Source organism: Leucoraja erinacea, chromosome 38 (assembly GCF_028641065.1).
Source record: "Leucoraja erinacea ecotype New England chromosome 38, Leri_hhj_1, whole genome shotgun sequence".
In the NCBI taxonomy this organism is placed as follows: Eukaryota; Metazoa; Chordata; class Chondrichthyes; order Rajiformes; family Rajidae; genus Leucoraja; species Leucoraja erinaceus.
This window is the reverse complement of record NC_073414.1, coordinates 543,239-669,330: the sequence shown is the minus strand read 5'-3', so window position 1 is coordinate 669,330 and position 126,092 is coordinate 543,239. Positions and strand designations below refer to the sequence as shown.

Sequence of the window (126,092 nt, the reverse complement as noted above, 5' to 3'; positions counted from 1 at the left end):
GGGGTCAGTGTCTGTGTGGGGTCAGTGTGTGTGTGGGTCAGTGTGTGTGTGTGGGGTCAGTGTGTGTGTGTGTGTGTGTATGTGTGTGTGTGTGGGTGTGTCAGTGTGTGTGTGGGTATGTGTGTGTGTGTGTGTGTATGTTTGTGTGTGTGTGTGTGTATGTGTGTGTGTGTGTGTGTCAGTGTGTGTGTGGGTATGTGTGTGTGTGTGTGGGTATATGTGTGTGTGTGGGGTGTGTGTGTGTGTGTGTATGTGTGTGTGTGTGTGTGTGTGTGTGTGTGTGGGTCAGTGTGTGTGTGTGGGGTGTGTGTGTGTGTGTGGGTGAGTGTGTGTGTGTGTAGGTGTGTGTGTGTGTGTGTGGGTCTGTGTGTGTGGGGTCAGTGTCAGTGTATATGTGTGGGTGTATGTGTGTGTGTGGTCAGTGTGTGTGTGGGGTCAGTGTCTGTGTGGGGTCAGTGTGTGTGTGGGGTCAGTGTGTCTGTGGGGTCAGTGTGTGTGTGTGTGGGTCACCTTGTCCGTGATGGAGAAGCTTGTGTGGTCCTGAGATCCTGAGAGCGATGCCGTCTGGAGCTATGGTCCTGGTAGGGTCACCCATGGCGGTAAGATTGAGGGGGAGGTCTCTGACAAAGAGTGATCCAACCAAGACCTCAATGGTGGAACAGGTGGAGGACGATGGCTGACCTTAGTGGAGCGCCACAACGGCTGGGAAGGCGGATGAAAGGGGTCTCCGTTCGTCTTGGACTCCAAGCCACTGGATCCTAACCCAGATCTGTCAAGGACCGTGTGTGTGGTGGCTGTCTGTACACCAGTCTCCCCACGTTAAACAAAGTCACGTACTGGCGTCCTCCAACCCAGGAGACACCCATGGTCAGCCATGACCGAATGGGGCCTAAAAAAAAATCTGCAGTTCTTTGTTTCTATAAACACCAGGACTGATCTTCAATGGGTCATGTCGTTGGATTGAAGTTTTATGGAATTCAGTTTTGCATGAGTTGGGGGACGTCGCTGTCCTGCCTGTCCCATGATGGTGACCACACATGTAACACGCTCTGGGCATCCTGAAGATGTGACATGGATGGTTTGTTCCCTTAACAATTAGTTGTTTTACACCTGTTTCTATGAGGCAGTGGTTTTATCAGTACAGGAAATAAATAGAAAATGTATCATTTATCCACACTGCCGTCTGTTTATTGGGAATAACCAAGGCCGTCTAATACCTAACGGCGGGAGCAGTTCCAACTTCCAGCACAGAAACCGCTGTGTTTGTGATGAGATACTGGTGTCGTCACCACATGTAGACACCCTTCCTCGTGCTCATTAACTGACAGAAGGATACGGGATACATAGGTCAGGCAAGACTATAAGGTATAGGGACAGAACGAGGCCATTCGGCCCTTGGAGTCTGCTCCGCCATTCAACCGGTCAGGGAACGGCTCGGTCCATCACTGCTCCACTGAGGGTGTGGGGACAGATCATTCGCACACACAGGGCAGGGAGACCACCAGATTGGAGCTTAAACCAACATGTTGCTGTTAGCAGGAAGCATGTTGATCCTGAAACAATTGTCCATTGTTGTCCATCCAGCAAACACAAGATCACTCAGTGGTCCAGGCAGCATCTGTGAAGATGGAATCTGCTTGGTTTTCAGCTCAATGATCACTCATCAAATCTGGGAGAGATTGACACCTGGTTCTGGAGGATCTACAACCTCTGTTTCTCTCTACACAGATGCTGCCTGATCTGCTGTGTTTCCAAGATGTATTTTTAGATTCATAACATCTGCGGTTATTTTAAAACGAAAGTTAATTCATTTGAATAAAAATCAAAACAACTGCAAGAATATCCAATTGGGATTCGTGGTTTGGGAACAGCTCTGCTCAAGACCGCAAGAAATTGCAGAGACGTGGATGTAGCCCAGTCTATCACACAGACTGGACTCCCCGCCATTGATTGCGTCTACACTTCACGCTGCCTCAGGAGAGCAGCCAACATAATCAAGGACCTTCTTTCACCTTGTTCATTCCTCTTCTCCCCTTTTCTGTCGGGCAGAAGATGGAAAAGCTTGCCAGCTACAGGACCAGGTTCTTACCCACTGTTATCAGACTACGAACAGTCCCGTTCTTCCATCCTACCTCGTCGTGGACATTAGGCTTGTAACACTGCAAAAGTAGATTCTGCACTCTGCTAAAGTTCTCTTTGCACTAGAAACATAGAAAACAGGTGCTAGAGAAGGCCATTCGGCCCTTCGACTAGATGTCGTAGCTTGCCATGATTGGACTCATGCATTGTATGATCTGATTTAATCAATTAGCATACAAACAAAAGCTTTTCACAGTATCTCCATACACATGATAATAATAAACCAATAACAAACCAATACAAATATTTAGCATCTGATTGTCAGGAATATTCTCCTGTGGCCGTGGATGAGGACGCCCTTAGCCTCGTTTGTTCGGTTCCCCGTCAAAGATAGTCCGAAGATCATCATAGAGGTAGATAGTAGTCCAGGACTGCTCTCTGGTTGTGGTAGGATAGTTCAGTTGCCAAATAGACAATAGGTGCAGGAGTAGGCCATTCGGCACTTCGAGCCAGCACCGCCATTCAATGTGATCATCCCCAATCAGTACCCCTTTCCTGCCTTCTCCCCTATCCCCTATCCCCTGACCGCTATCTTTAAGAGCCTTATCTAATTCTCTCTTGAAAATAACAACTGGGAAGAAACGTCAGCCCACGGATTGAGCCAAGGCCTGCCTCTGGCGGGTCAGGAGGTCATGGAGTCAAGTCCTGCTCCACAGACTTGGTGTAGGTTGATGATTCAGCTTCATGCTGAGAGAGCAGAGATTAAACCCAGGTCTTGTTTGCCTCCCTAGATTGTCAGCAATAATCACAGCCTACTGTTTCATTAGGTACAGAGGATATCACAACATTAGAACAAGCAGCCATTACATCAGGGACAGTTTCTTCCCAGCTGTTATCAGGCAACTGAATAATCCTACCCTTAACCAGAGAGCAATGAACTACTTTCTACCTCATTGATGACCCTTGGACTATCCTTGATCGGACTTTGCTGGCTTAACTTTGCACTAAACGTTATTCCCTTATCATGCATCTATACACTATAAATGGCCCACGTATTGTCTTTCCGCTGACTGGTTAGCACACAACAAAAACTTTTCACTGTACCTCGGTACACGAGACTATGAAATGTGGATTCAGTTTTTGTTTCAGTGTTACAGCAATGAGTAACTCTGCCCACTGAGGAGCGCTGTCACTGACTGAAGGAATGCAAGTACCTACAAGCTGGTCATCTGCTCCAGGGTGAAAAAAATTGCTGGAATCAATGCAGAGGCCACGAAGAAAGGCATTGGTTGATCAGGGAGATTCAGCACGGGTTTATTCTGGGAGGTGATGTTGGATTGGCTTGAGTTCATGTGTTGGATGGATTAAAGAAGGTTGTCCACCTCAGACCACCGTCAAGGAATGATGTGCCTGCACCTCCAGGCTTTGTGTTCTTTCCCCCTGTACTCTATCATTTACTGTTCAAGTCCTGCCCTTGTTTATTTATGTGAATAAATAGAATCTGTCAAATTCCACGGTGCACGGATAGCTTTCGTTCAAAGAACATGATTAGGATTAGGATCACATAATGAGCAGGATTGGGCCAATCAGTCGCTTGTGTCTCTTCTGTCGAGACTGGCGCTGCTGTACTGGGAGCGTGGGGTTAGAGCAGCGAGTGGACGGGCCGAAGGGCCACTCGGTTTGGCGTCACTGGAGGAGGTCGATGTACGGGACGTTTGTGTGAAGGAACACGATGTACTCCACATCAGTGTCGGTGCCGCCGGCGGGCGTGGAGTTGTGGCGGGGAGAGAGCGGCCCGGCGGCGGCGGGGATGGGCAGGAAGCGGCGGGCGAGGCGGGCGAGCGCCGGGAAGCGATGCCCGTTGTCCCGCCACCAGTGGAATGGGTCGGAGTCGCGTTTGCGGAGCGGCTCGGACAAGTACCCGTCCAACTGCAGCCGAGACTCGGGCATCGCGCCCGCCGGCTCCGCGCCGAACAACAGGTCATAGTCGCTGGGCAGGGCGGCCGGGGGCGGGCCCGGGCTAGCAGCCCCTGGGGACGGGCCGAGCGGCGGCGGGCACGGGCTAGCAGGCCGGGGTTCGGGCGGAGTGGCCGCCAGCAGTGCCCGCACCTTGCGGTGGATGTGGTCCCGGGTGCGGGCGTCGAGGAAACGCAGGTCCTTGAAGCGCGGGTCGAGGAAGGAGGCGATAGCGGCCAGACCAGCGGGACCTGTGGCCACATCGGGGCCGCTCTCCAGTTCCCAGCGGCGCAACAACAAGTGTCGGAGCCGGGCCCCAGCTGCCCTGGCCGGGCTCGCCACCTCCAGCGGACACTGGGCCAGCGCGGCGGCCACTCCATGTAGGCAGGGCAGCAGCGCCGACACTGAAGCGTTGTGGGGCTCGGACAGGAAGGCCAGGCCGAGCCGCAGCGGCTGCAGGACGGACACCAGGTCCCGCAAAAGCTGCCAGTGTTGCGGGGAAAGTGCGGGCTCGCTGTCCAGTGCCGGCCGCATCCGCAGCAGCCGCTCGCACATCTGTAGCGTGTTGTCCCAGTGCGGGCCAGTGTCCGCCTCCGGCCACTGTCCGGCCGGGAACAGACCGGTGTCCAGCGGCTCCGGCCACTGTCCAGCCTGGAGGAGACCGATGTCCAGCGGCTCCAGCCCGTGTCCGAAGTCCGGGCCGAGCTGCAGTTGCGCGGCGAGGCGGCGAGCTGCTCCGAGTGCCGGTTGTAGAGCCTCGAGTCGCAGTGTTTGTCGGAGACAGAGGTCGAGGGCGCGGCGGGCGCACGGGAGGCTGTATGGCGGCCACTCGGCCCGGGCCCGCGGGCTATCCTCCACCACACAGATGACGGCAGCGGCGGGGAGCTGGTAGTCGGCGAGGGCAGAGAGCAGGAGGTCGGGACCGGGAGCTCGGCCGGTCCGGAGAGCGCAGCGCACCGTGGCCCAACGGGCGTCCGTGTAGTGGGCTAGCACAGTGAGGAAGGGCCGACCGCCGGGGCCGCTCCAGCTGTGAGTGGATAACGCCAGCGCCGGTACCGAGCGCAGCTGTGCCGCCAGATGTTGGCGAGCCCGCAGGTAGAGGCGGCGCAGAGCGGCCGATAACTGAGCCGCTGTCGGGGGTCGGTAACTCGGCTCCAAGTAACCAAGCAGCCGCTTGAAGCCGGTCTGTTTCCCGAGGCCAAGCGGCTGCAGGTCCCGGTAAACCAGGCCCAGCAGTAGCCGGTCCAGCACGTCCCGCCGCCGCTCCGGACACTCCGGACACTCCGGGACCCCCACTCTCTCCCCCACCGCTCGGTTCCTCTTCACCTCGGGCTCCGGCCCCACCGACTCGGATCCGGACGAGGCATCGTCGGCGCCGTGGCGGGGCTGCGCTTCCCCGAGCCGGTGTTTGCGGCGGAGATGCTCCCGGAGACTGGCCGTGCTGGCGTGGAAGCAGAGCTGTTTGCGGCAGAGGCTGCACTCGACGCACCGCTCGTTCAGCTTCTTGAAGAAATCCCATGTCTCAGCCCGGTCCGGGCTCCCGCCCGCCAGCCGCCGCTTGTAGGTCAGCTCGGCGCTTCCCCGGGGACTGCGGGCCGGCCCACAGGAGCGAAGCAGCGTGGACAGCTCGTCTGTGGGGGAGAGGGGAGAAGAGAGGAGAGGAGACGTGAGGAGAAGAGAAGAGAGGAGAGGAGAGGAGAGGAGAGGAGAGGGGAGGAGAGAGGAGGAGAGGAGAGAAGAGGAGAGGAGATGGGAGGAGAGGAAATGGGAGGAGAGGAGAGGAGAAGAGTGGAGAGGAGAGGGGAGGTGAGGTGAATAGAGGAGGAGAGGAGAGGAGAGGATATGGGAGTAGAGGGGGAGGAGAGGAGAGGGGAGGAAAAGTGAGGAGAGGAGAGAAGAGAGGAGAGGAGAGGAGATGGGAGGAGAGTAGAGAGGAGAGGAGAAGTGAGGAGAGGAGAGGAGGAGACGTGAGGAGAGGAGAGGAGGAGACGTGAGGAGAGGGCTACAGTATATATGGGTAGAGTGATACAGATACAAGATGGGGCTACAATGATATAGTGACCCAGGGGTACAATTCTTGCTATGGAGGGAGCGCAGAGTAGGTTCACCAAGTTAATTCCCGGGATGGCAGGACTGACATGTGATGAAAGAATGGGTCGACTGGGCTTGTATTCACTGGAATTTAGTATAAAATGGAATCTTATGGAAACATATAAAATTCTTAGAGGATTGGACAGGGTAGATGGAGGAAAAATGTTCCCCATGTTGGGGGAGTCCAGAACAGGGGGGTGGTGGTAAGTGTGTTGTGGGGTGCGGTACCTTCAGTCAGGGTGGGGTGAGGGTCTCCATCTCCTGGCCCCTCGTCCTCCTCGTCCTCGAGCTGTGCAGCGCAGTCCCGCAGCATCTCCGACATGCGCCTGCTGCTGCTGCTGCTGCCCGGCGACCTGTGGGGCTCCTGTGCAGAGCAAAGAGGAGACGTTACATGATGCTCACCTGCCCTGCGGTGGGGAGGAAGGGAACCATGTGGACCCCCTCTCCCAGGGGAGGGGAGTGGCGGGGGGGTGCGGGGAGTCTACAGACTGGAGGGGTCAGATACCACCGGCAGCGATATTGGGGATTGGGTGTGAGTCAGGGGCCTAATGTCAGCACTTCGCGTGGCTGGCTGACAGTCCAACAGCTGGAACACTGACATCTAGTTGTACCCCCACTGACCACTCTCTCTGTCCCCCCCCCTCCCCCTCCCGTGCATACACCTCGCCCACCCTCCCCCTTCACAGTCACCCTGCTCCCCCCCCCCCTCTGTACACTCACCATCTCTCTTGTCCGCTTTCCCACTCCCCCCCCCCCCCCCCCACCAGTCTGATGGAGGGTCCCGACCAGAAATGTCTGTCCATTCCCTCCATAGACGCTGCCTGACCTGCTGAGCTCCTCCAATACTTTGTGCTTAGTTGCACAGAAGATGGTGGGTGTATGGAATGAGCTGCCAAAGGGAAGTAATTGCGGCAGATACAATAACAATGTTTAGGAGACATTTAGACAGGTGAATGGATAGGAAATATTTAGAGGAATGTGAGCAAATGGGACTCGCTTTGATAGCAGAGGTTTACGAGGATGTTGCCAGGAGTTGAGGGTCTGAGGTACAGGGAGAGGTTGAGCAGGCTAGGACTTTATTCCTTGGAGCGCAGGCTAGGACTTTATTCCTTGGAGCGCAGGAGGGTGAGGGGTGATCTTATAGAGGTGTATAAAATCACGATGGGAATAGATAGGGTGAATGTACAAGGATACCCAGGATAGGGGAATCAAGAACCAGAGGACATAGGTTTAAGGTGAAGGGGAAAAGATTTAATAGGAACCTGAGGGGTAACTTTTTCACACAGAGGTGGTTGGTGTATGGAACGCGCTGCCAGAGGAGATAGTTGAGGCTGGGACTATAACAACATTGAAAGATATTTGGAGAGGTTCATGGATAGGACATGTTTAGAGGGCTATGGGCCAACCGTAGGCAGGTGTGGAAAGTTAGTATGGGTGATTTGGGCCGAGTGGCCTGTTTCCGTACACACGTGGACTCACGGGGCTGTCTATGTCCAGCATGTCGCTGTGACCCTGTTCCTCCTCACACTGAGTCTCGTCTCCGGTGCTGTCGGTTCCCTGCGGTTCCCCCTGCCCGGTCTCTGTGGTGAAGTGGATGCGGTGGTGGTTTTGCAGGTGTAGGCGCAGTACTTCAGTGCTGCAAGGGTGGGCTAGCTGCCAGCCACACATGGTGCATTCCAGGGTTCGATCATCTCTCTGCGTTACGTATCTCCACACCTCACTGATGGGCGGCATGGCCCCTCCTCAGCCCCCAGCGGCAGTAATCACTGAGGGAGAGACAAGGTCAGGGTCAGGGACAGGGTGAGTGCATCATACCCCAAACCCCGACCTCCCAACCCCTAACCCCTAATCCTCTCTCTCTCCCCCCCCCCCCCCCCCCCCCCCCCCCCCCCCCCCCTCCAGCCCCAGCGACCAGTATCACTGAGACAGGGACAGGATTAATGCACTGTACCCCAAACCCCGACCCCTAGCCCCACCTACACCCCCTCTCCCATCAGCTCTCATCACCCCAGCATCATGGAGACGGTGAGGGTGAGTGCATCGTGACATACACCCACCCCAACCCTCCCGTATTTCCTCTATTTACTTCTTGCCCCCATCCCTCTGTCTGCCCCCCGATCCCCCCCCCTCCTCATTCCCTGCATCCCCTCTCTCACTCCCTTCTTCCCACTTGACCATTCCCTTCATCTGCTTCATTCCATTCCATTTATCCTCCATTTCCCTGCGTCATTCGCCATCTGGCCCCACAGTCACCTCTCCCTCATCCCCTGCTTCATCTTCTCCACATCCCTCACTATTCACCCCTCCCTTTTGCTCCAAGCACCCCCCTCCTCCTCCCTCATTCTCTCTCCCCTTCTCCCTTCCCCATTCTTACCATCCTTCTCTCCCTTCACCTTCACTCCCACCATCCTCCCCTCTCCCCCCATCTGCATCTTTCCCCCATTCATCAGACGTACAACATTGCACAAGGTGAAGAATACCACTGTTGATATAAAGATGGGGGAACACAGCTAGTGAACACAAGCACCACAGACAAGACAAGGCAAGGCAAGGCAAGACAAGACAAGACAAGACAAGACAAGGCAAGACAAGACAAGACAAGACAAGGCAAGACAAGACAAGACAAGGCAAGACAAGACAAGGCAAGACAAGGCAAGACAAGACAAGACAAGACAAGGCAAGACAAGACAAGACAAGACAAGGCAAGACAAGGCAAGACAAGGCACAAGACAAGACAAGGCAAGGCAAGACAAGGCAAGACAAGACAAGACAAGACAAGACAAGACAACAAGACAAGACAAGACAAGACAAGGCAAGGCAAGACAAGACAAGACAAGGCAAGACAAGACAAGACAAGACAAGACAAGACAAGACAAGGCAAGACAAGGCAAGGCAAGACAAGGCAAGACAAGACAAGACAAGGCAAGACAAGACAAGACAAGACAAGGCAAGGCAAGACAAGACAAGGCAAGGCAAGGCAAGACAAGGCAAGGCAAGACAAGACAAGGCAAGACAAGACAAGGCAAGGCAAGACAAGTCAAGGCAAGACAAGTCAAGACAAGACAAGTCAGTGAGTCAACCACAAGCCACCAACCTGGAGATTATTTCATTGACCGTTGAGTTTCTAACTCGTTGTTCTTCAAGACAACAGATGTTTGTAAAACCCAACGGGCCGGCGCCAGGGATGGGATGAGATGGTATTTCCACAACATCAACACAAACACAGATGTATCTTCATCTCCACCATCCGGGCGCTGAGTGATGACGTTCTGTTACATCCACATCCCCGGGCGGGGCGGCCACTCGGTCCCGGCACCGCGGTCGGTCTGGGCCGGGGGGGGGCGAGTGACGGTGACGGTGACGGTGACGGTGACGGTGAGGGGGGGGGGGGGGAGGGGAGCTCGGGCCGGGGACCAGGGGGGGGGAGGCGGCAGCTGCGGGTTTTGCCGGCGGACGATCCGCTTCTTGTCCCAGCGCCGCCACCGTCGCGGTCGCCAGGGCAAACGCGGCCTAGTCCCGCCCGTGGAACCTGCAGCCTGAGCTCGCCCCGATCCCGGCAACAGCGGTCGGTGAACCCGGGCCTCGGCCTCGGCGTGGTTGCGGCTCCGGCCTGAGGGCGCGGGGGCAGGTGTGTGTGAGGGGAGGGGGGGGCAGATGTGGGGGGGGGGGGGTCCAGCTGCGGGATCCAGCTGTGGTTCAGGTGTGTGTGGGGGGGGGGGGGGGATCCAGCTGTGGTCCAGGTGTGTGTGTGAGGGGGGGGGGGGGTTGTGGTGGGTGTATTAATACGAGTAATATCCAGGTCTGGAGACTGTCACCTTCAGGTCTGTCAGGGTTTCACTGTATCTACAACATCCTGATTATACTGAACAATTTAGCTCCTTGTGTTGTAGAGAGGGCCATAAATCACAATTAAGCCCATGGAGTCTACTCCACTATTCAATCACGGCTGATCTATCTCTCCCTCTCTGCCCCAATCTCCTGACTTCTCCCTGTAACCTTGGACGCCCTTACTAATCAAGACCCTGTCCGTCTCTAAAAATACCCGATGACTTGCCCTCCATGGTAATGAATTCCACAGATTCACCACCCTCCGGCTAAAGAAATTCCTCCTCATCTCCTTTCTCAAGGAACGTCCTTTAATTCTGAGGCTGTGCCCTCTGGTCCTAGACTCTCCCACTAGTGAACGAACATCCTCTCCACATCCACAGGTAAACTACGAGAACCGCCACGACCTCTGTGTAGTCTCCCGCGAACCTTCTCCACACCGAGGCAGCACCCCATCTCCTGCCGCCTCTCATTCTCTTCATTTATCTTCACCTTACAGGACTGAGAACGTGCAGATTTATCGTGTGGATCGGAGATGCTTCCTGTAGCTGTGATGCGGGGCTGTGCCTCATCATTATGTGCAGGTGAGAGTTTCAGCTGGCCCGTTCTCCACTTGCTTTGGGATCGCCTCACCTCTGCATCATCAGAACTACCTCAAGCAGGTATCTGAAATGAGCAGTGTGTAATGGAGGTGTGAAGCCCCGTGCAGGTGAATCGTAACTGGAGTCTGCAGAACCGTCACTCCAGGGGTACGATTCTCACTTGGGGTATGAGAGGTCCTGGTTCCAAATCCTAGATCAGCCTTCGTTCAGCACTGCACAGTGGTGCAGCGATAGAGCTGCTGCCTCACAGCATGTAGGAAAGAACTGCAGATGCTGGTTTAAATTGAAGGTAGATACAAAATGCTGGAGTAACTCAGCAGGAGAGGTAGCACCTCTGGAGAGAAGGAATGTGTTATAATTCTGGTTGAGAGAAGAAGGGTCTCAACCCGAAACATCACCCATTCTTTCTCTCCATAAGTGTTGTTGTTTCAGTGTTAGATAGCCAGGTTCTGACTAAGGGGGCTACCTGCATGGAGCTTGTAAGTTCTCCAGGACCACGTGGGTTTTCCCTGGTTTTCTCCTACACTCCAAAGACGTACAGGTTTGAAGGTTAATTGACTTCTATAAAATGTCCACAGTGCATAGAATAGAACATGTGTACAGGTGTACCAGTGATCACTGGTCAGTATGGAATCAGTGGGCTGAAGGGTCTATTGCCACGCTGTATCTCTAAAACAAAACTTTCCTTGGATGAGGATGTTAAGGGTTAACAAGGCAGGAAGGAGTTGAGGTGCAGATCAGCCAGGATCTAAAAACTAAAACATACAGACAGACCTGTAAACAGACCCTCAGGAATAATGGTTGATTTACCAGATTTGTGATGGGTGGGTGATTTAAGAACCCATGCATTCAGAACTGACTGATCGGTAGAATGATGCCTGAACTCCCCCTTCCCCTTGTATTCTGATACATCTTGTGCTTGCCCAGGGATCCCACCAGGGACAAGGGCAATTTAAGGCAGGTAGTGATGATGTAACACAAGGAAGGATTTGCTGGCTCATTGAAACATACAGAATAGTGAGAGGCTTGGACAGAGTGGATGTGAAGAGGAGAGCTGGGAGAGTCTCTGAATTAAAGGACGTTCTTTCAGGAAGGAGACGAGGAGAAATTTCTTTAGTCGGAAGGTGGCGAATCTGTGAAATTCTTTGCCACAGAAGGCTGTTATCGCCAGGTCATTGGATATTTTAATGGCAGAGATCCATAGATTCTTGATTAATACGGGTGTCAGGGGTTATGGGGAGAAGGCAGGAGAATGGGGTTAGGAGGGAGAGATAGATCAGCCATGATTGAAGGGCGGAGTAGACTTGATGGGCCGAATGGCCTAATTCTACATATGGTTTAGGGAGACACAAGAAACTGCAGATGTTGGAATTTTGAGGAAAGCACAAGTGCCGGAGGAATCCCGCGGGTCAGGCAGCATCTGTGGACGGAATGGACAGACTCCGTGGGTCAGGCAGAATGGACGGGCCACATTTTGGGTTAGTTCCTGTCCCCGACTCCCATATTTATTCATTTTTTTCATTCCACTCATGGGCCTTCCTTCGGCTTTACATTTAATTCCTCCTCTTCTCTCTGTATCCGACGCCCATTTATCTCCTTTTCACCAGCTTTTGTCACTTACTCCATCCCCACCCACTTCCCTCACCTGTATCCAACTATCACTTGCCAGGAATTGTCCCTCTCTTTTCCAGCTTAATCTCCCACCACCCACTCCATCCGTCTGGAGAGTCATGACCCCAAATGTCACCTGTCCATTCCCTCCACAGATGCTGCCTGACCCACTGAGTTCTTCCAGCCTTCATCAGCTAGAGAGTGGTCCTGACCTCCCATCTACCTCATTGGAGACGATTGAACTATCTTTAATCAGACTTTATCTTGTACTAAACATTATTCCCTTTATTCTTTATCTGTACACTATGGACAGCTTGATTGTAATCATGTATAGTCTTTTCTCTGACTGGAAAGTGGGAAAATAAGAGTTTTCCACTGTACCTCGGTCCATGTGACAAGTACTTGGTCAGTACCAGGGATGTGTGAGTAGTGAGTAGCGGGTAACTTTGCTGTGCTTCCCTCTAGGTGCAGTGAGACTGGTGGGCTCCTCCTCGCCGCCTCCCCTCCTCCAGCGAGTGATGCACGCATCTCCTGCTATCCCTTGGCAGAATGGCCGCCCCATGACCACTCTGCACCAGATGCACAAGGCAGGCAAGCCCAAGCGGCCCCCCACCAAGCTGGGCCCCACCTATGGCCACCCCCAGCTGAAGGGGGTGGTGCTGAAGACCATGATACGCAAACCCAAGAAGCCCAACTCTGCCAACCGCAAGTGTGCCCGCGTCAGGCTCAGTAACGGCAAGGAGGTGATCTGCTTCATCCCTGGGGAAGGCCACAACCTGCAGGAGCACAACATCGTACTGGTGGAGGGTGGCAGGACCCAGGACCTGCCTGGCGTTAAACTCAAGGTGGTGCGGGGCAAGTATGACTGTGCCCACGTGCAGAAAAAGTAGCCCAGCATTCCCCACCGACCCAGGGCTGGAGGACAATGATCAATATCATCGTTCAACCAGGCAATGTAGACCAATGATCAATATCATCATTCAACCCAGGAATGTGGAGCATCATTAAACCTTCCCTGCTGACCCATGGCTGCAGCCAATGCTGAACGTTCATCGTTCAACCTGGGACTGTACGGCAATGATAAATATCATCGTTCAACCTGGGTCCGTAGACCAACGTTACACTTCGCTAGACCCTGGATTGTAGGCCAACATTAAACGTGATTATATTTATAATGGGCAAGGCTGCTTCCTTTCACTGATCCCTGCACACACTCACTCCTGCTGACACCAGCACGGTGACTACGGTTGCTGGCTGTATGGAGTTTGCACGTTCTCCTCGTGACCTGCGTGGGTTTCCTCCGGGTGCTCTGGTTTCCTGTCGCATCCCAAAGACATGCAGATTTGTAGGTTAATTGGCCCTCTGCCCTCTGGGAAGGAACTGCAAATGCTCGTTTACACCGAAGATGGATAAAATGCTGGAGTAACTCAGCGGGAAAGACAGCATCTCTGGAGAGAAGGAATTGGTGACGTTTCGGGTGTGATGAAAGGTCTTGACCCGAATCGTAACCCATCCCTTCTATCCAGAGATGCTGCCTGCCCCCTCGTGTGTAGGGAATGGTAACATAGATCTAGTGTGAATGGGTGGTTGATGGTTGGCATGGGCTTGGTGAGCCGAAGGCTTGTGAACACCTTGCTGAGCTCGGTGGAGTAACGACAGTGGTGGGCGCTGGAATAGTTCAATGTCCAGATTATTGCCCATAGCTCAGACACAAAGGCAGAGAGCTCTGGGCCTGACGCTAATGGCACAGCTCCAGTTACCCAACCTCCTGTGCTGTCAGTGTGGAGTTTGCAAATTCTCCCCGTTAAACACGCAAGTTTCTTCCCACTTCCCAAAGACGTGCAGTTTTGTAAGTTAATTGGCCTCAATTACCTCAGCGGGTCAGGCAGCATTTCTGAGAAAATGGTCGGTTGTTTTGGGTCGGGCCCCTTCTTCAGAGTCTGAAAGGTCCCAATCTGAAACATCACCTCTCAGTGTCCTCCAGAGATGCTGTTTCACCTGCTGTTAACAATTTGTCTTTAATGCTAAACCAGCATCTGCAGTTCCTTCTGCCTCCTTTTCCCAATGAATGACTTAACCCAGCAATAATGTGAGACTGCATTAGGCTGTGCAAAATACAAAGCACTGGAGAAATTGTCAGCAGGTCAGGCAGCATCCCTGGAGGGAATGGACAAACAACGTTTTGGTTCGGGACCTTTCTTCAGACTTCAGAAAGGTTGTCTGCTCTCTCCGCAGATGCTGCCTGACCCACAGAGTTCCTCCAGCATTGTGTTTTACCCAATATTCCAGCATCAGCAGTCCCTTGTGCCTACATTAGATAGTTTGCAATCTTGCGTGATTGTTAGCACCAAAATGTGCCTTCAACCTCACATCCAAATCACTAGCAACAATCCATCACCTTCTCCACATTTAGTTGGAATAAATGGTGTCATTCCTCTGGGTAAGCATAGCACAACTATTGAACCTTGAAACGAGAGGAAATTGGATTAATGTCCATAATTAGTTTAGTTTAGAGATACAGCGCAGAAACAGGCCCGGTGGCCCACTGAGTCCGTGCCAACCAGCGATCCCCATACACTAACACCATCCCACACACACTAGGGACAATTTACAATTTTATCAAAGCCCATTAACCTACAAACCTGTACATCTTTGGAGCTTGGTAGAAAACCGGAACACCTAGAGAAAATCCACGAGGTCACAGGAATAACATACAAACTCCATACAGAATGCACCCGTAGTCAGGATCGAACCTGGGCCTCTGGCGCTGTGAGGCAGCAGCTCTACTGCTGAATAGAAGGGATGTTAAACCATCATTACTAACAGGACCCTTCAGGTTCTTAGAGTATGGATTTAGTTCCCTTTCATCTGTGCTACAATTCAGTTAAACACCCAAGTAGATGTATCTCCTTGAAATTAGTTTTTGTGCTTCAACCTTTCTTCAGGTTTCCTCAGGTTTCCACCCACATTTCAAGGGGGTTTGTAGGTTAATTGTCATCTGTAATATTGCCCCTTGGGTGCAGGATATAAAACTGGGCTAACATAGAAGTAGTGTACTGGCGATCGTTGGTTGGTGTGGACTTGGTGGGCTGAAGGACCCATCGCTATTCTGTATCTAGATTAAATAAACTAAAAACAAGGCATGTGGCACTGAAACCCACCTTGTCCTTGCGAACCAAGGTGCCCCATGCTAAGTGAAATGGGACTAAGCCAGTCCCACTTACCTGCATTTAGCCCATTTCCTTCCTAACCTTTTTTTATCCATATCCCCCTCTATGTCATTATTGTATCTGCCTCAACTACCACCTCTGGGGAAAAAGGTGCCCCTCAGGTTCCTATTTAAATTTCCCCCCTCACATTAAAGCTATGCCCTCTGGTTCTTGATTCCCCGCCTCTGGGTAAAAGACCATGCAGTCACCCTGTGTATTCCACTCATGATCTTAAACTCCTCCGTACAATCACACATCGGCTTCCTGCACTCATGGAATGTCCCAACCTCTCCCTCTGCCCCTCACTCATCAGCTCTTGAAGATGACACAGCACTCAGTTACTTTCCATGTAAAAACATTATATGTTACGTGTGTATTGCATTTGCAGGCTTGTTCAGCGACCGCAAGTAAAAATGTCATTATTCTGACAATAAAATCTTCTTGAAGTTATCCAGTTAGGCTACAGATCCAAAATCAGGTCCTCTAAACTGCAAACATAGTTATCCTGAAAGGATGTCCATGATGTCAAGGCACTTCAGCAGAAATCTATTCCAACTCCTGGTCTTTGTTCTACTGCCCAGGCTACTATGCATCGCACACCGCCAGACTCAGGGGCAGTGTCTTCCCAGATGTTGTCAGGCAACTGAACCATTACTATCACCAACTAGAGAGCGGTCCTGATCTCTCATCTACCCCATGGGTCTCCCTCATGCTACCTTTAATGGACTAAACATTATTCCCTTTATCCTGTATCTGTACACTGTGGACGGCTTGATTGTAATCTTGTATAACCTTTCCGCTGACTGGATAGCACGCAACAAAAAAAGGTTTTCACTGTACCTCGGCACATGTGAGAAACTAAAAGGAAATGGAGAATGTTTGTTCATCAAAAGAAAGAAAATCTAATATCTTCAACTGCTCCTTCCTCAAAATAGCAACACAAGGAAGTTTATTCATGCTTATTATTTAAATCTAATTATAGAACTGCCATGTTTGTGTCAAAGTCAGAGTCCAACTCTAAAAGAGAGCACAGTGGTGTCACTGGCTCACAGCACCAGAGATCCAAGTTCCTTCCAGACCTCGGATGCTGCCTGTGTGGAGTTTGCACGTTTTCACTGATTGTGTGGGTTTCTTCCTACACCTCAAAAGACATGCAGTGCTGTATGTTAATTGGTAGCTGCAAATTGCCGCTAGTATGTAGGGAGTGGATTCAAAATGGGATTAGGATAGAACTAGTGTTCTAATGGATGGTGGACTCAGTGGGCTGAAGGGCCTGTTTCCCTGCTGCATCTATAATCTAATTAACACCCAACAAGTCCTTCTCTCCAAGAGTTGCAGCTTACCTGCACAAAGCCTCCTGTTCTTGTCTACCCTCACATCATATTCTAAAGAGCAGCATTTTCCTGCTAGACTACAAACACTGTCTTAGGTTAAAAGACGACTTATTAATGCTCAAAACACACATTCAAACTAAATAGTTGACTACCACAAGACTTGGGCTGCAGACTAAAGATGAAATAATGACTGCACAGTCTGCTAACGACATGCAGGAGTATGAATAATATTACTAAGATGTCTATAGCAAACCTGACTGGACAGTTTCCAACTTGGGAAGTCCAAATGTTTCAGTTTGCTGTAATAAATATTACAGGCGTGCCACTTTCCTTGTGGTCTTATGTATCACATGAAGGATAAACATTTAAAATGAAACCAAACCTATTGAGCAGCAGTTTCCAATCACCACAAGAATTTAGTTTTGGCAGAACAAAAGGTTACTGCAGAAATATTTTCCAGGTTCACATTACACTAGTCTTTCACAAGCAATGGTAGTTCTAACGCTAGGTCTGAATAAAATCTGAACAGCCAGCTGTGCACCCAGAATCAATATTGCCAGTAAATATTTGTTCATTCACTGCAGGGCAGTTCCAGCCCAAGGCTTGCTTGGTTTCCCCATTTTCCTCCCCACCTCCCATTTCTGCACCGATACGTGGCATCCTCTCTTGGATAGAACAAATATCCACAGGCTGATCTTGGCTGAAGAAACACACAGATGTAGGTCTCCACTGCAAAGAGAGCAAGGCAAAGGCAGCCTTTTATTCAGTTTAGAGATACAGCGTGGAAACAGGTCTTCAGCCCACGCCGACCATTCACACTAGTTCTATGTTATCCCACTTTCTCATTCACTCCCTGTACACTAGGGGCAATTTACAGAGGCCAATTAACTTACTAACCTGACCTTTGGGATGTGGGAGGAAACGAAAGGACCTGGAGAAAACCCACTAGGTCACAGGGAGAACGCAGAAACTCCAGAGGTCAGGATCAAAACCGGGTCTCTGGTGCTGAGGAAACAGCTCTATCAATTACATTACACAGTAAAATATCTGTGTAATACCATGTAAAGCAGAGTGCGGCTGTAATTGTGGATGGACAGCATAGTGGCGCAGCTTAGAGTTGCTGCCTTGCAGCATCCTAGACACAGATTAATTTCAGACCACAGGCACTATCTGTGTGGGATCCTCCAGGTGCTCTGGTTTCTCCCACAGCATAATGACATGCGGGTTTATAGGTTAATTGCCCCTAGTGTGTAGGGAGGAAAAACATAGAACTGGTGTGCTCGGGTGATCAATGGTCAGCATTGACTTGGTGGGCCAAAGGGCCTGTTTCTATGCTGCATCCAATCAATTTCATCAACTCCAGGTTAGTGGTAGAATCTGGGCAGAAGAAATGGGATAAGTGTGAATGGTCAGCATCGACTAAGTGGAGTAAAGAGCTAGTTTCTCTGTTCTCTCTCTCTCCCTCCCCACAAGTGCCCATGGCTTTCCCTTGCCCTGCAGCAGAGGTCAAAGGCAGCCAACAGCACCACCCGCTGCAGTATAATACACTAGCCCAGTACAGGTGCTGGGTTGGGTTTATGGGTTTACCTCTACCACAGTTTGAGGCCATAACACCAGTTGGAGGAGGAAGACATTTCCAAACAGACTATAATGGCATTATCTTGTACTAAACGTTATTCCCTTATCATGTAGCTGTACACTGTGGACGGCTCGATTGTAATCATGTATTGTCTTTCCACTGACTGGTTAGCACGCAACAGCTTTACAAGGTACACGTGACAATAAACTAAAATACATGAAAGCAGACTGAGGGAATAGATCAGTTGGAGTCTTGTGCAAAACACAAAGTGCTGGAGGAACTCAGCGGTCAGGCAGCATCTGTGTAGGAAATAGACAGTTCAGGTCGGGACCCTCCTTTAGTCCGAGTAAATATCCTGACTTGAAATGTCATAGAGTTGTATAGTGTGGAAGCCTTGTAACCCAACTTGCTCATTCCAGCCAAGATGCCCATCTACATGCGCCCCACCTGCCTGCGTTTGGCCCATATCCTTCTTTCCTATCCACATCTTTTAAATGTTATTGCACCTGTCACAACTACCTTCTCAGCAGCTCGTTCCATATACCCACCACCCTGTGAAAAAGTTGACCATTGGATTCCTATTAAATCTTTCCCCTCTCACCTTAAACCTATGTCCTCTGGTTGTTGATTATCCTACTCTGAACTTACCCCGACTATTCCCCTCGTAATCTTAAACACTACAATGTCACCCCTCATCCTCATGTGCTCCAGGGAATCAACCCCTAGCCTGCTTAATCTCTCCCTGTAGCTTAATCCTCATGTCCTGGCAACATCTTCATAAATCTTCTCTGCACCCTTTCCAGCTTAACATCTTTCCTGTAACAGTGACCACAATACTCCCAATGTGGCCTTGCCAATGTCTTGTACGCAATACTGACTGATGAAGACCAATGGGCTGAAGACCAACCTATCTACAAGTGACGCCACTTTCAAGGACCAATGTACCTACACACTTAGATCCCTCTGCTCTACATATGTCAGGGCCCTGCCATTCACTGTGACGGTCCTGCCTTGGTTTGACTTCCCAAAAAGCATCTTGAACTTATTTGTATTGAATGCCATTAACCATTCCTCTGCCTTCTGAACAAGATCTTGCAGCGATTTTTGACAACCATCTTTGCTATCTATGATGCCACTCATTTTCTGCAAACTTACTTATCATGCCTTGTACGTCAACTGCCTATTCCCTCCACAGATATTGCCAGGCCTGGCCTGGCCTGAATTCCTCTAGCATTTGCTTTTTAATGAAGGCTCCAACATTTGCAGTTTCTTGTGTCTTCATTAGAAATGTTGTTTGGGTTTGCAGATCAGTGTGAAATGAATGGCAACTTATAGAATGCTGATGGAAAAGTACACTCCCAGCATACATTTACCGTTTTAGAAATGGATAAGTCTGCTAAAACAATGAGAAATCAAATGCTGTGTTAACTCATAAAATAAATATGATAATGCATACAGAAAGTAAAATTGCCCATAGTCATAGCAAAATTACTAAAGATTTAAAAACTATTGAACAAAGTGGGTAAAGCATGTAGCCAGCAGTAAATGTCCAGCATTAAATTTGCCAATAATTGTAGGATATCCACAATGGAAAACTAAAAAAAAAAAAAACACCTAATTTTAATGCAACAGCAATGTTCATTTTTGCAGAAAAGGCTTCCCTTCCCTGCTGCGGAGATTATTTGTATCTCCAGATCCCCAGTCAGACATTAACACCTCTCCCCACTCAATAATGCAGAGATATTTTTACACAATTTAGCCGATGCAAATCTCAACAATTTGCATTTATAAGGAGCATCTAATGTTCCCCTCGCAGTTAGCTTATAATTTAACAAACCTGGTGGTGGTTTATGAGTGCAGAGATGCCAGTGATGAAGGTAGTGTATAATGTCCATCATGCTGAGCCTCGCGGTTGGAAGCAGAAGTCAATTGTTGCACAGGGTCAGGAACTGCAAGCTTACAACATTTCGGTCGAGATAAAACTGTCCAAACTCGCAGCAGAGGCCGTCGAATAATTACTGGCATCAACATAACGGGGCAACGCAAGCGAAAAAACTCCAACACTTGAGCACTTTTGGATATTTATTGTTTAGTAAGAAAATTATTTTTGTGGCGTCAGACGGAACACAAAGGGATGTCATAACTTTCCACCAGAGCAGAGATTCCTGGTTTCTTTAAGAGCTTCAGCCTGCATAGAGGGGGATTTCTTTGAAGAGTTTGCAAATGATTAAAAGTGGAGTCAAATTGCAGAATAGGGAAGAGCAAAGAATTCCCAATTTGCCCAGATTTATTTTTAATCCAAATGACCAGGTGGGTGGAGTGCCTTTCAATTCATATTCCACCAAGGCCTTTCAATCCTCACTGCGTTTAAACTCTGGTGAAAAGTGAACTCTCCCCATGTCCAACAACAAATATTCATGACTGGGACAGTACGGTTCGACATCTCACTCCTGCTGGAGCAGCTTTGCTGGAAAGCCAAGGTGGCAAGTGTCAGATGGGCTGGCCCAATCCTATTCATTCAGCAGCCAACCAGCTACTCCCAGGAGAGGAGACAGATCGACAGGGTAGTCAGGAGACCTGCTCTCTGTTTCGTCAGGAATCAGTGGCACTGCAGCCTAGGTACTGCACCAGTGACGGGCAGGGTGCAATTACTGCCTCTTGTACAAGATGGAACGAGCAGCTTTAAATTGGGTCTCCACTCTATCCGTATGGGATGTCAAGATGAGTGGTAGGCAATACTACAACAAATGAAGCCTGCCAGCATTTGATGCAACATGCAGGAGGGAAAGGGCCCCACAGTTTAGGCAGTGCCCTCCCAGAGAAGGATATTTCTCAGCACTTTTAATTGCCAAGGTTCTAAGAGAAAGAACAAGTGAACCCTTAGAAACCAGGAATGAGTCTGTTCCGGTATTGGAAAAGCAAATATTTGAGGAACAGGCATATTCCAAAGTTTGGCTATTAAATGTCCCCTCTCCCCTGCCCGACTGCAGCGTACACCCAGTTGCTGCAGAACCCAAGGTGTCAACGCCAGCCCCAACGATGCTTCAACACTCTATTTCTTTACACATCAAACCCCCCCCCCCCCCCCCCCAAACCCTTTCCAACTCTGTCTCGAGAAGTACAACTTCCCTTTTACACGAGCAAGCAAACCTGCTGCAAAGGCATTTAAAAATAATAATTGTGTAATAGAAAAAAGGGTTACTTAACGTGTTTTAAACATGTATCGTAGCTTGTAAAAAAAGGGTGAAGCTTCAAACACAACCAACTTTAAATGACTTTGGTTTATATTCCCGTCGACTTTGATCCACTGCAGACCTTAGTGCCAAGGGTAGAGCTGGGGTCCACATTCACCAGATCTCCTGACAACGAGCTAGAAAGGCACAGAACACTGCCACTCCACAGTCAAAGCAGGATCATTCTTCACGAGTGTCCTCACTATTAAAGGATACTTCAGGGTAATCCACTATGCAGTCCACTCTTGGAAACCCTATACATCTGGGTCCACTTTAGTACCAATTTCATTCAGGCACAGCCCACTGAATGCAAGTCACAACATTATTTAATCCTGGTTCCTCGATCCAAGCCCTGCCCAGCATTTACTGTCCACAACGGAATTCAACTCCACTTCAGACTGACTTACAACTTGGTGGTATGATTTTATTCAACTCTCAACTTTTAGACTTCATACGTTCAAATCATTCTTTTTAATGGGTTTAAAGTGTTTGAATTGTGTAAAAAAACCCAGTAAAATACCAATGCACTGATTTCCAAAAGGCAGACGGTGTATTAGATGGGAAAATGCTAATTGGATAGCAGGAATCAGCAAACCCCCTGCTTGTAATCAGTTTGCAAATAGCTTTATTTTAGCAGTTTATTGTCTTTTATTGGATCAGTTAAATGATCTAAATGTTGCCACAAATAGTTGATTCACAAAGTATGAAATGGAGACAGACTGGAGTAGTTGCAGAAGTTGACAAGTTCCACAACTGCATGCAGGCATTGATCTACAGTCCACTCCAAGCACAGGGACGTTACACACATGCTGTACAGATGTATCAACAGGACTAAAGCACAAGGGGGGCCTGCCCCTTTACACCCAACTCTCGCCTCCAATTTTATGTTACACAAAAACAGGATACTGTTGCCATGGTAGCATCCTCATCAGCTGTAGATACCCAAGAAAAATGTCCCAACCTCACCAGTACACACGAGGTGGTAATGTGGGTTATTGATAAAGCTATTCCTTATTTTGCTTTGAGTGTGGGGTGGGAGAAGGGGAGATTCCTTAACATAGGACTGGCTGGTCAATGTGGCTGGGACGGGGCCAGCAATACACAAGCAACAGCAGTGGTACAGATTGTCCCAGACTGCATTGAATCTAGCATGGTGATGGGTTAATTCTAATTTAACAGACAGCTACAGGACCTCTCAGTGACCCTCAATGACCGAAAAATGGAATTCTCAAGATAGGAGCGCCCATCTTTCATCAGACTCCAACTTTAAAAAAGATAGGTGCTAAATAAAAATAACTTGAGGCACATTAGCCATTGGTAGCACCTCATTAGAGAGGGCACTGCAGTGTTAAGCTGTCACCTGGGTCAGGTAACAAAACCCACTAATCACCAACCCTGGCACTTTCATATCTTTCAAAAGCAGCCTGGACAGAGGAACCCCAAATGGTACTAACCCCACAGCCTGCATTGAGAACAGTCCTGCCACTGATCAAAACATTGATCAACAAGTATTTTAATCGGGAGTGGGAAGGATGGGGCATCTGTCCTCGTCTTGAAACTCAGCTGAGGATCGTGCAGCCCTGTGACCAACTGTGGAACGAGGCTGGACACAAGTCAGGCCGAGCAAGGGCAGTGGACCAGTCTGTTGGAACAGACCACACAATTGATGAACCTGGGATTAGCAGCAGGTCTGTAACTTGATTCTGGGATGAGTGATGTAGGAGACAGAATTGGATTAGAGTTCAGACAGGGTGAATATTGGGAGTCCAGGTGCTGTTCCAGATAGCATCACTGTTGTGGCAGGTTACAGTGTAGGGGCAGTGGCATAGGATGAGTAAGGAGGAGAGGATAAAATAAAGCTATCCGAACAGTGACGGCCTTGCACGGGTTTATACTGGACACTCTCACAGGAACCAGCTAAATTTCCAACCACACAGTAACAGAAATCTTCACCAAATCACCGATTCAGCCCAAAATGTACAGATTTATTAAATTGCCCATTTAAAGATAGCCAGGCGTAGGCATGGCATTACAGCTATCCCAGTACCAAACTATGCAACAAAGTGACTTCAGTACCCAACTATCATTAGTGGAGGTAGCACAAACACAGTGGGAAACCTTTGTCATGAAGCAAGCCTCTCCCACCGCAGCACTGGTCAGAGAATCATGACAAAAACACACAGCATGGGTCTCACTGTCACTGAATGACAAGGTAGCTAATGAAGTGGGAAAACTGAGCCTTGTATTCTTCAGAGGGAAGCCCAATGTCTGGTGTATCTTGGACCGACAAGAAAGGAGCCTTTGAATGTACCTCAAAGTCTACACGGAAGTGAAAAGACAAGGAGCATCTATGCAATGCGCCTCGACTAGTGTAAGAGCCCAACTCTCTCAAACTCTCCGTCATCCATCCCCATTTTAAAATGTGCCCAATGCATTAGTTGTATAAACATTATCAAGAGCACAATTCCTGCAGCCTAGTACTGGGAGAGAGGCGAGTGGACAAAGCCAACATGGATTCTTCACACTACGCAGAATTCTCTTCTGTACAAAGTTAATTTATTTTCAATATTTTAAGGGAGAGTCACAAATCTCTGCCAGTGCTCATTTTGGAAGTCAAGAAAGCAAATCATTTTGCAAAAGCGAGAGCAAGAAGTTGGAAAGGGAGAGTGTGAGGATGATGTAGCCTCTCATTCCAGTGCATTAGTTGAGATTATTTGAGAAAGAGACAGAAATAGAATTGTGGTTTTCCAATCCCACAGCAGCCTTTTTCTTAAGAAAAGTGAATGTCCACCAGCAGGGACACACGCACATCTCTCCCCCTTGACACGTATGTCACTGATCATCTCGTTAACAAGGGTCCCATCATGGAGGTGACCACCCCTACCCTTGTAAACGCCTCGTCAAGACGACAGCTTGAGAGCAATCTCACCACAGGTAGAAATCTGGAACGATTCTGTTGACCAGTGTGACAGGACCATTGAAAGCCAAAGTCATTTAAAGTCGTGCCCGTGTTATGCATGCCCCCTCTTAAAATGTAAACACATAAAAGTCCTTTACTGAAGCCACAAGACTCCAGGCAAAAAATGTGATTCATATAAACAGGCCCTTGTAGCACTGAAACCCTTTCAAGAATTATTCTCACTTTTCCATACATACATTTACTATATACATGAAACCATTTTTCTTTGAACATACACATTCCCCCCCCTCCCCCATTCTGTGCCTCATGCTAGAAAATTATGACCCATGAACTCTTAAATGTAACTAAGCAACCGGGAGTTACAAATACACGACTCCCCATAATCTTGCTCTGTTAAATTTTTCAACAACAAAAAAAAGTTATCTTTCCTTACATTATTTCAAAGAAATATCGTGTTCTGAAAGCACCGTCATTACAAAAGAACGCTTGGGTAGTTTGCTATTGGTACTGATGTTGCATTGGCTTCAATGAGGGGAGATACTGTGCCTCTGGATAACAGCTGGACAGCCACTGCCAAAACTAGCCCAGTCCCCATTAGTCAGGTTGAAATATCTCACATCAAGCAAGAAAGGCACCAAAAAGGAACGACGCTTGTAAATATGAAATAGCCATGTCCCGCTTGACTACAAAATTGTTCTGCATCTAGGCAGTAAACACGGAGAGTAGAAATTGTCAGTTTTTTAATACTTTGGTGAATGCACTCTCTTTGTCTGTCTCTCTCCCAAGGCCTCTTGCTGGGTGCCAGAGTGGAGCTATTGGTCTCTCCTGCCATGTCACAGTTCAATAAGCCAGCATTTGCATTGGCTTACCTAGCCTAAAACCTGGTCTGGCAGCTCCAAAATCAGGCATCATTGTTCTAAACGGATGTTCAATACAGACTGTTCCCAGCACTGGATGCAGCAGGGAACTATGGACCAAGACGCTCAGCTGGGCGCTGCGATAACTTTCTGCTCTTCTGCTACTGGAGCACGAGTTCAGGGAAGTAATGATATTCTACTCTTGGTCTCACAGTCTTGTGCAATGAGGAAGAAGACTACAGTGAGGAGCAGTGAAGGGGGGGGGGGGGGGGGGGGGGGGGGGGGAGAAGATGTATCGCCCTGGTTTAGGCTTTAAACAGATTGCAACGGTCTTCTTATTAGTCATTGACAAAAACCTTCAGCTAGTTCAACTACTGAAGGGTTAGTTCCAAGACAGTCTTTAAACTCTTTATCAATGCTCAATGTTGCTGTTTAAAACTTGACCAATTGACCAGATGACAACCAGAGCTTCCATCTCTTGGTACCCCAGGCTTTCCATTCATGCACAGCGTTCCAACCAATCAGCCAGCCTTTTCCAAACGATTAAGATAACCTTCATGAAGTTCCAAAGCAAACTAAACGTAGGTGAGCTCTAAACCACCATCAACGGTAGAAGAGTCAACGCCTTCTTCAGAATCCCAGTCATCGGCTAGATTGTGAGGGGCCGGCTGGGGAAGCATCACGGAGAGACTGTACAGATGGGAAGAAGTGGAAACACTAGCCTCCTGTTATAGATCCACAATGTAGAAATTGGGCAAACATATATCAAGCACAAAGCACAAGAGTAAACCCAGTCCAAACAGTGCTAATTTGGAGCTGTCTAGATGTATTTTGCCATCATTACAAGCACAAACAGAGATAACCTCAGAAAAATGTCAGTTAATTTTCCATTCTTCTTTGCAGCTCCTCAAATGAAAATGCTGGAGCAGTTTTGCTAATGCAACCATTGTGTTTTATCGAGTAATGCGTGCTTCAGAACAGAACATCTCTTATATAGTTTAAACTTTCTTAAATGGTTAACTTGTTTTCATCACTTGACCAGAGATTTTAGTTTAAATTAGTGATAGACAGGTAAACACCAGAGCTGCACGACTGCCAAGTACTGCATGCATTGGTGCCAGACCTACATGAGCACACAGTAATCGACACGTGCAGGTTTCTGTTAAGACCATTGTAACATCCGCCCAAGAGTTCCCGTCTCTCCTCTTTGTCATGAGCACTGCTCAGCACATCGCACTGTCAATCACTAATTTCATGTTAGTTCCCAGTTTTCTTTTAAATTAAGTTGAGCTAAATGATTTTTGTACCGGTGCTGAACCTTTAACCAGATGGGTACTGAAAAAAAGTTAAAATAAAAAATATAATGGAAAACAGACCGAAGGTAGTTTGGGTATCAGTCTGATTCCCCCGAGGTTAAATAAAGGTCAGCGAAAATATACATTGTAAGATGTAGTGAGCCCCTCAAACATCAGTGGCGTTGTCCGCCCGCAGCTGTTGTGTAACGTCAGTCTCTCTAAGTGTTCACAAGCCAAGTACTGCACACTAAATAGTTGACGTCTTGTCCACTCCATCTGTTGAAATTAAAGGAAATGACTTTAGTTGTTGTTCCACTAAATGCAAGCAAGCCAGGCTACATATTTACTGTTCATGTTGTATTATAACAGACTGTCTTCAAATTCCCACAGAGATCTACGACACTCCTTACAATCCATCCTTAATTCTCAGTCAGCATAAATCTTCCCTCATACAACTTTTAGCCTTAGTCCAGCATTTAATCTAGATTTCAGTCATTTATAGACTTTGGGTATCAATGAACATATCATAAATATTATATAAAACCACTTCATTATTCACATTCATAACCATGAGTTAAGAGCTCAATGGCAAAGGTTGAATCAATTTATCTTGAAGAAGAACCCTCCCTACTGTGGTATTTTCCACTTGGTCCTTACGATTGAATGAGGGATGGTGTTGAAAGAGACTTACCTCCTAAGGCATGCTCCGTCATACTGAGGCAGAGAGACTCCAGTCTTGTGTTAATCTCTGGTTCTGTCACTGGCACTTGACATTCTGGTAAAACAGCACAAAGCCTCTGGTAAACAAAATGCCAGATACTAAAACCACATGTGCTTCTCTGTTCCTTTGGGCTGGTTACCCTGGCATTTGTTCCCTGGCTATTAGGGGCCAGACCTTCTGGGAGACAGCTCACCCACCTGGAACACTGAGAAAGGACCTGACTGTGCAAGGAACACCATGGACAAATGATCAGCTTGGTGACCCCGACTGATTTTCCTTTCCCCAACTCCCACCCCACTAAATGCTCTCCAAGAGTAAGGCTCAAGATCTCTTGGGAATTAGACTAATGCAGAAGGCAGTTCATGACATGGTAATGGAAGTAGTCTACAAGATCCTTCATATCTCTCAATGCCACATCAGGACCAGATTCTCCCAGTACCCAAAGGCATCTTTCAAATATGTACTCTGCAACTGGGCATTCCCACCACTTTGGGATGTAGAGCTCCAAAGATTCACAATCCTGGAACACATTTCTTCTAATCCTCACTTTAACTTGCAAGACAACACTATTCAGTTTGGTACTTTCCAAGAAAATAGAACTTAGCATCTGTGTAGGAAGAAACTGCAGATACTGGTTTACCCTGAAGATAGACACAAAATGCTGGAGTAACCCAGCTGGACAGGCAGCATCTCTGGAGAGAAGAAAGGTACAACTTAGCATCTATCTTGTCAGCATCTCTCGGAATAAGCGAGTTCAGTATTCCGACTGTGCATGCCCAGGTCATAGGTCACTGGAGATAAACATTCTCAGTTGTTAAGCTGCTGCATGTATACAAACCTGCATTTCATCCGTACTCAGGATCAAACTCGGGTCTCCGGCGCTGCAAGCGCGGTTGAATTGCCACTGGACCGTCCCCCTCCCGAGTGTCACATCCCTGTCCGGGGGCGGCTGGAGATGTCTGGGGTGACCCTGGACTGACGGGACACTGGACCCGGCAGTGGCGACCCCCCAGGCTTACTGCCAGCGTAGAGAAGAAATGCTAACTTCAGCTCAACTCTGCTCCAACTCCCGAGGAATCGTCAGCTGTGCCTCTCGCCTTATCCAGTGGCTGTCGGTTATCCCCCTCAGTGCCGGCTAAAGCCGAGCATCAGTCATCAACGGGATACACACAAAATACTGGAGTAACTCAGCGGGTCAGGAAGCATCTTTGGAGAAAAGGGATTAGGTGACGTTTCGGGTCGAGACCCTTCTCCAGAGATGTTGCTTTTCACTATGTGGTACAGAACTGTAGGCGACTTTTTATTTGCTAAATCATTAAATCTGATGATAAAGTTGCTGGAGGTTTGCTGATAGCCAACATTGGAGGTCATTGATCAGCCTCCCTCTCCACAGATGCTGCCTTACAAGCTGAATATCTGCATTAGATAGATTCCCAGCATCTGGTCTCCTTCCCCCACCCCTCACTCTCTGCCAGGTTGCAAAATAAAAGCTTTTCTGTTTAACTTAGACTTAATGCTCAAATGATGTAGAAATATTGAATATGCTTTTATTGCTCCTAGACCAAGCATTTTAATTCCACATAAAGTGCTGTAGTAACTCAGCAGGTCAGGCAGCACCACAGTGGTGTACTGGTAGAGTTGCTGCCTCACAGCACCAGAGACCCATGTTCCATCCAGACTACTGGTTTTATCTGTGTAGTTTGTACGTTCTCCCTGTAACCTCATGGGCTTTCTCCGGGTGCTCCCGTTTCCTCTCTCATCCCAAAGTGCAGGGTTGTAGGTTAATTGGCTCTAGCAGTTTCTATTTTGTAAACCAACATCGGTAGTTCCTTGTGTTAGCATTTTAATTTGCCAGTTCCGACAAAGATCAGAGACTCGGAACATTGATAGTTTCTCCACCCGACTTGCTGATCTTTCCCAGCACATGGTTTCTGTTTCAGGAAACACTATTGCACAACGGGAGTTACGGGAAGTTGAAAGACTACATACCCGACTGCTGGAACATCAGGATGGCTTGAGGGGAGGTGTGCACAGGTAGAGAGTATGTCCGTTGTACAGAGCTGCGGCTTTGACTCGGCATGCTGTTACTGCCACCGGGGTTGGCAAACCATAAGTTCTGTGGGAATAGAGAAGGCATGTTATCGAACACACTACCCAACATCCATCTGCTTTCTCCTGTTTCAACACTCACACAGAGCAACGGTTTTAATGAAAGAGCACTTAGTTGTCACAGCTTCCACAATGCTGGAACATACAACCCGCAGACTGGGAGTCCTTGTTGTCTACGGACACATCCAGCTTTCAGACTCTTCATTCAAACTCAGTGCAATACTAAATAATGGATGCTAGTGGAAGAACCAACAGGGGAGGGACAGGTGTGTGGATCCCAAGAGATTTCAGAGATATATTGCACAGCCCCGAATGGATGAATTAGCCAAGGTCATTTATTACTTCAGTCAGACCACAATAACAGATGCTCTAGTCAGCTACAACCAAGCACTGTTTGGTACAACTTACACCGAATCATTGTCAGAGGATCCAGGTGCACATACAACACCTTTGCACTTTAGGAATTACCACTAATTTGAATGATGGGCTGAAGAAAAAAGTATACCAACACTCCATTCAGTGCAACAGAGGCAGTAAAAGAGATGGAATGACACAATGAACGGTGAGGCATGCCAAGTCTCAGACCACCCACCCACCCACATAGCAGTTCACTGCCAGTGGGCTTGGGATCATTACCACTCTGGGCCCATGATCATTAAAGCTGATCAGAAAATGCCCACATTCATTACACAGAAGATCCCAATAGCTACAACAATAACAATTATTCCACCATCAGCCCAGCCTGGATGGACATTTGGGATACAGGAGATGAGGCTGTTGAATGGTCCAACCTTCTGTCTGAGACTAACTATATCACAAAAATCAAACCTTACACACTGACTGTGTTTACACCCCACTCTCTGGGGAAGGTGTACTAACCTGCCTGCCTTGGCTTGCCAGTGGGTTAAGTGTATGGCGTGGAGAAACGCCACCCAGATTAGCAGCCGACGTGCCCATCAGACCCATGCGGGTTGCCGAGAGACCTCGGGGAGGTACCTGGAACGGCCGCTGGCCTCGTCGGCTCAGGCCACCAACCACAGAACCGGCTGTGGGAAGGGAACTGGACTGACCAAAACCCCAGCTGGAAGAAAACACAACACGTTTCTGAATACAATCTCGTGAGCTCAATGACTGACAATGCTTTATTGATTATGTAAACAAGAATGAGTGGCAGTGTCAAAGCCAAAATATATCAGGTCCATATGACTGAAAGCTGTTGACTGTTCCCCAGGCAACAGGGGCACATTTTCTGAGCTTAATAGAGATATCTTGTTTTCAAGAACAAGAGGGCAGATGTTTGTGAGGGACAAGATTAAACACAAACTGAAGTAGCAACTTTTCTTACTCATGGGTGGTGGGTATATGAAACGAGCTGCCAGAGGATGCAGTAGAGGCAGTAACTATTATAGCATTTAAAACACGATTGAACAAGTACATGGATAGGAACGGTTTAGAGGGATATGGGCCAAATGGCACGACCTTAGATTGGGCAATTTGGTCAGCATGAAAGAATTAGGCCAAAGGGTCCGTCTCTGTGCTGTATGACTCCGTGATACCATGGTAAAGACAGGTGCTATACAAATGAAAGTTTTCCTACATAATGCACTGAAAAGGCATGTTGGAACTTTGGAACAATTCAATCACTGAAATGCAACAGAAGCAAAGGAATAAAAAATACTTTTGCAGTGCTGTTTGTTTTAATAAACAAGTAAAACCTGCATTACTCAGGGTTAGAAAGACAATCGTCCATGCATTTGTACAAAGAGAAAGCTGGAGTAACTCAGGGGGTCTGGCAGCAATCATGGAGAACATGAAATTGGTGATGCTTCAGGTCAGGACCCTTCTTCAGAATGGTCCCAACCAGTAACGATACCCATCCATGTTCTCCAGGGGTGCTGCCCGACCACCTGAGTTACTCCAGCACTTTGTATTTTATGTAAACCAGCATTTGCAATTCCTTATTTCTTCCATGCAGTTGGCTCCTTTAAAAATGTAAAGCAGAGAATCCTGACCGACCGAGCTTGCCGATGCATCTCACATATCAGCCTGAAGAAGGATCGGGACCCAAAACGTCACATTCCTTCTCTCCAGAGATGCTGCCTGTCCTGCTGAGTTACTCCACCATTTTGTGTCTATCTTCGATTTAAACCAGCATCTGCAGTTCCTTCCTTACACATACTCCTGGTGGCTATCATTTAAAGCTGGTCTTGATAGCGACACACGAGGCATTCTACTTCCACACATGATTGAACCTCTGGTTCAGAAACCTTTCAGAGAAATAAAAACTACACAGACAGGTCTGGCACAATTGTGCTAGATCCTTATATTTTAATTATAATAAATTGAATGGCAGTGAGCTTAATGTAGTAATTGAAACCCACTTCTGCTCATAAAAAAATCATTTGAATGAATGCATTCTTTGTTCTCAATGCCAATCAACGATCCTATATATAGTAACAAACTGTAGTCTTCATTAAATTCAACAATCAGGTATTGCATAGTTAGGGTGTGCCTGGATTTCTTAGACAAAGCCTGACAGATGGCACAGATTCAACCTAACACTGTTCTATGATACTAATCTAGTTTGCTTCTACCATCTCTGAAATCACAAATATTATTCAAATGTAACATTGTGCCAGAACATTATATGGGCTCCAGATGAATGACTAAATTAGCTTGGGAAGGAACTACAGAAACCAAAGATAGACACAAAAAAGCTGGAGTTACTCAGTGGGACAGGCAGCATCTCTGGAGAGAAGGGATGGGTGACGTTGCGGGTCGAAACCCTTCTTCAGACCAATTGATTAGTTTAGTTTTGAGATACACCGCGGAAACAGGACCTTCAGCCCACAGAGTCGACACCAACCAGTGAACCCCGCACATTAACACCATTCTACACACTCACCAGGGACAATTTACATTCATACCAAGCTCGGAGAAAACACACGTGGCCACAGGGAGCACATACAAACTCCGTACAGACAGCACGTGTAATCGATAATACCCGGGTCTCTGGCACTGCAAGTGCTGATAGGCAGCAACTCTGTTGTGCCACCACTAACCAAGTGCGCCACCATTAACCAAGTAACTGGTTACATTAACCCTTTTCCTCACTTTTGAATGTTCAAAAACTATTATTTTCTGATTTGGCCCGACTCTCATTGCAGACACATACCAGTCTGCTGATATTTTCTAAACAAGACCTGCATTCACTTACAGATCAGGAAATGCAAGACATTTTGTTATTGAAGAACGGCCGGAGCTTCAGCTCTCACTGCACTAGCCCCTTTTGCACCAACTCCCATCCCTACATCCATCGGTCAACACTGCTTAGTTATCCAAGGTGAGCAGAGGGAGAGACAAGAGGATGCAGCACAGACGTTGAAAACCTGCCCATTGTACAGTAAACCTGCAGAAATACAGAGCAAAGGTACAAGGAGTAGAATTAGGCCATTTGATCATGGCCAATCTGTTTCCTGGCTAAAGAAATTCCCCGTCATCTCCTTCCTAAAGGTACACACTTTATTCTGAGGCTGTGCCTTCTGGTCCAAGACTCTTCCACAACTGGAAACATCCTCTCAACATCCACACTACCCAGGTCGGTCATGGAAAGTATAAAACTCCAGTGTCACACTAGCACTAGAACTAGCAGGAGGCCAGTCGGCCCATCGAGCTTGTTCCGACATTCAGCAATCTTGACCTCACTTTCCTTTCATATCCCCAAAAACACCAAGTCTTGTCGAAATCAAATGTCTGTCAATCTTCATCTTGAATATATTTGATGACTTCACCTGCAGTTTTCTGGGGCAAAAATGCCATTTTGCTATAAATTATTTGAGATTACTCTGAGTTTAGTGCCACAGATTTCATAGGTGGCATGGAATCTCACCTTCTCTGGCGAACACCTGGCATCTCCAACAAGGCTTTTCTGGGAAAGGACCTGAGCAGCTTAAACACCTGCTGCTTCCATGAGAAGAGTCTTTTCTTCTGTGTTTCAGTAAATGCCTGAAGAAACCAAAGAGGAAACACTGTGAGCCCCGGCAATGCATAGTCTGTGCAAGAACCAAACTACCATGTAGGACAGATCAATACATGTAGGACAATTTCATACAATAATGGTGTTTAACAGGGTTTTAGATGGCTTTAAGAAGCACAATGATGTGGAGAGAATAGAGGGATGTGGATTACGTGTAGGCAGAGATTCATTTATCTCGGTATCATGTTTGGCACAGATATGGTGGACCAGGGGACCTGTTCCTATGCTGTTCTATGTTTCAATTCAATTTATCTCAAATGTATATAAAATCTATCACCTGTTGTTGAACATAGTGAAGTTTTGAGTAGGGGAGCATTATAACTACAGGTACACTTCAGAAACCCAGAAAGGTAATTGAGAGACTCTGCGATGATGCATTCATCCATATCTGCTCTCCAAAGCGGAGATTGGTGCAAACTTGAGCACCAGTGATTCGCATTACTGTAAAACAACTGGACAGTAGTTTACAGTAGTCTTGAACATTCATCACCCTCCTCTCAAGGCTGCAAGACAAAAATATGTGAGGAACTGCCACGGTACATCTTGCCCAGAAAGCATTTCCCAGAGCAACTGTGGGCAGCTTTAAACATTGTTAACCAGATCATTATCCAATGCTGCATCCACTGGTGCAATGAAAGATGATGTTGGCCTAAGTCCTTGGACAACATTCCTCTGTCAATTACATCAGCCACAGATTACATGGCAATTTTAATGCTGTGCACTAATAGGCAACAAAGAAGCCTGACTATAAAAGGTGGTTCCTTAGCTGCAATCTATTTTGGAAGCACTGGAAGAATCTGCAAACCTGGTGTATCTTTCTCCCTCTTCACACCCCAATTATGGGGAAAAAGGTAATAGAAATAGGATCAATGCTGTTTTCACCCTGGTTTCAGAAGAATCATTTGTGCTGGTGTAATAGAATAAAGGAATGTACACCATTGCCACAGCGCAGCGATCTCCACACTCACCTCGTGTGCCAGGCACTTCTCAAGGAGCTGCAAGTAAGAGCTTATATTTTCTTCATCGGGTCTGGACACTAGCAGCTGAGTACAAACTGGAGGAAAACAAGATTGAAACATTAGAATCTCTGCTCCACCAAACCAAATCTGATCAGTGTAGAAAATGTCCACTTCTTTAAGCACAGAGTACATTCTTATTTCCCCACTGTACTCAACTATGCTTCCAGCACGAGCTGTTTCAAAGCAGCTCAACACAAGCTCAGGGAACAGCATCTCCTCTTCTGACAATTCCCTCTTCTGGCCTCAGTGCTGCATTCGGCTATTTTAGATAATCGGTTATTTCAGTTTTCGATCACACATACCCATCATTATTTTGTGTCCTCTCCAAGGGCAATTTCAGATTACATCTATTTATTTACACTGCAAAATCCAGCCTTTTTCCCCCCCCCCCCCCCCCCCCCCCCCCCCCCCCCCACCAATTGGCTTCATATTGCGTTGGGAAAACAACCAACATAATCAAGGACCACCTTCACCCGTTACTCCCTCTTCTCTCCACCCATCGGCAGAAGAAACAAAACATTGAGAGCTCGTACCACCAGATTCAGGAACAGCTTTGTGCCCTGCTGTTATCAGACTACAGAGCGGCCCTCTCATAAACTAAGGGTGTAATCATGATCTCCCAATCTGCCTCATTGTGGTCATGCACTTCTTACTAATCTGCACTTTCTCTGTGACTGAGGCAATAAATGTTCTATCCTATACTCTGCACTGATACATTTCCCTTTGTACTTGTGCAGGGCCTGATTGTACGTGTAATACACAGAGCTTTGCCATCTCTCAATACATGACAATAATAAATTAATACCACTAGCAATTTGAGAAATACCACGTGACATTTGATCGGTGCTTGTGTTTCCCCGATGCATGTGGAAATGCAGGCGTAACTTTAACCATATTCAACCTTCCTGCTGCTGAGAAAGTTTGGAACTAACCTTTCCCCATGACCCTGGTGAACTGCCCAGGGATATCGCCTTCAGACACAGGGGCTGCTGTGGATTCTCCATCACACGTTGACACAATCTGAGACTGAAAACCATCAGGTGTCGTTTCCTTCCCAGCAGCTGCTTTGGTTGTTCGGCTGTCTGTTCCCAGCCCAGTTGCACTGCTGGAGGAGTTGCTGGAATCTGTGTCGTGCCCTTCTTTAAGTGTTAGTTGAGGTGGGGTGTAGGCTTTGATAGGAGTTATAATTATTTGTTGCAGCTCCTGAAGGGCATTTCGCAGGTTTCCTCCTTCAAGAATATCCTGTTAAGAGTTAACAAAATAACCAAGTGCCCACTAGACTCTTTGCACGGTGCGGTTCGTCAGCATCTTGCATTTGTATTCAAAATGGTAGTGAGGGTGGGAGCATTGTGAATCGATTAAGGAGTCTATTAAAGCAACAACGAGGAAGAATATTCTGTACAGCTCTGCAATGAGGCCACAAGGGTAGAGCTAAGGAACAAAAAGCAGGTGATCACTTTATGGGAGTATGTTACAGGTCTCCCAACAGTTAACAGGAGAAAGCAGAAGACATGTAGAGCATAAGCAAACAGGTTACAGTATAGTAGTATAGTAGGGGCAGCACGGTGGCGCAACAGTAGAGTTGCTGCCTTGCAGCACCAGACACCCGGGTTCGATCCTGACTACGGGTTCTGTCTGCACGGAGTTTGTACCTTCTCCCTGTGCGTTTTTTCCGGGTGCTCAGATTTCCATCCACACTCCAAAGACGTGCAGGTTTGTAGGTTAATTGGCTTAGGTCCCTACTGTGTAGGATAGTTTTAACGTACGAGGTGATCAAGGTTGACGTGGACTCTGTGGGCCGAAGGGCCCGTTTCTTCGCTATATCTCTAAAGTCTAGAGGATTTTAACTTTCCCCAACATTGACCGGGATAAAAGGGACACAGACTGCTGGAGTAACGTAGCAGTTCAGGCTGCATCTCTGGTGAATATGGACGACCCTTTCATGACCCTTCTTCAGTCTGAAGCCCAAAATGTCACCTATCCATGTTCTACAGAGATGCTGCCTTAGTTACTCCTGCACTTTGTGTCCTTTTGTGTAAACCAGCATCTGCATTTCATTGTTTCTACATTTTTACTGGGATAACCTCAAGTGTTAAAGACTTCAAGGGGTTGAAACTGTTATTGTGCTCAGGAGAGTTTGAGCCAGAATGCTGATGGTCCCACTAGAGAAAGAGCAGCCACTCAACTGGATTAAGGGATGTAGCAAGTGGCTGAAGTGTCAGTGGGGTGACATTTGGAGATAGAGCTCACAGTCTAGGTTTGCAAGGTAGTTAGGGAGTTTAAGGTCCCGAATTAAGTGTAATGCTGATTTCAATATTGTAAGACTGGAGCTGACAAAAGTCGATTGGGATCAGCAATTGGCAGGCAAGTATGTCTAATAAGCACGAGTAATTTAAAAGTGAAATAGCGAGAATTCGGGGCCAATGTGTTTTTGCAAGGGGGAAAGAAAAGGTCAATATTTCAGGGAACCCGGAATATAAAGGGATAGAGGGCTGGTTAAAAGCAAAGCATGAAGCAAGCATTGAGAACTCAGGCAGGGGAGGACTTTCAGGAGAATAGAACTAATTGAGGGAGGGAAACTACACTTAAATGACTGGAGGGTGAAGAGAGGGCAATAAATATAATTGGCAGACAAGGTGGGGTCAAATCACCAAAGGTGGGCCCATTAGGGACCCCAAGTAGCAATCTGTAAGTGGAATCTGAGGGTGTAAGCAGTGTCTGACATAGATACTTCTCATGTGTATTCACTAAGGGGAAAATACATTGTATGTAGAGGATGGTGAAATAAATCAGCTCACCTTTTCTAATGACTTCAGCACACCTTGCCGCTCACGTAGCTTCTGAATGCTCAGAGCTATTTTATGTCGCGCTCCCTTTGTGACATTCTGCAGAAGAACACATTTAGTGAGATGTTGCAGTAAAGAGGGATTAAAGACAGGACCAGGATGAAAACAAGAAGAGAATGTAGATTTCCTGCTACCCATCCCATGCTTAGCCCACTGGGAGACACCATGGGTCAATCCTGACCGCCAGTGTTGTCTGTGTGGCCCATCTTACCCACACCGGCCAACATGTCCCAGCTACAATGGTCCCACCTGCCTGCGCTTGGTCCATATCCATCCAAACCTGTCCTATCCATGTACCTGTCTAACTGGTTCTTAAACATTGTGATAGTCCCAGCCTCAACTACCTCCTCTGGCAGCTTGTTCCATACACCCACCACCCTCTGTGTGAAAAAGTGTGGAAAGAATGTGGAGACAACTGGTAACAAGGAAAATGAGTGGAACTGGAATTGTCCTGCGAGTTAGCATTGACTCCAGAGGCTGAGAAAAGTAAACTAGAGGCAAGCCTGGATAAAAGCCAGCCATGAGCTCATTCTGGCACCCCTCCCCATCAATCTCAGAATACCTAGGACTGACAGAAGAAGGGGCACTGATGTACGGAGAGCTGTAGAACTACGCCCACAATGATACCTTTGGTGAGAAAGGGGGGAAATAAAGCAGCATGAAACATTACTGAAACACAAGAGATTTTTCCACGTTAAAAACAGAGCAACATATAACCTAAAAAAAACCCCAAACTTCTGGAATGTATCATATCATATATGTACCCCAGGTTCATATCTGGAATTCAATTATTATTCCCCTTTGGCCTGACCTTTATGGCAGACAAAATATGCTGGTATGTACAATTAATGCATTGCTGGAAACAAAATATGTATATTTTTTATAAAGAGGTGTCGATGCACCGTACTGGCACATACTATTACATAAAGAGCAATGCTCCCGACTCGTATGATCGAAACGTTAGCAATATGACATATACACAAAAAACATGTATTGACCACAAGGTGTACACTGCAGTCCATTAAACTTAACATGGACAGTCAACAGGCAAATGGTTTTGATAGCCTATTGAAAGGGAGAGCATGAATTTCCACATTCACCAACAAACCTGAGACTCCAGCTGATGTTCGGTCAGGGTCATCATCTCTTCATATGTTAGCTGCGAGAAGAGCGATGCATATTTGTGTAGCCGAAGGCTTTTTAACCAAGTGGGCACATCTATGATAAAAATGAGAAACCAAGAGTCAAGAGAAAGTGGGGAAAACAAATGAAGGCATTTTCCACAGACCTGATACAATTTGATCTACAGATTCAAAAACAAGTGACAATATTGCCAAAGCCAGAGAATTTTAACTATGAGGAATGGCTGGATAGGTTGGACGTTACTTTGAAACAACAAATAGCAATTTTCAAACAAAAAAGGACATATGAATAGATATAGACAATAACTATTTTGATCAATGATCCAGTGGGACTGGATTTGATAATTTGAGGGTGGCAGAAGGTTGCAAAACCCACCCTACTTAAAATGGTTTGGACATGTCACTGATGTGGTGCAGCCTGCAAGCTACAGCCTAAGAGGCAAGCTGTTGGGGTCAGACTGGATGGTTCTTTCAGTTCAGCAAGGACATGGTCTGAATGACTACCTTTCCTGGTTTGAGAAACACAGTATAGCATATAGTACTTAGGTAAACAAGGAAATGTCAACATAAGTAATGTGGATTTAAAGCAAGTCGGCAATAACTTCTGCTTCATCAACGATCCAGGGTTTCCAACAAAATCAAAGCAGTTACAAAAGCACAAATAAAGACAGGACAGATGATGGAAGTAACGATCAAACTAATTTACACAAACCAACAGTCCCCATCATACTATTTGACTAACTCGTGATCAACACCAGAACTTTAGCAACCAGCATCACATTTTAAGGACAGTTCAAGGCACTAATCATTTGCCTCTCTGCACTGATCCTGATTATTCAGTGCGAGATGTCAAGTTAATGCAGGAAGATTTATTCCCAAAGCTGCACACTTCAAGTGGGGAGCACATCCACCCATGATCAGTATCCCCGCACACAACCAACGACACCCCAGCACAATGCTGTTGGTACCTAATACCTCCAGCCACTCAATACCATACTGCATGGTCTCAGTGACATACCCCCAGAACCCAAAAAACCACAACCAACAAGACAAAGAGTCTTGTCCACGCTCACTCCATAGCATCCACACACTCAAAGTCAAGCAGGAGCTTCCAACATCAACATCTGGGATCACCCAGGAGGCACAGAACGGTGATTGAGCAGCTGGGCAGCAAGGTGATTGAGCAGCCTGCGTAATAGGGGCAGAGGAGGAAAAAGCTACCTAGAAATACAGACCCACGTTAGCAGGTAAAAGGGCAGTGTGCTTTCACTTTGCCACGTTAGGAGACACTTTGCAACAACAGAAAGATCCACTCATTGTTCAAGGATAGCGGTTGGGTGATGTACAATCTCAGATCAGGGTCAACTTCCTGTTTCAGAGAAATGCTGCCTGAAGTTAACTTTGTCTCCTTTATACATCTTAATGTTTTATTATGCCCTTAGTCCATAATCATGTTTTTTTCCCGGGGAGTGACCCCGGGAGCCGCACGGGCCCGATCCACCCACCAAACAACCGTGCCACCGCCAAATAGGACAACGATGGAAGACCGGAATGCACCCCCGGTCGACCCGACTCGCCCCACAGGCCTCCCTGTGGACCGACCGCAGTGAAGCTGGGCGGTGAGGCCTCACAGACAATGAGCGCGGGGGGGGGGGGGGGGGGGGGGGGGAACCGCCGAAGAACAATGGGGACCCGGCGTGGGGGAGGGCACTCTAGTTTTAGAATCCTTTGCGCAGGGGATAAGCCTGTGTTTGTTTGTTTGTTCGTTCCGGTGAAGGCATTGTGCACACGGCAGCCAGCCAACAGACGCTTGTCTTTTTCTTTTTACTTTCAAGTTAGTGTACCTTGGGTGTTGTGACAATCGGCAGACCAATTTCCCTCCGGGAATGAATAAAGTTTTATCGTATCGTATCGTTTTAATAAACAGCACGGAAATATTTGAAGACAAGAAACCATTTTCCAATTTACCAAAAACATAATGGCTGCAATACATTGATATTTAATGTGAATTATGTTAACATGATGTCTGCTACAAGCATCAAATTGAGAGGCTGACCATCAGTCTTGCACCAGAGAATGATAACCGAATGATTGAGCCCAATCACTGTCCAGTTTCAACTTCACTGCATCCCCACACACAGGAGAAACCAGACAGTAACCGCACAGACGACTCAGACACCAGCTACCACAGGCCTGCCAGACAGAAGCAACAACACAATCCTGTCAGAGTTCCAATACCAGCCTGGAGAGCAAATGGAAACTAAAACAGAGTAAATCAGTATTAAAACTGATTAAATGTTTTCTTTGTGCTAAGTATACTCCTTGTACTAAAGTAAGCAAAATTATCACTGAACTTTCAAAAACATCTATCTTTGTGTCATTTTGAGTTCGCTGGTGGGGGACAGACTAAAAGCAAAATAGTACATTCATAATACGTGTCCTTGGGTTGTGTTTAAAGAGTATTTATGCCTTAATACCATGGGAGTATGGGGGAACTGGGTCATGCAGTGGGATGGATTCGATTTCTGTTGGCGCATCTTTGTTTAGAGTCAATCAATTCAGCACTTTGCTTAAGGAGCGTTACAACTAAATCCTGACACTTTCATTGAATTAGTTAGAGAAATGTCAATGCTCAGTTTAACTGTTGATTTGCAAAACAACAGGTCCATGACCTTAAATACAGTGCCTTTCATAATGTTTGGGACAAAGACCCATCGTTTATTTATTTGCCTCTGTACTCTACAATTTGAGATTTGTAATAGAAAAAAAATCACATGTGGTTAAAGTGCACATTGTCAGATTTTATTAAAGGGTGTTTTTATACATTTTAGTTTCACCACGTAGAAATTACAGCAGTGTTTATACATAGTCCCCCCCATTTCAGGGCACCATAATGTTTGGGACACATGGCTTCACAGGTATTTGTAATTGCTCAGGTGTGTTTAAATGCCTCTTTAAATCAGGTATCTGAGAGATCTCAGCACCTAGTCTTTCCTCTGGTCTTTCCATCATATTTGGAAACTTTTATTGCTGTTTATCAACATGAGGACCAAAGTTGTGCCAATGAAAGTCAAAGAAGCCATTATGAGGCTGAGAAACAAGAATAAAACTGTTAGAGACATCAGCCAAACCTTATGCTTACCAAACAAAATCAAATGTTTGGAACATCATTAAGAAGAAAGAGAGCACTGGTGAGCTTACTAATCGTAAAGGGACTGGCAGGCCAAGGAAGACCTCCACAGCAAATGACAGAATAATTTTTTCTATAGTAAGGAAAAATCCCCAAACACCTGTCCAACAGATCAGAAACACTCTTCAGGAATCAGGTGTGGATTTGTCAATGACCACTGTCCACAGAAGACTTCATGAACAGAAATACAGAGGCTACACTGCAAGATGCAAACCACTGGTTAGCTCCAAAAATAGGATGACCAGGTTACCAAGAAGAATAGGATGGCCAGTTTGCCAAGAAGTACTTAAAAGAACAACCACAGTTCTGGAAAAAGGTCTTGTGGACAGATGAGACTAAGATTAACAATATTAGAGTGATGACAAGAACAAAGTATGGTGGCGAGAAGGAACTGCCCAAGATCCAAAGCATACCACCTCATCTGTGAAACATTGTGGTGGGGGTGTTATGGCCTGGGCATGTATGGCTGCCGAAGGTACTGCCTCACATCTTCATTTATGATACAATTGCTGATGGTAGTAGCATAATGAATTGTGAAGTGTATTGATACATCCTATCTGCTCAAGTTCAAACAAATGCCTCAACTAATTGGCCGGCAGTTCATTCTACATCAAGACAATGATCCCAAACATACTGCTATAGCAACAAAGAAGTTTTTCAAAGCTAAAAAATTGTCAATTCTTGAGTGGCCAAGTCACCTGACCTGAACCCAACTGAGCATGCATTTTATATTCTGAAGAGAAAACTGAAGGGGACTAGTCCCCAAAACAAGCATTAACTAAAGATGGCTGCAATATAAGCCTGGCAGAGCATCACCAGAGAAGACACCCAGCAACTGGTGATGTCCATGAATCGCAGACTTCAAGCAGTCATTGCATGCAAAGGTTATGCAACAAAATACTGAACATAGCAATGTCATGTAAATGAAAGTAGTTGTCTCCCAAACAGTATGGTGCCCTGAAATGGGGGGGGGGTCTATGTATGAACACTGCTGTAATTTCTACATTGTGAAACCAAAATGTATAAATATACCCTTTATTAAAATCTGACAATGTGCACTTTAACGACATGTGATTTTTTTCTATTACAAATTTCAAATTATGGAGTACAGAGGCAAATAAATAAATGATGGGTCTTTGTCCTAAACATTATGGAGGGCACTGTAGCATCAGTGGTTATATCGAGTTGTATGGGCCTGACACTGTACAGTGCCCATGCATTAAAGAAATCACAGGATGTTGGCAAGTGTGATCACCAAATCGTGATCATGTTACAGGGAAACGTCAAAACAGGGAGTTTTAAGTTACGTCACATGCATGCAGAGTGCAGACAATTTATGAATGAAATTTTAACACGCGTCTTGGTTACTACTTTGCAACATGCCTCTAATAATTCACCCATACACAATACTACACAAATGAAACAATGAGGAAGAAATCTGGATAGAGAAAAACAGAACTGTATATGTAAAACTCAACCTAAACAGTCCTCCATTATCAGAAAATATTACAAATATTAGGGAGAACTTAATCTTTAAACATTGTCTTTGCATCATAGCCAATAGTTGAGTGTATGCATAAATAAATATATATAAACTACTCCCCCAGCCCTCACACAGAATTCATGATCAACTGATGTTACAGCATTAGATTTCAAAGCAAAACCAGCAAGAACAGTCAAATGGGAAAGGTTAAAAATAGGTTAAGAGCATGGACGGATAAAAAGACTTGCAATTTTCCTAAGTATCGAGTGCTAACTAGAGAGGGTAATCACGTGAACACCACCTAGTATTCAATAACCACAGGTAATAAAATTAATGTCAAGAATCTGGCCATGCAGGCAGGGATATCCCTTTGAATGGTACCATCCGTGCCCGAGTTATTGTGTACATGTCTAGATCATTAACAAAGGGGCAATCTTCAGACTGAACAATAGACCAATTATGTGCAAGAAGGAACTGCAGATGTGGGTTTAAACCTAAGATAGACATAAAAGCTGGAGTAACTCAATGGGACAGGCAGCATCTCTGAAGAGAAGGAATAGAACCAATTATGCCAATTCCAGGAGAGTATTGGAGGAAAAGGTTTTTTAGCAATTTTCTTCCAAGCCACTAGCTCCCAAGATAGACTATTGCACTCAGTCCAGTTGTAAACTGCAGGGTATTGTTGTGCATGTTACCAACCATGTTTATTCACAGAACAGAAGTGTATTTCTAAACAATTTATTGTAAAACGCAAAAGGTAAATGTTATAGAAAGAGGTAAAAAGTAACTGAAGACCTCACAAGGAAGACGAACTGGAAAAACAAAGAATTCTCAGAATGTGTAAGCAATGGCTACAAACATTCAGGGGTGAGGTGCGTTATCACTTTGAGAAAAAAACGTTTAAAAAGTTCCTGCTATCAAATAAAACTGAAAATACGAAGTCTACAATTAAATATTTTTAAAATCACAAGTTTATTCCATGATATTTTACATAGTTGTCGATCCTACAATTGTCTGCTAGTGGCTTTTCTGCACGCTAAAATAAAAGGGAAAGACACAACCCAGGAGGTGAAACACTCTTTATGCAGGGAATTTGTAATCTTTGTAATCGGCGTATGCTCAGTCACTGAATATATTTGAGCCAGAGACCACTAGATTTTTGGCCACCAAGGGCTGAATAAGATATGGGATTCAGGCAGCCAAGTGACCTGGGGGCACAGGATCATTAAAATCATCTTTGATGAAACAATGTACTTGAAGACCTCATCCTAATGTTAATGTTATTTTCTTAGTGAAAGACTGCTCACGGGATGCACTTAACAATATGCAGAATTTGCAGTCAGTGTGGGGCTTTCTTGATCTTGTGAAAATAAAAAGCTCTTCACAAAGATCTAGTCATCTCCAGAGAGCCTCTGGATCAGCTGTTGCACATTAGTTCCACAGAATTCCAGGCATCCAGCAGCTGTGATATCAGCAAGCTGACTGAATAACCAATCATACTAAACATCGTATTTAAAAGCCACAGTTTAAATCCTTTGTATTTTGACATATACATTGAAGATATTTACTGTGATTCTGTAAAGAGCCAAATAGATTTGTGATCAGCTATTATGGCTTAGAACACCATTAGAATTCAAACCTCAAAGCTTTATTCAGATAATATTTTAGCAAGCTCTAGATTATGCAATTTCCCTCAACTGGTTGAGAAACAGGCAACAGTTCAGCATTTGAATCACAGATACCAACTCAAACGTCCACATTAAACCGGACATGCAAGAAGTCCAAGTTATAGTCCAGAGAGTATTAATAGAAACCGAGGGCAATTTCATCATCGATATAACAAATTCAGTGTCAATGTGTACCTTCTCAGTACAAATTAAACCTACACCGTGAAGCTGTGGCTACATCCTTCACAGTTCAAGCTTAAATAGTTAATCTGATTATAGCTGTCATGATATGGCCGTTAATAGCTTTCACTGGCTCCCAACAATGCAACACAACAATCCTGATGCAAAGACTAACCACCAGATTTTACACTCATGTTAACTCTGGGTCAACAACTTCCCCAGGATGGGGAACAACTAGCCTGGATGAAAAAGGTCACCTACCTCGCCTACCACCAACTTTCTAATCTGAACGCAGTCTTTATTCTGAAGTCTATGTGGTTTTAAGACATTTGAGCCAATAGCCTGATCATTGTGTCTTACCTTTCATTCCACTCCCCTCCTCCTGAAAAGTGTTGCGACTTGACCCCTGTTCTTCTGTCTGCTCACTGCCCCCACTTCCAGAGGAGGCTATGCTGCTTTGAGGGGAGAGCGGTGCATGGTCTGATGGGGCATAGACTGCTCGGCTGCGCAGGTCATCTGGAGACATCCACTCGCTGACCACAGACTGGTTTGTCATATTGATCGGTGGAGTGAGGGAAACCGAGCGCTTCAGAGGACTGTGGTTGGTTTGAGTTTGGCCTTGGAGAACTGAAAATTAAAAATGGTTCATTAATTTGTCTGAAAACCATAAAAGAAACAACCCATCCCCTCTTGCAGCAAATGCGGGCAAAAAAGAGGCAGCAAAGTCGGTTTGGATATTCAATGCTGTTATAGTACCTGCCTCAACCACCTCCTCTGGCAGCTTGTTCCATATTTCCACAACTCAGAAAATGTTGCATTCATCTCCCTGTGCATCTCCCTTTTTTCTTAAAATGATACACACTGAAAAAATTGAAGGGCCTCAAGGATGTAAATGAGCAAAGAATGCTCTGCAGTTGGGGAATGAACAGTACAAGGTTCTCCTGTGTTGCCTCCGCTCCTTCCAAATAAATGGAATCTCATGTCAAACCTGAAATCAAATCTACTTCCTTCAAAAACTGAGGCGAGTTGGTTTGTCAATGAACACTCTGTGGAATCTCTACAGGTGTACAGTAGAGAGCACACTGACTAGTTGCATCACAGCCTGGGACTGCCACCTCAAATGCCCAGGACAGGGGATTACAGAAAGTGGTAAAACACTGCTCAGTCCATCACAGGCACTGACCTTCCCCATCACCGAAGGGATCTACAGGAGGCACCAATGCAAAAACCGACACCACTCTGGCTGCTCCCTCATCTCACTTCCACCATCGGGATGAAAGTACAGGAGCCTCAAAATCATAATCTCCAAGTTCAAAAACGGCTAAAAAACCATCAGACTCTTGACCACCACACACTAATCTCAGCGCCAATTAACTGTCTTTGGTTGCACAAAGGACGTTGGTTTTTTTTGTTGCACCAGTATTACTATTATTAATCTATTTAATTATCTGTATTTAGTGTATTTACAGGCCTGTTAAGCTGTTGCAAGTAAGAATTTCCATTGTTGCAAGTAAGTGTTCCATTGTTGGTACATGACCATTAAACACTTTAGACTGTTGACTGAAATAGCAAGCTCCAGTCAGCATACAGGTTAGTGAAATGGATAATATATTCCAATTTGACAATCACCTGCCCCAATGTTCTTCTCCAACCAATCTCAATTTGTGCAGTGCAAATTAAAACAGGAGCTGCTAATAATCCTATAATTAACTGAGATATGAAAGAGACACCAATACAATAAAAACATTTTGATTTTACAATTTAAATCATGTAGAATTATGAATTTTCAACTGCAAAGCTTCCAGAGGAGATAAATTAGTAGAAGATTGACACAAAATGCTAAACTCAGCGAGACAGGCAGTATCTCTGGGGAGAAGGAATGTGACATTTCGGGTCAATACCTTTCTTCAGGGTAAATTAGTATGCAATTTCTCAATTTACTTTGTGCAAGCTTTCAAACAACAACCATTGTATCTGCACAAAACTCACTTCCATCTTTCCTCTAACTCTTCCAGCAGGACATTCCAATGGATATTGCAAATCCTGTGCTGTATCTCAAACGGGCATTATTTTTTTTTGTGCAGGGAAGAGTTAGAAAATTCTTCAGAGAACAAATATATAAATGTACACATATTAATCCCAACTAAGTAAGAACAATACCCATGGTAAAATTGCCCAGCACCCAATCAAATTAAAGAACAACCGATGTTCCCAAGATTGAACCAGGTCAACATCATACCACAACAATGTACAAAGTGCTAGAGGAACTCAGCAGGTCAAGCAGCATCAATGCAGGGATTGGATGTTACTTTTCATCATTTGTCCATTCCATCTACAGATGCTGCTTGACCTGCTGGGTTTCTCCAGCACTGTGTTTTGTTCAAGATTCCAATATCTGCAGTTCCTTACATCTCCATCATTCCATCCAGAAAATGGCCAATTGTAATGCGGGTTTTTGGGCAAAGTCATTTGCAGAGTTTTAGTTTAGAGAGTCATTATTCTGATGCTTCTTCCCATTACTTTTGGGCTCCACCATTGCCATGGCTCAGGTCACCCAAGTCTTATATGGGCACTGAGTCAATAATGGTCTGATTCATCGCTGATTGTGTTTCATTCTTCAAGGAACTCTGATTTCTTAAGTGCTTGATGGATAACATATGTACAGACAAGGAGACAAAATAACTTGGGTGCAAGATGCTCTACAACCTACACCAACAGCATGTGGCCCAAAGTTCTTTACTTAATTAATACTGGCAGCAAGACCAGGAGCATTAATCCTTACTGATATATTATTCCCTCTAGCCATGAGCTGAGGACAATTGTAATTCCCATAGCAGGGCTGATAACTCAATACAGATGACCTTTGTCCACATTATGTAGTTTATATTGAACAGTAACCTTTAACCAAGATACTGGGAGGCTCAAATCACATGGAGCTCCAGAGGCTGTGGGTATTATGTCAGAGCTATTCTTGCTCTATGCAGCCTACAACAAATCAAGACATTTCCTGGCTTTCGCTTTAAATAATATTTAATTAGTTGAAGCTGTAATCACAGTAAATACTTTTGAGATAATCTGCACGTGGTACCTTGGTTTTGCCATCAAATGCTATTTCATGGAACAGTGACAGTGAGGCAGATGGTGATCAAGATTCACTATGCAAGTCTAAAAAACTGCAACTTGAAATGTTAAGTGTTTTGCCTTCTACAGCTGCCACATAACCAGAACATTTTCAGCATTTTGTTTTTATTTCAGAATTCCAGCATGCACGGTATGTTGCTTTTGGAGGTTTCATAGTCAAGTGGAGAAATTTAGCAGACTATCCTGTGCCATCGTGTTTTTAATGGCAGAAAATCAAATGTTTTCCAGCATAGGTTCTTGGCTATGCCTGACTACTGTTTGGTTCAGGGATACATTTTTATGTTGAAGAAATAATCCTGCTAGTCTGTTGGTAAGAGATATTACATCTGCAACCTGCGTAAAGGGCCACAGATAATAATGCCACAAACAGTAGATCAGAATGAGCAAGATAGCAAAGTGAAACTAATACTGCAGCTAGTTGTGGATTTTATTTTTATGACGTCTTGTCCACCCAATGTTAGTATTTTACCACCCTTTAACGCCTTTCCAAAAGTGAACAATTTGTTCAATGACAGCACTATTTGGGCAGGAAGAGAGAAAAGTAAACGGTAGGAAATATTGACGTTAGTCAAGTAAAAGAACAGTTTATCTTAACTTTGCAGTAAAACTAGATATTTAAAAAGTATGACAGAAATTGCTGGAGTAACACAGCAGGTCAAGCAATATCTCTGGGGAACATGGATAGATGATGTTTTGGGTCAGGACCCTTCTTATATTTTCCCATCCTGGGTTTTATCTTCAATCAGGAATGCAATGGCAGATCATTCCCCCTGGTTCTTTAAGTGCTTGGTTTGTTAGCGGTGTTCCATGTTTGCAATTAATCACGTTGAGAAGACTAAATTACCGAATTACTGCAGGTATTTAGTCCTGGACATTGGTTTTGGCTGCATTTGGGAGTATTGTGTGCAGTTCTGGTCACCCCATTACAGGAAGGATGTGGAGGCTTTAAAAGGGATGCAGTGGTGGTTTACCTGAATGATGCCTGGATTAGGAGATGTTAGCCGAAGAAAGATATTCGACAGACTCCGGTTGTTCTCTTTGGAATACCGGAGGTTGAGGGAAAATGATAGAAGTATATAGAATTAGAGGCACAGACAGGGTTGACAGAATATTTTTCCCGAGGGTGGAATAATTACATACTAAAGGGCATAGCTTTAAGAGTGAGAGGGGCAATGCTTAAAGGAGATGTGCAGGGCAAGTTTATTGCATGAAGAGTAGCAAGTGCCTGGAACATGCCAGCAGGGGCGGTGGTGGAGCCAGATATGATGGTGGAGTTTAAGAGGCTTTTATATAGACACATGGACATGCAATTTTTTTTAACACACAGTTCAGTGAGTGCCTGGAATGCACTGCCGGGGGTGGTGGTTGAAGTAGATATGTTAGTGGCATTTCAAAGACTTTTGGGTAGGCATATAGATAAACAGGGAATGGAGGGATATGGGTTATGTGCAGTAGGCAAGGGATGATCTTGGCATCATGTTTGGCACAGACATTGTGCCCTGATGGGCCTGTTCTTGTGTTGTACTGTTCTATCTTCTATGTAATAGAAACATAGGAAATAGGTGCAGGAGCAGGCCATTCAGCCCTTCGAGCCAGCACCGCCATTCAATATGATTATGTCTGATCCAAAATTAGTACCCCGTACCTGCTTTTTCCCCATATGCCTTGATTCTGTGAGCCCTAAGAACTAAATCTAACTTTCTCTTGAAAACATCCAGTGAATTGGCCTCCACTGCCTTCTGTGGCAGAGAATTCCACAGATTCACAACTTTGGGTGAAAATGTTTTTTTCTCATCTTAGTCCTAAATGGCCTACCCCTTTTCCTTAAACTGTGACCCCCTGATTCTGGACTCTTGCACAAATTGGATAGTTATATGGACGAGAAAGGAATGGAGGGTTATGGTCTGTGCGCAGGTATATGGGACTAGGGGAGAATACGTGTTCGGCACGGGCTAGAAGGGTCGAGATGGCCTGTTTCTGTGCTGTAATTGTTATATGGTTATCTAGCCTGTCCAATCCCTTAAGAATTTTATATGTTTCTATAAGATCCCCTCTCATCCTTCTAAATTCCAGTGAATACAAGCCCAGTCGACCCATTCTCTCATCATATGTCAGTCCCTCCACCCCGGGAATTAACCTGGTGAACCTACACGCACTCCCTCAATAGCAAGAATGTCCTTCCTCAAATTGGGAGACCAAAACTGCACACAATACTCCAGGTGCGGTCTCACCAGGGCCCTGTACAACTGCAGTAGGACCTCCTTGCTCCTAAACTCAAATCCTCCCGCAACTAAGGCCAACAGGCCATTAGCTTTCTTCACTGCCTGCTGAACCTGCATGCTTACTTTCTGTGACTGGTGTACAAGGACACCCAGGTCTCGTTGCATCTTCCCTTTTCCTAATCTGACACCATTCAGATAATCTGCCTTCCTGTTCTTGCCACATAATCTCACATTTACCCACATTATATTGCATTTGTCAATAATGAAACCCCACTATTAAATACCATGATAGAGGGAGATCAATAATGAAAGATTTTCCAAAAATTAAATCTGTAATTTTTCCCCAATTAGTAAAACTTCAAATTAAAACATCAAAGTTAAGACAGGCTTCTGGCTCACCAATTTTAAGGCTTGCAAGGAAATTATACTGTGACTCAGTGGAGAAGATGCTAGTCCTTGCTTTGCCTTGTGTCTTTTATTCTTGCCTTATGTTGGGCAAAAAGAGCATGATTATGGATTGAGTGGATCTGCTGTTTTGGTATTGCACTGAATTAATTCCAGCCCACCCCCAATTTAGCAGTAAACACCGCTCCCACTCACATAGCCAAAAATAGCCAAACTGCTCCAAAGCAGCAGTCGAGCAACCTACAAGTCAATAGAACTTAGAGCTTTCTGGCTTACTCCATGGATTGAAGGTAAGCTATGCACTGCTTTTGCTAACAATTCTGATCCTATTAAGTACACCTACATCTCTCCGTGGTGCTATTATCACTCAGAACCATCAACCAGGCTTACTCTCCATAGGATTGAACAGACTTTCCGCAGAACAGACCGAATTTCGATTAAACAAGACAAAGTAGATTAAATGATCCAAGTCAATAGGCGGTGAAAGGGCTTTCACGTCTTGTCCTTCTTTCAATCCTTCCCAAATATTATGTTTAGTGGGTTTGCTCCCTTTTATTGAGACTTTGCAAGCTGCACTGTTAATCTTCCTTCAGGTTGTATAGGTGCAAATACGAGGAAGTAATGCTAAAAAGCCAACCATTACCAAAAAACATCTATGCAGCATTTTTATTTGTATATCCCAACCGATTGTTGCTGATGGGTGGCAAATCTGTTAGCAGTCATGCCCAACATGATGTAATAAGATCAGCTGATCTAACATACTTCACTTCGATGGTATTCAAATAGAACTTGGAGACACGACACTAAATATTTCAAAACGAAAGACATACCCAAGTCAAATGTTTTGCATAAAAATCCAGCTACTGAAAACAGACAAATGTGCAGAGGTCTATTACAACGTGCAGTTGGTCAGGAGGATAATTAAAATACATCACATTGGAGTGGTGCAACAAAGACAATCTTCAGGAGAGATTGCCAAATCCACAATGTCTGCTCCATTATGTTCCCTGGCATAACATTTTCTCATTTTAAAATGTACCTGTTGTACATTTCCTTAAAAAATGCATTTGGATCAGAGTCTAATCGCGCACAGCCTCATACAACTGCGGAGGTAATGAGAGTGTATTCATGCATCCCATTCTCATTACAGCAAAAGAACACGTCAGAGCTGACAAGTTGGTTAGGGGCAGGCATTTGAAAAGGAAGGTAGAGTCCCAAAGGAGCACCAAGCACGCAAGGTGACCTGCCTGGGAAGCCAACACGTGGACAAAATCTCAATTAAGAAACACACGGATAAATTACTTCCCAGAATGAAAAACTGAAGGTAGTGGTAATGAGTAACAAACAAACAAACGTGCATTATGGGTCTGCAGAGCACCCACATTTAATAAACACAACATTTGGAACAGAAAACACCAATTTCTCTGGGTACATAGTATTTACATCACAAATAGGCCATTTGTTCCATTGACATTCCACTGGATTTCCAGTGATACCTTTTAGGAAAGGCAGCAGCCAAGAACTGGATCTCTGCTCCCCATTATCAGTGAAGATTAAATAGTGGAGACATCAGAAAATCTCAGTGCTTTGGCTCCATATATACCTTTAAATCTACATTTATATATCACATGCCTATAAGATGAACATCACCACATTTGCTTGCTTTATAATAGCAAGTGAATTTGTTAATAACGTGAATTTTCCAACAGTGCTTTACAATCTTTCTGACTCGTGACCCAGTCATAAAAAAGCAACATGAAAATTAAATTTCTGGCCTGTCCAGAGCAAGAATAAAATGGCAGACAGATGTGAGCTGTCACTTGCTATTGCCACATATCTTTAGAGGCAGCAAAGCCACCCTGAGGGGACATACTTCAATGTACATTTGAGAAGTCATTATTTCCCAGACTAATGCCTATTCGGAACTGGGCTGCTGCCAATACAAGCGACAGTGACACCTGACCATACTTGACTTAAGTCCATCATTTATTCTATTGGCTTCACATTCACAGATACGTCCTGATGTATAATTTTAGTTGATTGCACAAAGGAGAAAAACAGCTGTAGGTTCGTACTGCCTTCAGACATTTTTGTTCCCGTCTATATATAGACTGACGCCACTGGCATGGTTGAGTACTGAATGTTCTTTGTAGCTTTTATAATGCACATGTTTTTTATTATGCAACATCTGCAGCAGACATTTTGAGATGTTTTAATGTTATATTCTCCCTCCTTTTGAATCCCCCTTGAATCCCCCACTGCCCTTCAGCAAGGGGGATAGTTGAGATGCTCTCACATCACAGTCACCACCACCCTAAAGCCAAAATCAAATCTATCATTATGTGGCAATTTTCTAACCCATTTAATTTTTCCTTCAGAAGTTCTATTTTTGCTTTCTCCCCTTCCCCCATCCCAAATGACATAGCCAAGTTCAGCAATGTGTGGTGAAAATTCCTAACCTATTTGACACTGTTTGTTAGTTCGCTGCACTGCCGAAATATTTCTACTGCTGAAATACCCCAGAGGGGGAACTGATGGAACAAGTGAACAGTTCTTAAAAAATGGCACAGCTGTCAGATATCTCTAGCTTATTGTCACCCTCTACAAATAAGTTGGTTTGTGATAATTCAAGCTAAGCAAACACGCTATTTTTCTCTTTCCTAAGGCATTGATTGCTTTACTGGGATCACATCTCCCTGAGATATCTGCCTATTCTTTATTCGAGTCAAGGTAAACTTGCACAAACACACTTCGTTCCATAAAGCTTCAGGATAGGCTAATCAAAACCGCACATGCAGAACAAGAGATGGATGCAAAGTTCACGATTGTTAACTGGCACACCAATTAACAAATCGATCTGCAACAAACACCTGTAACAATGCCAGAAACATCCAACCATAGGGATTTGGCTACAATGCTTTTCAGCCTAAACTTGATAATTAATCGTCTGCCTTACCTGTACTGCTATTGCTCCCAATGTTGTTCATTGCAGATGGCACTGACACAGATGTATGCAGAGGCAAATGTCCATTCTCACAGGTCATTGGCTTGTCCAGCCAAGTAGGAACAGTGACACACATGCTGCTATCCGCTCGGTTCTGCCATTCATTTAGCTTGTCTTCAACATTGTGTCTCTGATTTTGGTTGTACGCTCCTGTGTAAATAGAGTCTGCCCGGCCCATGCTTGGCGAACTGTAGTTGCTTGACATGCGTTCCTCCAAGTGAGTTAGCCACAAGGCAAGAGAACTGCGGTCATCCAGTGAGGTTGCAGGATGGATTAGTGCATAGGATAGGAGCTGCCTACTCTCTTCTATGAATAGATTGCTATCGATGGAGTAAGCCAGCACTTTCTGCAGCAGTTTCATGTACTCAGACTTTGCCTCTACATTTCCAGGCTGAAGTAGAGGGAGATGGGAAAGCAACTGTGAAACAACCTTCTCCTTCGGGTCTTGCTGCCATTGACTGATGAAAGCTGAAAAACAAAATAGAGATACTCAATATTCTGGAGATAAATTTCCTCTACCATTCATTTGCCTTCATAAATGGTATACATTAACCCAAGTGAATGATCAATGGACAGAGCTTGCCTTGCAAACTCAAATCTTCCTTCCTGTTGAGTGAAAGTTTCTTATTTGGGAAGGTTGACAGATAAATGATTTAAGCTTGTTATACAGCACATCAACAATTTAGTAACAGCAAGCACAAGTGTAAAACTGATGCAGAATATAGGGCAATTTATGCATCCAAATTTCAAAATTACAAGAAAAAGAATTGGTCACAAGCCTCTCAGACATGATATGTATTAAATGCATTAACATAAAATACATTATATTGAGTTCCTATTGACACTGGAAACATTGTCATTAGGTCTGTTTAACACCACCACGACATGTCTGGCTACTGCAATCACTGCAGCACAGTAGACGCAACAACCACCTTCACCCCATTCCTCCAGTGCTTGGCCATCTTTGTACATTCTACTAACCATGCATTGCAAGAAAACTGCATCTAAATCAGTGCAGTTAAACACAATGAACTAGTGCAATGTACTTCATCCATCCTATCCAATTATTCTCAATTGCCATGTCAACTCTGTATCTCAGTTATTTATGGAATTGTTGTATACTAATCTGCGTTTCCTTCATTGACTCATTCCTCCAGTGACTAAATGTTGGGATGTTGAAAAACAACTGCTGTAAATACTAGGTATGCTCAGGTTAGGCAGTAGCATCTGTGAGAGATACGGTTTGCATTGCAGTACTATACTCCAAAATTCTGAGCGTTTCACTATTCAGAAATTGTTTGACCTGCGAGAATCACCAGCATTTTCCAGTTTTAATTGAAATGTTTTTTTCTGCTGAAAATCACTAGGACATTCTGAAAAGGAAAGATGCTGCACAAGTACTCCTTTCATCACTGGAACTGCACTTCAAAAGTTAGTCAGGACTTAGAAAAGAATATGTAAATAGACACAAGAGTTTATAATATGACTTGGGACGATTTACATTGAGTCTGCACTCTATTAACATATTCTTTTTTTGGAACTATTGAATGTCACTTTGCAAACAATCATTCTGTGCTTCAATGCAGATATGCAACTAATTTATACAGTAGAGAAAATGGGAAAAGCAAATAGCCATATTAATTCTATAATCTGGAATGTTTGATTTGAAGTTTTTTTTAAAATGATTTCATAGTTCAGCAAATCCTCAAGGTGTGCAATTAAGTATGACTACTCTCTTTCATAAACCAAATGGAAGTTGAAGGGGTGAAATTTATTTCTCAGCAGTTAACATGATTCAGCCTTAACTACAGCCCTAATTTGCACTTTCATTCAGATAGGTTATGCTGCAAGATTACAATTTCACATTTAAAACAGGAACATAAATAAATGGGCAAAGATTGTTCTGGGCAAGTACAAATGGAAATTGTGTCCAAATATCAAACCCAACCCAGCAAATCCCCGAATCACATTAGCATGGTCAAGGTCAGAACATGCACATCGATGGACACGTTGGTCAAATTGTTTCAAATATGTAATAATCTAGCTGCAGACCAGCTCAAAAAGTTTGAATTTAAACAAGCTGATACAATGTAGTGGTGTGAAACAATGCGTTTCTTGTAAAGCCATGGCAATTAACTTAGTGAACTTGACTGTATCAACGTAGAAAGATCTGCCAGAGTAGAAAAGGTAAAAGACGACACAATGCATATTGTACGGGCCAGAATGCAACAACAAAATATTTACATTTTTACAACGCTTCAGGACATCAAGGCACTTTATAGCCAATTAGGTATTTTTCCCAAAAAGCTGTTTGTATAGAAAACAAGGCAGCCCTTTTATTAACCCCACAGCAAACCCCCTGAAACAGGAATTGGATAGTGAAGTCTTATCCCCAAGGCAACAAGCCGAGCTATAAAAAGATTCTCCAGCCAGAAGAACCACCCTCTCAGCATCCTCCTCCCACCCCAGTGAGTCAAGTACTAAACCGTAACATTGAACAGCCTCCTCAGCTGAGGAATTTCTGTTTCATGCCATGCAAGGAAGCATCTTTCCTCAGGAGACAAAAACTGTACACAATACTGCAGACTTTGTTTCAAATAATCCACCTCCTTTAATTCAAGAGCAACATACTGTGCAATTTCTTAACTGTTTGTTGTACCTGCATGAACAAGGAACCACATCCTAGAAAAATAAATCTTGTTTGTACATTCTTCAAGAGTCCATTTCTACATTTCCTCTCAATAATTTTATCTGCCACCATTTTACCCAATCACATCATGCTTATATTCACACTTAGGAGAAAACATGTTATGTCCTCAACCAAGTCAGAGAGGATTTTGGTAACAGCCAAGCCCTGAACTTCACTGCCATCACAGGTGAGCATATAGCACAGAAACAGGCACTGCATCCCAATTTGTGCATGCCGATCAAGATGCCCCATTTAAGCTAGTCCATTTGACTGTATTTGGTCCATGTCCCTCCATCTCTCTTTCCTATCCATTATCTGTCCGTGTCTTTTAAATACTATAATGCCCGTCTAAACTACCTCCTCTGGTAGCTCATTCCATATACCCACTAGCCTCCGAGTGAAAAAGTTGCCCCTGTTCCTGTTACATCTTTCCCTTCTCACCTTAAACCTATAAACGCCGGTTCTGGATTCCACTACCCCGAGGAAAAACTCACCACTCACCCAATCAATTTCCCTCGTGATTTTATATACATCTGTAAATCATCCCTTAGCCTTATGCACTCCAAGGAATAAAATTCTAGCTTACTCAATCTCTGCCTTTAGCTCATCGAGTCCTGGCAACATCCTCATAAAAATCTTCTCTGCACTCTTTCCTGTTTTTACCCATTTCATTTTTAACCAATCTTAGATCTATGCTAATAACACATTTGAACCCAATCCCACAAGTCCTAATCTGAAGGGACCCGATCCAAAACGTCCCCCTTCCTTTTTCTCCAGTGATGTTGCCTGACTCGCTGAATTACTCCAGCACGTTGTGTCTACCCACAAGTCCTAACCTTGTGTAACAACCTCTTCAGGTTCCTCTCTCATTAGGCTCGAGTCACATGAAAGCACTCAATGCATATCTCATTCAAACTCACATTGAAACTAACAAATCATATCCCTTGTCTGAAATGTTGCAAATTGTTGTAGATTGTTCCACACTGGTTGGCACCCTCATGATATAGTTTACCCCTCCCTTAGAGCTCAGGTATATCTTTAGTAAAACCAGGAGGATGACGAGAAATTACAGCAGCCAGAAATATGGAGAGTCCCATAGAAAACACCACAAGCAAGACAAGAATCAAATGTTACCATAAATCACTTACTGTAAATAGTAATTCACTGAATATAAATTAAAAGAAAATAATTGCCACAATGAAAAACGCATCCGTAAAAATAGCATTTAAATCACCAATGTGTCATGTGCCAAGGTCAGAAGATAAAAATAACTGAATTCAAGTATATGTGGCACAGGCGTGTGTGTGAATGACAAGCAATTACATTTTATTCAATGGACAAGTTTTCAAGATATTCTGTAGATAAAACAGTGCAAATCAGAGACATACATTTCATTTTTAGCACAACGTACACCACATACATAGTCTTTTAGTTTTAGTTTTAGAGATACAGAGTGGAAACAGGCCCACACTGACCAGCAATCGAAAGTAGACATAAATTGCTGGAGTAACTCAGCGGGACAGGCAGCATCACTGGAGAGAAGGAACGGGCCACATTTCGGGTCGAGACCCTTCTTCAGACCCGAAACGTCGCCCATTCCTTCTCTCCAGAGATTTCCGAGGTTCGGAGAATGAAAGATTTGATATATATGAGAGGGGAAAGATATAATAGCAACTTTGTCACACCAGGTTCACACCTGACTATATGGAATGAGCTACCAGAGAAAGTAGTTGAGACAGATGCTATAACATTTGAAATACATTTGGACAGGGATATGGGCAAAACGCAGGCAAATTGGACTAGCTTAGATGGGGCATCTTGGTTTGCAGAGACAAGTTGGGCCGAGGGCCTGCTTCTCGACTATAGCTCTGGATCAATAAACAATTTGCTGTCTTCACTTACTGTACCCGCTTATCCACTTCTGTCATGAACAAAAACCTCAAATCCATCAGAGATGCATTAATTTGCAGTCTTGTTCCTTGTACAGAAAAGGATAATTGCATGTTTCTCTATTATTCATCAAACTTGGTAGATTGTAACGTTTGCACGGTTAGCTGAAGATAAAAGATGCTGATCCTGAATGGATTGTGGTCTGTAAGTTGTAGCTGAGGTAATTTATATAAGAACTGAACTAACATGAATTTGCCATGTGGAACTTCATGCCTGCTTGACATTCAGTTGAGACCAAAGCTGATCTTTGACCTCGGCTCTTCCTGCACTTATCTTGGTCTCCTTTCAAAAAATATTATGGGAACCATATGCTCAATGATTCTCTGCAGATTCTGGTTAGTGAATTCCAAAGATTCTCTTGTCACTGTCTCAACTGTCCAGAATGGTTGACCCCTTTAGAGACTGACTCCTGGTTTTAGACTCCTTAGCCAGGTGAAATGTCAACTTCACAGCTCTGCTACAAGCCCCACAAGAATTTTGTGCATTTCTATTTTTGTTTCTTGTGAACGAGAGTACAGGCTGATCTCTCCTCGTATGACATGCCTGCCATCCCAGGAATCAGTCTGCTGAAACTTTGCTGCAATCCAACTACAATTATAAATCCTTACTCTGGTAGGGAGACTGTGCTTGTACTGAGTATTCCAGATGTGATCTCTTCAGGGCTCTATATTATTGAAGAAATATGTCACTGCTACAGTAATAGGAGGCCAAGGTACTGCTTGCCTTCCGAATCGCTTGTTAAACTGCATCTTAACTTTATACCATAACAATAATGGTGTCTCCATGTAGAAACAAAGAATTGCAGGTGCTGGTTACTGCACAAACAGACACAAAGTGCTGGAGTAACCCAGCAGGTCAGGCAGCCTCTCTGGTAAACATAGGTGACATTTCTGAAGAAGGGTTTTGACCCGAAACATCACCTATCCATATTCTCCAAAGATGTTCCCTGACTTGCTGAGCTACTCCAACACTTTGTACCCTCTGGATCTCTAAATGCCTTTAAGTCTCTTGCTATATAAAAAAATAATTTAGAGATACAGTGCGGAAACTGGCCCTTCAGCCCACCGAGTCCACGTCGATCAGCAATCCCCGTTACACTAGCACACACAACACACTCGGGACAATTTACAATTTTTACAGAAGTTAATTAACCTATAAACCTGTATGCCTGTGTGAGGAAACCGGAGCACCAAGGGAAAACCCATGTGGTCACATGGAGAACGTACAAACTCCGTACAGACAGCACCCTTAGTCAGGATCAAAAATGGGGGTCTGGCGCTGTGAGGCAGCAACTGTACTGCTGCGCCACCGTGGAAATAGTCCACCTTTTACCCACCATAGAAAACATAGAAACATAGGTGCAGGAGGAAGCCATTCGGCCCTTTGAGACAGCACCGCCATTCATTGCGATCATGGCTAATTGTCCCCAATCAATAACCCGTGCCTGCCATATCCCCATATCCCTTGATTCCACTAGCCCCTAGAGCTCTATCTAACTCTCCCTTAAATCCATCCAGTGATTTGGCCTCCACTGCCCTCTGTGGCAGGGAATTCCACAAATTCACAACTCTCTGGGTGAAAACGTTTTTTCTCATCTCAGTATTAAATGGCCTCCCCTTTATTCTAAGATTGTGGCCCCTGGTTCCAGACTTGCCCAACATTGGGACCATTTTTCCTACATCTAGCTTATCCAGTCCTTTTATAATTTTATATGTTTCTATATGATCCCCCCTCATCCTTCTAAACTCCAGTGAATACAAGTGTATTCCATATGAATATGAATGCCAAAGTGGATACCCTTACTCTTCCACATGGTATATTTGACTGGCCCCTTCAGTTAGTCTGTTTATATCCCCCTGCAGCATCTCTGCATGTGCTTCTCAGCTTGCCTTGCCATCTACCTTTATCATCTGCAAACTCTATTGAACCCTTTGCCTAGATCATTGGTGTAGATCATAAACAGCTGGAGCCCAGCGTCGATTCCGGCGTAGCCCTCACCTGCAAATCACCTGCATTTCCTAATCATTTTCCCTCAGCCAATCTGCAGTCCACATCACAGCCCACCTGAAAACATGCACTCTGCTTAATTTCTTATGTTGCACCTTTTACAAAGGCTTTTTAAGTCCAGAAGCACGACAGCTAGTAATTAGCCATGATCGATTCTCTTGGATACAACCTCAAAAGGAATTCTGTTGGACTTGTCTTCCTCTATCAATCCGTGTCAAGTCAAGAGGTGTTTATTGTCATGTGCACAAGCATGATGAGGTACAGGTACACTGAAAATTGAAGCACGTTTGCAGATTATGAAATGTGTGCGCACTAATTATAAACTTGGTTGCATATAAGCTGAAACTTCACTTATAAATTATAGTTTGTGATTAACACATTAGGTAAGCCTGCTGCCGAATTATTAGATCACGGTTGATTTGTACTTCAGGTCTGTGTGCCCACAAGTTTTATCATAGTCATACGGCATGGAAACAGGTCCTTCGGCCCAACGTGCCCATGCCAACCAACATATCCCATCTACACTTGTCCCACCTGCCTGTGTTTGGCCCATACCCTTCTAAACTTATCCTATCCATGTACCTGTCCAAATAGAGACATGGGGATGCCAGTACACAATTCATTGAAAATAGAGACCCACAGGGTGGTGATGAAGCTGTTTGACATGCTTGCCTTCATTGCTCAGGCTATTGAGTATAGGAGTTGAGGCGTCCAATTACATTTGTATAATATGTTGGTGAGGCTACATTTTGAACACAGCAAAAGTTCTGGTATTCCAGCTACAGGAAGGATGTCAATAAACTTGAAAAGGTGTTTTTAAAAAAAAAGGATTTATGAGGACATTATTGGAACTAGGTAGTTTGAGTTATAAGGAGGGGCTGGGCAAGCTTGGACCTTTTTTCCATGGAGAGGAGGTGGCTGAGGGGGTGACATTTTATAGAGACAGATAAAAGTTGTGAGGGACATAGATATGGTGAATAGCCACAGTCTTTACCCAGGTAGGCCAGCTTAAACCTAGCAGAAATAGGTTTAAGGCGAGCAGAGAAAGATTTAGAAAGGATCTGAGGGCTATTTTGTCCGTAGAGGATGGTGCATGGATGAAATGATCTGCCAGAGGTTGGGGTAGGTACAATTACAATATTGGAAAGTCACGTGGATAGGAAAGGTTGCATAGAAACATGGAAATATAGCTGCAGTAGGCCATTTGGCCCTTCGAGCCAGCACCGCCATTCAATATGATCATGGCTGATCTAAAATTGGTACCTCGTTCCTACTTTTCCCCCATATTCCTTGATTCCTTTAGCCCTAAGAGCTAAATCTAACTCTCTTGCAAACATCCAGTTAATTGGTCTCCACTGCCTTCTGTGGCAGAGAGTTCCATAGATTCACAACTCTCTGGGTGAAAATGTTTTTCCTTCATCTCAGTCCTAAATGGCCGACCCCTTGTTCATAAACTGCGAACCCTGGTTCTGGACTCCCCCAACATCGAGAACATTTTTCCTGCATCTGGCCTGTCCAATCCTTTAAGAATATTATGAATATCTCATCCTTCTAAATTCCAGTGAATCATGATCTATTCCATGATTTTATTTCACTGCATAAGATCACCCTTTTGTGCTCCAAGGAGGAAAGTCCCATCATGTCCTCCCTCACCCTGTAACTCAGGCCTTCAAAACCTGGGAACCTCTTCATAAAGTTTCTCTGTACACTTTCCAGCTTAGTGGCATCTTCCCTACAACTGGGTGACTAAAACTGAACACAATATCCAAGTGTGACCTCACCAATAACTTGTACAACTAAGCAATCACAAAAGCTGTAGTGCAAAATTAATGATGTAAAGGTTGGTTTTGTGCGTGCGCGTGGAGGGGTGAGAAACAGAGAATGAACAGGAACAAAAAGGGAACAATATTCCTGAGTTGAATAATGAAAGTAATCTTATTGGGGCATCATATTGGAGTTGACAGGTTGGTGAGTATTTATGGCAGGGATCAATACAGTGTAATAAAACTACTGATGGAATGGAATTCAAAGAATAACAAAGTGCTGGAAGCTTCAGGGCGACCACCCTTTGATAAAGGGGAATTGACCCAGAACACTGATCATTTCCCTTCCCATGGATGTCGCTTGGTCCAAGTGCTTCCAGCATTCTCTCTTTGTACCAATATATTGTACGTCAAGGGCATAAACAAAGTTACACTGCAATTCTGGCAGTTTCACTGAATGGAACAGAAGAGTACCTGACGTGCCAGCATTTTCAAAAAATGAGGTATTTGATCATTGTGAGGTTGGGATAAAGAACTGGTTCCTGTCAGCATACAGAGACACAGTCTTGCTGGAGGAAGATTCTCAATGCCCAATGGGCATTTCCCAACTGTGTACAGCAGAAACAGCCGTTACTACAACAAAGTCCTCTTAGATTGACTATTCTGTTCAGTGTTGACATGTTCTTTTTCTTAAAACAAAAGGATAGTTCTTTTGGTGGTTTGGATGACTGCTGATGTACAGAACCAAGGTCCAAACTGAAAACTGATTCTGCTTTGTTACTGGGGCGAACGAGTGGGAAAGGACAAGAATGGCCTCTGTGAATCAGAGTGCTCAGTGCTCTCTGTTCTGTGTGACCCACTCCCCAATTGCTGTGGCCATGGCGGGGGGGGGGGGGGGGGGGGGGGTCTGTGAGAGGAGTAGGCATGATCAAATGCCCCTTTCCTACCTGCCAGAAGATGCATGCAACTATGCGACAAATTTATCTCCGTTCACATCCCCAGACATCTGGCAGAGTAGCTCAAGCTAATAATTTCCCCATAAAATATCACCTCCGCAGTGTACACGCGGGTGCCAAAGGACGAATGCGCTACCGAGAACAAAGGAGAATCCGGCGTGGGGGAACCGCCGAGGAGAGGGGGAGAGGACAGGAAGAACAAAGGAGAACCTGGCATGGGGAACAAGCTGCGAAAGACTATTATTATTGCACTATATTTGTTATTTATTGAACTTTTTTTTTCTCTTCCCACATTATGTACTATGTTTACATATTCACATATTCTGTTGTGCTGCAGCAAGTAAGAATTTCATTGTCCCATCTGGGACATATGACAATAAAACACTCTTGACTCTTGGGATCACAACTGTGATTGGTTAAAAATGGCTTGTGTAAAATTAAATACTTTGTAACTTTGTCGGTGCCCTTTATGTGGCGACTCTTTGCATATCAAGACTTGGATAAAAATCAGGCTGGCCTCCCTGGTATTTTCAGTGAAAAGTTCTTGGCCAGTAAAACTCAGAGCCGCCATGCAATCTTCTATTCACAAGGTCTTGGTTTACCATTTCACTTGGAGGTGAATTCCTCTGACAGTACGCTATTTCCATCAGACTATGCTGAGAGTTTGTGGGAGAAAGACGAGGGTGCAGGTGAACCCACAAAATTTGACCCTACCTTAAATTGAATCATTAAGGACGTTATTTTTTTCAGCTGTCAAGTGACCCGTTGTATACAAAGGATACATCAGCCCATTAAATGACAAGTCTCAATTTGGTGGTTACACAGTCCCCTCCATAATGGTAGGGACAAAGACCCAACATTTATTTGCCTCTGTACTCCACAATTTGAGATTTGTAATGGAAGGAAAAAAAAAAAAAATCGCATGTGGTTTAAGTGCACAATGTCAGAATTTATTAAAGGCAATTTGTATACATTTTGGTTTCACCATGTAGAAATTACAGCTGTGTTTATATATAGTCCCCCCATTTCAGGGCACCATAATGTTTGGGACGCGTGGCTTCACAGGTGTTTGTAATTGATCGGGTGTGTTTAATTGCCTCCTTAATGCAGGTATAAGAGAGCTCTCAGCACCTAATCTTTCCTTCAGCCTTTACATCATATTCGGAAACTTTTATTGCTGTTTATCAACATGAGGACCAAAGTTGTGCCAATGAAAGTCAAAGAAGCCATTATAAGACTGAGAAACAAGAATAAAACTGTTTGAGATATCAGCTAAAACTTAGGCTTACCAAAATCAACTGTTTGGAACGTCATTAAGAAGAAAGAGAGCACTGGTGAGCAAAGGGACTGGCAGGCCAAGGAAGACCTCTACAGCTGATGACAGAAGAATTCTCTCTATAATAAAGAAAAATCCCCAAAAATGTCCGACAGATCAGAAACACTCTTCAGGAATCAGGTGTGGATTTGTCAATGACCACTGTCCGCAGAAGACTTCATGAACAGAAATACAATGTAAGATGCAAACCACTGGTTAGCCACAAAAATAGGATGGCCCAGTTACAGTTTGCCTAGAAGTACTTAAAAGAGCAACCACAGTTCTGGAAAAAGGTCTTGTGGACAGATAAGGCGAAGCTTAACTTGCATCAGAGTGATGGCAACAGCAAAGTATAGAGGAGAGAAGGAACTGCCCAAGATCCAAAGCATACCACTTCATCTGTGAAACATGGTGGTGGGTGTGTTATGGCCTGGGTATGTATGGCTGCTGAAAGTACTGGTTCACTTATCTTCATTGATGACACAACTGCTGATGGTAGTACGATAATTAATTCTGAAGTGTGTAGACACATCCTATCTGTCAAGTTCAAACAAATGCCTCAACTCATTGGCCGACAGTTCATTCTACAGCAAGACAGTGATCCCAAACATACTGCTATAGCAACAAAGGAGGTTTTCTAAACTAAAACATGGTCAATTCTCGAGTGGCCAAGTCAATCACCCAAACTGAACCCAATTGAGCATGCCTTTTATATGCTGAAGAGAAAACTGAAGGGTACGAGCCCCCAAAACACGCATAAACTAAAGATGGCTGCAATACAGGCCTGGCAGAGCATCACCAAAGAAGACACCCAGCAACTGGTGATGTCCATGAATCGCAGATTTCAAGCAGTCATTGCATGCAAAGGTTATGCAACAAAATACTGAACATAATTACTTTAATTTACATGACATTGCTGTCTCCCAAACATTATGGTGCCCTGAAATGGGGGGACTATGTATAAACACTGCTGTAATTTCTACATGGTGAAACCAAAATATATAAAAACACCCTTTATTAAAATCTGACAATGTGCATTTTAACTACATGCGATGATTTTTTATTGTACAAATCTCAAATTGTGAAGTACAGAGGCAAATAAATACATGATGGATCTTTGTCCCAAACATTATGGAGGGCACTGTGAATGCCTAACAATTTTGTACGGCAAAAATGTGTTTAGTTCTCTTCTGCAAAAAAAAATCCCATCCCAAATAGCAACAATTGAGGACTTTGTAATTATCTACAGTTAGCATGCAAGTGCCATCATGGTCCACTGCTCCAATCAAATATTGTTTTCCTTTTCCGAAAAGCGAATTAAGTTGTTGCAATAATCACATAAAATATTATAAATAACTATCATTAACGTGGCTGAATGCTGCACTCTGTGACAGGTAACAAGGCAGTCCAGATCTTACTAAAGGAACCTTTTGACACAAGTATTAAAAAACGACTCCAACAGAAATACCAACACCACAAGCTCAAATAGGATATTTTGAAAGCTGAAAATCCTTTGTATAAACTGGTCAAAGCAGGAATAAAGGCTCCATTTACTACCCAGGGATCTAACACTAACACTCAGCTCCAAGAGTAGGTAGGTTCATTTTACACAATGTTTTTCTTGTCTTTCTTACATTATGTTTAAAGCTAACATTCTAGGTTAAGCATTGTTGATAGTTAAAAACATCAGATCATGACACAGGAGATGGCAAACATAAGTTACATTAGTTCAGACAAAACTAGCAATTAAAACTTATGAAAAATAAATTTTGGTTCCTTTTACATGCTTTTGTGCGCATCCAAATCATCTAAAATCGACAAAAACCATTGTCATTCAGAACAGCTTCACAATATAGAAATTGATTCTGTGAATTCCATATAAAGACAACAATTATTGAAGAAATAAGATCTTAAGGCCTGTCACAGAATCCATCAAAAATAAAACAGCAAGTGACCAAAAGTCTAGGCAAAGTTAGGTTTTAAAGGAACATTCTGAAGAGGAAAGTAATGGCAAAGATTTGAGGGAATTATGGATTGGGTCCCTGTAATGTGGAAAGTATGAACAGGATGATTCATTAAAGAACAAGATGGCACTAATGGAGCTCAGATCTGAGGGCTGTCACAAAGGGAGGCGCAAGACCATGAAGCAATGAGAAAGTAACAATGACGTGTTTAAAAGTCAGCACATGGGGTCAGCCAGCAAGTCAGGAGCAATGACAAATCCTGCTCACTGACCATGGGCAATACAACTTTGTCAGGAAACTCCCATGTTTAATTAATGGAAAGTACTAGGAAAGCTAGCTATTTTTAACTAGTCTGAGTATATAATAGTAACATTATTATAATAGGCCCACTGACAATAATCACCCAGTAATAACCACAGCAAAATACACAAGACCTGCAAACAGCCCTCATTAAAGTTTACCTATTACATTTTAATTCCACACATTTCACATGAAGGACTCACCAGCATCATTGGCCTCTCCCTCCAGTATGTGGATCTCGGTGCAATCGGCCAGCGAGTGCTCCAAACAAATCTGAAGAAATCGAGCCTGGGTCCGACTGACCCTCTTCAGCAGAGTCAGCAAGGCGACAGTCTGTTCACATTCATTCCACCCCTTAAACCACCCAGCTAACACACCAACTTGATCCCGGAACATCATGATCGCAAGCCTGCACGATGGTCTCTTCTCTTCGGGCACCAACACAAGAGGAGAATGTCACATGTTTTCAGTTCGGGCAGCAAGACTGTAGTCTTTGAAACAGTTGGTGTCTTTTCTGTCAAAACATTCTTTTTTTTGAATGAGGGGGATTGCAAAATATTCTCCTACTTCTTTGCCTCACACCCCCACCCACCCACCCCCTCCCCCCAGATACAATACTCTGGGAGAACTACTCTCAACACTGGAAACTGAACAGAGAAACAACTTCAGGCAACTTCTGACAGCAGACTGTGGTAAACTTGGCATTCGTTAAGGTTTTTTTTCCTTGTTTCTTGCAGTTAGGGCTTCATGTTGTCACTAAAATCAAAAGACAAAAAAAGGCAACAAATGAATAAATACCAAACATACAATTTAAAGAGTACTTCTTCTGCAACTTTCCATATTTCTTTTCCTCCCCTCCCCATCGGCCAGTCTCCGTTCCAATCTGATCCCAGGCATCTACAAACACCATTCTGAACAACATTAAATAATTTTCAGCCACCTGGAAAATGCTTGCACTTTTCTCAGACTACTGGATGTAAAGTAGGGAACTAGAGTGAAAATAATCTGAATCAGTTCACTGACATTCTGTGCGGCTTTCAGCTTTTCTCTCTCACCCCACCCACTTCCAGCATTACCCAGTTTAAAGACCTCATCAGTCTGATAATCGGAATGCTTCCCCTGAAAGAATCCAACCCACACAGCACTCACCCCCCCCCCCCCCCCCCCTCCCCAATCCACCAGCCAGCCCCATCTGGAGCTGTTATTAAGCCAAGAAGTGAAGTTCCATCAATGTATGACATCATTCCTAAAGCCACCCACATCTGGACTTCATTAACATTCAGAGCGCGCTCAGAGCTGGCACATACTGGATACAGAGAGAACGCTGCACAAAGTGGAAATCATTTCAATAGGGTTGCCACAAAAGGAAACAAAACATTTGATCATGGAGCTGACCATACAGAAAAAAAAATCCCTGCTTTTATTTCAGTTATATTGTTATTAGGAATTTCATTTAAACTTTAAAATATAGTACAACAACCCATAATTATTCAGACAACAGGCAAAACTATATAGACCAAGAGATTCAATGTTTGACCCCCGTCACAATTGAGGTACTGTATTATAATTGGCTTCATGGTTCACGGAAGTGGGTCAGGGGTACGGGTTAGGGGATTGTGGGGCAGTGATCAGACTTGGCTATGATGTGCTCCTGTACTCCAAGCAGCTAGCCGACCATTTATTTCTGTGCCAAGGTACATATCTGGAGCTAATAGGACAGTAGTATGAGGGAGGATGTAGGGCGCTGGAGAGCAAGCAAACCATAGAGTAGTTTCCAATGAAAGCTCCTGAATTCAATCGCCTGACCGAGGAACTGCCCAAAACCAACCAGCAAATTTCCTACTGCCCAGTTTGTTTGGACAGCTACATCATTCCAAACAGAAGCACTACAGTGTGGGTGGAAGAAAATACTAAACCACCTTTAAAAAACTTAAACACATGCAACTGTCCCATTTTGACAGATCTTCAAATTGTCTCATTCAGAGTGGAATCTTTGTAAGAACAGGAAAGCCATACACACTGCAGTAATAAACTGTTCATAGACACAAAATGCTGGTGTAACTCAGTGGAACAGGCAGTATCTCTGGATAGAAGGAATGGGTGACGTTTCGGGTCAAGACCCTTCTTCAGAATAAATTACCCATTCAGTTATTCCTATGCTGTGAGCCTGCCCTCCAGATTCACTAATCAATACCACATCAACAATTTCTATAGACCAACAACCTACAACACTTCTGTAAAAAGAAAACTCAATGAAGGCAGGGACTCAAAGTCACTACCTCTCAGCAAACATTCTTTAGTTTAATTGCAAAGACATAACTTGGACATTTCTACAGACACTACCTAATAAGTAAACTACTTTACATCATCTACACAGTTGTTACGTAACCTGTATTACAGACCATGTGTCAAGAACACAATGGGTTATTGCACCAAATTACAGATTGAGAAAGATTGATGCTAAATCTTAGTCTGAGGCAATTGACTGGTCCGTGTAGACGATTTAAAAGGAAACGTCAACAGTCTGGATGTCCAGAAGATAGAGAACAAATATCCACGTTCTTTCTTCAGACCCATACATTTTTTGAGAAATGTTTTAAAACGCTGCAGGTGAGGCAATTGTTTGCATGGACGTACTGAATAGTCTGACCATGGTAGACACAAAACAAAATCAGCACTCACCAGATAATTGTAAACAATTGACCATTTAACCAAGTAAGAATATGCATCTGCCTTTGATTCAGCAGGGCAGGAGAGCTGCAGTAAATTAAGTAGGTATAAGTCCTGTAACACAGGCACTGTATACCCATGAGTACCACCAATTACCACTGAAATACTGAATTTCACCATTGCAGCTGGGGAGTTCAAATTCTGGAATAATAGGCACCTGTAACACTCCTAGATAGCTTTTTACAACAATCCAATTCAGTAAAATCTCACAGAAAGAAATTTGCAGGTCCAATGATAGATTCCAGACCCAACTACAACATGGCTGACTCGTTTCTAAGGGCATGGCATGCCACTCAGTTTAAGGGCAATTAGAAATGAGCAATAAATAAAACTACGACCTACGTTCGCATCTCATCCAGCAAAGTGAATTGCCTGCATTTATCTTTGGTCAATTTCAATCGTTTGGGTAGCACAGCGGTCAGTCATGTTGCCACTCTGTAAACTCCACACAGCCTCTATTCTCTGTTATTATGTGGCTTTGCCCAAGCAGCTCCCCTTCCCTCCAACATCCCACAGACTTGCTGGTTAGTAGATTAAATGGCAATTCTGAATTATCCCTAGTGTAGGTAGGTGGCAGGAGAATTGGAGTTGATGGTCAAGAATATAGGTTATTGGGAAATAAGCGAGGAAACTGGACTAACAGGAATGCTCAGCGGGCCAAATGCCTGGTAAGGAAATATGGAAAATTTGAACAAGTTTGGAAAAACACATCAATGAGTGCACAATGCTTTGACTTACTGCACCAGTAGGAATGCAGTACAAGTTATGGGTCTCCCTAAAATAAAACATATTACACATTTCCAATCAAGTATCTAAAAGTTCCAAGAATGGAAAATTAGTTTGTCATTTTAAACAGGTAATCAAACAGCTAATTATCAAGCAGGTAGCCATGTGAATTTTATAAGCAGATACTCATGTGTGGCTATTTGGTGGTGCATTGCGTGTTACAAGTATCTGAAATAGTCACTAGCCTATTTTCTCCTCCCTGATCCAGCGTGGCAGTCAATGCAGACAGTCCCAATTTTTGAAAGGGAGCCAGATTACCCTACACCCTATTATTACCCTATTATTGTCCACAAGCAATTGACCAGGCTAAACAAAATTATGGAGGGTGTGGACATTACAGCAACGTCCCTCCCTCATTCTAAATGCCCTCCCCAAATCCTGCAGTTAGGGCTGCTGTCAGGGTATCTAAGCAGCAAGTATCACCTGCTCAACACATCGTTGTAATAGGTAGGAAAGAACTGCAAATGCTGGTTCAAATCGAAGGTAGACACAAAATGCTGGAGTACTTCAGCGGGACAGGCAGCATCTCTGGAGAAGGAATGGGTGATGTTTCGGGTCGAGACCCTTCTTCAGACATCGTTGTAAAGGCTGTGGTACTGAGAAACAAGAAAGAAGTCTAACAACCAATTGAAGCTATTGATCCAGAGAAAAGATGTTCACTTCTATAGATTGATGAAGGTAGGGTGGCGGATGTTGTATACATGGATTTTAGAAAGGCTTCTGATAAGTTCTCTCATGGTAGGCTGATCGAGAAGATAAGATATACGAAATTCACGATGACTTGGTTGTATGGATTCAGAACTGGCATATTCATAGAAGACAAATGGTTGCGGTGAAAGGATATTCTGGCTGGTGCTTTGTGCTGGGATCTCTGCTGTATGTATGTAAATGATATAAATGACCAAGACGTAAATGTAGATGGGTTGGTGAGTATGTTTGCTAAAGCCACCAAAACAGGAGTTGCAGACAGTGTGGAAGTTCGCTGTCAGAAGATACAGCTGGATATAGATCAGCTGCAGAAATGGCAGATGGAGTTTAACTCGAGCAAGTCTGGGGTGTTGCAATTCAGGAGAGCGTATGAAGGGAGGGAGTATATAGTTAATGGCAAGACCCTCCACAGCACTGAAGTGCAGAGAGATCTTGGACTCCAAGTTCATAGCTCATTAAAGGTGGCAGTACAAATAGCTAAGTGCATTGAATACAAGAGTCAGGAAATCAGGATGCAGTTCAATAGGGCTTTCATCTGGATGCATATGAGGAATTGCACTTAGTTCTGGTTGTCCCATTACAGGAAAGATGTGGAGACTTGAGGGTGCAGAAGTGGCTTGCCAGAATATTGCCCGGATGAAAGGGTTTCCACCACAGGGGGAGGTTGGATAGACTTGAATTGTTTTCTCTGAAATGTCAGAAGTTGAGGGGAGACAATAGAGATACTTAAAATTATTATGAGAGGTATAGGTAGGGGAGACAGTCAGAACGATTTTCCTAGGGTGGAAATATCCAACACTAGAGGGCACAGCTATGAGGTGAGAGGGGGGGGAAGTTTAATGGAGATTCATGGGGAAAGTTTTTTTCGCATAGAATAATGGGGCCTGGAACACATTGCTGGGATAGTGGTGGGCAGATACAATAGAGGCGTTTAAGAGGCTTTTAGATAGGTACACAGAAGATGAGGGATATGGATCATGTACATGCAAAAGAGATCGGTTTAACCGGGCAGCATGCTCGGCACAAATATTGTGGGCTGGTGCCCGTTCTTGTGCTGTTCTGTTCCATGTTCTATAAATCTTCCCTGCTACAGATTTATTGGGGGCAGGAGCAAGGCAAGAGAAGGCAGTAAAATATTACAAATGCTCAGTATAGCTACACAAAAACCTTCCAACCTCTAACTGGATCTATGCATTGAAATCTAACTGTGCCAAATACAAATCAAGCCATCATAAGCTTGCATGGACCTTAGCTACCCAGACAGCATCAATAATCCTCCATTAAATAAAGAATAATTAAAACACTAGAAGGCTCCAGTCCAAGAAAACAAGCAGAACCAAGCTTGATTCCTTTCCCCAGGCCATCACGTATTTTTGTTGCTAATTGGCTGAACATTAACCACTGTTGACATATCTGGGTATCAATATCAATATCAGTTTTATTCATCACTTGCACATAAAGTGTTGTTCTATGTGTTGGTGTTCATGGAGCTGCACATCTTCAGAAAGGTACTCATGGCACACACACATCTAACTTAGATGTTCCCATCTAAATTATCATATCTACCCACCATGTTGCTAATCTACATGTATTTCAGCATCCTTGTAACGATTTAAAAAAATACTGTGACCCAGGAGAAAACGATCTAGTCTCAAGTTCACCAGCATCGTGTTTATGAGTGAACTTTGTTTACTAGAGGGAAACTGACTGAGCTCCCCGCGATGAAGCAAAGTTTATTTTGCTCTCAAAAATGGACATTTTCACTGTAGAAACAAAGATTCAAATTTGCAAAGTGCAGATTTAGGACAGACGCAGGTATTTTTTTGCACGGCAGGATGACTAACCACTGAAGGGAGTTCAGGCAAGGCTGCTGGGCTCAATACAGGTGCTGCAATAGGAAAGAAGCACAAGCCAAAATGGGGACAAAGGCAGCAAAGTGAAGTGCCTGATTGGAAAAGGCAGATTTATCTACTATTCCTGTACATCCATTTGTATACTTCAAGCCTGCACAATTTGGACTTTTAATCGCAACATGGGTCAGACCAATACTGTTGCTCAACTTTAAGCAGCTTTATATTCTGTTCCTATTGTTGACGATCAGTGACTAGCTCTCCCAAGAAAGATTCCATTCCACTCTGAAGACTTAAATGCGATACAGAGGGAACAACGTATTGACGGGACTCTTGTCAATTTGAAATGCAAAACCAAGGATCGCTCTAACTCCTTACTTGGTTAATAGAGTTCTTATGGCATTAGTCAACATTTGCCTCTCATCAGCAAAACGATGTGATAACATAACACTGTAATTAACTACAATATCACAACAGTGACTGCACTTCACAAATTATTCAATGGAAGAAGTGTGTTGGGATGTGGATTTTGAGAGAGGGGAGAGAAGTGTTTGTTTGTAATACAATTCCCAAGCCTATGCTATCTAAGTTGTATGTTGAATAACTAAGTCTTGAACATTGGTCATGTTTCTGTATTCACTGTGCAGCAATGGCCCAGCAGCAGCAGAATGCAGCAGAAATTTGACGTACCTTGCACTGACTAAACTGTGGTGCTGTCAACGCCAATGTTACAGGTTGAGAAATCCAACTAGTGATCTTCTGGACAGGGTGCTAGAGTCATTAGTCTTCCTGCCACCATTTCACTCATTCTTTACCAACGTATCAATGAATCTGACTACTAACACGCACTGCAGATTCAAAATTTTAACTTTTAAATTATTTTGTTCAATATTGAAATGTGACCAAAATATCACCCTTCAAATAACTTTTTATTCACCTGTAATCCTGATTAACTGAACATGCGGCAAGAAACATACTAGATACTCAAAGCTACTACCACATTGATCTAAGATAGACACAAAGTGCTGGAGTAACTCAGCAGGACAGGCAGCATCTATAGAGAGAAGGAATGAATGACGTTGCGGTACGAGACCCTTCTTCAGACCAAATTGATCTATTCTGCTACAGAGCCATACAAAATTCAATATGCAACAACTCACTTTGACTCCTCAGATGAGGGGTGGAGAAGAAAAATGCCAGGCAAACCACCAAGGCTCCATATCAATGCCAAACTAAAGTTTTATAAAGAGCAATGTTAAGAGACAATTTCATCCTAGCCTCCGCCCATCATCCAATGATAAATTTCACCATGAATAAATTTGTGACATTCTCCCCACCTTCTATTTTGGGGCATCACCACCAGATATTTTGGCTACTTGGGTTAGGTCGAAGCTAAATTAGCTATGTATCCTTTGCGCAATGATATTTAAATTAATCCTCTCTTATTAAATAATAGTTTTCTTTTACAATTCCAGATCAAACTCAACCAGAGAATAACTTTGCCTAAGGATTCCACATCAAACCAAAGTTTAGGACAATTACAAACAACTCTTGGTAACCAGGAATTCAGGCTCAAACCAATCCACGACTTAGCTATAGAAATATAGAACTATCTCGGGAGTGCCATGGGACAGTTGGCACGAGAAATGGAAAATGAGCAGCAGCTTTGGAGATTGGCAAGCACTGCTCAGGCAATATACTGGAAGATTTACAATCTACCTCCAATTATTTGTGATTTACAAAATTGCAAGGCATGGCATCACCCAGCAACAGCTCTGGTTTGGACATAAATTTGATTTCAAATTCACTAAATCCTGAACAAATTATAATTTCATGGTTTTCCCTGCAAAACACTAAAATGTTGAACGTAATTATCACGCAGCCTTCACATGGAGAGTTCTCACAAATTGTTGAATCCACACACGTAGGCAACAGCGGGAAATACAACAAGTAACCCACATGCTGCAGTCAACCTCAAAGTATTCACGTGGTTTTGTATACGTTGAACGTTATTTAAAACACCGCATCCAACTTTCACACTGTATTACTCTTCAATTTAAAACTTGGCAAGGCCACCAGCTTAATCAAGGACTGATCTCATCCAGTCACTCGTTTTCCCCTCTACCATCAGACGAGGTACAGAAGTTTGAAAACGCCTACCTCCAGATTCAGAGACAGTTTCTTCCCAACTGTTATCAGGCAACTGAACTGTTCTCGCACCAACTGGAGAGTGGTCTTGACTCCCATCTACCTAATTGAGGACCTTCAAACCATTTTTAAGCAGACTTTATCTTCAACTAAACATTATACCCTTTATCCTGTATCTGTACACTGCGGATGGCTTGATTGTAATCATGTCTTGTCTTTTCACTAACAGGATAGCGCACCACAAAATGCTTTTCACTGTACACGTGATAATAATAAACTAAACACCTACAATTTAAAGTGCTCACCCATTTACAAAAAACTTTGCTCAAAAGCTACAACTTCTAGGATTCAATCTTACAGAATCCCTGAAGTTATTCATGACACACCACATTGAATTAAAGGCTGACAGTGCAGCAGAAAGTACAACAAAATCAGAAAAAGACAAAATATACACCAAGATGAATAGTGTAACTTAGAAAAGGTCAGAGTTAACAGAAAATAATAGGAAGCTGGCTTGAGCATTGATACTAAATATCTAGATGGGAGTATTTTTTGATAAATTTAACCAATGTACCATCCATGTAACAGGTTGTCACACACACAAGTGTCGAGTCAATTACGTCAAATGTTGAAGAAACAAAATGAAACAACTGCAATCTTCCAGAATTTCAGTGAGAGAGGGGCTGGCAGACAAAATAAGTGAAGGAGAGACTGGTGCATACCAGAGCTGGCTTGATACAGGAGCTGGGCCAGACTCCTGGCAAAGAGTGTGCGGGATAAATCGCTGAACTCTGCCTGTCCCTCAGTCCTGTGGTTTAACGGCAATACCTCGCCCCTTCACCCAAAGGCAGGCACAAATCGGTGCCCCCTCCCCTCTCATCCCTGCCCACCACCGCCCCCCCCCCCTCCCATTCACCCCCCCACCTCCAATACCCTCACCCTCCTGGGGACACCCCCACCTCCATGATATGGGTCCAGGTGCCCACACTTCATCTCCCCCCAGGGACCAGTCTCCACCCCCACCCCAGGACCTGCCCGCACCCTGGGGACCCAGCCCCCACCCTGGGGACCCCCACCCAAGGGACCAGTCTCCATATGGGACCCAGCCCGCACCCTGGGGACCCCCACCCTGGGACCCAGTCTCCACCCCCCACCCTGGGGACCCCCACCCATGGGACCCAGTCTCCATCCCCACCCCAGGACCCAGCCCGCACCCTGGGGACCCCCCACCCATGGGACCCAGTCCCCACCCCCACGAGCCAGCGTCCGCGGCCGCAGCAGCCCCCTCCTCCCCCGGCCCCTCCACACACGCTACCCCGCTACCCCGCGGGTGCCGGCCGGGGCCTACCTCCCCCCCTCAGCAACACAGACAGACGTCAGCCGGTCCCCGGGCGCCACTCGACGGTCCGCTGCCGGCGGCGGGTCGCGGACAGCCGCCCGTGGAATGTTCTGGAGGGCGCTCACCTGAGGGTCGGGTCTGGTCTGGTGTGGTGTGGGCGGCCTGGGCCTGAGGGTCGGCGCCTGGGGTGCGGGGCCCGGCCGGCCGGCCAGCGCGGCGACAGCGGCCTGTGGGGTGGGGAGGCTCGGCTCGGCTCGGCTCGGCGCCTGAAGGAAGAGTCTGGGGGTCGAGGCCTTGTGTCGCCGCCTGAAGGAAGAGTCGGCGCCTGGGGTCGGGGCCTTGTGTCGCCGCCTGAAGGAAGAGTCGGCGCCTGGGGTCGAGGGGAGGCGACACCACAAACCCCGCCGCCGAAATCCCCCGGTCACACTAACCTGCTGGGCCGCAGCTCGCCCGCCCATTGGTCACGGCCATCCGTCCCGCCTACCCGCCCCTCCCACTCTCCACTCCCATTGGACAGCCGCGCCGTCAATCAGCGGCGCCCGGCAGCACGTTCGGTTGTGGACGCGCTGGGAGAGACCGGATATGACATAGTACGAGCCGGATGTAGGCTTGGGTTTTCGCAACGGTTGCTGGGGGTTGTAGTTTTTCCGTGGCACTGAGCTCCAATTGTACATGGGGCACAGCAGCAGGTGACTCAGTGGGTCAGGCAGCACCTGTGGAGGACATGGATAGGTGAGGTTTTGGGTCAGGTAGTGGGAGAGCCTAGGCCTACAATACAATACAATTTATTTGTTGTCATTTGAACCCAGAGGTTCAAACGAAATTTGGTTTCTGCAGTCATACAAACAAGAAGAACCAAGACACAACACAATTTACAGGAACATCCATCACAGTGAATCTCCTCCTCACTGTGATGGTCTTATCTCTCATAGATCATAATTCTAGAGGTCATAGCCTCAGAATTAACGGACGTTCCTTTAGGAAAAAGATGATGTGTAATTTATTTAGTCCAAGGGAGGTTAATCTGTGGAATTCATTGCAATAGAAAGTTGTAGAGGCCAAGTCAGTGGATATTTTTAAGGCCGAGATAGATAGTCTTATTTTGTACGGGTGTCAAGGGTTACGGGGAGAAGGCAGGAGAATGGGGTTAGGAGGGGGAGATAGATCAGCCTTGATTGAATGGCGGAGTAAACTTGATGGGCCGAATGGCCTAATATTCTACTCCTATCAGTTATGACCCCATGACAGATCAAAACAGACGATGATCAAGGAAATGTAGAATGATTCATTGTTGGCTGAGGGGAAGGTGACAACAAGGCCTACAATCAGCAACTTTGAATTAGGACGATGGTAAAACTAGTCGGTGAACTATTTATAGATTCCTGGTGGACAGAGCGAAACGATCGCCGAGTCTGCGTTTAGTCTCGCCGATATCTAGTAGTCCACAATAAATGTCATACAATAAACTAGCAGTGATAACACCAGGTAACACTAGAAGTGCAAGTCCGAGGTGCAACCAACAATACACGCCATAAAAGATCACAGTTGCAGAGGTTAGTGTCGTGCAGTGTTCAAGAGCCTGATGGTTGTTGGAAAGGAAGCTCTTGAAGCTGGAGATCACAGGTTTCAGGCTTCTGTACCTTCTTCTCGATGGTAGCAGCGAGATGAGAGCGGGGCCAGGGCGGTGTGAGTCTTTGTTGATATTGGTTGCCTTTTGGAGGTCGAACCTCCTATAGATCCCTTCAATGGTGGGGAGGTCAGTACTTGTAATTGGTTCTGGCTATGTTTACCACTAACTATAGACTCCTTCATTCCTGGGCTTTTGAGTTGCCAAACCAGGCCGTAATTTAACCAGTCAATATGTTCTCCACCAAACATCTGTCGAAGTTTAAATCAGCGACATACCAGATCTCTTCCAAGGAAGTAGAGGTGATGATGGGATTTCTTTGTGATTGCACCAATGTGTTCGGCCCAGGACAGATGTTTGGAGATTAGCACTCTCAGAAATCCAAAACTGTTGTCTCTCTCCACCAGTGAGGTACGGGTACAATGATAAACATTGCCTGCAGCAACATCATGGACAAATAGACTCAGACAAACACATACACACGAATTGGACATAAATGGCATATAAAAATCTAAAAGAAGAAGACTGTAAAAGAAATCAAAACACAAAAAACACACAGCTTGTTGTAGGAAAGTAACTGTTCCTGAACCTGATAGTGTGGGACTTGACCCCACAGTAGCAATGAGAAGAGGCCATGGGCCGGATGTTGGGCATCCTTGATGATAAATGCTGCTGCCTTGATGCAGCACTGGTGTTGATGGAGGGGGAAAAGATACTTGAAGATACTGCTTGATTTGTTCTCTGTCTGGTTTGGGGACTGCAAAGCCTCCGACTGGAAGTCCGTGCAGAGAGTGGTGAGGACGGCTGAAAAAATCATCGGGATTTCTCTTCCTTCAATCCGGGACATTGCGTGCAAACGTTGCTTGTCCAAGGCCAACAGCATTGTAAAAGACCCCACACATCTCCATCATGGACTGTTCACTCTGCTGCCCTTGGGCAAAAGGTATCGCAGTATAAGGAGCAGAATGGCCAAGTTTTGCAACAGCTTCTTCCCCCGAGCCATCAGACTCTTGAATTCCATATAATGTGCCGCCACTATTATCTATTTTATCTTTTTATCTATTTTATCCTTTTGTTATTTTAAGTTGCACGGTGAGCCAGATGCAACAAAACTTTGTTTAGACTTGCGTTTGTTGGTGTATTTTTGAATGACAATAAAGTCTTTGATTGATTGATCGATTGATTGATTGATGGGAGAGGGGAGATGAGAGAATGACCAGGGTGTGAGTGGTCCTAGACTAGATTATATTGGCTTCTGTCCTGAGGCAGCGTGAAATGATGAAGTTGATGGAGAGATGTTGGGTTGAGAGATGTAATGGGCTACATCACACAATCACAATCAGACAATCACAATATTACTTTATTAGCCAAGTATATTTTGCAACATAGGAGGAATTTAATTTGTCAAGTCAGTCATACAAATAAAAAGCAACGGAACACAAAATACATTTTAACATAAACATCCATCACAGTGCCTCCTCCACATTCCTCACTGTGATGGAAGGCAAAAAAAAGTTCAAATCGCTTCCCTTCTACATCAATAACTCTCTGCACTTGGTCTTGGGCAGAGCAGTTGTCATCACAAGCAACAATGCATCCTGATAGGATGGTTTCTACTGTGCATCTGTAGAAATTGGTGAAGTTCATGTAATTCACAGTTAGATTGGGGGTTGTATAGTCTGCTGTGGGGTGCTATTTGCTGCGAAACCAGTTTTGTTTGGTGCTGCAATGTCTCATGTGTGTGTTAGAGACCGCTTACAGCACTGTGTGAATCAAGTAGACAAGACTGTCTAATTAGCCTCCACGACCCTCATAGATGTCAAACAGACCGCAGGTTGGAGAATTTCTATTGGGAAGCAACTCCCCGAGGTGTCAGGGTAAGATAACAGATTGAAAACCATGTAAAAGCAGTGCCTGCCAAGCACACCTTAGTCTCTGGGTAGGCAGCTCTGCGCTGATGGATATTTCCTTGTGGCACCAGCAACTTTCTACCAGAAAATAGGGAGAACAAAATGGGATTGGTCTGGTATTAGAAACCAGGAGCTACAGATATTGGTTTACTCAGAAGGACACAAAGTGCTGAAGTAACATGTTCCCATCATTAACACACAGATCAATACAGCACAGGAACAGGCCCTTTGGCCCACAATGTCCGTGCTGAACATGATGCCGAGTTAAACTAATCCACCTCGAAAACTCACTGTTTAAAGAATATTAATACTCAACTACCCATGTGGCTTAGGTAATAATATTACTGCAGAGTGCAGTGATAGAGCTGCCATAAAACACTGAACATAGAACATAGTTTAGTTTAGTATGTTATTGTCATGTGAACTGAGGTACAGTGAAAAGCTTGTGTTTGCATGTATCCAGTCAAAGACTATACCAGCCATTTACCGTGCAGAGATGAAGGATAATAGGTATAACGTTTAGTGCAAGATATATCATTGAAGTCTGATTAAAGATTAAAGCTTCCGATGAGGTAGATGGGAGGTCAGGACCATCCTCTAGCTGATGAACACTGAACATAGAACACAGAATGCAGGACAGGAACAAACCCTTCTGCCCACAATATCTGTGCCCGGTAACAGCTGGGAACAAACTGTCTCTGAATCTGGTGTGGTGTAGATGGGTTGGAAGATCCGCATGGACATGTTGGGCTGAAGGGCCTGTTCCTGTGCTATACGACTCTATGTCTCCCTCTGTCTACATCCTTGTTACTTTGAGCACTCTCTCCACTTTCTCCACTCTCAGAAGACTAATGCCGGCTGATGCAGCTTTTCCTGGTGACACATCTCCCTCATTATTGGATCCATTCCAGCAAGCCAGACTGCATCCTTCCCAAGGTCATCACATCTGTAATGCCTTCATGAATGTGTTGGGTCACACCAGCGAAGGTTTATTTATAGGACGGTGCGCAGCCATTTACATATTCAGCCTCTAAGGTCTTGGTGCAAACTGAATGCCCTCGACTTTTTGTGAAACCGGTGCAGTTTTTGAGAAGAATGCACACCATATGGCTCTTCAGCCCAGTCGGATTATAACACATACCCAGATACAGGGAACACATAGAACATGGAACAGTACAGCACAAGAACAGGCCCTTCGGCCCACGATGTCTGTGCTGAACATGATGCCATATTATCTGCCTGCACGTGATCTATATCCCTCCATTCCCTGCATATCCATATCTATCCAAAAGCCTCTTGAACACCACTAACATATCTACCTCCACCACCACCCCTGGCAGCACGTTCCAGGCCCACACCACCATCTGTGTAAAACAACCTGCCCCACACATCTCCTTTGTGCTTGCATTATGTGCAGGCGGATAAGAGATGATCTTGCCATCGTGTTCAGCACCAACATTGTGGGCTGAAGGGCCTGCTCCTGTGCTATACTATTCCATGTTCATTCTCCCTGCCAGAGTATAGGATAGCTTGGCCCTGCAGTACTGGAATATTTCACACGTCAACAAACCACAAACTCTGTTCAAGTGACGACGGCTTTGATGCCGTCTCTGGTTGGATGGAGATTCTACAGAAGATCTTTCTCAGTGGACTTTAGAGAGACAACGCAGAAACAGGTTCTTCAGCCCACCCAGTCCACTAGCACTATCCTACACACTGGGGACAATTTACAATTTTTTACACAAACCTACAAACCTGATCTTCTTTGGGATGTGGCAGGAAACCGGAGCACCCAGAGAAAACCCACATGGTCACAGGGGGAACATACAAACTCCGTACAGACAGCACCCGTAGCCAGGTAACACAGGTGTTCTCTTTCTAATTCCCCGTCTCCCCTCTGCTTCTCTCCCCTCGGCTGAAGACGACTAATCCTATCAAGATTCTCCGGTTCAACGGAGGAAGACCTTCAATGGTGACAACAATCATCTCCCTTTTGCTTTCCAGAATCTTCTCTGCTTCAGTCTGAAGAAAGATCCCAACCTGAAATGTGCCCACCACAGATGCTGCCTGACCTACTGAGTTCCTCCAACACTTTGTGTTTTTCTCCAGATTCCAGCATGTGCAGTTCCTTGAGTCTTCTATCTGGTTCTCTCAAATTCAGATTAGTTTGTATTTGCACACCCAGCAGGGAGCAATGACATTCCTTGCTCACACGAAGTTCACAGAGTAGACCATGATGGATCCAACAAGACCAGGATCGAGTGGATGTGGGGAGGATGTTTTTACTAGTTGGAGAGACTAGGATCAGTGGGCACAGCATCAGAATAAATGGACTACCTTTAGAAAGGAGATGAGGAGGAGGAGGAGTTTCTTTAGTGAGAGGGTGGTGAATTTGTGGAATTCATTGACACAGATGGCCGTGGAAGCCAAGTCAATTAATTATTTTAAGGGAGATGGATGGGATTCTAGATTGGTTTTGGTTTACTGGACAGACTAGGATCAGTGGGCACTGCCATCAGAACCACCCCCCTACCTTTAGAAAGGACTGAGGAGGATTATTTATTTAAATCGGTTGTGAATTCGCTCTTCCAGGGAGATTCTTCATGCATTTCGTTGTCTCTGCCTGTCAATGACATTGACAAGGCAGAATTGAATCTGAATCTGAATCTGTCTTCTTTGTGGGGATGAGAAGGAAAGATGTCAGTCATGATTGAATGGCGGAGTAGACCTGATGGGCTGAATGGCCTCATTCTGCTCCTATCACTTATGAACAATAAATGCAATGAAGCGTTAAATCAGCAGACTGGTGCCAGGATTGTAGTGAAACCATCGTACAGGAGCAGAGGTGGGGTGGGGTGTTTGAGGTGAGACATTACCAGTCTTTCAAAGCCCTTGATTATGGCCGGGTGTCAGAGCTACTGGGCGCCAGTCATGGTGAGAGGTCACTTAGTTTATTTGGGGATGGGGAGGGTGGAAGCTTGCGTGAAGATGGTGAAGACCATAACCTTTGGTGTAGACGGCCTCTCGCGTGTACATTGTAAAACTTAGCGCAGTGACTTCCGCGTGGCAGTTGATGAGCAGGAGTTCCGTTCTGTTTCCCCTGTGACCTTGTGGTTTTGCTAGTCCTTGTGTGTCTCACTCGCCCCCGGGGAACGCGCAACAAACAGGAGTGAGCCCAGGGTACAAGGGCCTTGTCCGGGGTACAAGGAGCCAGCTCTGAGCGTCACTGAATAGCCGATCGATTTGGAAACTTGTCAGTAAAGTTCAGCTTTTGGCCAGAAATCTGCCGTTTTGTAAGTTTGTGGCAGGTCTTATATGGTGTGAGCGACATTGAGGAACTAGCAGTGCGAGCATCCTGCCACGGGACCTCACTGTACAGACGGGTTATCATGGTAAGCACTTCGCCTTTCATAACCTCTGACATTTTCTTGCATGTTTCGATTTAAAGCGCGTCTCCTGGTTCCACTGTAGACACAACTCTCTCGGGCAGGAATCACTTTAGGCTGCTGCTGTTGTGTTGTGCTGTGTTGGTGTTGTGTACAGCTGTGACTTTCTGGCACAATTGGGGAACCGAGGCCGTGGATTTGCCATTCCACCCAACATTTCTGCCCGCTGATAGCTGGTTGGAAGTGGCACAAAGACTAGCGGTCGACCTGTGTTCTAGTCTGACCCTTTAACTGGTACCGAGGGGAATGCTGATGAACTGCTGGATGCTGGACTAAACTAAACATGGTTGCAATCTGTCCTCATCTGGTATTTCCGGGTCCTTCACCGTTCCGTTAATGGCAGACTTGCCCTCAGTAGCAACATCACATGTATGTCCCTGATCACAACCTCCAACCCACTCCATCGCCGCGTTTCTCTGCCCGTTCCCGAGCGATCGCTGGGAATTATAGCCACAAGTGGGACATAGATTATTCCCCACCCTCCTGACACCACTTGTCTTGTCGTCTGTGTCCGGACTGGGGCGGTGGTGTCCACACTTGGTCGCTGTAAGCGGCTGAGGATCTGTATTGCCCCGGGTAGAAGGAGAAGCGAGATAACTATGGAGTCAGACAGCCCTTCGGCCCAACTCATCCATGCTGACCAAGATCTATCCAAGCTGCCATTTACCTGCAATAGGCTGATGGCCCTGTTTCCTGTCCTTGTACCTGAGAGATAGTGGGGATGGAGCGAGCGAGCGTGTGTGTGTGTGTGTGTGTGTGTGTGCGTGCGTGTGTGTGTGTGTGTGTGAGTGTGAGAGTGAGTGCGTGCGAGTGTGTGTGCGAGTGTGTGTGTGTGTGAGAGACGGTATGTGTGTGTGTGAGAGAGAGAGAGAGAGAGAGAGATTGGGAGAAAGACATGAGGGAGGAACATATATAGAGGGAGAGATGGAGTGTGTGAGAGGGTGAATGGAGAGAGAGGATGAGAGATGGAGAGGAGACATAAATTGACTGTTGGAGAGGGAGAGTGAAAGAGAGAAATACATATATATATATATATATATATATATAGAGATAGAGAGAGAGAGAGAGAGAGAGAGAGAGAGAGAGAGAGAGAGAGAGAGAGGGGGGAGGAGAAGAGGGAGAGAGGAAAGGGAGAGAGGGAGACATCTTATCTTCAGCTAACATTATTGATATTTTGAAGTACAATAGAAGGTGTAAATCGGAGTCGGCAAGATCACCTGCTGCTCTCTCTGCACGGTGCTGCCTGCTGTGTTGAATATTCAAGTCAAGTTCTTTAATGTCCTGTGCAAAACACAAACCGGTGGTGCAGCACTTTGTGTTTGGTTCCAGGCTCCAACAACTGCATCTCCTGTGTCTCCCCAACCCCTGCCTTGACGGTTCTGCACAGCAAGATATCTCTTCACATCAGCTTCCTCCACTCCCCCTCTCCTCGCCCCATCAATACATTCTCAAGCTCCCCCCGTTGCTTCTATCAATAATATTTTCTTTCTCACACGTTAGAGGAGCAGGAGCAAGTCTACTGGACCCCAGCGCTTGTTCTGCCAATCAGTGGGATAATGGGTGAACCTTCTCTGCACACTTCCATTTCATTCCATTCCCTAAGTGTGCAAACATCTATCAAAGTCATAGAGCTATACAGCATGGAAACAGGCCCTTCGGCCCACCTTCTCCATGCTGACCATTGACATGCTGGGCTAGCCCCATATCCCCTGAAACCCTTCCTATCCGTGCCTCTGCCCAAATGTCTTTGACTTTTAAATTGGATTTGTATCTGGTCCGACACATTCCTCCAGATACAGAACTGCTGCCCCTGAGATCCCTCTTAAATCTTTCCCATCTTATCATCAGCTTATTCCCCTTAGTTTTTAGGATCCTCTACCGTTCCAGCTTTCTCCCCCAACCCCCTCCCCCATCTCACTCAGTCTGAAGAAGAGTCCTAACCTAAAACGTTCGTTATCCATGTTCTCTGGAGATGTTGCCGGACCCTTGAGTTATTCTACTCATGGGACATCTCTTCATCACAGAGCACAGAAGGTTGATTACACTAAACTAAACTACATTGGTTAAACTAAACTAGTACCTGTTATGGGCTGGTTGTTTTATGGGGAAAGATTGGAGAGGCTGGACTTATTGAAGCTCCTGAGAGAGCTGGAGAGGGCAGGTGAGAGGCTTGGATTGAGTGGATGTGGAGAGGATGTTTCCACTAGTGGGAGAGTCTAGGACTAGAGGCCACAGCCTCAGAATTAAAGGACGTTCTTTTAAGAAGGTGATGTGAAATTTCTTTAGTCAGAGGGTGGTGAATCTGTGGAATGCATTGCCACAGAAGGCTGTGGAGGACAAGTCAGTGGATATATTTAAGGCAGAGATAGATAGATTCTTGATTAGTACGGGTGTCAGAGGATATGGGGAGAAGGCAGGAGAATGGGGTTAGGAGGGAGAGATAGATCAGCCATGGTTGAATGGTGGAGTAGACTTGATGGGCCGAATGGCCAAATTCTTCTCCTATCCCTTGTGACCTTATGTGGGGAGGATGTTTCTGTAGGCGAATCCACAACTGTTACGTCTGAGTCAATCACTGCATCACTGTCTCAGAAGGAAATCTAAAATGCCGTTATGTTGAAACTCTTATTGTAGAAGTCAATGTTCATACCGCTGGGTTGTAAACTGTCCGTGAATACGAGGTGATGTTCCTCCAGTTTGTGTGTGTGTGTGTGTGTGTGTGTGTGTGTGTGTGTGTGTGCGTGTGTGTGTGTGTGTGTGTCCTCTGTCACTGGTGGTGGAGGAGGCCCAGGACAGGGAGGTCAGGGTGGGAATGGGGGGGAGAGGTAACTGTTCAGCAGCCGGGAGATCCAGCAGATTGTGTGAGACTCTGGACAGTCAACCCCAGCGTTTGGTGTTCAGTCGCCGAGGGTAGGCTCGATGTTGTCGATGTACAGGAGGTGACATGGTGATTGATGCTGAGTTCCCCCCTTTCCCCCTTCTCTCCCCGACAGTCGGACACTCTTGTGGTCTGTGAGCTGGACGCCGATCTCCTCGCCCGGCTGAGGAAGTTCCGTTTCCGCAAAGAGAAAACCAACGCAGCCATCGTTAGTGAGTGGGGAGGGCAGGGTGGTGGATGAGGGAGTTGGGGGGACGGGGGGCAAAGCGGGGTAACAGGGTTTTATCTGTGGGGGGGGGGCAGGAGGGGGGGGAACAGGGAACCACTCACCCCCCCCCCCCCCACCCCCAGGGGGTGTCTGGTCCTCTTGGTGCCCCCAAGGCCAGGTAATCGGGCAGGTGTTGCCCCTCTCAGGGCGGCACGGCGGGTAGTGCCGCTGCCTCACAGCGCCAGGGACTCAGGTTCAATCCTGACTCCAGGCGCTGTCTGTGTGGAGTCTGTAAGCTCCTTCTGTGACCGCGTGGGTTTTCTCCGGATTCCTCTCGCATCCCCAAATACGTGCGGGTTTGTAGGCCGGCTGTAAATTGTCCCCAGTGTGCAGGGAGTGGGTGGGAAAGTGGGATAACATGGAACTAGTGTGGAGGGGTGATCGATGGGCGGCGTGGATGCATCGAGCGGTGACGTGGAACCGTCGCCTCACTTGACATGTCCTGTCTCTTCCAGTTAAAGTTGATAAAGAAAGTCAGATGATGGTCCTGGACGAGGAGCACGAGGTCAGTGAGTCTCATAACGTTCATCAACGGTTCACCTGCCTCACCTGTCTCACCTGCCTCACCTGCCTCACAGACTCACCTGCCTCACAGACTCACCTGCCTCACCTGCCTCACAGACTCACAGACTCACCTGCCTCACAGACTCACCTGTCTCACAGACTCACCTGCCTCACAGACTCACCTGCCTCACCTGCCTCACAGACTCACAGACTCACCTGCCTCACAGACTCACCTGCCTCACAGACTCACCTGCCTCACAGACTCACCTGCCTCACCTGCCTCACAGACTCACAGACTCACCTGCCTCACAGACTCACCTGTCTCACAGACTCACCTGCCTCACAGACTCACCTGCCTCACAGACTCACCTGCCTCACAGACTCACCTGCCTCACAGACTCACCTGCCTCACAGACTCACCAGTCTCACAGACTCACCTGCCTCACAGACTCACCTGCCTCACAGCCTCACAGACTCACCTGCCTCACAGACTCACCTGCCTCACAGTGTCCCCAGCATCATCTATCCATGTTCTCCATAGATGCTGCCTGTCCCGCTGAGTTACTCCAGCATTTTGTGCCTGTCTTCGGTTTAAACCAACATCTGCAGTTCCTTCCTACACATGATTATTATCAAGCTGTCCACAATTAACAGATGGAAGATACAAGGTACAACATTTAGTGCAAGATAAATTCCATTAAAGATAAAACCAAGTCCTATCCCAACTCACCCATGCCAACCAAAATGCTCCATCATAGCCAGCCCCACTTGCCTGTGTTGGGCCCATATCCCTTTACAACTTTCCTATCCATGTACCTGTCCAAGTATCTATTAAATATTGTTATTACTGTGTTTACTGTTTACGGGTCCAGCACAAGGTAGCAGGCATCTCGACATGAGAGGTCACCCATTCCTTCTCTCCAGAGATGCTGCCTGTCCCACTGAGTTACTCCAGCATGTTGTGTCTTAAACCAGCATCTGCAGTTCCTTCCAACACACGCATCTCTATTCTCTGTCTTCACAGTGTCGATCGTTTTTAACCAATGTGCTTTCCTTTCAGGACATTTCTCTTGACTCACTCAGAAACGAACTCCCAGAGAGGCAGCCTCGATATCCTTTATGTGATAGGAGCATAATTAGGCCATTTGGCCCATCAAGTCTATGATATACACCTGATATTTGTGTCTATCATTGGTTTCAACCAGAATCTGCAGTTCCTTGCGACACATCTGTTGTCCCATTCCCCTGATTCTCAATCTGAAGAAGGGTCTCATCACCCATTCCTTCTCTCCAGAGATGCTGCCTGTCCCGCTGAGTTACTCCAGCTTTTTGTGTCTATCTTCCATTTAAACCTGCATCTGCAGTTCCTCTCTACACATTCTGTCCTAAGGGAGGTTGGTACAAAATGCTGGAGTAACTCAGCGGGACAAGCAGAATCTCTGGAGAGAAGAAATGGGTGACGTTTCGGGTCAAGATCCTTCTTCAGACCGTAAGGGATATTGTTGCAGGAATGGGAAGTAGAAGGGAACTTTGTGAGGACTGGGAGCTGGGAACGTTGGCTGGCAGGTGCTCCGACCAATGTCCTACCTGCTGTGACAGTGCCGGGCAGGTGAGTAGGGAGCTTCATTTCGTCCCTCACCCCCACTCTCACCCCCACTCTCACTCTCACCCCCACCCTCACCCCCACCCCTCCCCCCACCCCCACTCTCTCCCCCACTCTCACTCACTCTCACCACCCCTCACCCCTCACCCCTCACCCCCACCCCTACTCTCTCCCTCACTCTCACCCCCACTCTCTCCCTCACCCTCACCCCCACCCCCACCCCACCCCCACCCTCACTCTCACCCCCACCCTCTCCTTCACCCTCACCCTCACCTTCACTCTCACCTTCACCTCACACCCTCACCCCCACCCCACCCCACCCCCCACCCACCCCCCCCCCACCCTCACCCTCCCCCCCACCCCACCCCACCCCCACCCCCACCCTCACCCCCACCCCCACTCTCACCCCCACCCTCACCCCCACCCCCACCCCACCCCCTACCCCTACCCTCACCCCTACCCCTACCCCCACCCCCACCCCTCACCCTCACCCCCTCCCCCTCACCCCCACCCTCACTCCCACCCCCACTCTCACCCCCACTCTCACCCCCCCCCCCCCACCCTCACCACCACCCCCACCCTCACCCACACCCCCACCCCCACCCTCACCCCCACCCCCACCCCCCTAACCCACACCCCCACCCCCACCCCCACCCCCCCCCCACCCTCACCCCCACTCTCACCCCCCCTCACCCCCCCCCCCCTCACCCCTCACCCCCACCCTCACCCCTCACCCTCACCCCCCCTCACCCCCACCCTCACCCCCACCCCCCCCCCCCCCCCCCCCCCCCCCCCCCAATCAGGTGCTGCATCTTCCCAAAGAGCAGCTCACCAACAAACTAAACTAATTGACTTTTTTTATCTCGAGTTTCAGTGAAAATGAATCCTCTGTCTGTAAAACAATCGCGGTAATTCCAGCTCAATTATTTAGTGTTGAAGCCTTTTGAAAATGTGAAAATTGTTGTAAAAAGGCAAATTATATTTTATGACGAGATCGATGAATGATTATTGGTCTTGTTCATGAACTCTTCCCTCTCGCTAAACGCTCTCCCTTATTGATTGGCTGTTATATCATTGTTAATTACATTTATTGATTACTCCCAATCATTTTTCACCCAATTATTGTTTATTATTCCTTCCTGTTTCAGAAAGTTTTATATGTTTCTGCCCCTTAATTGCTGCTCAGATTTATAGTTTACAGCTGTAAATACGTACACCATGACAACAGGGTATCTTACCCCATGTGTCTCATCTTCAGCAGCCCCCAGGGTAAGTCTCACTGCCCCCTCCCCAACACTAACTACATCCACAGACAGCCCTGGCCAAGTCAACGGGTATTTTTAATGCAGAGATTGGCAGATTTTTTATTATTATGTGTGTCAGGGATTATGGGGAGAAGGCAGGAGAATGGGGTTAGGAGGGAGAGATAGAATGGCGGATTAGGCTTGATGGGCCGAATGGCCTAATTCTTGTCCTTAGAACTGATGAACGCTGAGACCGTCATCTCCTCTCCGACATTTATCTTATCTTTCTCCCAGGCTAGAGGATTCTAAAACTAGAGGATGTAGGTTTATGGTGAGAGCGGAGAGTTTTAAGAGGGATCTCAGGGTGGTCCGTATGTGGAACGAGCTGCAGCAGGAGGTTAGAGAAGCAGATACAATCACAACTTTTGAACAGGAGGGGGTGTGTGGGGAGAAGGGGGAGTGAGGTGAGGAGGGTTGGGGGGTGGGGAGGAGGGTTAGGGAGTGGGGAGAAGGGGTTTGTGACTGGGTGAGGGAGATATGTCTCATGGTAATGCAGCAGTAGAGTTGCTGCCTCACAGCATCAGAGACCCGGGTTCCATCCTGACTGGTACTGTCTGTGTGGAGTTTGTACGTCCCAACTGTGAACTGCGTGGGTTTTCTCCAGGTGCTCTGGTTCCCTCCCACACTAATATAAATGTCCAGGTAGGTTAACTAGTTTTGGTATAATTGTAAATTGTGCCAGTGTGTGTCGGAATAGTGTTAAAGTGCGGGGATCGCTGGACAGCGTGGACCTGATGGGCCGAAGGGCCTGTTTCCACACTGTATCTCTAAACTAAACTGGAGATTATTTCGGGAGGTGGGCGGGTGGATGGACAGAGAGATCGGGGTGTTGATGTGACCCCAACATTTACACGGGCGGTGTCTGTGGGCTTTGTGTCTGTGCAGCATCCACAACACTCACTAACGTGCCCTGACCCTGGTTTACAGGTTGCCACCCCCAGCAGCAGGTGATGTACGCAGGCAGCAAGAACCACCTGGTCCAAGCGGCCGAACTCACCAAGGTCGGTCTTTGTTCTCATCTCTTCTTTTACCTCGAAGATCGACACAAAATGCTGGAGTGACTCAGCGGGACAGGCAGCATCTCTGGAGAGATGGGATGGGTGACGTTTCAGATTGGGACCCTTCTACCTGTCACACTCTAGAACAACCCCAGGCCAAAACCACCCAACTAATCTTATCCCTCCTGATACTCCCAGCCTCACCCGATATCACAACAAGCCCAACCTACCCATCGAGTCTCTCCCCATCAACAATTCTATCCCCCCCCAACCATTCCAACACCAACCCCCCAAATCTAACCCCCCCCCCACCGGGCAAGTGTGGACAACTGAGACCAGCTTGCATGGGGCATCTTGGTTGACATGGACCAGTTGGGCTGAAGGTCCTGATTCTCTGAAGAAGGGTTCTGGCCCAAAACATCACCTATCCACGTTCTCCACAGATGCTGCCTGACCCGCTGAGTTACTCCAGCACTTGTTTGTAAAGCAGCATCTGCCGCTGCTTGTTTCCACACGTGCCCCTGACTGCACACTGCCCGCCACTGTGACTGTGACAGAAGTGCCACTGTGTCTCTGTGCCAGTGTGCCAGTGTCACTGTGTCTCTGTGCCAGTGTGCCAGTGTACCACTGTACCACTGTGTCTCTGTGCCAGTGTGCCAGTGTGCCAGTGTGCCACTGTGTCTCTGTGCCAGTGTGCCATTGTGCCATGTGTACCAGTGTGCCGGTGTGCCAGTGTACCACTGTGTCTCTGTGCCAGTGTGCCAGTGTGCCACTGTGTCTCTGTGCCAGTGTGCCAGTGTGCCAGTGTACCACCACACCACTGTGCCATCATGCCGCACTATGCACAGTGTTTACCGTGACGTGAGGGGGTGTGAGGTGGGGGGGGGGGGGGGGGGGGCAGCGCTCACTGACTCTGTCTGTCTCCCGTTACCCGGAAGCAGGTGTTTGAGATTCGGAGCACGGAGGAGCTGACCGAGTCCTGGCTGAGTGAGAAACTCGCCTTCTTCCGCTGAGGCCGGGCCGGGCCGGGCCGGGACCACAGCGCGGCCACGACAATACATCCCCACGCTGAGCTTCATCCAACCAGGGCAGACTAATGCCGTTGTTCCACAAGGCTGGAGTTTTATACCGCATAAATAAATGTCACCCGCATTGCTTTAGTGATGTGTCGCGTTGTTCTCTCTCCACTGGGAGAATAAGTTCCTAAATTCACAAGTTCTAAGAACAGAATTAGGACATTCGGCCCAGATTGAAACTCTCCGCCATTCTATCAAGGCTGATCTATCTCTCCCTCCTAACCCCATTCACCGACATAGAAACATAGACAATAGGTGCAGGAGTAGGCCATTCGGCCCTTCGAGCCTGCACCATTCGCCATTCAATATGATCATGGCTGATCATCCAACTCAGTATCCCATCCCTGCCTTCTCTCCATACCCCCTGATCCCTTTAGCCACAAGGGCCACATCTAACTGCCTCTTAAATATAGCCAATGAACTGTGGCCTCAACTACCTTCTGTGACAATCTCCGCCTTAAAAATACTGAACTATGTGCTCCAGTTTCCTCCCACATCACAAAGACGAGCGGGTTTGTAGGTTAATCGGCGCCTTGTAAACTACCCCTAGTGTGTAGGGCGTGGATGAGAATGTGGGATAACATAGAACTGGTGTCAACGGATGGTCAGCATGGTCTGGATGGGCCGAAGGGCCTGTTTTCGTGCTGTATCTCTAAACTAAACGAGTAAATTCCCCGACTGTGTCCAGTCCCCGACCCGTTGCTGTTGCTGTCGCTGCCACTGGGTGGCAGTGTGGGCCCACACCACTTCACAGCGCTCTCTCTACACCTGTACACACTGGTACACACCTGGTACACACTGTACACACCTGGTACACACCTGGTACACACCTGGTACACACACTGTACACACCTGGTACACACTGTACACACCTGTACACACTGGTACACACCTGATACACACTGTACACACCTGGTACACACCTGGTACACACCTGTACACACTGGTACACATCTGGTACACACTGTACACATCTGGTACACACCTGTACACACTGTACACATCTGGTACACACTTTACACACATGTACCCCCTGGTACACCCTGTACACACCTGTACACACCTGATACACACGGTACACACCTGTACACACCTGATACACACGGTACACACCTGGTACACACACATGGACAACAACAACACGCCACGTTACACACTGACACACACACGCTGACGTGTGTCAGAGGCCCAACTTGCCCACGCCGACCAACATGTCCTCTTCCCGATGGTAGCAGCGAGATGAGAGTGTGGTCAGGGTGGTCTGGGTCTCTGGTGATGCTGGCTGCCTTGTTCAGGCTACGCCTCCTTCGATGGGGGGGGGGGGGGGGGGGGAGGGGGGTGGTGGTGGTGGGAGGTCAGTACCTGTGATGGACCGGTCAGTGACCACCTCTCTCTGTAATCAACATCGTTCCTGGGCGTTCGAGTTGCTGAACCAGAACCAGAACCAACACCAGTACAGGGACCGTATGATCTCCATTGGGCATCTGATACATCGGGTCTCAGAATCTCAGCGACACTGCCTTGGAGAAACCGGCTCCATCTATAAATCTCCCCCTCCAGCTTCATAAGCAGCGTGGACAGTGTTGCTGGTAAGGTCATAGGAATTCTCTGCCACAGAAGGCAGTGGAGGCCAATTCTCGGGATGTTTTCAAGAGAGAGTTAGATTTAGGTCTTAGGGCTAACGGAATCAAGGGATATGGGGGGAAAGCAGGAACGGGGTACTGATTCTGGGTGATCAGCCATGATCATATTGAATGGCGGTGCAGGCTCGAAGAGGCGAATGGCCAACTCCTGCACCTATTTTCTATGTTTCTATGTAAACTCCAGTGAGTACAGGCCCAGTGCTGTCAAATGCTCGTCAGAGGTTAACCCATGTTGGTGACACCATCTTATTTCAGTTTCAGAGTCTGACTATTGTAGTGAGTGGATACAGTGTGTACAATGAGATCTGGAGCCACAGCCTTTGATAAACCCGTTAAACTGGCCACAGGAACAACCATGCTGAATGCAAAACATCAAAACTACAGCAGCCTCCGTTCATAAATCACAAATTAACCCCAGACTGATATATCATCGTGGTCCCTGGAGGGAGAGTGTGGAACCAACATAGCGAGTGAACCCTGAGGGGGGGTCAGGGAGATTAAAGATGAAGCAGCAATAGACAGGGCTGTTATAACTCAGTTTCCTCTGCCCCGACACCTCCCTCCCTCACTCGCCCCTCCCTCCCTCACTCACTCGCCCCTCCCTCACTCGCCGCTCCCTCCCTCACTCCGCACAGTCAGGACTGCACGATGCGCATTTATTGCCCCCGTTTCAATGCAGTTACTGCGCCGAGGATCTGTGGAGACAGTGATTGATGAAGACACTTTTAAAATCAACTCCTTATATTAAGTGTGGTTTAACCAGACTCTTTCCTATTACAATAAACTGTTTAATGTAACAGACACAAAATGCTGGAGTAACTCCGCGGGTCAGGCAGCATCTGTGGAGAAACAGAATGGGTGAGGTTTCGGGTCGAGACCTTTCTTCTTCAGATCATTGGACAACTGTTTAAATAGACCTGCTTTGTCTCCAGCGATGCTGCCTGACCCACTGAGTCCCTCCAGCAGTTTGCAGTTTGCTCGGTTAATCTGTGACTCTGCACATCTATTCTCTCACACTTTCTCTCTCTCTCTCTCTGTGTCTGTCTCTCCATCTTTCTCCTTCCCTCTGCCTCTGCCTCTCCCTCTGCCTTTCCCTCTCCCACCGCTCACTATTAACTGACAGTTTGGGGGCACTGATAAGGGTAAAGATAGAATCAACACCAGTGCTGCCACCTTGGGCCCCTGTCTTCATTTACTAAGCTGATTTAGTGACAAAGATTGTCCCTCTGCTCTCTACACAAGGACAAACTGTGTCAAAGTTGCTGGAAACACATCTCACCCTGATGCTGATTTATGAATTTTCGCTTCATGTTTCTCAGGAACAAATTCCTTTTGTAAATCAACTGATGACTATGTCAAGGATTAGTGTATAAGATATAATTCTGTGAGTGCGTTAACACCAGCAAGGAATGGAATAATCTGGGGCTGTGAATCTCAGGGAAGATGCAACGAGGGTGATCGGAGGAGCATCAACCAGAAAATAATTATGGATCGATTTACAGAGCCGTACATCACAGACACAGGCCCTTCGGCCCACCTTATCCATGCTGCCCAATCTGGTATACTGGGCTAGTCTCGTTTGCCTGCAGTGGCCCATATCCCTCTAAACCCCGTCTATCTATATATCTGTCCAATTGTCTTAATTACATCTGCTATAGCTTCCGCTGGCATCTCGTTATAGATATATCACAGGATTAAGGTGAGGGGGGAAATATTTAATAAGAATCTGAGGGGCGACTTTTTCACGCAAAGGGTGATATGTATATGGAACGAGCTGCTGGAGGAGGCAGTTAAGGCAGATATTATCGCAATGTTTCAGAAACAATTAGACAGGTACACGGATAACACAGGGTGAGAGGGAAATGGACTAAACGCAGTCAGGTGGGACTAATGTAGATGGGACATAGTGGCCGGGGTGGGCAAGTTCATACGGTCATAAGGGATAGGATTAGAATGAGGCCATTCGGCCCAATGATTCTACCCCGCCATTCAATCATGGCTGATCTATCTCTCCCTCCTAACCCCATTCTCCTGCCGTCTCCCCATAAGCTCTGACACCCGAACTAATCAAAATCTATCTATCTCTGCCTTAAATATATCCACTGAGTTGGGCCGAAGGACCTGTTTTCATGCTGTAATACTCTATGACTCAACCTATGATTTGAGGAAGGACATTATTGCTATTGAGGGAGTGCCGCGTAGGTTTACCAGGTTAAATCCCGGGATGGCGGGACTGACATATGATGAAAGAATGGGTCGACTGGGCTTGTATTCACTGGAATTTAGAAGGATGAGAGTGAATCTTACAGAAACATATAAAATTCTTAGAGGATTGGACAGGGTAGATGCAGGAAAAATGTTCCCCATGTTGGGGGAGTCCAGAACCAGGAGGTCACAGTTTAAGAATGTGGACTGAGATGAGGAAAAACCTTTTCACCCAGAGAGTTGTGAATCTGTGAAATTCTCTGCCACAGAAGGCAGTGGAGACCAATTCACTGGATGTTTTCAAGAGAGAGCCAAGGCTAATGGAATCAAGGGATATGGGGAGAATGATCATGTTGAATGGCGGTGCATGCTCGAGGGGCCGAATGGCCTACTCCTGCACCTATTTTTTGATGTTTCTATGTAATAGTCTACCCTCCGATGTCTCTCTTAAATCTCTCCCCTCTCGCTGTGAGATTCCTCGGCCATTTGAGCCGCTCCTGGCAGGAACAAATCCGTGTGCGGTGTCCCGGTGCTGGGGTGTGAGAGACGGGGAACGTCACTCAGTCTGAAGAAGGGTCTCGACCCGAAACGTCACCTATCCATGTTCTCCACAGATGCTGCCTGACCCGCCGAGTTACTCCAGCACTCTGTGAAACGTCACCTATCCATGTTCTCCACAGATGCTGCCTGACCCGCTGAGTTACTCCAGCACTCTGTGTCACTGCCTTTGCAGGGACAGCTCTGAGTTAATGATTGTAATTGCAGTTGACGCAAGTCTGCCTGCGTGACTTTTCTACCTTCCCTCGCCACCCCCGCATCCCCGACAAAAGAATAAACCCCCCTCAGATATTCACAATGCCGACTTGTCACAGCTTCATTCTTATTCAGTAGCGGGGTGTGTTGATGTTCTGACAGTTCCGCGCGTTCAACACTAAATCAACTTGCTGCCAAGTTTGCCACTTGTGTTAAATATCTCGACATCTTCCAGTGAATCTGTGTTGGACCAGGGAACATGTGGAATATTCCACAGCCCAGCTTGTGCCGATTCTGCCAGTGTAACAGGGTGTAAAGATCACTTTAGTCTATCGTCACGTGTACCGAGGTGCAGTGAAAAGCTTTTGTTGCGTGCTAACCAGTCAGCAGAAAGACAATACATGATTACAATCGGGCCTGTCGGTATGTGGAGATAGAGTAAGGAATGGTGCAGTGGGAGCAGAGATTTAGGAGTGTGGATCGATTGTAACGTGTAGCTGTAGACTGGGTTGTGCGGGCGGCATGTTTGAAGCGGGGGGTAGAATGTAGGAAACCTTCATCAAGGCAGATGGATGGAGGGCGAGTGACCAACAGGTGTTTGTGTGTGGAGTCGTGGACACCCAGGGGTTGGGTGACATCTAGAACCTTCCGCCTGAGGGTGGTGAAGGTAGGAACCTTCCAACACAGAGGGGAGTGGGTGTGTGGAACAGGCTGCCAGAGGAGGTAGTTGATGCAGGTAGAATGCGGCGGAACTGCAGGTGCTAGTTTACACAAATAGACACAAAGTGCTGGAGTAACTCAGCTGGAGAACATGGATAGGTGACGTTTTGGGGCGGGACCCTTCTATCCATGTTCCCCAAACATTTAAAATACATTTGGACAGGTACATGGGTTGGAAAGGTGTGGGCCAAACGTGGGCAAATGGGATTAGCTTGGATGGGATAGGACAGCATGGACAGGTTGGGCCGAAGGGCCTGTCTCCATGCTGGAATAGCCACAATCCACAAAGCAGGTTTTAGGTGGAATATCCCGTGTACTGAACGCGTTAAAAAAAACATACAGTGTGTGTGTAAAACGCAGTGTTTGAAACATATTTAATGAGCTGTCTATCTTTGTGGTTCCATTCTGCAAAACGCCAAGATTACTGTAATTTATGCAAAAAATAATCATCAGAAAGAAGGGAATTAAAGAATTTATTATTGGTTAATTACAAAATGGGAGGCATTTAATGAATACTTTCAGACCTCATTATCTGCTCCAGCTCCACATAAAGCCCCCTGCAGTCACATAAGCAGCGGGTTCCAACACTAAACTGCACAGCACAGCACAAAAGGCACATCATACCTTGTTTACAACCTTCCACACATACACAGTGCTGGAGTAACTCAGAGGCTCAGGCAGCAACTCTGGGTAGAAGGAATGGGCGACCTTTCGGGTTGAAACCCACCTTTAGAATGTCTTCACCTGAAGATTCGTCGAACACTTGCACTCGGTCAAATGTTCCCGATGTTTGGGGGGGGGGGGGGGGGAAGAGGGGAAAGAGTCCAGAACCGGGGGTCGCAGTTTAAGAACAAGGGGTCGGCCATTTAGAACTAAAATGAGGAATAACCTTTTCACCCAGAGAGTTGTGGATCTGTGGAATTCTCTGCCACATAGGGCAGTGGAGGCCGATTCACTGGATGTTTTCAAGAGAGAGATTTAGCTCCCAAGGCGAACGGAATCAAGGGATATGGTCATATTGAATGGCGGTGCTGGCTTGAAGGGCCGAATGGCCTACTCCTGCACCTATTTTCCATGTTTCTACCTCTAGATTCAGCGACAGTTTCTTCTCAGCTGTTATCAGGCAACTGAATTATTCCACCACAACCAGAGAGCAGTGCTGAACTTTGGTGACCCTCGGACTATCCTTGATCGGACTTTGCTGGCTTAACCTTGCACTAAACGTTATTCCCTTATCATGTATCTGTACACTGTGGACGGCTCGACTGTAATCATGTGTTGTCTTTCCGCTGACTGGTTAGCACGCAACAGAAGCTTTTCACTGTACCTCGGTACACGGGACAATAAACTGAGCTGAAATTGACCCAAAACGCAGTCAGGAAATAAACTCCAATCCATTTCATTCCTGTGCGAATCACGCGAGAACAATCTAGCTCCAATCAAAGATCCTGTAGCAGAGCTATATATCCTCGACCCGAAACGCCACCCTCTGCTATATATCCTCTGCTATAGGATCTTTGGCTCCAATAACAAACAATGTCAGCCCGGTGGCGCAACGGGTAGAGCCGTTGTCTCTCAGCGCCAGTGACCCGCGTTCTATACTGACCTCGGGTGCTGTCTGTGTGGAGTTTACACGTTCTACCTGTGACCATGTGGGTTTCCTCCGGGTGTTCCGGTTTCCTCCCACTCCCAAAGATTATGAGGTGAAGTGAATGGCCCTAGTGTGGATCAGAGGGAATTAACAAAGGCGTTTATATTGGCACTCAGGGCAGTTCATTCTTAATCTAATTCACTCGATCACTAAACTTCACCACCTGCTCGGATTAATCTCAGAAGAAATATTTTAAACCACTTTTGATTCACTTCCTAATTACTGGAAAGCAGGTGACAAATCACCCGTCACCTGATCCATTCGCAATCAGATTGCTTCTAATTAGGGAGGTGATTGTGTGAGTGTGAGCGTGTGCGTGTGAGTGAGTGTGTGAGTGAGTGTGTGAGAGAGTGAGTGAATTAATGAGTGTGAGTGTGATGAGTCAGTCAGTGAGTGTGTCAGTGAGAGTGTGAGAGTGAATTAATGAATGTGTGAGTGAGTGTGATGAGTCAGTCAGTGTGAGTGTGAGAATGAGTGTGTGAGAGTGTGTGAGTAAGTGAGTGTGTGTGTGAGTGTGTGTGAGTGAGAGTGAGGGAGCGTTGAGCAGTTTACCAGTCCATCATTCCAGATTCACAAACAATGTTCACTCTGCAGCTCCAGTGAGTGGAGGAAGTTTCACTTCATTCTGATTAAAGTAACAATCCCACAGGAAGGAGTTTCCAAAAGTCAAGTTGTTCCCTGGCAACAGGACAATTACATTCTTACGTGTAGGAAGGAACTGCAGATGCTGGTTTACACCAAAGATAGACACAAGAAGCTGGAGTAACTCAGCGGGACAGGCAGCATCTCTGGAGAGAAGGAATGGGTGACGTTTCTGGTCGAGACCTTTCTTCAGACTGAGTCAGGGGAGAGGGAAACATGGAAGATATCTCTCATTTTCACACCTTATCATTCCATGTCTCTATGTCTCCCTCTCCCCTGACCGAAGAAGGATCTCGACCCGAAACGTCGCCCATTTCTTCTCTCCACAGATGCTGCCTGTCCCGCTGAGTTACTCCAGCACTTTGTGTCTATCTACAGTGAAATTCTTACTGGCTGCAGCTTCACAGACCCTTTAGTGCAAGAAGACACACATACAATTGATGGGGAGGGGGGAGGGGGGGGGGGGGGGGGGGAGGGGGGGGGAGGGGGGGGGGGGAGGGGGGGGGGGGGGGGGGGGAGGGGGGGGGGGGGGGGGGGGGAGGGGGGGGGGGGGAGGGGGGGGGGGGGGGGGGGGGGGGGGGGAGAGGGGAGGGGGGGAGGGGGGGAGGGGAGAGGGGAGGGGGGGGGGGGGGGGGGGGGGGGAGGTGGGAGGAGGGGGGGGGGGGTGGGGGGGGGAGGGGGGGGGGAGGGGGGGGGGAGGGGGGGGGGGGGGGGGGAGGGGGGAGGGGGGAGGGAGGGGGGCAGATACACACACGCGCACAGACACCACTTTATGTGGAGCGGCCACTGTGAGCGGTCACTTTGTGCAGAATCTTCATGTCCGGCTCATTCTGCTCCATCACTGATTGTAATATTAAATGTATCAATGCCCGACATTCCCACACCCTGGGTTGGTGGATAATGGAGTCTCACATACACTGATGCTCTAAACTACTCCCAATTGTTGGAGGAGTTGTAAAATCAGCAGGCACGTGAGGCCCGTCACTCCTCACTCCCCAAATAATAGCTGGCAGGATGAGGTGAGCTGTTAGATCTATTCATCTGTGACTCTGTATCCAGACACTCATTTGTCCAGGTGAGTAGGCTGGTTCACAACACGGGATCTCACACACACACCACACCACACGCCCACACTAACACACACTAACACACACGCACACACACCTACACACCTACACCCACACCTTCACTAAAGACACACGCGTGCTCCAGTTTACTCCAAAGACGCGCAGGTTTGTAGGTTAATTGGCTTCGGTAAAGATTGTAAATTGTCCCTGGTGTGTGTGGGATAATGTTAGAGTACAGGGAGATCACCGGTCGGCACAGACGTGATGGGCAGAATGGCCTGTTTCCCAGCTGTATCTCTCCGTACACACATTCAACCTCTTTGCACCAATTTGAATTCCCTACTTTCTTGCAATTGCAAAATCAAAGTGATTTCCACCCCAACTCCAGAGACCCCAAAACATCACCCATTCCTTCCCTCCACAGATGCTGCCTGACCCGCTGAGTTACTCCAGCACTTTGTACCTTATTTTGTAAACCAGCACCTGCAGTTCCTTGTTTGTACAAGTATCTGGGCAGAGTTGGATTGCCCCATCTCTACGCCTCAGGGTGACGCAGCGGGTAGAGCTGCTGGCTCACAGCGCCGGAGACCCGGGTTCAATCCTGACCACGGGTGCTGTCTGTACGGAGTCTGCACGTTCTCCCCGTGACCTGCGTGGGTTTTCTCCGGGGTGGTCTGGGCGTTGGAGGGACTGAAGACGCATGAATATTCAGCAAATAATATCACCGTAAAAAGTGATTGAGAGTTTCGAGTGGGGAATGGACATAAAGGACGTGCTTTAGGTCGGGTGATTTAATGTGCTATTACTATGAGAAATATAAAACGTGTATGTATCCAGGATGTGTGGGCAGCTTGGGAACAGGCCGATAAGGGAATCCCTGACAGTGTTTCAGTAATAAAACGTCTCCTTAAGCTCCCTATCACCGCTCGCTGACAAGTTTATTAACATCAGGTTATTTAACGGGATGAAAGTGAATTGTCTCATTATAACACCGGGCAATAAATCATCCATTAGGCGATCTCACTCCAGCGCTGTTCACCACAACGTCTCCAGGAAGAAGCCAGCACCACGGTCAGCGAATCTAGCTAGCCTCCCCCACCACCACATCCCTCCCCCCCCCCCCCCCCCCCCCCCCCCCCCCCCCCCCACCCCCCACCCCCCCCCACGCCCCAGTCTCAGCATTCCCCCCCCTCCCATGTTGGGGTCAATCTCCCCCCTCCCACATCTTCCCCCCTCCCCCACATCTTTATTTTCCCCTCCCCCCCACACACACACCCCCTCCCACACATGGGCACAAAACTGCTCACAAGACCCACGCCGTATAGAGTCTCAGCATTACACCCCAGTTTTCATGTTGGGGTCAAAGTGTGGTCAACACCTCAACTCCTCTTCAGATACAATACTGTAGATCTTTATTTATCCCAGGTGGATCAGTTGGTGAAACCATCTCCCACTGCCAGGAGGAGAGCGAGGAGAAAGGGTTAATATTTGTTAACTGTGTTCCTGGACCTGAATACAAAATTAGCAAACTGAAGCTGGAGGAAAGATCAGGCCAAACTCCAATCACAAGCCGCTGACTGAGTTTTCTGAGCATTGCAGTGGACGGCAGTTTTAATGATTTATCAGGTGGGGCGATCCATTCCATGTTCTCCACAGATGCTGCCTGACCCGCTGAGTTACTCCAGCACTCTGTGAAACGTCACCTATCCATGTTCTCCACAGATGCTGCCTGACCCGCTGAGTTACTCCAGCACTCTGTGAAATGTCACCTATCCATGTTCTCCACAGATGCTGCCTGACCAGCTGAGTTACTCCAGCGTTTTGTGTCTATCTTTGCCAGTAAGAATCACATTGTTCCCTTGCCCTACATATGACAATTAAACACTGTTGCATCTGTTAAATAGAAGCTGCATGTGGTGGGAACTCACTGCAGGAGACGCAACTTCAGGAGCCAAGTCAAGAGTGTTTAATTCTCAATGATATTCCTACTAACTGCAGCCTCACTGGCCCATTGATGCAGCAACACACGGATAAATATATAATAATCAATTAATATAAAGCAGAAATGTAGAATGGTTCATTGTTCATTGAGCGGAGGTGACAAGGTAACATTAATCAGAAGGATAGTGAAGCTAGTCGGAGAAGTAACGTGACAGAGAAGTCAATATTCATACATACTCACTACCCCTACACTGCGTCTCCCCGATCTATTCCTCTCGTGATTTTATACACCTCTATAAGATCACCCCTCATCCTCCTGTGCTCCAAGGAATAGAGACCCAGCCTGCTCAGCCTCTCCTGACAGCTCACACCCTCTAGTCCTGGCAACATCCTCGTAACAAACTGATGATTTGGTATTTGGTGAAGGGGGTGAGATGGTGGGGGGGGGGGGGGGGGGGTGAGATGGTGGGGGGGGGGGGGGTTGAGATGGTGGGGGGGGGGGGGGGGGGGGAGGGGGGGAGAGATCTGTCCCCAGCCCCTCCCTGATCGCTGCTTCGGTCTCTCCCCAGGATGACCACAGCCAGTGTGAATAAATGTTCTGCTTTGGTCGATGCAGCTTCGAGGTTAATTGTTGGGATAAATCAGCAACAGCAGCAGCAGCAGCGCCATCATGTCCCTGATCCCAGCGACTGCCCCACACTGTCTACACCACTCACTGGGTCACTACATAACCCCCTCTGCCCCACTATCCCCTTCCCTCCCCAACTCACACATACCCACCAAGATGCCCCATCTACAATGGTCCCATTCACTCACGTTTGGCCCATATTCCCTCTAATTGTGTGTAGGGTGGTGTTAGTGTGCGGGGATCGCTGGCCAGCACAGACTTGGAGGGCCGAAGGTCCTGTTTCCGCGCTGTATCTCTCATTTCAGTCTGAACAAAATGTCGTGCCTTGCAGTCATAACATAGAATAAAATAGCGCAATAAACACACAATAAACACAGTGACTCCACCAGATCCTCCTCACTGTGATGGAAGGCGAAAGTCTTAAGTCCTTGTCTCTTCTAAACTGCGAAGCCAGCTGGTGGATAATGACAACAGCAACACAGGAAGCTGCATATACATTGGACAAAACAAGAAACTGCTGGAGGAACTCAGCGGGCCCGACAGCCTCTGTGGAGGCAGAGGGAATGTCGATGTTTCAGGTTGAATCACCCCCCTGACCCACTGAGTTCCTCCGGCACGTTGTTCTTTGTCTCAGTAATTAACATCTAAAACTCCAGGCTCTGAGCTGCAGGAAGCTTTGAAGGTAGTGATGTATAAATGTATATTTACTTCAGTGAAACCCTGTGGTGTGGCTGCCAACATGGTTTACAATTCAAAAAATAAATAACAATCTCATTCTTCCCAAGTCAGCTTCTGTAAACTCATCACAACTCTCAAACAGAATGACATTTCCTTCGTGTTTGGGTTCACTAAATCAACTTTAAAATAACAGGCAGCCAGACCTTTGGCAGAACTTCAGGAAGTGAGACTCAATATTAGTTATAAGATGAGGTGTCATTTAGTTCTAGTCGGTGAAGTACTGACTTTGCACAGAGATAAGTGGATGGTGACTAGGGGTGAAGGAGATGGCCTGTTGTGTGTAGGAAGGAACTGCAGATGCTGGTTTAAACCGAAGATAGACACTAAAAAGCTGGAGTAACTCAGCGGGACAGGCAGCATCTCTGGAGAGAAGGAATGGGTGACGTTTCGGGTGCAGACACATCTTCAGACTGATGACAAGTGACCAGCTCTGCCTTGCTCCAAGCACCAGGGGTGGACACACAGAACTGCAGGTGCTGGTTTACAAAACAAGACACAACGTGCCGGAGTATCTCAGCTGGTTTGGCAGCATCCCAGAACATGGTGAGTGTATGGAACAAGCTGCCAGAGGAGATAGTTGTGGCAGGGTCTCTAAAAGCATTTGCACGATATTTGGAAGGGTACATGGATAGTTTAGGTTTTGTGGGATATGGGCCAAACGCAGGCAGGTGGGATTAGCGTAGATTGGACATCTTGGTCGGCATGAGCAAGTTGGGCCGAAGGGCCTGTTTTTCTGTCCCACCCCTCAACTGCATCAGTCTGTAGAAGGTCCAGACGGCCATCCATTCTCTCCACAGATGCTGTCTGCTTCATCTGCTACATGAAGTGGTGAATGGCTTCCACAAAACCGTTTCACCTCAGTGCCTGGTTAGTTTTGAGGTACATCGCGGAAACAGGCCCTTCTGGAAGCGAGCGGGCAAGATCATCTCTGACCCCTCTCACCCTGACCACAAACTCTTTGAATCACTTCCCTCTGGAAGGCAACTCCGGATTGTCAAAGCTTCCACAGCCAGACATAAAAACAGTTTTTATCCACGAGTAGTTGCTCTACTCAACAGCCAAAAATCTGTAGCCTCCCTTTGATCTGGCATTTTGTTGGTTCACATGCTTGATCAATAGTGTTTTATCATTAATGTTTTATTATTATTAATGTTTAGTGTTTTCTGAGTCATTTGTAACTGTCACTGTATGTGTCATGTTGTTACTTGTGGGTGGAGCACCAAGGCAAAATCCTTGTATGTGAATACTTGGCCAATAAACTTTCTTACTTACTTATTTACTTCTGCCCACTAACAGTATCCGACAACTTACAATTTTACTGAAGCCATTTAACCTACAAACCTGCGCGTCTTTGGAGTGTGGGAGGAAACTGGAGATCCGGGAGAAAACTGACGCTGTCACGGGGAGAACGTGCAAACTCCGCACAGACAGCACCCGTAGTCAGGATGGACCGCGGTCTCCGTTGCTGCGAGGCATGTCTAACAACTTCACCTGTCTCACTGTCACAAACTCGCCTTCTCTCCCACACAAGGCCTTGGTCAAACCCTGAGTTTCCCCAGCATTTTTGTCTACCTTCGATCTTCCAGCATCTGCAGTTCCTTCTTGAACACTTGGTCAAACCCTTTCCCCTGGTGCTCCGCACACAAGTAACTGTAATTTTTAACATTTTTAAAAAACATTTTAAATATTTAATATAATCTTTAAACATCTACTTCATCATTTTGCCTTTATAGATATGTATATAAGCGCCGCAGAATTGTGCACCTATCCCCTCCCCCTCTCCCTTTTGTTTTTGTTTTCTGTTTGTTGTTTTTTGTACTAAATTATATGTATGCACTGAGTACGAGCTGCTTTTAATCTCATTGTACATGTAGAGTGACAATAAATGGCATATCTATATCTATCTATCTTGTCTTGATTTTGAACATTTCCATCACATTTTCCTACAAACTGTGAAATACAATTGAAATACAATGAAATACAATTGGCCTTGAGTGGACATTTGGACAAAGACTGCAGACGAGGGCGTTGAGTGGATCCGCAATCAATACATGCATGATCCAACCTCGTGACCCACTCTCCTCACCATCAACACAATACTTCCTCCTCTCTCTCATTATCTATCCCCTTTCAATGCTCACAGTATAGGCATTGATCACCAAATCTTAACAACTCCTGGTGTGTAAATCTTTCTCCCATCAACGGCCCAGTGTTTATCTCAAGGATATGACTGACCCCTTGTAAATTTATCGCACGCACAATGACATTATTTATTCCTTTTCACCAGTTGGTCCTTGTTCTTGACGACCCCTGGTCTCAGGGAACAATTCTGTCTTGTTTCCCAATGATTCAAACACTCTATTCTGTACAGTTTTGGTCTCCTAATTTGAGGAAGGACATCCTTGTGATTGAGGCAGTGCAGCGTAGGTTCACGAGATTGATCCCTGGGATGGCGGGACTGTCATATGAGGAAAAATTGAAAAGACTAGGCTTGTATCCACTGGAGTTTAGAAGGATGAGGGGGATATTATAGAAACATATAAAATTATAAAAGGACTGGACAAGCTAGATGCAGGAAAAATGTTCCTAATGTTGGTCGAGTCCAGAACCAGGGGCTTAGAATAAAGGGGAGGTCATTTAAGACTGAGGTGAGAAAAAACGTTTTCACCCAGAGAGTTGTGAATCTGTGGAATTTCCTGCCACAGAAGGCAGTGGAGGCCAAGTCACTGGATGGATTTAAGAGAGATAGAGCTCTAGGGGCTAGTGGAGTCAAGGGATATGGGGAGAAGGCAGGCACGTGTTATTGATTGGGGACGATCAGCCATGATCACAATGAATGGCGGTGCAGGCTCGAAGGGCCGAATAACCTCCTCCTGCACCTATTTTCTATGTTTCTATGTTTCTATGTCTCACAGTGTCAGAGATCCGGGTTCGATCCGAACTTCGGGTGCTGTCTGTACGGAGTTTGCACGTTCTCCCCGTGACGGCGTGGGTTTTCTCTGAGATCCTCGGTTTCCTCCCACACTCCAAAGACGTACAGGTTTGTAGGTTAATTGGCTTGGTGTAAATATGAATAGACCCTAGTGTGTGTGGGACAGTGTTAGTGTGCGGGGATCGCTGGTCAGTGCGGACTCGATGGGCCGAAGGGCCAGTTTCTGCGCTGTATCTCTAAACTAAAACTAAAAACTCTCACATTGGATTCAGAAGCTCATTACCTAACCGTGTGAACATTTTAGCAACTAACTGACATCTCTAACATCAAGTAACCCTTGTATCCCCTCTCTCTCCGTCCTTCCCCCACCCTCATCATCGTACTAGTTTCTCTGTCGTTCTGATGACTTTCACGGTCTGTATAACTCGTTAACACCTACCCCACAGCCAACAATGAACCATTGTGGGCTCCACCTTTCCTTGATCATCATTGCTCTTTGCATGTCTTTCATTCATTTGTTCCATTTACCCTCTCTCCGCTGACTCTCAGTCTGAGGCAAGTGTCTCAACCCAAAACGTCACCCGCTGAGTTACTCCAGCACTCTGTGAAACGTCACCTATCCATGTTCTCCACAGATGCTGCCTGATCCACTGAGTTATGGTGCAGCAGCATCTATGGAGCTAAGGAAATAGGCAACGTTTCGGGCCGAAATCCTTATGGAAATAGGCAACATTTCAGGCCGAAACCCTTCTGGGTTTCGGCCCGAAACGTTGCCTATTCCCTTAGCTCCACAGATGCTGCTGAACCCGCTGAGTTACTCCAGCACTCTGTGAAACGTCACCTATCCATGTTCTCCACAGATGCTGCCTGACCCACTGAGTTACTCCAGCACTCTGTGCCACTCTGCGACTCTTGCTGCTGGCTTCGCCTTGTGAAAACTGTTGCTGCTGTTGTCGATGTTTCTCCACTCTCCACTCCCTCGACCTGTCTACCTCTTGGGTCTTATCAATCTCAGGTCCTCTTGTGCTGAGTTGTAAAGTGCTCTCAATCTCTAGAGTCACTGCTATTTCAGGCAACTCTATCTGACTCTGTCTGTCTAACGCTAGCATTAACTTCTGCCTGCCACAGATGAACCGTTTTGAGTGGATGTGCCTGAAAGGAATTATTTTCTGGAGTTTATTTCACAATCAAGCCTTTCAAAGGTATTCTGCTCTTGAACCTGGGTCAACTCTTCCCTTTGTTATTGAAGACAGACACAAAATGCTGGAGTAACTCAGTGGGACAGGCAGCATCTGTGGAGAGAAGGAATGGGTGACGTTTCGGGTCAAGACCCTTCTTCAGACAGACCGCTGGATCAAGAATCAAGAGTGTTTTATTGTCATGTCGACCCGAAACATCACCCATTCCTTCTCTCCAGAGATGCTGCCTGTCTCGCTGAGTTACTCCAGCTTCTTGTGTCTATCTTTGGTGTAAACCAGCATCTGCAGTTCCTTCCTACACATGAAATTAAGTAATATTAGATTCATAGTCAGAGAACATGGAAACAGCCCAACTTGCCCGTACCGACCAAGATGCCCCATCTCAGCCAGTCCCATTTGGCTCATATCCCTCTAAATCTTTAGTCTCATAATCATACACCTCTATAAGATCACCCCTCAATCTCCCGTGCCCCAAGGAATAAAGTCCTAGCCTGCTCAACCTCTCCCTGTGCCTCAGAACCTTGAGCCCTGGCAACATCCTTGTAAAAATGTGGATAACATTGGTGGACTTTGAGAACAAATGCTGCACAGCATTGTAGCGGGGGGCCACCAACATTGTCACTGCAGAAGTACAGAACATGGGCAGCATGGTGGCGCAGCTCTAGAGTCGGGTTCGATCCCAACTACGGGTGCTGCCTGTACGGAGTTTGCACGTTCTCCCCGTGACTCCAGATGCTCCGGTTTTCCCCCCACACTCCAAATGCGTACAGGTTTACAGGTTAATTGGCTTGGTCCCAGTGTAAATTATCCCCAGTGTGTGTGGGACAGTGTTAGTGTGCGGGGATCGCTGGTCGGCACGGATCTGGTGGGCCGAAGGGCAGTGAGGGGGGAAAGATTTAATAGCAAACTGATGGGGTAACTTTTTCACACAGAGGGTGGTGGGTGTATGGAACAAGCTGCCAGAGGAGGTAGTTGAGGCTGGGACTATCTCAACGTTTAAGAAACAATTAGACAGGTACATGGATAGGACGGGTTTGGAGGGATATGGACCAAATGCAGGCAGGCGTGACTAGTGTAGCTGGGGCACGTTGGTCGGTGTGGGCAAGTTGAGCCGAAGGGCCTGTTTCCACGCTGAGTGACTGTATGAAAGTGCTGGAGTAACTCAGTGGGTCAGGCAGCATCTGTGGGGAACATGGATAGGTGACGTTTCACAGAGGGCTGGAGTAACTCAGCGGGTCAGGCAGCATCTGTGGAGAACATGGATAGGTGACGTTTCACAAAGTGCTGGAGTAACTCAGCGGGTCAGGCAGCATCTGTGGGGAACATGGATAGGTGACGTTTCACAGAGTGCTGGAGTAACTCAGCGGGTCAGGCAGCATCTGTGGAGAACGTGGACAGGTGTCTATCCTTGTTCTCTCCCTGTCCTACCCTCCTCTCCTCTCCTGCTGCTGTTTAGCCGGGTGGAGCCACCAGGAATATCGAGTTCCTGCGCTGGTCACCAGGCAACATGACTCTGTAATAGCTATAAAATCAAAGCCATTTATTTCTATTTGTGCTGCCAACTCCTGGATCGTGTTACGAATGCTACACACATTCAGATAAACAACTGGCAGCAGTTGCTTTTTATTTAATCTGCGTCCCATTCCTGCCGCAAACCTTCTACTTGTTTTATGTCCTTTCCCGACGTTCACTGATTCACTCCTTCCCTCCTCTGGCACGATGCTCTCTTGTAGAGTCAAAGAGTGATACAGTGTGGAAACAGGCCCTTCGGCCCAACTTGCCCATACCGGCCAACATGCCCACACCGGCCAACATGCCCACACAGGCCCACACCGGCCAACATGCCCACACCGGCCAACATGCCCACACCGGCCCACACTGGCCAACATGTCCCAGCTACACTAGTTCCACCTAACTGTGCTTGGTCCATATCCCTCCAAACCTGTGCTATCCATGTACCTGTCTAACTGTTTCTTAAACGTTGGGATAATCCCAGCCTCAACTACCTCCTCTGGCAGCTCGTTCCATACACCCACCACCCTCTGTGTGAAAAAGGTACCGTTCAGATTCCTATTAAATCTTTTCCCCTTCACCTTGAACCTGTGTCCTCTGGTCCTCGATTCCCCTACTCTGGGCAAGAGACTCTGTGCATCTACCCGATCTATTCCTCTCGTTGATTTGTTATGTTTCTCATCATTTCACATTACGCCTCTTCTGATTAGTTTATTAAACCCTGTCTGCAGTCCTGTTAGTTTGTCACATGTACCAACCAGAGATTAATGAAGTACTTTATTGCTGCATTTTAAAAGGCACAGTAACACAGTAACACACAAATAAATATCCATAATACAATAAATCAGAAATACTAACAAATTATAATAGTGCAAAGCCAATGTTGGTAGTGCAACCAAAGGCATTGTCTATAGAAGATCACAGTTGCTGAGGTCAGTGTTGTGCTGTGTCCAAGAGGCTGATGGTGTTGGGAAGAAGCTGTTCTTGAAACTAGAGGTCACAGTTTTCAGGCTCCTGGACCTTCTTCATAAGGTCATAAGTTCATGAAGGATAGGAGCAGAATTAGGCCATTCGGCCCATCAAGTCTACTCCACCATGCAATCATGGCTGATCTATCTCTCCCTCCTAACCCCATTCTCCTGCCTTCTCCTCATAACCTCTGACACCAGTACTAATCGAGAATCTATCTATCTCTGCCTTAGAAATATCCACTGACTTGTCCTCCACAGCCGTCTGTGGCAATGAATTCCACAGATTCACCACCATCTGACTGAAGATGGTAGTAGTGAGATGAGAGCATGGCCAGGGTGGTGTGGGTGCGTCTTGGACGTAGGTTGTTTAAACACAGATAACAAAGAGTGGTGAATCTCTGGAACTCTCTGCCACAGAGGGTAGTCGAGGCCAGTTCATTGGCTATATTTAAGAGGGAGTTAGATGTGGCCCTTGTGGCTAAGGGGATCAGGGGGTATGGAGAGAAGGCAGGTACGGGATACTGAGTTGGATGATCAGCCATGATCATATTGAATGGCGGTGCAGGCTCGAAGGGCCGAATGGCCTCTACTCCTGCACCTATTGTCTATGTTTCTATGATGCTGACTGTCCCAATGAGTTACTTCAGCACTTTGTGTCTATTGTTGGTGTAAACCAGCATCTGCAGTTCCTTCCTCCCTCCTTCGAGCCAGTTTGGACATCTCATGCTCTGAGCTGATGGACCTACCCATTGGTTGCTGCCTCTAGACTTGCCTGGGGCTGTGCACATCTCACATTGGAAATCCAATAACTGCCATCAGCTGTGATTATAAATCCTGAATTATAAACATTCTGTTGGAAGGAGTAAAGAGAGGATCCTTGTTGTAAATGTGTGGGTGTAGATAGAGAGGGATTTTAGAATGTTTCATATCTGAGGCCAACACACACATGAGCTTCTGGTTTGCAATATTATTAATTAAATGTACTATTAATTATTGGATATTATCCCTTTGTTAGTGGATTTATGAGCCTGTAAAGCTTCAGCAAGTCAGAGTTTCATTGTTCCATTGTTGGTACACATGGACATTAAACATGCTTGCCTCTTCATCTGAGATACATGGCTGTTCATTCACAGCCACTGTGTGTAAACCTGGACCTCTCTCCACAGTAGCTCTGAGGGAGCAGCTTCAGGAGGGCTCTAAATTCTCTAACTTCAAGTAACCCTCGCTCTCCACCCCCTCCCCCTTCCCACCTCTCTGACCAGTCTTACTGTCATGGCCTACATTTTACCTCTGTTTGCCTTGTGGTCACCGTCTCCTAAGCAACAATCATGTATTATACATTTGCCTTGATCACCATTCCCCTTTGTCCTGTTTTCACACCTTACATTTCCTTATCTCTATCTCTATCTCCCTCTCCCTTGACATCAGTCTGAAGAAGATGCTGCCTGTCCCGCTGAGTTACTCCAGCATTATGTATCTGTCTGCAAGGACTCACTGCCCCCTCGAAGAGTCTTTACTGGTGGGCGGTAACTCCTGACCTGGCAGAGACCCTCGTCATTGGGGGTGGGGCCACAGGTGGTCCGAGCAGGTGCATGGGGTCAGAGGTCGTTGCAGGTACACGGGATCAGAGGTTGGCGCAGGTGCATGGGGTCAGAGGTCGGCGCGGATACACAGGGTCAGAGGTCGTTGCAGGTGCACGGGGTTAGAGGTCGTTGCAGGTGCATTGGGTCAGAGGTCGGCACGGATACACGGGGTCAGAGGTCGTTGCAGGTGCACGGGGTTAGAGGTCGTTGCAGGTGCACGGGGTCAAAGGTCGGTGCAGGTACATGTCTCCTGTAGATGAATGGCCACCTTTGGTCAGTCCGCTACCTGGGTGTTGACCCAACAGGTGACATTCCCCAGGTGTCAGGTGACCTGGCAGCAGAACATTGCACAATAGATACGCTGCTAGTAAGAAATTAATTGCTCCATTTTGGTTCACATGGCAATTAAAACACTCTGGACTTGATGGGATAGTGCAGCACAGGAACAGGGCCTTCGGCCCACAATGTCCGTGCTGATCTTGATGCCAAGTTAATCTTATCCCCTCTGCCTGCATGTGATCCACATTCCTCCATTCCCTGCATATCCACGGGCCAGTCCAGAACCCTCTCAGTCGCGCCTCCACTACCACCCCTGGCAGCACCGGCCCACATCTCAGGGTGTAGTGTTTGCAGTGCGGGGTCAGTGAGGCCGGAGATCGGACTGAGCAGGTTGTAGCCCGTGGTGACGGCACTAACCGCTGCCTCCAGCTTTGTCAATCCTGGCTTCCCATCGTCTGGCTAATGGGAGAGTGTCGGTGCATGGGGTTTAGAAGCGGTTAATGTTGGGCCACAGAATGCCCAGGGCAACACTGCAATAGAATCAATAGCTGGCAGCATACAATGTCTGTGCACTGACTCACGCCAGCAATGAAATCAGATTTCTGAAAGGAAAATCAATAGGAGACTAATAAGCAATGTTGGGATGAATTATCCCGATACTTGGGAAAGATGATTTTCTCTCATCATTCTGAAGTGTGTTGTGATTTACAAGCTTGCTTGAAACGTACACAGTTTAGCTTTTGTAATGGGACTCAGTGAGTGGCTGATTGTGGACGATCTTGTCTCCCATCTCTGACCGATACCTGTTGGAGGCGGCGATGTTGTCCACGACTAGTTCCCGCGGACAGACACACGTAGGGCAGACGGACACCACTCTGGTGACCCCAACACCACTCTGGTTACCCCAACACCATGTTGGTTACCCCAACACCACTCTGGTTACCCCAACACCACTCTGGTTACCCCAACACCACTCTGGTGACCCCAACACCACGCTGGTGACCCCAACACCACTCTGGTGACCCCAACACCATGCTGGTGCTGGTGACCCCAACACCACTCTGGTGACCCCAACACCACTCTGGTTACCCCAACACCACTCTGGTGACCCCAACACCACTCTGCTGACCCCAACACCACTCTGCTGACCCCAACACCACTCTGCTGACCCCAACACCACTCTGGTGACCCCAACACCACTCTGGTGACCCCAACACCACTCTGGTTACCCCAACACCACTCTGGTTACCCCAACACCACTCTGGTGACCCCAACACCACTCTGGTGACCCCAACACTCTGGTGACCCCAACACCACTCTGGTGACCCCAACACCACGCTGGTGATCCCAACACCACTCTGGTGACCCCAACACCACTCTGGTTATCCCAACACCACTCTGGTGACCCCAACACCACTCTGGTTACCCCAACACCATGCTGGTGACCCCAACACCATGCTGGTGACCCCAACACCACTCTGGTTATCCCAACACCACTCTGGTGACCCCAACACCACTCTGGTTATCCCAACACCACTCTGGTGACCCCAACACCACTCTGGTTATCCCAACACCACTCTGGTGACCCCAACACCACTCTGGTGACCCCAACACCACTCTGGTTACCCCAACACCACTCTGGTGACCCCAACACCACTCTGGTGACCCCAACACCACGCTGGTGACCCCAACACCACGCTGGTGACCCCAACACCACTCTGGTGACCCCAACACCACTCTGGTGACCCCAACACCACTCTGGTGACCCCAACACCACTCTGGTGACCCCAACACCACTCTGGTGATCCCAACACCACTCTGGTGACCCCAACACCACTCTGGTGACCCCAACACCACTCTGGTGACCCCAACACCACTCTGGTGACCCCAACACCACTCTGGTGACCCCAACACCATGCTGGTGACCCCAACACCACGCTGGTGACCCCAACACCACTCTGGTGACCCCAACACCACTCTGGTGACCCCAACACCATGCTGGTGACCCCAACACCACTCTGGTGACCCCAACACCACTCTGGTTATCCCAACACCACTCTGGTGACCCCAACACCACTCTGGTGACCCCAACACCACTCTGGTGACCCCAACAACACCACCAGGCTGGTGACCCCAACACCACTCTGGTGACCCCAACACCACTCTGGTGACCCCAACACCACTCTGGTGACCCCAACACCACACTGGTTACCCCAACACCACTCTGGTGACCCCAACACCACTCTGGTGACCCCAACACCACACTGGTGACCCCAACACCACTCTGGTGACCCCAACACCACTCTGGTGACCACAACACCATGCTGGTTACCCCAACACCATGCTGGTTACCCCAACACCATGCTGGTTACCCCAACACCACGCTGGTGACCCCAACACCACGCTGGTGACCCCAACACCACTCTGGTGACCCCAACACCATGCTGGTGACCCCAACACCACGCTGGTGACCCCAACACCACTCTGGTGACCCCAACACCACTCTGGTGACCCCAACACCACTCTGGTGACCCCAACACCACTCTGGTTGACCCCAACACCACTCTGGTGACCCCAACACCATGCTGGTGACCCCAACACCACTCTGGTTACTCCAACACCACGCTGGTGACCCCAACACCACTCTGGTGACCCCAACACCATGCTGGTGACCCCAACACCACTCTGGTTACCCCAACACCACTCTGGTTACCCCAACACCATGCTGGTGACCCCAACACCACTCTGGTGACCCCAACACCATGCTGGTGACCCCAACACCACTCTGGTGACCCCAACACCATGCTGGTGACCCCAACACCACTCTGGTGACCCCAACACCATGCTGGACCCCAACACCACTCTGGTGACCCCAACACCACGCTGGTGACCCCAACACCACGCTGGTTACCCCAACACCACGCTGGTGACCCCAACACCACGCTGGTGACCCCAACACCACTCTGGTTTTCTAATTAGTTTAATTAATTAATGTGCAACTTTTGTCACGGACGAGTTCTGACTTCCTTCTCAATTATATTTTATCTAAATCTGTGGAAAATTTCATGTAGTTCCGAGACATGGGTCACGAAAGATCCATTATCGATGCTCGGCCCAAAGACTACAAACCTGCACGTCTTTGGAGTGTGGGAGGAAACCGGAGCACCCGGAGAAAACCCATGCAGATCACGGGGAGAACGTGCAAACTCCGTACAGACAGTGCCCGTAGTTAGGATCTAACCCGGGTCTCTGGCGCTGTGGGGCAGCAGCTCTATCGCTGCGCCACCGTTTGTTTATCGCGGGTTCCCCCACTGTTGGATGGTGCCCCATGGGATCCATCCACAGACCGCTCTGTGCCAACTACAGCTCCAAGTTCCCCTCAGCCTGGGGGAGAATTGCCACACTATACACTCTCCAAATACAATTTAATTTCCCCACTATTAACTCGACAAACGTCCTGACAGACAAGTTCGCTCCAAATATTTAAAAGGCATAATTTATTTTAAAAAACATGTATAATTCATTTTGGAATTCATAAATATTAACAAGGAATAAACCATTATTATTTGTGTCCATGTTTACACAGATTCCAACATGACAGAATGTAAATACCCCTGGGGTATCAGGGTCGTACACACAATTAAGTGTCAGGTACCGAGGCAAGATTGTCATCGAGGTAAAGAGATGTAGAGCACAGGACTGGCCCTTTGGCCCACCTTGCCCATGCTGACCAAGTTGGTATGCTGGGGCAGTCCCATTGGCCCTTAGCCCTGTTAACTCTTCCCATCCATATATATGTCCAAATGTCCTTTAAAAGTCATAATTGTATCCATTTCAATAGCTTCCTCTGGCAACTCGTTCCAGATACGGACTATTCTCTGAGTGACAAAGTTGCCTCTGAGGCCCCTCTCTCAGCTTTATCTGCACCCTCTAATTTTAGAATCCTCCACCCTGGTGAAAAAGACAGTGAGTGTTCACTTTATCTAAACCTCTCATGATCTTGGGCACCTCAATAATGTCACCACTCAGCCTCCGACACTGCTGAGAAATAAACCCTAACCTGTCCAACCTCTCCCTGTCCTCAAGACCAGGTAACCTGCTGCTTTGGGTTCATCAGTAATAGGAGCAGAATTGGGCCATTCGGCCCATCAAGTCTACTCTGCCATTGAATCCACTGATTGGGTCCAACCTGTCCAATCTAGACACCAGCCAGACACAGTTTCAGCCACCCTGGTGATGCTCTTTGAGACAAGATAGTCTGTCATGGATTCACAGAACTGTCAAGCACAGAACAGGCCCTTCGGTCCATCTTGCCCATGCTGACCAAGTTGGCATTCTGGGCCATAGTTTGAGTGAAGTGTAGGAAGGAAACTGCAGTTGTCAGTTTAAACTAACCTCAGCAACTATCATATTTTACGGACTGTGTCGAGGATATTCTTAGAGGGAAATCAAATGAAAACAAAAAGACTTGAAGGACTTTATTGCAGTATGTGATGGAGAGATGGCAGCAGTAAACTGTTCACCAGTTCCCTGTGTTTGCCGCAGAATTAGCCGAATGTTATACCGTGCAGTCAACGACCTTTTTGTTTTGTTAGTTACAATTATACAGAAACAAACTTTGTTTTCCTGTTATTACTATTTACTACATGGGTATTAATTATTTAATTAGGCATAATGTTGTCTATGTTAATCGTATTCAACACCAGATGGTTAATACAAGCCAAACATAATGTAAGGGCATCTTGACATTGTTCTATCTCATCTTTCAAACAGACTGCCCCACTGCACCCTCCCCTTTGCTACTAGCAGCAGGGGGCATGCGTTTAAAGGGTCAACTATTGTGATCCAGCATTCAGTAGCGTTCCACTGAGAAAGAGGCTTCCTGATCTATGTAGGAAGATTAGGACGTGTCAGTCTAGACTTGAGTTCACAAGCTCTTCCTTGAGTTTACAAACTTGTTTTCTTAACTCCATGGGCCATACCTGCACCAGGTATGTTTAGCCGAGCTCTGAAGCGTACATTCACAGAGTGAAGAACATATTTCTCCCACAGACGGTGTCTTTGTTTCCACTACAGACATCAGTATTTGCACCATAGTTGTTATTTAGTATGATTATTAATATATAGCATTATTGATTATATAATATTGATCTATGCTAATGCATTTATGGGCTTGTTAAGCTGCAGCAAGTAAGGTTTTAATTGTTCCGTTGTTAGTCCATCTGACAATTAAACATTTTTGACTCTCTTGAATATTACAAGACATTTGGACAAAGGTGTGGATAGGAAGACCATCAGTCGGAAGAAGGGTTTCGGCCCGAAACGTTGCCTATTTCCTTCGCTCCATAGATGCTGCTGCACCCGCTGAGTTTCTCCAGCATTTTTGTCTACCTATGGACAGGAAGGGTTTGGATGGACCAAATGCAGGCAAATGGAACAAGGCCAGAATGTCAACTTGGTCGGTATGGACAAGGTGGGCCGAAGGGCCTGTTTCCGTGCTGTACAACTCAGTGACTCTAACAGGGCAGCTGAAAACAAGCATTCTCTCCTCTCATTTCATCTCCACACTCTGCCTCCAATCAGCTATCCATCGTGGTGGCACGGTGGCGCAGAGGTAGAGTTACTGCTACCTCACAGCGCCAGAGACCCGGGTTCCATCCTGACTATGGTGCTGTCTGTGTGGAGTTTGCATGTTCTCCCCGTGACCACATGGGTTTTTCTCTCTCCCACACTCCAAAGACGTGCAGGTTTGTAGGCAAATTGTCCCTAGTGTGTGTGTAGGATAGTGTTAATGTGCGGGGATCGCAGTTCAGTGCGGACTCGGTGCATCATGGGGCCTGTTTCTCTAAATTAAACTGAACTGAATTGCCCTTCCTGCACTGGAGCCTCTGACAGATGAGTGCAGGGGGCTCTCTCTGTGCCCACACTCTCTCTGTCTGCCAGGGCCCAGGGTGGGTGACATCAGTGTCTACACTTCACCACATTCACAAAACGATCTTTCAACCTGCTGTGTGTGTGCCCCGACTCCCTTTTAATCACCAGCTGTAACACATCAGGCTGAGGGCCAATGGACACAATGTCATTTCTCTCAGACTTACTATTAACTTCGATGATGAAATAACCTTGTAATTTCACACTACATTATCTTGCTGCCATTATGTTCCCAGTGCCACTAAATCGTTTCACAACCTGGGGACGTGTGTGAAAGGACCGTATGTTGCAGATTTCTCCATCCGCAGGCCGGTCCTTCACAACACGTGTGTTCCCTGACACAAGACACGGCAGGCCATGGTTTACAGATGCAACTTTTACACTGAGAAGGTGATGGGCATGTGGAACAAACTGCCAGAGAAAATGTGTAGGTTTATACTGAAGATAGACACAAAATGCTGGAGTAACTCACAGCGGGACAGGCAGCATCTCAGGGGAACATGGATAGGTGATGTTTTGGGCCAGAACCCTTCTTCAGACTGATGGGCTTGGTCAGCATGGATGTTGCGGGCTGAAGGGCCTGTGTCCATTCTGTGCGATTTCTTCACCAAGTGAGATCTCGGTCACTGAGACACTTCACTCAGAGGCCGGGAATCAGGGGCTACGGGGTAGGTGTTGGAACGGGAGGCTGAGGAGGCATGTCATCGAGGGATGGGATAGGCACGAGGGCTGAATGGCCTCGCTGCTGCTTCTGTTCCTCTGTTGATGATAAAGGGCAGAGGTGGTGGTACAATGTGACTCCCTTAGGTTCAGGGACAGTTTCTTCCCGGCTGTTATCAGGCAACTGAACCATCCAACCACAACCAGGGAGCAGTCCTGACCTCCCATCTATCTCACCTCAAACTATCTTTGATCGGACTTTACTAGACTTTACCTTGCACTAAACATTATTCCCTTTATCATGTATCTGTACACTGTGGACGGCTCGATTGTAATCATGTATTGTCTTTCCGCTGACTGGTTAGCACGCAACAGAAGCTTTTCACTGTACCTCGGTACACGGGACAATAAACTAAACAAGAACCAGTTTTCCACCAGTTGCAAGAACTGAGGGAGGGGAGCAAGGATGCACAAACATAACTGGTTCACACGGTTACTAAATTGAATTAAAAATATTTCCTCTGGGGTCCCTGTAACATGCGAAACTAGGAGCATGATTAAATTAATCAGCAGGACATCGCCACACACACGGTGGGTGAGGGAGGGAGATGGAGATGGAGCTGGAGCTGGAGCTGGAGCTCAGAGATAAGGCGGCTCTGAGCCGGCCTCAAGGCTGGGTGGCTGAGGCTCTGATGGGACAAAGCTGCCCATCACAGCCGTGCAAACCACAACCGTGCAAACCACAACCGTGCAAACCACAACCGTGCAAACCACACCGTGCAAACCACAACAGTGCAAACCACAACAGTGCAAACCACAGACCACAACAGTGCAAACCACAACCGTGCAAACCACAACAGTGCAAACCACAACCGTGCAAACCACAACAGTGCAAACCACAACAGTGCAAACCACAACAGTGCAAACCACAACAGTGTGCAAACCACAACAGTGCAAACCACAACCCTCACGGTAAAACAATCTTCCTGGCTTGTTGCTGAGGCAGGGCTGTGGTTGGGGGTCAAACGTCAAGAAAGAACACAAAATGCTGGAGTAACTCAGTGGGCCAGGCAGCATCTGTGGAGAACATGGATAGGTAACATCTCACAGAGTGCTGGAGTAACTCAGTGGGTCAGTCAGCATCTGATGGAGAACATGGATAGGTGACGTTTCACAGAGTGCTGGAGTAACTCAGCGGGTCAGGCAGCATCTGTGGAGAACATGGATAGGTGACGTTTCACAGAGTGCTGGAGTGACTCAGCTGGGTTACTCCAGCACTCTGTGGAGATCTTATATATTTGACAGCTTGGGCTTCACACATTTCATCGAGAAAATGTTTAAGAAGGAACTGCGATGATGGTGGAAAATCGTAACGTAGACTAAAGTGTTCTCCACAGATGCTGCTCTGACCCGCTGAGCAGTACTCCAGCACTCTGTGAAACGTCACCTATCCATGTCTCCACAGATGCTGCGGACCCGAAACCCTTATGGGTTTCAGGCCCGAAACGGAGCGAAGGAAATTCAACGTTTCGGGCCGAAATTACTTATTTCCTTAGCAACGTTAGAGGCTGCTGCACCCCTTGAGGTTTCAGCACCGAAACGTTGCCTATTTCCTTAGCTCCACAGATGCTGCCTGACCCACTGAGTTACTCCAGCACTCTGTGAAACGTCACCTATCCATGTTCTCTAAAGATGCTGCCTGATCCGCTGAGTTACTCCAGCATTTTGTGTCTATCTTCTGTTTAAAGCAGCATCTGCAGTTCCTTCCTGCAGATATTGTTATGTAACAGGTATTGTGATCAAGCAGACGGCTTGTTGGAGAACACAGAGCTACCGTAACCGGGCTTTATGGACGGCTCTGACAGCCAAAGATCTTAGCTGGGTCGCACCACATCTTGGTTATATCTTCCTGATAACCCTAGACTTCAGTCTGTCCTTTTCCAGCCTGGGTTTTATTTTATTCAAGTGATTTATCAACACAATCCGAAGGCTTTAATGGTGAAGAACGACACACTAACGCTGGTTGGAGTAGCAGTGAGAGTAATTTTTATCTCACTCGGTTATGAAGTGGAAATGATCATAAATCACAATCTTTGAGGTGGCCCGTGATGGGAATAATTGAATTTTTCCCTCAATGGCTTTCAACAACAAAAGCCTTTCCCCTGATGTTAAAAATGAATTGGCAGCAGTTGTCAGGGTTGTGGATTTAATTGGTCGAGGGTTGGCACAGTGGTGCAGCGGTAGAGTTGCTGCCTTACAGAGCTTGCAGCGCCAGAGACCCGGGTTCCATCCAGACCACGGGTGCTGTCTGTACGGAGTTTGCACGTTCTCTCCATGACCTGCGTGGGGTTTGGTTCTTCTGTTTCAGTTTTGGTGGGGACGGGGAAGGGCTTGGCTCACATGCGTGCCCTGGGGTCGGGCAGATATTGAATGTGGTCCACAGGTTCTGGTCTAATCGAGGGTGAGACTGTTGATGGGTGAATGATGAATGGCGGTGCTGGCTCGAAGGGCCGAATGGCCTCCTCCTGCACCTATTTTCTATGTTTCTATATTTTCTATGAATCCCACACAATCACCACCCTCTGGCCAAAGAAATTCCTCCTCATCTTCTGTCTAAAGGTACGTCCTATTATTTTGAGGACGGGCTGGGACATTTTCTTTGGAGATGTTGGAGGCTGAGGGGTGACCTTATTGAGGTGTACAAGTGAACTCACAGTCTTTTCCCCAAGATATTCTAAAACTAGAGGGCACAGGGTTAAGGTGAGAGGGGAAAGAGTTAAGAGGGGCCTCGGAGCCAACTATTTCACTCAGAGAGTAGTTTGTACAGAGAACTGATAGAAGTATATACAATTTGGGGCTTTGATAGGGTTGACAGCAGGGACCTCTGCTGTTTGTGGTGAATATAACTGCTGTACTGGCCATTGTGGGCAGAAGGGTTGTGCTTGTGCAGTTCTGGGGGAGGGGGGACTCCTGCATTTTGTGTCTGTCTCTCTGTCTGTCTGTCTGTCTGTCTGTCTGTCTGTCTGTCTGTCTGTCTGTCTGTCTGTCTGTCTGTCTCTCTGTCTGTCTCTGTCTGTCTGTCTGTCTGTCTGTCTGTCTGTCTGTCTGTCTCTCTCTCTGTCTGTCTTCTGTCTGTCTGTCTGTCTCTCTGTCTCTCTGTCTGTCTGTCTCTCTGTCTGTCTGTCTGTCTGTTATAGCAGAGACACATATACCCATCGTGTCTGTTGCAGACCCTGTGAACTGTGTTGCCTAAACTCGGCTGACAAATCCCCGGTGATTCTGTGTGGGTCGATGTAATGTCTAAGCTGGCTGCTTTTATTAGGAAATGATTGAAGCAGGAACCTGCATTCCAGAGACTTGAGTAGCCGCTGAATCCCACACTGTCCTTAGTCCACAGATGTTACAATGTCAACAAATCAAGGAGGCAATTTTATTTGTGGCCTCTGTGTTGTGTGAAAAGTCGATAATGAATATACGTACTGAGTGAGGCCTGTAGAGATAATGTCAACGCCTCGGGCGAGATTCTTGCCTGGAGACTCAAGGAGCTGAAATCTGGGGCACAGGCACAGAGTGCTGGAGTAACTCAGCGGGTCAGGCAGCATCTGTGGAGAACATGGATAGGTGACGTTTCACAGAGTGCTGGAGTAACTCAGCGGGTCAGGCAGCATCTGTGGAGAACATGGATAGGTGACGTTTCACAGAGTGCTGGAGTAACTCAGCGGGTCAGGCAGCATCTGTGGAGAAAAAGGAATAGGTGACATTTCGGGTCGAGACCCTTCTTCAGACTGAGAGTCAGGGGAAAGGGAAATGAGAGATATAGTCGGTGATGTAGAGAGATATAGAACAAATGAATGAATGATCTACAGTAAAGTAACATTGATAAAGGAAACAGGACATAGCTGGGTGCTAGGTGAAAATGAGTTGCAGACAATGAGACTCAGCAAGGCGACTTTCTAGCTAGTATGACTTGGGCGGGCGGGGTGGTTATTCGAACTTTTTCTGTCTATTTTCAGTTTAAACCAACATCTGCAGTTCCTTCCGACACATTTCGATCGCTGGTCGGTGCGGATTCGGTGGGTCGAAGGGCTTGTTTCCGCGCTGTATCTCTAAACTAGACTAAAACAAACTAAACTAAACTAAATTCCGTCTGTCAAGTGAAATCCCTGGCGCTTGTGATCCAGAGATGTCCTGGAGAAATCCCCGGTGTGGAGTGTTGGCTCCTGGAGTCACCTGTCTCGGGGAATTGCTCATCATGTTAATGAACCGTGCAGTTCGCATATTCCAACACACTGTATTTTTAGCAACTGGAATGTTATTTTGCAAAGACAGTGCGTGATTGGAAATGAAATTCTCAGCGAGTGTCTTCTCTGCTTCATGGAGCCAACCTCCTCCTGAACCCAATACATATTCCTACTGAAGATGGATACAGAGTGCTGGAGTAACTCAGCGGGTCAGGCAGCATCTGTGGTGAACATGGATAGGTGACGTTTCACAGAGTGCTGGAGTAACTCAGCAGGTCAGGCAGCATCTGTGGAGCTAACATGGATAGGTGACGTTTCACAGAGTGCTGGAGTAACTCAGTGGGTCAGGCAGCATCTGTAGGGAACATGGATAGGTGACGTTTCACAGAGTGCTGGAGTAACTCGGCGGGTGAGGCAGCATCTGTGGAGAACATGGATAGGTGACGTTTCACAGAGTGCTGGAGTAACTCAGCGGGTCAGGCAGCATCTGTGGAGAACATGGATAGGTGACGTTTCACAGAGTGCTGGAGTAACTCAGCGGGTGCAGCGCAGCATCTATGGATCTAAGGAAATAGGTAACGTTTCGGGTCGAAACCCTTCCGGGTTTCGGCCCGAAACGTTGCCTATTTCCAGAAGGGTTTCGGCCCGAAACGTTGCCTATTTCCTTCGCTCCATAGATGCTGTTGCACCATAACTCAGCTGGCCAGGCAGCATCTGTGGAGAACATGGATAGGTGACGTTTCACAGAGTGCTGGAGTAACTCAGCGGGTCAGGCAGCATCTGTGGAGAACATGGATAGGTGACGTTTTGGGTCGAGACCCTTCTTCAGTTTATCTTCGGTTTAAACCAGTTCCTCCCTGCTCGTCTGCAGATTGCTTCCCTAACCACTGATGGCTTTGCACCAGGCAATGTATCTGCACGTTGCAGTCAATAGCACACTAAATATGCCAAACGTCTGCATTAATCAGTATCAGCAGCACAAACACTGCAGTCTGTCTGCCATTGCTGTACAATTAGGGCAGGGCTGGACACTATCTGCCTGATGGCAGGATGCAGGCATCAATCACTGCCAGTCAGCATCCTCCCCACGTTCAGCTCCCCCCCTCCCCTCTCCCTCTCCCCCTCCCCTCCCCCTCCCCCTCTCCCCCTTCCTCTCCCCCTTCCCCTCTCCCCTCCCCCCCCCCCTCCCCCTCCCCTCCCCCCCTCCCTCCTCCCCCCCCTCCCCCCTCCCCCTCCCCCTCCCTCTCCCCTCCCCCCCCCCTCTCTCCCCCCTCTCCCACTCCTCTCCTCCACTCTCCCCCCCTCCCTCCCCCCCCCCTCTCCCCCCTCCCCCCCTCCCTCTCCCCCTCCCTCCCTCTCCCCTCCCCCTCCCTCTCCCCCTCCCATCTCCCTCCCTCCTCCCCCTCCCTCTCCCCCTCCCCCCCCTCCCTCCCCTCCCTCTCTCTCTCTCTCTCTCTCTCTCTCTCCCCCTCACTCTCCCCCTCTCTCCCTCTCCCTCCCCCTCTCCCTCTCCCTCTCCCTCTCTCCCTCTCCCCCCCCCTCCCTCTCCCCCCCCCCCCCCCCCTTCCTCTCCCCCTCCCTCCCCCCCTCCCTCCACCCCCTCCCCCCTCCCTCTCCCCTCCTTCCTCTCTCTGCCCCCCTCGCTGTAAGGCAGCAACTCTCCCGCTGCGCCACAGTTCCCCATGGGGCTGTGGGGAGAGTTGTGTATATGGGGTGCTGTTGTGGTTGTGCAGGATAACGGGGGCTATGTTCCGGGGAGAATGCGGGGGCAGTGGGCGGCCTGGGGGACGAAGAGGATATTTCCTGTTCTCTCGTCAACCGCCTGAAAGCTGCAATTAACTGGTGTTAAATGTGGGTGATTTTCTCATTTGTCTTCCCCAGTGGGAAGCAGAGAGTCGCACTGTTCCTGCCTCGCTCGAGTGTTGTCACAATGCACGGCCATTGTTGCAATAACCTTTCCTGCTGTCAAACGCAAACAATGGTCTTGTCAGCAGAATTGTTCTCTGTCCTCGTCTCCTCCACAGCCAGTCACTGCCTGAATCATGGAACCTTTGGTGGAGAAAGGATTTGTGCCGGAACTGTGTATCTGTAGCTGTTAAATATTCTGCAGCGTGGAGCAGTGATGTTTTAGTTTTCATTTTAGAGATACAGCGCGGAAACAGTCCCTTCGGCCCACCGAGTCCGTGCCGACCAGCGACCCCCGCACACTAACACTATCCTACATACACCAGGGACAAATTGCAGGGGTTTTCTCCGGTTTCCTCCCGAATCCCAGAGACGTGCGGGTTTCTGTATTGCCCCTAGTGTGTAGGATATTGTTACTGACTCGGTGGGTCGAAGGGACTGTTTCCACGCTGTATCTCTAGTGTAGGGTCTACACATCCTGTACCTGCTCTGCCTGTCCCTGACACTCTCACCCTCCCCAGCTGAACCCTTCAGCACCAAAGGAAATGTTTTCATTTTAATCCCACAAAAGGTTTATTAATAACCAGTTGATTATACACATTTAGATCACATCACTGTCTCTGCTGCCTCCGGGTTTTCCACCCTGGGAACCTCATGTTGAGCGGGCTCCGCCCTCTGACCCCCTGATGCTGGCCCTAACCCTCCCCACGGTGAACCTACACAGTCCCGGTTCAACCCCCCCCCCCTCGCCCCCCTGTCCGATCCGATCCTCACCTCCCACAGCCTGTCGGGCTGTCCTGCACCCGTGGAAACTCCTCTAGGGGAGGGACAGAGAGATCCACAGGGGGTACAATGCCACAGTCTGCAGCCCCTCCCGACCTCCCTCCCTTTCCCCAAACAGTGAGCGAGCTCGGAGATACTTCGTGCCGTGACCTTCCTGAGCGAGTGTGGGCAGCTGAGGGATGTGACCTTTCAGCGCAGTAATGACTTAGTGCGGGGATGATCCCTGGTGCAGC

At 46.7% G+C, this 126,092-nt stretch overlaps 5 protein-coding genes across 10 annotated transcripts; 3 read left to right on the top strand and 2 right to left on the bottom strand.

Annotated features, from left to right (window-relative positions):
• Nucleotides 1–515: 515 nt before the first annotated feature.
• Nucleotides 516–9,324, bottom strand: si:dkeyp-117b8.4 (E3 SUMO-protein ligase ZBED1). The gene is made up of 4 exons (XM_055663534.1): nucleotides 9,221–9,324; nucleotides 7,606–7,892; nucleotides 6,355–6,490; nucleotides 516–5,666 (listed from the first exon to the last, which is right to left on the bottom strand). The coding sequence occupies exons 2-4, from the start codon at nucleotides 7,858–7,860 to the stop codon at nucleotides 3,766–3,768; spliced, it is 2,292 nt and encodes a 763-aa protein (XP_055519509.1). The 5' UTR covers nucleotides 7,861–7,892; nucleotides 9,221–9,324; the 3' UTR covers nucleotides 516–3,765.
• Nucleotides 9,325–9,474: 150 nt separating this feature from the next.
• mrps12 (mitochondrial ribosomal protein S12) lies at nucleotides 9,475–13,339 on the top strand. 4 transcript variants are annotated; one of them, XM_055663537.1, is made up of 3 exons: nucleotides 9,475–9,501; nucleotides 10,451–10,535; nucleotides 12,630–13,339. In XM_055663537.1, the coding sequence occupies exons 2-3, from the start codon at nucleotides 10,487–10,489 to the stop codon at nucleotides 13,052–13,054; spliced, it is 474 nt and encodes a 157-aa protein (XP_055519512.1). In that variant the 5' UTR covers nucleotides 9,475–9,501; nucleotides 10,451–10,486; the 3' UTR covers nucleotides 13,055–13,339. The 4 variants fall into 4 exon arrangements, with proteins under 4 accessions (XP_055519512.1, XP_055519511.1, XP_055519513.1 ...); XM_055663536.1 differs by lacking the exon at nucleotides 9,475–9,501 and adding an exon at nucleotides 9,560–9,754; XM_055663538.1 differs by lacking the exon at nucleotides 9,475–9,501 and adding an exon at nucleotides 9,562–9,691.
• Nucleotides 13,340–20,355: 7,016 nt separating this feature from the next.
• Nucleotides 20,356–76,520, bottom strand: LOC129714071 (protein Smaug homolog 1-like). Of its 3 annotated transcripts, none has more exons than XM_055663531.1 (13): nucleotides 76,387–76,520; nucleotides 66,904–67,456; nucleotides 53,709–54,224; nucleotides 45,345–45,611; nucleotides 38,431–38,540; nucleotides 37,275–37,361; nucleotides 35,409–35,718; nucleotides 34,426–34,511; nucleotides 33,311–33,426; nucleotides 30,301–30,502; nucleotides 29,302–29,428; nucleotides 27,283–27,366; nucleotides 20,356–26,867 (listed from the first exon to the last, which is right to left on the bottom strand). In XM_055663531.1, exons 2-13 carry the CDS (start codon nucleotides 67,097–67,099, stop codon nucleotides 26,839–26,841), a joined length of 2,130 nt encoding a protein of 709 aa, XP_055519506.1. In that variant the 5' UTR covers nucleotides 67,100–67,456; nucleotides 76,387–76,520; the 3' UTR covers nucleotides 20,356–26,838. The 3 variants fall into 3 exon arrangements, with proteins under 3 accessions (XP_055519506.1, XP_055519505.1, XP_055519507.1); XM_055663530.1 differs by lacking the exon at nucleotides 76,387–76,520 and adding an exon at nucleotides 67,641–67,771; XM_055663532.1 differs by lacking the exons at nucleotides 45,345–45,611; nucleotides 76,387–76,520 and adding an exon at nucleotides 67,641–67,770.
• On the top strand, nucleotides 75,886–76,920 carry LOC129714039 (proline-rich protein 2-like). Its single transcript, XM_055663497.1, has one exon. It carries the CDS (start codon nucleotides 75,886–75,888, stop codon nucleotides 76,918–76,920), a length of 1,035 nt encoding a protein of 344 aa, XP_055519472.1.
• Nucleotides 76,921–82,852: 5,932 nt separating this feature from the next.
• On the top strand, nucleotides 82,853–91,959 carry LOC129714073 (glia maturation factor gamma-like). The gene is made up of 7 exons (XM_055663533.1): nucleotides 82,853–83,190; nucleotides 86,238–86,334; nucleotides 86,846–86,895; nucleotides 87,955–88,015; nucleotides 89,692–89,766; nucleotides 90,729–90,802; nucleotides 91,741–91,959. The coding sequence occupies exons 1-7, from the start codon at nucleotides 83,188–83,190 to the stop codon at nucleotides 91,810–91,812; spliced, it is 432 nt and encodes a 143-aa protein (XP_055519508.1). The 5' UTR covers nucleotides 82,853–83,187; the 3' UTR covers nucleotides 91,813–91,959.
• The last annotated feature ends 34,133 nt before the right edge of the window (nucleotides 91,960–126,092 follow it).

Bases quoted from the DNA above. Each gene is read 5' to 3' on its own strand.
- si:dkeyp-117b8.4 (XM_055663534.1), bottom strand. From the start codon at position 7,860: ATGCCGCCCATCAGTGAGGTGTGGAGATACGTAACGCAGAGAGATGAT. The intron at 6,491-7,605 runs GTGAGTCCACGT...TGCTCTGCACAG, and splicing joins TGCTGGACATAGACAGCCCC to GAGCCCCACAGGTCGCCGGG. The intron at 5,667-6,354 runs GTACCGCACCCC...TCTCCCCCACAG, and splicing joins TCACCCCACCCTGACTGAAG to ACGAGCTGTCCACGCTGCTT.
- mrps12 (XM_055663537.1), top strand. From the start codon at position 10,487: ATGCTTCCTGTAGCTGTGATGCGGGGCTGTGCCTCATCATTATGTGCA. The intron at 10,536-12,629 runs GTGAGAGTTTCA...GCTTCCCTCTAG, and splicing joins TGCCTCATCATTATGTGCAG to GTGCAGTGAGACTGGTGGGC.
- LOC129714071 (XM_055663531.1), bottom strand. From the start codon at position 67,099: ATGATGTTCCGGGATCAAGTTGGTGTGTTAGCTGGGTGGTTTAAGGGG. The intron at 37,362-38,430 runs GTTTGTTGGTGA...GTTCTTCTGCAG, and splicing joins AACATCAGCTGGAGTCTCAG to AATGTCACAAAGGGAGCGCG. The intron at 33,427-34,425 runs GTGAGTGTGGAG...TGGTTTCTTCAG, and splicing joins AGAAGTGCCTGGCACACGAG to GCATTTACTGAAACACAGAA.
- LOC129714039 (XM_055663497.1), top strand. From the start codon at position 75,886: ATGATATGGGTCCAGGTGCCCACACTTCATCTCCCCCCAGGGACCAGT.
- LOC129714073 (XM_055663533.1), top strand. The intron at 86,335-86,845 runs GTGAGTGGGGAG...TGTCTCTTCCAG, and splicing joins AACCAACGCAGCCATCGTTA to TTAAAGTTGATAAAGAAAGT. The intron at 88,016-89,691 runs GTGATAGGAGCA...TCAGATTTATAG, and splicing joins GCAGCCTCGATATCCTTTAT to TTTACAGCTGTAAATACGTA.